Here is a 101954-nt window from a genome sequence, read left to right as displayed (position 1 = left end):
GGGGCGGCAGTTCACTTTTGGCTCAGAATGAATGGAAGCCCCTGAGAAGTCGAGCAGGGCTGAACTCGGGCGTGCAGGGCTCCAGGGTCCGGGGCCATCACCTTCCTGGCCATCTTCCTACCAATGTCTCCGCCCCGCACACACCCCACCTCCCTGCCCCGGGCTGTCTGCCTCTTTTCCCAGGGAGACGGAGCGCCTTAAGGGGAGGAGATTGGGCGGAGCTGGCTCCCAGGAAGGGGCGTGGTCTCGCCCTGCCCACGTCTCAGGGCGGGGCCAGACGGGAAAGGGCTGCGTGTCCAGGGAACCCCTGCCTGGAGGCAGATGGCCAGCAGGAACTGTTAAGCCCTTTCCCACCCCAAGTGGTCCTCATAATCGCCCCCTATAGCAGCCCCGCCCGAGGGGGGTGTGTGAAGGAGAGGACATTCCAGGGGGTCCTGAGGTGACCCTTTCGGGTTCAGGGTGAAATGGAGAGCTCCTACCTCCCCTTCCCCCACATCCTCTAAGCAGCCCCCTCTCCCCGCATCCCTGGGGTGAGGGCGGGGGAGGAGGCTAAAAATAATAACTCCTTAAAACCAAAAAGACAGACAATAACAAGTGTCGGGGATGTTAAGGAGAAATTGAAACCTTGAAACGGTCATACACTGTGGGTGGGAATGTAAAGTGGGAGGACTCCTGGGGAAAACAGTCTGGCAGGTTCTCAAAATGTGAACACATGCCCCAGTGATGTCCCGCCTAGGTATACGCCCGGGGCATTGAAAACGTATGTCCACACCAAAAGCCTGTGCACGATGGTCATAGCAACACTAGTCATAAGAACCAAAATACAGGAGTTCCCCTCATGGCTCAGCAGTTAACAAACCCAACTAGCATCCATGAGGTCCTGGGTTTGATCCCTGGCCTTGCTCAGTGGGTTAAGGATCTGGCATTACGTGAGCTGTGGTGTAGGTCAAAGATGTGGCTCAGATCTGGTGTTGCTGTGGTTCTGGCATAGACCAGCAGCTACAGCTCTGATTGGACCCCTAGCCTGGGAACCTCCATGTGCCATGGATGCAGCCGGAAAAAGACAAAAAGAAAAAAAAAAAAAAAAAAAAAAAAAAAAAAGGACCGAAATATAGGCGTTCCCACTGTGGCACAACAGAATCAGTGCCGTCTCTGGAACGCAGGTTGAATCCTGGCCTGGCACAGTGGGTACCCGCATTGCAGTAGCTGCAGCAAACACCGCAACTGGCAACTGTGGCTCGGATCTGATCCCTGGCCCAGGAACTCCACGGAGCAGCTAAAAGGAAAAAAAAAGATCCAAAATATAGAAACAATCAAATGTTCATAAATTGATGAATGGATAAACAGAAAGTGGTAATATGATGGAATATTATTCAACCATAAAAAGGAATGAAGTGCTGATGTTTGCTACAACATGAATGAATCTTGAAAATACTACACTGGATGAAAGAAGCCAGACATAAAAGGCCACATATTCCCCTTATGTGACACAACCCAAATAAGTCAGTCTGAGAGACAAACTAGATTAGTGTTTGCCAGGGGAAGGGGAACTGGGAGAATGACTTCCAATCCATATAGAGTTTCCTTTGGGGTGATGACAATGCTCTCAAATTAAATAGTGGTGATGGCTGCACACTTACGCAAATGCATGAAAAACCACTGAACTGTACACTTTGAAATAGTGAATTTTGGAGCTCCTGTTGCGGGTCAGTGGTGACGAACCTGACTAGGATCCATGAGGACGTGGGTTCGATCCCTGGCCTCATTAGTGGTTTAAGGATCCTGCGTTGCCATGAGCTGTGGTGTAGGTTGCCGATGCGGCTCAGATCTGGCGTGGCTGTGGCTGTGGCACAGCTGTAGCCTAGCCTGAGAACTTCCGTGTGCCGTGAATGCAGCCCTTAAAAGAAAAAGTGAATTGTAGGGTATATGAATTATACCTCGGAGTTCTCCTGTGGTGCAGCGGGTTAAGGATCTGGCATTGTCACAGCAGTAGCTTGGGTCACTACTATAGAACAGGTTAAATTCCTGGCGCTGAAACTTCCATGTACCTCAGGCAGACCCCCCAAAATGATAGCTCAATAAAGTTGTTATTTTATTTTTTATTTTTTGCTTTTAAGGGCCGTACCCGCGGCATAAGGAAGTTCCCAGGCTAGGGGTTGGATTGGAGCTGCAGCTGCTGGCCCTGAGTGTCCACGCAGCAGTAGCCCTCGTGGAAGTTGACGTGCAGACCCGGTCTACACCACAGCCACATAACATGGGATCCAAGCTGCATCTGTGACCCACACCACAGCTCACGGCAACCCCGGATCCTAACCCTCTGATCAAGGCCAGGAATCGAACCCACGAGGGAAACGCTTAAAGTTGTTATTTAAAAAAAAATACTCAGGAGTTCCCTGGTGGCTTAGTGGGTTAAGGATCCAGCATCGTCACTACCTTCATGCAAGTTTGATCCCTGGTCTGGGAAATGATGCATGCCGCAGGTATAGCCAAAAAAAAAAAAAAAACAAAAAACAAAAAAAAACCCAAAACAAAACAATGATTGTTGATTATCAAGATCTAACCATTCCAGGAACTCATGCAATTCTCCTGCCAAGCCAGGGAAGGGGTGCCATTACCATCCCATTTCACAGATGAGAGGGGCTGGGGTGTGTCCAGGCACAGCCAAGAGGTAAGGACAGGATTTGAACTCAAATCCAAGACTCTCTGGGCTCTTTGCCCTGCAGTAGAGCACAAAGGACCCACCCTTTGAACAGCGACTTTGTGCCAGCCTGGGCGGTTGGTGCTCCACTGATGTCGTCTACTCGAAGGTGTCTTCCGTGCCCCTTAGGGTGAGGAGCTGAAGCTCAGGGGGGAATGTCCGGGTGCACAGTTCCGTGACTCAGACAGCCCAGCTTTGCACTTACGCCTGGGTGTGCCTCCCACTCGGAGTTGCCGCCTCAGAATGCCTCTCCTGTCCCCTCGGGCCCGAATGACTTTCCCTGCCCTCTTCTCTTCTGCTCCAAGTCACCTTGCAAGGCTTTATCTTTGTTTTGTTTTCGTCTTTTTAGGGCTGCACCTGTGGCATATGGAGGTTCCCAGGCTAGGGGTCGAATTGGAGCTATAGATGCGGGCCTGTGCCACAGCCACAGCCACAGCCACGCCAGATCGGAGCCACCATCCGGGATTTACACCACAGCTCACGGCAATGCCGGATCCCCAATCCACTGAACGAGGCCAGGGAGTGAACCCGCAACCTCATGGTTCCTAGTCAGATGCCATGACTGCGCCATGACAGGAACTCCTCAAGGCCTTATCTTGTTGGTATCTCCCTCCTCCTGTGTCCTGAGGTTCTCGAAGGCAGTGAGCCCCCTGAGGCCCTGGCCCAGCCCCCTCTGGGTGCCAGCCTGCAGCTGCAGGTTGAGCAGGTGAATGAATAAATGAGTGATTGGGTGGGGAAGTTCATTCATTCCTTTGTTCAACCAATGAGCAGAGTGGCCACCCCTGACCAGGCTCCGTGCTACACACCAGGACCCAGCCCCGATTGAAAAAGAGGCGAATCTCCTGGCCTCGTGGAGCTCACATTCGCGGCACGGAAGGAGAGGATCAAAGAGCAAGGCCACTCAGCTCAACTCCCCCCGTCCCTCCTCCTCCCGCTCTCCCAAATTTCCACAATCCCGCCACCAGAAACTGGTTTTATGACACACCCTCTGGCGCCTACCCTGGGACCTCCAGCCCTGAGGGCTGACATTGGCCTTAGTCATAGGTCACGCACAGCCAAAACTAGCTTGGGACACATAACTGGTTCTAAAACCACGGAGCCAGGTACCCTTCTGTGCATGGTCGGGGCTACTGCCTTTTTTTTTTTTTTTTTTTTTTGGCCGCACCCAAGGCATGTGGAAGTTCCCGGGTCAGGGACTGAACCTGTGCCACAGCTGCAGCAATGCCGGATCCTTAACCCGCTGCACCACAAGGGAGCTTCCTGCATTCTAATAAAGGTAGTATCCCTCGTTTGTTTTTCAAATCGAGAAGTCCCTTGGCTTACTATCTGCTGGGGGCAGTGGACCTAAACGGGACCTTACAGCTTTGGGAAGACTCCTAGTGAGTGAGGAAATGAGGCAGTGAGCACACGAATGAATGAATCCCAGATCTGCGCTCTCCCCCTCCTCTCGCTCCCATTCCCAAGGAACCCCTGGAAAGCCAGGGGTTTTGTTTGTTTTGTTTTCTTTTTCCATTTCTGCTCTCGGGTGCTGGTTCCCAGCCTGAAGGACCACATGGGAGCTCCCCAGCCCAAGGACCCTCTTAAAACCAAGGCAGAAGCGTCAGGTGTTAACACCCTTGCCCAGTTCTTAGGCACCAGCCTGGCTCTGAGATGCTAAGTCGGCTACCTTCCCGCCCTCATGCCTAACCCTGGACTGTGATGGGAAGGGGATGGAGAACAAGAAGTAGATGCTGCAACTTGCTGTTTCCTGGAGCCTGCGCTCCCCTGTTCAAAACTTCTGTCTACCTCAAGTGCGGTCAGCAAACCCCCGATGAGCCCGCTCTGTGTCCGGCCACTTTCCCTGTTGAACAAAGAGGTAGCGTGGGTAACAGGCAGCGGCCCCGAAGGAACAAAAGCCTGGGGCCCCTCGTCTTCCTTGCCTTGGGGGGTCCTCCTCCCCCTCCCAGCCTGGTTTCCCTTTGAGGTTTCTCTCGCTCCACCCCCACAGCCCCTCCACCTTGTTCTGCACAGCTTCCTGTCCCCGACACTCTGGTTGGCGGCATCATGGCACTAACTGCCCACCTCTCCTGTCTCCTGGTCCTGGTGGTCGCAGGCCCGGCCCAAGGCCTCAAGGACGCCCTCAGAAGCCAGGTAAGTGCCCCCCAGGCCTGAGGCTCGGCCCGCTGGAAACAGCACCTTGTTCCCATTTCTCAGAGGGAGCAGGTGAGGCTACAGAGGTGATAGATGGGCCCAGGCTCCCCCAGGGAGAAGAGCAGGCTGGCGGCTGCTGCCCCCACCCAGTCCTTGCTGGGAGCTGAGGTGGGGGTCCCATTGACGACGCCTCGTCTCCCCCTCCCCTCCTGCCCTTGGTGTTTTCCAGGACCCAGGTCCTCAGCCAATGGGGCTGAAAGAGGTCTTCACCTTGTTCCAGATCCAATACAACCGGAGTTACTCGAACCCAGCAGGTATCATGGGGCACCTGTCTCCGGCCCAACTCTTCTCTCATTTGAGAGAGGAGGAAATCGAAGCTCAGGGTCCTCACTGAGCCAAAGCCAGCAGGACAGTGACAGAGCTGCGGAATTCTCCTTGGTTACATGCACAGGTGGGGACAGGCTCATCCTTGGCTGTGAACCTGGAGGCAGGTGGCAGCTGTTGGGGGTCTGACTGGTCCATAGCCACTTTCCTGGGACTCCAGGCAGCAGACCACCATCTAGCCACAAGGACTTCTTTCATTTTTTTTTTTTTTGGTCTTTTGTTGTTGTTGTTGCTATTTCTTGGGCTGCTCCCGCGGCATATGGAGGTTCCCAGGCTAGGGGTTGAATCGGAGCTGTAGCCACCGGCCTACGCCAGAGCCACAGCAACGCAGGATCCGAGCTGCGTCTGCAACCTACACCACAGCTCACGGCAACGCCGGATCGCCAACCCACTGAGCAAGGGCAGGGACCGAACCCGCAACCTCATGGTTCCTAGTCGGATTCGTTAACCACTGCGCCACGATGGGAACTCCTCATTTTATTTTTTTATTGACTTTTTTTTTCTGTCTTTTAGGGCTGCACCCATGGCATATGGAGGTTCCCAGGCTAGGGGTCGAATCACAGCTACAGCTGCCAGCCTACAGCACAGCCACAGCAATGCCAGATCCCCAACCCTCTGAGCGAGGCCAGGGCTCAAACCCGCAACCTCATGGTTCCTAGTCAGATTCACCTCCACTGCACCATGATGGGAACTCCCACGAGGAGTTCTTTCAGGAACCACCCAAGGAAACCCTTTTAGTCCCCAAGCCGAGAACTCCCAACTCCAAGGGTGGGTTGGTTGCCAGCCCTGCTCCTGCCCTCTGCATCTCATCTCCCATGGGGGATGGTCTGTGGGGCTTCCTGTGCCACAGACCCGGACCCCACCCTCCCCTACCACCTCCCAGCCACAGACCTGCGGTCAGAGGTGTGACCCAGAGACAGAGGAGATGACCTGGCAGGAAGCCAGCCCCTGACCCCCACTTTCCCCTGAATCACTATGCCTTCAGACTCTTGACTCAGCTTCCTCCCTGGGGGCGAGTTACCCCTCTTTCTGCCTCCTAGGAAGATGCTGGGGTGGGGGCTGGGGAACCACTTCCTTGGTGTCTGCCCTGGGGCCTGCAAAGGGCCACAGGAAAGAGCCAGGGCTCACCTAGGTGAGTGTGGGTTGAAGTCAAGCCAGTGGCCACTTCCTGCCCCTGGGGGCTCAGGAGCCAGGCTAAGACAACTGCCTTTTGGTCCAGAGCACGCTCGCCGCCTGGACATCTTTGCCCAAAACCTGGCCAAGGCTCAGCGGCTGCAGGAGGAGGACTTGGGCACAGCCGAGTTTGGAGTGACTCCATTCAGTGATCTCACAGGTACTGGGACCGCACCCCCACCCCAGGTGGGGAAGCAGAACCTTCTCCAGGGATCCTGGCAGATGGACGGGGCAGATTTTTGGCTTTTGTTTCCCCGAGGGACTCACAGGACCAGAGCCCTGGGTGCTCACCCCTAATCCTAGAGATCAGGGGCAGGAGCTCCAGAGGCCTGTGGCCCAGCCCAGCTGAGAGGGAGGCAGCAGGGGTCGGGGAGCACACCCCAGCCTGCAAGGAGCTTGGCCTCTAGGCCTCAGTATCCTCGCCTGTCTCTCCCAGGCTATCTGGGGACTCAAAGGGCTGAGAACGTGGATGGCTGAGGTGGGAGGCAGAATATTGGGAAGAGGGGATCAAAATTGTGACTTTGTGGCCCCATCTGTCCCCCAGAGGAGGAGTTTGGCCAGCTCCATGGGCATCACTGGGGGGCTGGCAAGGCCCCCAGTATGGGCATAAAGGTAGGGTCTGAAGAGTCGGGGGAGACAGTGCCCCAGAGCTGTGACTGGCGGAAGAAGCCTGGTGTCATCTCGGCCATCAAGCATCAGGTATCTGCCCCCAGGCAGCCTGGCCCAATCCAGCCTGGGCAGGAGGCAGGGGCAGGGGGAGGGGGAGGGGGGCAAGGCCCGGACACCCCACCGTGCTCCACCCTCTTCTCCCCACTAGAAGGACTGCAACTGTTGCTGGGCCATGGCGGCAGTGGACAACGTGGAGGCTCAATGGGCCATCAAGTACCACCAGGCTGTGCAACTCTCTGTGCAGCGTATGGCTGGGGGCCAGGACCTGTGGGACTGGGTCGGGGGTGCCTGAGGCCTGGGCACCCACACTGTCCCCTCTTGCCCCAGAGGTGCTTGACTGTGACCGCTGTGGGAATGGCTGCAACGGCGGCTTCGTCTGGGACGCGTTCCTGACTGTCCTCAACACCAGTGAGTGAGCGCCTGCCTCTCCCGGCGGCTGCGGGCAGGGGGTACGCAGGGGCTGAGCTGAGCCTCCTCCCTGGCCTTGCTTGTCTGCAGGCGGCCTGGCCAGCGAACAGGACTACCCGTACAAGGGGACCGTCAAAACCCACAGGTGCCTGGCCAAGCAGCACAGGAAGGTGGCCTGGATCCAGGATTTCCTCATGCTGCAGTTCTGCGAGCAGAGTGCGGACCGGGTGGAGACACGGGCGGGCACAGCGGGGAGAGTGACAGGGACAGACAGGACAGGACAGATGGGGCTAGAGATGGAGATGGAGTGACCTGGGGCAAGAGTGGGAAAGAGGAGTTCCCATTGTGGCTCAGCAGTAATGAACTCGACTCGTACCCACGAGGACTCGGGTTTGATCCCTGGCCTCGCTCAGTGGGTTAAGGATCTGGTGTTTCCATGAGCTGTGGTGCAGGTCGCAGACGAGGCTTAGGTCTGGCATTGCTATGGCTGTGGTGTAGGCCAGCAGCTACAGTGCTGATTTGACTCTTAGCCTGGGAATCTCCACATGCTGCAGGTGCAGCCCTAGAAAGACAAAAAAAAAAAAAAAAAAAAAAAAAAAGACATGGGAAAGAGAGAAGAGAGCCGAGAGCAGGGGGCACAGTGCAGGCAGGACCTGATGGTGCCTTCCACCCCCAGGCATCGCCAGGTACTTGGCCACCGAAGGCCCCATCACCGTGACCATCAACGCGGGCCTACTGCAGGTGGGAGAGGGTGGGAACGGGGGAGGGGCAGGCGGGGGAGGCGGCCCCGGACTCAGCCTCTCTGCCCCTACAGCAATACAAGAGGGGAGTGATCAGGGCCACTCCTGCCACCTGTGACCCCCACCTTGTGAATCACTCTGTCCTGCTGGTGGGCTTTGGTAAAAGCAAGTCTGTGGAGGGGAGGCGGCCGCGTCCTGGCCACTCCATCCCATACTGGATCCTGAAGAACTCCTGGGGGCCCGACTGGGGTGAAGAGGTGAGTGCGAGCTATTGCAGGGTCGGGAGGGAACAGGGCAGGACAGGCCTCTCCCCAGCGTCTGGCCCTGATGTCCCCTAACTTCCCAGGGCTATTTCCGGCTGCACCGAGGGAGTAACACCTGCGGCATCACCAAGTACCCGGTCACTGCCAGAGTGGACAAACCCGTTAAGAAGCACCAGATCTCCTGCCCGCCCTGAGCCCACCCGGCTGCACCTCAGTTCTCTCCTGCTGTGCCAGCAGCGCCCTCACTTTCCCCGCTCCAAGGTTTTTGCCGCCTCCCCCAGTAGGCTTGCTTCTTATTGAATAAACCAAGATAAGCCCCCTGTCTTTGGAGTGGCCTCAGCTGGGGGTCAGGGGAACGGACGGGGAGCACAGAGACATTCTCTGATGTGCCCGAGTCCCTGCGGGGCCAGCGTACACACCCATCCTTACAAACTGTGACAGGTCCAGACGTGTGCACGCGCTCCCACACGGGGCCCCATGTGTAGCCACTCACAGCCTCCTTCAAAGTCATGGCCACTTTATTGTCAGTGAGGGAGGGCGGTGGGAGGCGGCCTCAGTCATGATAGAGACGCAGGAGGCAGCCATGGAGGGTGCCCATGTAGCGGTCCCAGAGGGCCTGGTGCCTGCAATGACAGTGGCGACAGTATTGGCTGAGGTTTACTGCAGCCCCAGCTCGCCAGGACGCGTTCATCTTGTGATCCTTATCGTCACTGTCCCCAGCTCGTGTGGGAAGAAACAGGCACAAAGCGGGTCAAGATCCTGTCCAAGGTCAGGTCACAGCTTCTAAAAGGTGGAGCTGGGACCCTGGGCAACAGAGAGACACCGCCCCCGGGGTGACAGAACAGGGAACTCTGGGGCTGCGGGAGGCCCAGGCCCCAGCAGGGGGCCGGCGGGGGTGAGGCCGAGCTGGACGGGCGGCCTGGGGTTTCTCACCGGAAGCCGTCCAAGGAGTGGACCGACGCCGAATACTGATTCAAGAAGAGCTGCACGTCTTTCAGCGGCCAGTGGTCGGAGCGGCAGGGCTCCACAAACTGTGGGTCCAGCGTAACATCAAGCACTGGGACAGCCCAGAGACAGCCCAGGATGGGCGCACAGGGCAGGACCGCTCACCTTTTCAACGAGGTCCACAAACAGGTCTCGGACATCCTTATTGTGGGTCAGCTTGGCGGCCACATTCACCAGCCCCCGGGACAGGTTCTGTGGGGCAGGGAGCCTGGGAATTCTGCCCTCTGCCCCGGAGGCTGGGGGCTGAGCCCCAATCTATCCACCTCCCTCAATCAAGTAACTCCCCCGTAATTAAGCGCTGGCCCCCGCCTCCCAGGCAGGCAGAGGGAGCAGCAGCGCCACCTGCCGGTCAAGCTCGGCAAGAGCAGAGTTGCCCGGAGGGACAGTGCTCTGGAGGCTGAAGATGCTCAAGGGACAGAGGCTGGATTGGGCCACAGACCTTGAAGTTGGCTTCCATCTCAGAGAAGACACCGAGCTTTCCCCGGAGGGCAGTGCACACCAGGCTGCAGGGAGACAGGGTCAAGCCCAGAACCGCCTGGGTCCCCGCTTCAGTCCCTGCCCACAGACCCCTAGGGTCACCTCTTGTGCAGGTCCAGAAGGTCCTTGTCAGCCACAAGCACCTTGAGCTCCTTCAAGTCCTGGAGAAACTCCTTGTCTAAGTCCATGTCCATGTCATCCACCTGGGAGTCTAACGGAGGCCCATGAAGGGAGTTGGGGGAAGGGCAAGATAAAACCCCCTCCTGTGACAGCCTCCCTCCCCCACCTCATTGCACTGTTGAGACAGACAGATGAGCAAGTGGACTGTCAGAGGCGGAGCGACTGGCCCCAAGCCACAGGGAAGCCGTGGGCCCTTTGTCTGCTGGGGGTTGGGGAGGGCCTAACGAAGAAAGGCTGCTGGGAACAGGAGCCTGCAGGCCCAAGTGCTGGGGGGAACCAGGCCCTGAGAAGGTGAGGTGCCCAGGCACCTGGGCCGGGGGGGCCTCACCAACGGCTCCGAGGGTCCAGTTCTGGATCATGAGCTCAGCACAGAAGGCAAAGTCCCCGAAGCTCAGATACTGCAGTTTTTTCTTTCCTGTCTCAAAGCGATTGTTGGCAAAGAAGACGATGGCTGCATAGTCCCTGCAGGGAGGGGAAAGTGGGCCCATCAGGGCTTGAAATTCCTTCTCCCACTTTTGACATCGGCTGGGCATCAGCGCTCTGGCCTCTCTCGACCCTAATGCACTGGGTCCTGTGTTTCAGGTCACTTTTCTCTGGGCCTCCTCACGTGCAAAGAGGTTTTGGCCCAGGTCTCCTAAGGGACACAGCAGGAGACCACAGGGTAACAGGTGCCATTTACTGAGAACTTACCAAGCCCCAGGGGCTGTGCCATCATGGCCTTCGCGCATGGCAGCTCACAACAGCCCAGCCAGTAGATGGCTGGGCTGGGATTGGAACCCAGGCCAGTCTGATCCAAAGTACAGACCAGGAGTGGGATAACGACCATTGCCTCAGCACAGCCAGGAGGTCAGGTGGGTTGGGGTGGGGAACGTGGTCCGGGCTCAGGGAGCAAAGGAGGAGGAGTGCCGAAGGTCGGGAGAGACAGCTGGCTCCTCGCCTGGCCCCTCACCTGGCCAGCCGGTCGGACAGGAGGAAGTGTTGCTGGATGTTATCCACCAGGGAGCCCCGCATTTCCTCCACCACCTTGAAGACTCGCTTGAAGTTGTCAAACTGCAGGGCAGTTAAAGGAGGGAGCCCTGCTCAGAGGTTGCTCAGCCAGTAAACCGTCTCGAGAACATCCCTCCATCACCTATCCACCTGCCCAGTCTCCAGACACGGGCTCAGCATGCTATTCCTTCATTATTTTTTTTCCATCTGTAATATATTTTGGGGGGCTGTGCCTGTGGCATGTGGAAGGTCTCAGGCCAAGGATCGAACCTGAGCCACGGCAGTGACAATGACGGACCCATAACCCCGAGCCACCAAGGAACACCTCATTTGTAATGTTTTACATGTATGCCTAAAAAAATAATTTTATAAACCTCGAATTGCAATATCATTTCTATAAACGGTAACAATACCTCTTCACATCTTTAAATACCCAGTGTGTGTTCACATTTCCCCAAATATCTTACGGGGGTTTTTTGGCCACACTTGCAGCACATGGAAGTTCCCAGGGCAGGGATCAAATCCATACTGCAGCTGTGATCTATGCCACAGCTGCAGCAATGCCAGGTCCTGAACACACTGCACCAGGCCCAGGATTGAACCTGCACCACTGCAGAGACAATGCCAGATCCTCAACCTGCCGTGCCACAGCAGGAACTCCTTACATATTCTTCTTAACAACTGAGGTGTTCAAACAAGGATCCAAAGAGACGTACTTGTTATATTTGATTGTTATGTCTCCTAACTTACTGGTTCCCTCTCTTTTCTTTTTTTGAACAAACTGTTAATTATTAATACCTGTTATCAATTCGACAAGTATTTACTAGCTTTTGCCATCTTGTCGCAGATAAATGTTTACTCACTCTTATCTCTAAACTCACCCCTATTTTAGCACCATGCTCTCTAGTTCTTCACAAGTTTGTGCTGGACTTGACCTTCCTGGCTAAGTCCCAGGAACTCAAAAAAAAAAAAAAAAAGAGCCAACACCAGGCTGCCCCATGGAGCTCACAGGAATGAGAGAGGAAAGACATGGAAGGCCCAGGAGAAGGGTTACTTCTCCCTGGCACCATCCGAAAGGCTTGTGTAGAGGATAATGTGAAAAAAAGAATGTATATAAATGTCTGAGTCACTTTGCTGTGCAGCAGAAATTGACATTGTAAATCAATTATAATAAAAAAAATTGGGGGAGTTCCCGTCGTGGCGCAGTGGTTCATGAATCCGACTAGGAACCATGAGGTTGCGGGTTTGATCCCTGCCCTTGCTCAGTGGGTTAACGATCCGGCATTGCCGTGAGCTGTGGTGTAGGTTGCAGACGCGGCTTGGATCCCGCGTTGCTGTGGCTCTGGCGTAGGCCGGTGGCTACAGCTCCGATTGGACCCCTAGCCTGGGAATCTCCATATGCCGCGGGAGCGGCCCAAGAAATAGCAAAAAGACCAAAAAAAAAAAAAAAAAAAAAAAAAATTGGGGGGAGTTCCCATCGGGGCGCAGTGGAAATGAATCTGACTAGGAACCATGAGGTTGCGTGTTCAATTCCTGGCCTTAGTCAGTTAAAGATCTGGTGGTGTTGCCTGAGCTGTGGTGTAGGTCGAAGACGTGGCTCGGATCTGGTGTTGCCATGGTGTAGGCTGGCAGCTGTAGCTCCAATTAGACCCCTAGCCTGGGAACCTCCATATGCCATGAGTGAGGCCCTAAAAAGAAAAAAAAAGAAAAAAAAATGTTGGAGTTTCCATTGTGGCTCAGTGCTAATGAACCCAACTAGTCCACGAGGATGCAGGTGCGATCCCTGGCCTCGCTTAGTGGGTTAAGGATCCAGTGTTGCTGTGAGCTGTGGTGTGGATCACAGAAGCTGCTCGGATCCTGCATTGCTGTGGCTGTGATGTAGGCTGGCAGCTACAGCTCTGATTCAGCCCCTAGCCTGGGAACTTCCAAGTGCTGCACCTGCGGCATGAAAAAGAAAAAAAATTTTTTAAATAAAAATAAAGATTTGTGGAGAAGGTGTCATGTGACCTCCTGCCTTGGATTTCAAGGGGGCAGAGATGCCCAAGAATACCTCCTTTCAGGTAAGAGCAGCATGAACAAAAGAAAGGAAACATTAAGTCTAGAGAGACCGGCAGGGACAGAATGACAGAAGAGTCTGAAAGTCAGGGCCAAAGAGCGTGGCTGCTATCCAGGGGAGAGTGGGAGCCAATGAAAGTTACGAGAAGGAGAAAGCTGTGGTCAGATCTGGGCTTCTGAAAGGTCCTTTGGCTGAAGAGTGGAGGATGGCTTGGAAAGGGCAAAAAGAGAGGAGGAGAGCAGATGAGAAACCCCTGCCACATAGGTGCTGGAGGAAGCTAGAGCTGGGGCAGTGACCAAAGGGATGGTGTGAAGGGGAGGGCTGCAGATGGGTGTGGTGTCCACCTGTCTCCGGCAGCTCTTGAGGGTGATGCCTGTTTTGGTGCTGATGTCATCCAGGTCCTTCTTGGTGCCTTTGGACAGCTTCTTGCCCAGCACCTCCCGCACAAAGGCCTCGTCAAAGGCATAGTACCTGTGAGGAGTCAGAGGGAACTACCGACTTTCCATAAGGGAAGGGATAAGAGGAAAGACGGGACCTGGGTTTGGCCCCTTCTGCTCTCAACTTTCTCCCAGTATAAGTCCTGTGCCTCCCTGGGCCTCATTTTTTGGCCTGCACAATGGGTATATGGCCAGCCTGGTTGAGGTCCCCACCATCCCTCCAAGTGAGCACCTCTCGATGAGCAGTGCCTGTCGAGAGGGTGGGATCTGGAAGATGAGCTGGTGCAGCAGCTTGGGCGGTGCGTGCAGCAGGCGTTCGAGCATGTGGAAAGTGCGGTAGTGGTCCATGGTGTCGCTCTGCAGCACCGCCGCGGTGGCGCCGGTCTGCTCCAGGATTCCCGAGCGCACCCGCAGGGCCACCGCGTCGTTCACTGGGGGGTGAACACTAGCATCAGGCAGAGGCTCTCCAGAGACTCCAGCCCCGAGCCCGAGGTATCCCGCCCTCCCAGACCTCTGCCCACTGTCGGACTGGAAGCCTAGTCCTGGTTCGGCCCCCTCTCCCTCCAAAACAACCGCTCCGCCCGACGGGCTCCCCAGACGGCCCCCCACCGACCCGAATAACCGTCCAGCCAGAGGCGATACACGTCCTCGTCGATGAGGGTCGTGTTCCCCACGAAGATGTCCAGCTCGCTGGTCATAGCGACGCCTGGACGAGGGCGCCACCGCAGCGCCCCAGCAGGAGCGAGCACTGCCCGCGCCCGGCGCGCAGCCGCCGGGCCACTTCCGGGAGCATCGACTTTCGGCTCCGGGCACCCGGAGCCGGAGAAGGACCACTTCCGGGACAGAGCCCTTGCGAGCAGGAGCCCCAGGAAGCAGGCAAAGGCGGTGACGGTGGGGTAGCCCCTCCTCCCAGTGGGAGGAGGAATATCAGGCTCCTGGGTCCCCACCCCGCTCCACCCCACCTCACCCGGCCGGGTGGGCGTCCGGAGGCGAATCCTTCGGTCAGTGTCCCCAGCCCCGGCAACCTCCACCCTCACATGCTCCTGCTTTTTCTCTGGCCTCCTCGGGGCCTCCCTACTTTGACCTGTATCCTAAATTTAGGGGTTTCGCGGGGTTCTATCCTAAATATTTTCTTCCTGTTGTGGCTCAGCGGGTTAAGAACCTGAGTACTGTCCCTGAGGATGCGGGTTCTAACCCTGGCCTCGCTCAGTGGGTTGAGGATCCGGGTTGCCAAGAGCTGTGGTGGAGGTCGCAGATGCGACTCACATACCACATTGCTATGGCATAGGCTGGCGGCTACAGCTCCAATTCCATCCCTAGCCTGGGAACTTCAAATGCTGCAGGTGCCACCCTAGAAAAAGAAAATTCTAGCCAGACTTCCACAGGCCCTTGCTGGGAGCCCCTCAGCCCCTCCACCCCTCCTGTGGGTGAGCCCCTCTCTTGAGCATGGGGCAGCTGCTCCCACGGTTTTAATCCACCCCACCCTGGCCCCAACAAACTAATGCCCTCTCTTATTCTGCAGCTTAATGCTCTGCCTGGAGGTGCACATCCAGAGAACCGCCTCTATGTGACTCTTGCCACACTGGTCCCCCAGAGGCCCCTCAAAAGCCAGATAGACCTGTTGGACTCCCTGATCTGTTTCTTTCCTGTGTTCCTATCACAGTGACAGCCCCAACATCCACCCTGTTCTCATGCCAGAAAGCTCCCATACTCCTCTCTCCCCACATTCAGTTCTGCTGATTTGCCTCCTGAATATTTCTAATATCTGTTTTATCTGCTCCACCCCCCGCTGGCACTGTCCCAGCCCGGTCCTTCTGCAGAGCTCTCCTTGCCCATTGACACAGTGTTCTTAGTAATCTCTCTGCCTGCATCACCTCCCTATGGTCCATCCCACACAGCAGTTCAAACAACCTTTCTAATAAATGCATATTTTAAAATGTTCCTCCTCTGCTTAAATCCTTACTGGCCTGTGCACACGCTCCAGCCTCATGCTGAAAGCCCTTAAGAATCTGGCTTCTGACTACCTTTGTTGCCTTCCTCCCTCTCTTACCACTTTCCTTAAGCACTTGCCTTTTTAAAAAGATGTATATCAAGCTATTTTCATTGTTGTTAAAGCAGCTAGGCCCTTTCCCACCCGCAGTGACTTTCATCGTGCCACTCCCTGTCCCTGAAATAGTTTTCTCCTTACTTGCCAAAGTCCTATTTTTTGTTGTTGTTTTTTTTTTTGTTTGTTTTTTTAGGGCTGCACCTGCTGCATATGGAGGTTCTCAGGCTAAGGGTCAAATTGGAGCTGCAGCCTCCAGCCTGTGCCACAGCCACACCAGATCCCAGCTGGGTCTGTGACCGTCACCGCAACTCACCACCAGATCCTTAACTTACTGAGAGGGGTCAGGGATGGAACCCATGTCGTCCTAGATACTAGTTGGGTTCGAACCGCTGAGTCACAACAGGAACTCCAGTCCTATGCTTTTTTTTTTGGTCGGCATGTGGAGGTTCTCAGGCTAGGGGTCAAATTGGGGCTGTAGCCACCTCCTAGGCCAGAACCACAGCAATGCAGGATCCGAGCCAAGCCGAAACTTCGACCTACACCACAGCTCACGGCAATGCTGGATCCTTAAGCCACTGAACAAGGCCAGGGATTGAACCCAAAACCTCATGGTTACTTGTCGGATTCGTTAACCACTGCGCCACGATGGGAACTCCCCTATGCATCTTTTAGAGTCCCTCAGATATCACCTCTATTGGGAAAACTTTTGCGGGTGGAAGGCAGTCCCTCAAAATATGCTCTTTCTCCATTTGCTTCTTGGATTTAGCACAGCTTGTCTCTTCTGCTATATTAAGATCTCTTTGAGGACAGTATAGGATTTTGATTAAGTTTATTTCTGCGTGGATCTCACACACAATAATGGTTTTTTGAAAAAAGAAAAAAAAGAAAGGTTTTCTGAACAAACGAATCCCTTGTATGCCTCTCCCACCGAGCAGGAACACTCCGTGAGGGGGAGGGTAGGCCGATGGTGAGCCAGGACCTTAGGATTTAGGGTTCCGAGGACTGGGAGCGAAACTCAGTGAGCCGAGACTGTCGAGCTCAAGCTAAGCTAGGAAGGATGGAAAGGCGGCCCGTCTAGGTTCCGTCGGGGGCGGGTGGGCAGGAGGGTGGGAACCCCCACCCCCACCCCCGCCATCCGATTCTTAGTTCTCGGGAGGAGCCGAGAGGCCTAGGCTCGAGCCTGAGGATGTTGGGAATTGGGAAGTTCGAAGCGCCTAGTTTAGGGTTGACTGGAACAGAGGTCGGTGACGCGGGTACCCAAGGTGCACGAGGGTCGGGGACTCCGCAGTCCGAGAACGGTCCACTCTCCCTCGCCTTCCCTCTCTCGCCCCCACCCCGGCGCCCAGGTCCCGCCCCTTTCCGAGGAGGCTTTCCCAGATTGGCTGTCGTTCCTTAACGTCATGTGGCCCCGCCCCGGCGCGCGCCCCGCCGCGTGCCCACCCCCGCTCGACTGCTGCATCCTACGCTCGCTTAACCACAGACCGTCTGCCGAGCGGGTGCTAGAACCCCGGCGCCGCGGAGCTCGTCGTGGGGCTCCTGGGCCGCGGCGGCGGGCAGGCGATGCTCCAGAGGCCTGAGCAGCCATGGAGGCCGAGACGGGCGGCCTGGAGGAGCTGACGGATGAGGAGATGGCGGCTCTGGGCAAGGAGGAGCTGGTGCGGCGCCTGCGGCGGGAGGAGGCGGCGCGCCTGGCGGCTCTGGTGCAGCGCGGCCGCCTCATGCAGGAGGTGAATCGGCAGCTACAGGGTCATCTGGGCGAGATCCGCGAGCTCAAGCAGCTTAACCGGCGCCTACAAGCTGAGAACCGCGAGCTGCGCGACCTCTGCTGCTTCCTGGACTCGGAGCGCCAGCGCGGGCGGCGCGCCGCGCGCCAGTGGCAGCTCTTCGGAACCCAAGCATCCCGAGCCGTGCGCGAGGACCTAGGCGGTTGTTGGCAGAAGCTGGCGGAGCTGGAGGGCCGCCAGGAGGAGCTGCTGCGGGAGAACCTGGCGCTTAAGGAGCTCTGCCTGGCGCTGGGCGAGGAGTGGGGCCCCCGCGGCGGCCCCGGCGGCTCGGGGGGCTCAGGCGCTGCGCCAACACCCGAGCTGGCTTTGCCCCCGTGCGGTCCCCGTGACCTGGGCGATGGAAGCTCCAGTACTGGCAGCGTGGGCAGTCCCGATCAGTTGCCTCTGGCCTGTTCCCCAGATGATTGAGGGTACAGCTTCCCGCCGACGCCCGCCAGGATTGGTCCCCAAGCGCCGGGATTGCAGTGAACTTCGGGACTCGAACGCCGCCCCGGCTGCGCACGAGGGGCCGCTTGCATGGACTTAGAAAACCCTGACGCTGAGGAGGGCCCCTGGCTCTCGCTGGCGGGGCAGCAGGGGACTGGAGGCTGGAGCGGAGGGACTTGCTGGAGGCTGGGTGGGGGCTAATAAACTGAGAAGGAAGCAGAGCCCATGGCCCGGCCAGCGTCTGTTTGGGACTCGCCGGCGTTGGGAGGAGGGCGGGGACTTGGTGATGGGGTACCGTTCCCATCCGGAGGGACTGCAGAACTAAGGTGGCTGACTCCCCAGTACCTCAATCCTGGGACGGGATGTGGGACCCTGGTAAACCACCGCCCACCCCCCACCCCCATCAGGCTCCAAGACAGGCTGTGATCCGGTCCCTGAAGTGGCTCCGGCTCCCTTCCCAGCTCCTTCCTGTCCAAGACAATGGGGCAGGAAGCAGGTGTTGGGGGCCTAAAACCCACTCAGCCGGCCTCCCCTGAGGCTGGAAGGGGCTTAGCAGCCTGTGGCACAGCAGGAGCACTGCGGGCCCCCACCAGGAGGAAGATGATAATCCTCTTGGCTTGGCAACCCACAGCTTTTCTCTTCCTCCTTTCAGTCCTGGAGATAGGCAGAACAGATGCAGCCTCATTTGTCAGATAAGAAAATCGAGGTCCCGAAATAGTGAATAATTTCTCCAAGGTCATATAGTGAGTTGGAGGAGCTCTGATGGGAGCCTAGGGCTTCTGGCTCCAAAGGTTCTCCCTTTAGCCTCTGGGTCCAATGAGAGCAGGCCAGAGCTTCAAGGCTTTTATTCCATTTTAGCAGGTTTGTATAAAAATACTCTCTTTAGGAAAATAAATAGCAGCTGCTCTTGCTATGGATGCTTGGATTCCCTGGAGCTAAAGTCTTCTCAGAGCTGGGGGCACAAGACAGCTCATCACAGAAGCCTCTGGCACCCTCCTGACCCCTTCCACTTATGAGGGGCTGGCAGAGAGTCTTGGTTCAGGAACCTGGTGCTGCTGGCAGTGGGGCTGGGTGAGTTAGTGTTTTAGGCTGGTGGAGTATCATCTGTTGGCGGTAGGGTTGGGTGGATCATAGGAAGAGGGTGATGAAGACTGTAGGGGTGGTCTGCAGGGGTTCAGGACTCCAGAGGACCTCTGAGGATCTCCAAAGTCTCTTGGGAGCTGCTCAAGCTTTTCTTGAACAAACAGGAAATATTTTGTCTCAGATTTTGTGCAAATTGTGCTAGAGAGGCCAGCTCTAGAGAAAAAGTGGGCAGCTTTGGTGCCCCAGGCTAGCTCTACAAAATATGCAAAATATGCTCAGTCTCATCTGAAGGGATGGAGAAGAACCTGATGGGGTTGGATGTAAGATATGGTCCAGGCCAGCTGTACCAATGGGCAGGGAGATGTTGGTTAGTGTGGCACCCGGAGGGAGGGGGGCCGGAGTGTCTCATAAGGCCAGGAGGGTTGGGGAGCCAAGGGGGTCAGAAGAGGGGTCCCCACTGCTGCTGCTACTCCTACGATGGGCTGAGGCACAGGGCTCCGGGGTGCTGGGGTAGGTGAAGACCAGACTGGGGGTGAAAGGAGTCAGGGAGGGTGTGGTCATGAGCGTGGGAGTGTGCAATGCTTCCGGTTCAAGCACAGGCCCAGGGGAAAGGGAGATACAAGGCACAGGGCGGGAAGGGTCTGGCGGGCTGCTGGTGCCACTGGTACCGCCTGTGCCGCTGGTGTCGCTCTCCCTGGCCCCTTCTGGGATTTTGCAGATGGGCCGGTGGGCTTCCAGCACCAGCTCCAGGCGCTCCTTCTGCTTCTGCAGCTCCTCAATCTCTCGCTGCAGCCCGGCTTTCTCGTCCTCCAGTTTGTCGGTCTCCTGGGGAGGATCAGGAGAAGAGTCAAGAAGATGAGGGCTGAATACCGCGGAGCCTCCCGCGGCGCTAGTGGTTGGGAGGTTGGGGCGGGGGTGGGGAGTCTCCAGCGAATCTGGACTACAATTCCCATGAGCCCTCGGGAGGAAAATGGGCATGTTTCCCATCAGGCCCGGGGCATCTTCTAAGGATGTTGTCCGGCTCAGCTCCAGCTCTACTCTGTTGAGAGTGAGACGCGCTGCAACGAATTTTTAATCACTTTTTCCTCGTTAGAGTGCCCCTCCGACAGGGAGCTGGGGGGAGGGGACCTCGTAAGCCGGTGCCCCCTGCAGCCCCGCGGGGCTCTTGGGAACGTAGGGGCCTCGGAGGTTGGGTGGGTCGGGACCTGGGCACCCTCCTCACTCGCCGGTGCTCACCGACTGCAGGAAGTCGGTCAGTTCTTTCCTTCGGTTCCTGCACTTGGCGGCGGCTAGCTTGTTCCGCTCGCGCCTCACTCGACGGCGTTCCTCCTCCTCGGGGCTGATCTGGGGGGTAGAGAGAACAGTGAGGTGCGGGCTCTGTGCGCTGGCCCAGGGATAGGACTCTGGCGGAGCGCAGGTAGTGCAGGGGCGACCCGAACCTGCCCTTTAGGGACCACCGCTCCCTATCCGGTTCCCCGCTTTACTAAGGTTGGACTAGTCACATTTCCTCCTCGCACCCAGTTTTTACCTCCTATGATTCCTCTCGGGAATGTCCTTCCCTGTTGCTCCACAAACCTTAACCCTCCTCTCCGAGGACTCAATGAAGATGCCCACCCAGTCACACACCCCCCCTTCCCCCTTCCTGGAAGCCTTCTTTCTTTCCGCAGCCAGAAGTGGCCTTTCCTCCTCTGAGCCTCTGGGACCGGGCCACTCCTTCTCAAAAGACCTTCATTCTTTTCAGTCTCTTGATAACCAAGTCTCCTCTTTCTCAAGGGCTGTGTAAGCACTAGGAGGAGCTAATGAGAGCTGCTAAGTACAGTTATATGTTGGGAATCTACTATGTGCCAGCTAAGTGCTTTACACAGATTCTTAACCCAACTTTTCATACAAGGAAAGACACATAACTTGTTTGTGATTCCAGAGCAGAAATTAAAAAGCACTCACTCTATTAGAAGAGATCAGCTAATGGAGACCACCTCCCCCTAAAGGACCCCACTCACAGCTCACAGCTCCAGTCTGGGACTACCCAGAATCAAAGGGCCACCCTCTGGACATGGAGGGAAGTCCAGGAGCCTGCCTCTGGTCCCCCCTTCCAGTTGTCACAAAGGCAAGCCATTCTGGTTCTGGGTAAGCCTCCCCTGACCCTTGCACATCTTTCTCAGGATCCTGACCTCCTCTCCATCCTCTCCCCTGTCGCAGGCAGAGCCAGCTCTTTAATGTGCAGCCCTCACCCCACTACAGCCTCATATACCAAAAGGCCCCTGGGGAGAGGCGAGAGGAGCCACTCCCATAACGACCCTCTAGCTCTCGTTTATTCTGGTAAGGACTTTATTAGCAGTGTGCCGGCAGGAACCCTGGCTGGGGAGGCAAGAGGTCCCAGGTCTCTCAGCCTCAAGCCTTCTCTTAGCTTCGGGTGAGACAGAGAGGTTTGATGGTGAAGATATGATCTTAGAATTGGACAGACCGGTCTCATCACTCACTGCTTCTGAGATCTTAGGCAAGTGACCACCTCTTTGTGCCTTCATTTCCTTGGCTGTCAAAAGGGGAAGCCAGCGTCCATTCCCAAGAGGGTTTTTGCGAGGATCAAATGAGACAGGGAAACCGTACCCCAGAGAGTAGCTGAAGGGAACTCTCTCCTTCCCCTTCTCTCCCCAGCTCCACAGACAGCTCAGGCCACCCTCCACTGTCCACACGACTTTCCATCTTATACATTCTCCCTTCCACCTCCAAGCCTTTTTTTTTTTTTTTTTTTGGTGCTTCAGGGCCACACCTGTGGCATATGGTGGTTCCCAGGCTAGGGGGTGAATCTGAGCTGCAGCTGCCAGCCTACACCACAGCCACAGCAATGCTGGATCCCTGACCCACTGGGTGAGGCCAGGAATTGAACCCTCATCCTCATGGATACTAGTCGGATTTGTTTCCGCTGCGCCATGACGGGAACTCCTCCACCTCCATTCCTGCTCCTGCCATCCCCTCTACCTGGAAGGGACATGCAAATCTCTCTATGCAAATCCCACCTATCTTTCTCAGCTAATATGCCTCCACCTCCAGGAAGTTTTCCCTGATCCACCAGTGACCACTTTGCCTTCTGGGTCTCCCCAGGGGCTCTTATCACTTTCTGCCTTGGCCAGTAGTCACCAGTGGACCTATTCTCCCCACCCTCCTTCTAAGCCTGTGTTCTGCTTTTCAGCAAGAGCTTATCTTTTTCACCTCAGCACCCCTGCGGGCACAGGAACCTGTGCAAATGCCTCTGCTCCTTACCTGTTCACAGTGCCGGCGACGCACTGCCGGAGTTGGCCCCAGAGCCCGGATGACTCCCGGCCGGGGTTGTGGGGGACTGTACTGGGGGTACGCCAGAGGCCTGGGGTAGCTGCTGGGTCCCAGGAAGTGAGGCTGTACCATCCACTGCAGCTCCTGGCTGCCACTCACAGCGTTGATGCTTGGCACGAGGTGGAACTTCTGAGGGATAAGACACAGAGGACTAGGGATGAGGTCTGTGGGGACGGAGGGGCTTCCAGGGGGCGGAAGTCACACTGCTGCCCACCCTCAAGGCAGCTGCTGGTTCTGAGAGACCAGAGAGGGCGCAGCTTGGCAGGCATCCCTGCTTATGAACTGTGTGACTTTAGGCAGGTCACACAACCTCTGGGGCCTCCATTTCTCCCATCGGAGCTAAGAAAGTGTGAATTCCAGGCACTGGCCCAACGACTTTGCTAATCCTGACTCATATAATTTACACAACAGTATCTTCATTTTCAGACAGGAAAACAGTTCTCCATAGACGCACAGCCAGTAAGTGGGAAGCAGGTTTGTGCCCAGGAAGCCAGGCCCTTGCCCACTCTTGCACGCAGCCTGAGTCTCATCGGCATGAAGAGGAGAGTGACAGCTTCTGGCTTCAAGGGTGATTGTGAGAATCAGGTGAGAGGATGTGTGTGAGAGAGCCTGGTAAGTGTGGACAAGGACCACTGCTCTGGGTTCAGGCTATCCCGGCTTTGATCTTAACTCAGCCATTTACTGGCTCTCTGGGCAAATTATTTAATCTCAGTGTGCCTCAGTCTCCTCGTTTTTAATATTGTCACAGGGAGGGATTACAGCATTTCAATGATGCTAAGAAGTACCCTTTAGTGGCTCTGAATAGCAGCTCTCATAGTTCAATTGGCAACTTGAAAACAATTTTTGTGCTACAAAATAATGATGGGTTTTAGTATCAGTGGGGTCTTAGATTCTAGGAGTTAAGATAAATGAGGCGGAAACTGCCCGGCACCAGGCAGAGCTGCACAGTATGTGCTCCAGATATCACCTGCCACAATTCCCTTCCAGCCAGAAACGAGAGGAATGGGTTGAGATGGGGGCTTACTGTTTGGAAAAAGAACTAGATTCAAGCCCTGGGTGTGGGCGCCCAGTCGTCCGGGAAGCGCCCCACAAGCCCAGACAAGTCAGGACAGCAGTGTCCCCGGCTTAGTGCTGCGGGCCCAATGGCCCAGTGACCCCAGTTTCGGGCCAAGGTACCGCCGGCGGCATCTCCAGCTCCCGAGGTTGTCCAGGCCCGGGCCCCTCCGGGCCAGGAAGGGAGGGGCGCCCCGCGTGAGTCAGCCACCGTGACTCGGCTGCCGTGACTCGGCGGAACGGACGCCGCTCCTTCCCTCCCCTAGCGACACGTGCTCACGGCCCCTCGACAGGAAATGGGCACCTGCAGCCTCCCAGGTTCCCCCCTGCCGGCAGCGGGCGCCGTTTGGTGCCGAGAGCCGGGGGCGCGGGACTTGCCCGCAGCCTGACCCCGCGCACGTCTCCCTGCACCTCACGGTCTCTGCCGGCCGCATCCCGTAAAAGGGTCAAGAGCCGGTCTCCCGGAGCCCACCAGGCTCCACTGCGCCGAGATGATGATAAGGATCTGGCGACGGGATGGGGAGGGACAGACAAACGGGCGGGCGCCGGGATGATCACAGACAGACCGCCCAGGATTCCCAGTCTGCCGGGTCCAGCCCGCCGGTAGATCCTCTCTGTGCGAGGGGACATCTCGGCCGCAGCTCAGACTCCGGCTCTTGGAAATTTAGTTCTCTTTGATTCTGCCGGGACTAGAACTCATCCCGGACAAGGGGTCCCCTTCGGACGCAGATGGGACAAAGAAATCGGCGGTGGACAGGAGGAAGGAAAGACGGTAACAGAGACGGAGGGACGGAGAGACCGCAGAGAGAGGGGGAAAGAGCGCGAGCCACAGAGGGGACGTTCGCAGATCTTCGTTCCCCCCCCGCCGCGCGCGTCCCACTGGGCTGTGGGGGGAAAAGAGCCCTTGGACAACCGAGAATGGGCAGGATCCGCTGCCACCCCTCCGAGCCCCACTCCCTCCTGCGGTTCCCGGCCCCGGTCCGGATTGTGCTGGAGCGGCCCGCACCGTCTCAGGCGCTGTCCACCTGGGGACACTGGGCGTAGGGTTCCTCTCACCTGCTGGCCTGTCACCGGGGGCTGCGCCGGGCCGCCGTACGCACCTCCGGCCCCGGAGCTCGGTCCCGGTTCCCCGAAGTCTCGGAACATGCCCTGGGCTGGCTGCTCTGTGGGGTCCGTGTCGGCGGCTCTGGTTCTGACTCACTCGCTCCTCGCGGAGTCTTTTCTTTTTATGAATGAAAAGTCCTCGGGCTGAACCACTTCCACTGGGGCGGGGGGGGCGTTCCTCAGCGGCGCTGGTCACCTCGGGGCTCCACCTCTGCAATCGCACCGCCTTTTGCCAGTCCGCCCTGAACTTTTCGTCGCCTCCTACAGCCGGCTAGCCGCTTTTTGGTGGGGAAAAAGGGCGGACTTGACGTCCCCCTGCGACAGCGGCAGGTCCGCCTCCTCTGACGTAGCTGCCCATACATGGTGCAATTTCCTCGCCGCGCCCAGGTGGAGCGAAGGATTCCCCCGCCGACGGAGGCACCTGCGCCCCGCCCAGCCCCGCCCCGCCTCGCCTCGCCCTCCACCTGCGCAGACCTAGATCCCGCCACCAGATCCCAGAGCCCTCAGTGTTTGCATCCGTAAAATGGGACGAAATAATCACACAGCGCCCTGGCCGCGCGTGGGAGGTTGGAATGAAAGGGGTCTGGAAACTGTAAAATGGGTTACAAATGTGATAGCATTATTATTATCATCATTATCATTATTTACTGGGTGCTTATTTCATGCCAGGAACCGTGCTACCGCCATCCAAGTCTGTGGTGTGAAGCCCTTTCACTGGCGTTGTCTTAAGGTTCAGGTTTACTAAAAAGTGAATGACAAACCAGGATTACAAAAGTGGTAGATACACACACACACACACACACACACTTATTTGGCTGTGCCCGTTGGTATGCAGAAGTTGCCAGGCCAGGGATGGCACCCTCACCACAGCAGCGCCCCAAGCCACAGCAGTGACAGTGCCAGATCATCAACCTGTTGAGCCACCAGAGAACTCCAAAAATGTATATTTTAAATGTTTACAATGACATGATAATGCTTTGAACTATCCCCAAATACTATGCAATGTAATTGCCCTACTCGCAGGGTAATTTCAGGAGTCAGGACAAGTTTTCATTCAGAACCTCTGTAAGCAGTGAAAGCCTGCAGTGGGGCACTTGTCCTGTGGTCTGATAAACATCATTTTCTTTAAATACTGTAACTACTCTTCCAGGACTGTGTGGTCACTAGCCTTGTTTGGAGATTACATCAAAAGTCTGTATGAATGTGAGGCCAGGGACAAATGTCAACAGCCGAAGACCAGCAGTGCTTCGAGGTAGGTGCCATTATCGTCCCCATTTTACAGATGGGGGAAGTGAGGCTGAGAGATGTGGAAATGAAGGGCCCAAGATCACTAAGCAAGTGGCCGAAGCAGGTTGCCAAATCAGGGCTGTGGGAGCTCCCAGCCCAGGTTTGGGCAAGCGATTTCAAAGCTCTCACAGACAGCTTTTCATACATGTTGGTGCTGAGAGGACCGCCCCAAAGCTGCTTCTCTGTCTCTTCCCATTCTACAGATGAGGAAACTGAGGCCCAGATGAAGTAAGGAGCCGCCAGGGTCACTTGAGAGAGAGCTGGACGCTCCTGCTTTCCACTGGTACCTCCTTTTGATCAGTTCCAGCTTTGACCTCAGGGAAGGAGGATTTCAGGAAGGTGGGATCCTGGGCTGCTGTCCTTGGGGACAGAGGCCAAGGTCTGTAGATGCGTTCAGGACTTAGAGCCAAGAGGCCAGCCTGGCCTGGGGCTTGCAGTCCCAGAGTTACCATTTTCTATCTCTTACCCTGGGCAGGTCACCCTCCTTCTGAGTCCTGGCCCCAGTGGCAATAATTGAGCCTCCCGCTGACCTCATGGGGCTGCTGTGGGATTCAATGAGGTCACACATGTGAAAGTGCTTTGTAAGCTGTAAAGTGATGTACGCTCAGAAGGTGGTTGCCAGCCTGGTGCCTCTCCCTTGCCCTTATTCTACTTGATGCTTGTCATTTTCTAAAGAGAAAAGAAACCAATGTTTACCAGAATGAGAATGAGAAATATACAGGTGTGTGGGTGTGGGTGGGTGGGTGTGGGTGGGTGTGTGAGAGAGAGAGGGAGAGGGAGAGATGGAAAGAGAGAGAGATTTTTTTGAGGCAGTGTGACTCATGGAAAGGAACATATGTGCGGGAATCAGACAAGTCTGAGAGCTGGCTTTGAATTCTACCAGGCTGCTCACCAGCAGTGTGACCTAGGTGAGGCCTCAGAGGTCTCAGAGCCTCCTCTGTAAAGTGAAGCCCTAATCATCATTGTATATAACTATATGATGATGACAACATCTCGGGATTGTTGGAGAATACGTATAAAATGCCATGTGCTTCGTGCAGCATATGACAATAGCAAAGATAAATACCTATGTTGATAAAAAGCCTCGGGTGGGAGTGCGGGGGCTCTGATCACTTGCTAAGGCAGTCATACAACACACATGTGCACACACACACACACACACACACACACACTGAGATCTGAACTCCTCGGCTGAGCCCAAGCAGGACAGGTCAGGGTGACAGAGGCAGCCAGGTGGTGGCCTAACACAGGTCAGCCTTGACTGCATCCCTCTGCCGGTCCCAGAAACACCACCCTGCACTGCTCCCCAGGCAGTCTGGGACAGTGACAGATTAGGGGCTCAGATCTCAAGAGTGTGTGTGTGTGTGTGTGTGTGTGTGTGTGATTACAGGAGTCTGAAAGTCCCTTCCTGCTCTAACCGTCGGTGGAGCCACAAGGACGTCCTTTCAGAGGCAGCACATTCCAAGCTCCTCAGTCACTAACTCCCATTTCGTGGCTTCAGCAACGTTCCTGGCCCCTGACCTCACCGGCTCTCACCCAGGGAGGCCAGGCAAGAATCCCAGGGGGCCACAGTGATGTGGGGAGTCTGGGGCCAGGAGGTCTGAGAGACCCAGGCACTGTCCCTTGGCAGCTGTGTGAGCCTAGCTCAATCCCTTTCCCTCTCTGAGCCCAGACAGTCTCCACCTCTCAGGGCTGCATTGAGGCAAAAGGACACGGTGGATAAGTGTGGTTTGCACTCAGCAGAGTCTGTCAGTTGGAGGTGGTGTTTAAGTTTTTCAGTTTCCATTCACTATTTACATTGAAGTTGATTTATGTTTACAATGAGGTGAAATTCACATAACGTACTACTAGTCTTTTTTTTTTTTTTTTTCTTTTCTTTTTAGGACCACATGTGTAGCATGTGAAAGTTCCCAGGCTAGGGGTCCAATCGGAGCTGCAGCCGCCAATCTATGTCACAGTTACAGCAATGCCAGATCCGAACTGTGTCTGAGACCAACACCACAGCTCACGGCAACGCCGGATCCTTAACCCATTGAGCGAGGCCAGGGACCAAATCTGAGTCCTCATGGATACTAGTTGGTTTCGTTACCACTGAGCCACAACAGGAACTCCCAACTAGCCATTTTAAAGTGGACATTTCAATGGAATTTTGTGCTTTCATAATGTGGTGCAACGACCACTTCTCTCTAGTTTCAAAACTTTTAAATCATCCCAGAAAAACACTCCAAACTCATTAAGTAATCACTTCCAATTTGCCCCTCTTCCCATCCCTTGGTAACCACAACTCTGCTTTCTATCTCTGTAGATTTGCCTAATCAGGACACTTCATTTAAATGGAATTATACAATTTGTGACCTTTTGTATCTAGTTTGTTTTACTTAGCATAATATTTTCCAGGCTCATCAATGCTGTAGCATGTATCAACACATTGTTCCTTTTCATGGCTGAATAATATTCTACTGTATGGATATACCACCATTGATTTATTCATCAGTTGGTGGATATTGGATATTGTTTCTACTTTTTGGCTATTATGAATAATGCTTCTATGGACTTTTGTGTGGACATGTTTCCATTTATCATGGGTATATACCTAACAGTGGTATTTCTGGGTCATATGGTAACTCTGTTTAACCTTGTGAGAAACTGCTAGACTGTTTGACAAAGTGCTTGTATCATTGTATCTTCCTACCAGAAGTGCCTGAGGGTTCTAATTTCTCTACCTCCTGGCCAACACAGATTATTTTCCATTTAAAAAATACATCCCAGAAAGGTGAAGCAGTATATTCTTGAGCCCTGAGCTGCATTTCCTTAATAGCCAGTCATGTTCCTTAATGACCAATGAATATCTTTTCAAATGTTCAATGGCCATTTATGGGTGTGTGTGTGTATTTTTTTCCCATTTTATGGCTGCACCAGCAGCATATGGCAGGTCCCCAGCCAGGGGCCGAGTCAGAGCTGCAGCGGATCTGAGCCGCATCTGCAACCTATGCTGTAGCTTCCAGCAATGCCAGATCCTTAACCCACTGAGAATCATACCACATCCTCATAGAGACAAAGTCGGGTCCTTAACCTCCTGAGCCATGACAGGAACTCCCAATGAACAGATATATGTGTTAGCAAATATCTCCTGCCACCTGTACGTTGTCTTTGCACATTTTTCATAATGTCCTTTGACGCACATTTTTATAACTTTTATGAATTCCAATGTATCAGTTTTTTTGCTCAGTGATGGGAAAGACCAAGCCACTGCTTCGCCCCTCGAGGTGGATGATCGCTTCCTTTGTTGCTCACGTTCCCACGGTCCAAGCTAAGAATCCATTGCTAAATTTGAGGTCATGAACAAGTCACCCTTATGTTTTCTTCTCGTAGTTTTATAATTTTGAGGCTTATGTTTAGGTTGTTGACAAAATTCGAAGTTTAACACACGTAGAGTAAAGTGCACTCATCCAACGTGTTCAGCCCAGTGATTTTTTTACATGTATGTAAATGCATGCAGCTACCACTCTGATCAAGGTGTAGGATGTTTCCAACAGCTCACAGCCTGCTGTACCACCTCCCCGTCACCATCCCCCACCCACAGGTACTGCTGTTCTGACCTGTATCGTCACAGATCAGTTTTGCCTGTTCTTAAACGTCGTATAAATGGAACCATACAGCCCCTGCTCTCTTGGGCCTGGCTTCTTTTACTCAGCAAGGCTGAGCGATCATCCACCTCGTGGGGTGAAGCAGTGGCTTGGTCTTTCCCACTACCGAGCAGCATTCCACTGCACAAATACCCCACGATCCTGGCTCCATTCTCCTGCTGAGGATATTTGGGTTTCTCCAAGTTTATGAATGAGGCTGCTGTGAACTATCTTTTTTTTTTTTTTTAGGCACCTGTGGCATATGGAGCATCCCAGGCTAGGGGTCAAATCGGAGCTGTAGCTGATGGCCAACGCCACAACCATAGCCACGCCAGATCCGAGCCACATCTGCAACCTACACCACAGCTTACGGCAATGCTGGGATCCTTAACCCACTGAGCGAGGCCAGGGATCGAACCTGCGTCCTCATGGATACTAGTCAGATTTGTTTCTGCGGAGCCACGACAGGAATTTCCTGTGGTGAGCATCTCTCTCTCTCTTTTTTTTTTTTTTTCTTTTTAGAGCCACATCAAGGCATATGGCGGTTCCCAGGCTGGGGGTCTAATCGGAGCTACAGCTGCCAGCCTATACCACAGCCGCACCAATGCCAGATCCGAGCTACGTCTGTGACATACACTACAGCTCATGGCAACACCGGCTCCTTAACCCACCCAGTGGGGCCAGGGATCACACCCCCCGCCTCATGGTTCCTAGTTGGATTTGTTTCCGCTGTGCCACGATGGGAACTCTGCTGTGAGCATTCTTGACAGGTCCTTTAGTGGCCAATTGCACTCACTTCTCTTTGCTATGTACCTGGGGGTGGAATCACAGGCTGTAGAGGACCCCTATGTCTGGCTTTGATTCTTATTCTTTTTTTTTTTTTTTTCTTTTTAGGGCCGCAGTTGCACATGGAAATTCTCAGGCTAGGGGTCGAATCGGAGCTACAGCTGCCAGCCTACACCACAGCCACAGCCACGCCAGATCCAAGCTGCATCTGCGACCCACACCGCAGCTCACGGCAACACTGGATCCTTAACCCACTGAGCAAGGCCAGGGATCGAACCCACCTCCTCATGGATACTAGTTGGGTTTGTTACTGCTGAGCCACAGCGGGGGCTCTTGGCTTTGATTCTTGCCAACAGTTCTCCAAACTGGTTGTGCCGTCTTATATCCCCCAGCGATGGGTCAGAGTTCCAGTCTTCCCACATCTGGAGGCGACATTTCAGTTCCCCTTTTTTTTTGGCTGCCCAAGGCCTATGGAGTTCCCGGGCCAGGGATCAGATCCCAGCCACAGTTGTGACCTGAGCCAGAGTTGGGGCAGCACTGGATCCTTAACCTGCTGTGCCCGGCCCGGGGATTGGATTGAACCTGTGACCCGGGGCTCCAGAGACCCTGCTGATCCCATTGCACCACAGCGGGAACTCCTCAGTTTGCTTCAACAAAGGTTTCTTTCCCTTGGTCCTGGCCCCATCCCCTCTGTCCTGGACTTGCGCCACAGCCTCCAGCTTGTTCACCCCCCTCCACCTCCCACCCAGCAGCCTGAGGGATTTTAAAAATCCTAAAAATATTCGTAGAAGAATCTTTTACAGTTCTGACCATTTCGCCCTCAGACTTGTACCCTCCCGAGCACCATGGCACATTTCAAATTGCTACACAGGAGGGTCTAAGCTCTGGAAATGGGTGGGGTCGGGGTGACTGGCACACTCTGTGTTCTTTTAGGGTTCATGTTGACTGGGGGGCTTGGAGGGCAGAGAGGATCACACTTGTGGCTCACGTGCCTGTCAAAAACCTTATGAACCAGACACCATTCAAAGTAACTCATTAATTCCCACAGCAACCCGGCAGAGGCAGATAATAATGTTATGCCCATTTTCTAGATTAGGGGATGGAGGCACAGAGAAATTAGGCTACTTGCTAAAAGCCACACAGCAATGGAGTTCCCTGATGGCTCCGTGGGTTAGGGATCAGTTGTCACTGCTCTGGCTCAGGCTGCTGCGGGCGCAGGTTAGATCTCTGGCCCCATGAACTTCTGCATGCCACATGGGCAGCCAACACACACACACACACACACACACACACACACACACACACACACACAGAGAGAGCAAGGAAATGGTGGAGCCAGGATTTGAACCTAAGCAGTCAGTCTCCAGAGCCTGAGTTCCTCACTGCCTTGTTAGTTGGCTCTGGAGAGCAGCCAGAATCCTTAATATGGCATTCCAGGCCCTTCCAGGCATGGGCCACCTCCTAGGCTCCTCTTTTATTAGCACCCAGGTACTCTCTTTGCTCCAGGCTCACTGCTGAACCGAGCTTCTCACTTTGGCATAGGCTGTTCCCTCTACCAGGGTGGCCAACTCTCTCCTCCTGCAGGGCTGTGTCCCCACCACTTCCTCAGGAGGTCTTCCATGAGTCCTCAACCTAGGTTAAATATTTTGTGTAATAGAGTCCCAGGAGTTCCCATCGTGGCTCAGCAGAAGTGACTCTGACTAGGATCATTCCTGAGGATGCAGGTTCGATCCCTGCCTCGCTCAGTGGGTTAAGGATCCAGCATGGCTGTGGCTGTGGTGTAGGCTGGCAGCTACAGCTCTAATTCAACCCCTAGCCTGGGAACCTCCATATGCCATGGGTGCAGCCCTAAAAAGACAAAAAAAAAAAAGAATCCCATAGCACTCTGAAGGCTATTACAATTTCTTTTTCTTTTTACGGCCGCACCTGCAGCATATGGAAGTTCCCAGGCTAGGGGTCAAATCAGAGCCAGAGCTGAAGGCCTACACCATAGCCACAGCAATGCCAGATCCAAGCCACATCTTCAACCTGTACCACCGCTCAGGGCGACACTGGATCCTTAACCCATGTATGGAGCCTGGGGATTGAACCCACATCCTCAAAGTGACAATGTTGAGTCTTTAACTCAGTGAGCCATAACAGGAACTCCAGGCTATTACATTTTTTAAATTTGCTCAGAGTAATTTTTAAAGATTTTTGCTTGGGGGATACTTACACAAATATATACTGTGTGAAAGAGAAGAAATTCTTTTAAAGAATTATTTTTATTTTTCATTTGGCCTCATGTTTTAAAATTTTTCATTGCATTTCTTTTTCAGCATTTATGTGCCCCAAGATCCAGAAGCCACACGAGGGTGTAAAGTGAGAAACCTCCCTCTCTGTTTTAGTCTCTTGTGTATTTTTTTTAACACAGAAGTTAACCTGCTCTACACTCTGTTTTATTTCTTGCTTTTTTGTTTTCTTCTGTCTTGGAAATCCTTCCACTGAGTATACATAATCAGCCTCATTAAAAAAACAACAACCTACTAGGAGTTCCCTGGTGGCTCAGAAGGCTAAGGAACAGGCCTGTATTGCTGTGGCTTTGATTACTGCTATGGTGAGGGTTAGATCCCTGACCTCAGAACTTCTGCATGTCACAGGTGCAGCCCAAATAATTTTTTTTTTTAAACATGCTTCAAGTTGTGTGTAGGCTGGCAGCTGTAGCTCTGATTGGACCCCTAGGCTGGGAACCTCCATATGCTGTGGGTCTGGCCCTAAAAAGCGGGAAAAAAAACAACCCTACTTCATTGAGGTATACTTTATTTAATTTCATTTATTTGGGTGGGTGGGGCACACCAGCAGCATGCAGGTCTTCTTGGGCCAGGGATGGAACCCACACCCCAGCAGTGACATGGACCACTGCAGTGATAATGCCAGATCCTTAACCCACTGAGCCACTGGCGAACTTTGAGATATATTTTACATTAAAAAAATTTTTGGCGTTCCCATTGTGGCTCAGCTGTAACAAACCTGACTAGTAGCCATGGGGATGCGAGTCAGATCCCTGGCCTCGCTCAGTGGGTTAAGGATCTAGCATTGCCTCAAGCCGTGGCGTAGGTCACAGGCACGGTTCAGATCTGGTATGGCTGTGGCTATGGTGTAGGCGGGCAGCTGATTCGAACCCTAGCCTGGGAACTTCCATGTGCCATACGTGTGGCCCTAAAAAGAAAAAAAGAAAAAAATTACATTATAAAAATGTGCTGGAGTTCCTGTTGTGGCTCAGCACGCTAAGGAGCCAATGTTGTCTCTGCGAGGGTGTGGGTTTGATCCCTGGCTTGAGAACTTCCATACGCTCGGCCAAAAGAAATAAAAAATAAAAATAAAAATAAATAGGAGTTCCTGTTGTGACTCAACCCGACTAGTATCCATGAGGATGAGGGTTTGATTCCTGGCTTTGCTCAGTGGCTTAAGTATCCAGCATTGCCACAAGCTGTGGCGTAGGTCTCAAATATGACTCAGATCTGGTGTGGCTGAGGCTGTGGTGTAGGCTGGCAGCTGTGGCTCCCATTTGACCTCTAGCCTGAGAACTTCCATATGCCACAGGTGCAGCCCTGAAAAGACAATAAACAAACAAACAAATAAACAAGTAAATGAAATTTAAAATGTGCTGCTAAATCTCTGACATCAGCCTTACAAATGTTTTCTCAGGTCAGTCCCCCAAAGCATCAGAAATAAAAGCAAAAATAAACCAATGGGAACTAATCAAACTGACAAGCTTTTGCACAGCAAAGGAAACCATTAAAAAAAAAAAAAGACAACTTACAGAATGGGAGAAAATAGTTTCAAATAATGAAACTGACAAGGGCTTAATCTCTCTCTATATACAAACATACAACTCAATAGCAAAAAAGCCAACAACTCAATTGAAAAATGGGCAAAAGACCTGAACAGACATTTCTCCAAAAATGATAAACGGATGGCCAAGAAGCACATGAAAAAATGCTCAACACCACTGATCATTAGAGAAATGCAAATTGAAACTACAATGAGGTACCACCTCACACCATCAGAATGGCCACCAATAATAAGTCTACAAATAACAGATTCTGGAGAGGGTGCAGAGAAAAGGGAACCCTCCTGCCCTGTTGGTGGGAATGTAAGCTGGTACAACCACTATGGAAAACAGGATGGAGGTTCCTCAGAAAACTAAATATAGAACTACCATACGACCCAGCAACCCATTCATGGGCATATATCTGGACAAAACTTTCCTGGAAAAAGACACATGCACCTGCATGTTCATTGCGGCACTATTCACAATAGCCAAGACATGGAAACAACCTAAATGTCCATCACAGATGAATGGATTAAGAAGATGTGGTATATATACACAATGGAATACTACTCAGCCATAAAAAAGAACTAAATAATGCCGTTTGCAGCAACATGGATGGAACTAGAGACTCTCATACTAAGTGAAGTCAGAAAGAGAAAGACAATACTATATGATATCACTTATATCTGGAGTCTAATATATGGCACAAATGAACCTTTCCACAGAAAAGAAAATCGGACTCAGAGAACAGACTTGTGGTTGCCAAGAGGGAAGGGAGGGAGTGGGATGGACTGGGAATTTGGGGTTAATAGATGCAAACTATTGCCTTTGGAATGGATAGGCAATGAGATCCTGCTGTACAGCACGGGGAACTATATCTAGTCACTTGTGATGGAGCACGATGGAGGATAATCGTGTCCTCTGTGTCCTCCACACACACACAAAAGTTTATAAGAACCTAAATGGGAAAAAAATAATGGCTATGTATATGCATAACTTTGCTGGACACCTGAAACTAATACAACATTTTTTTTTTTAGGTCTGCACCTGTGGCATATGGAGGTTCCCAGGCTAGGGATCAAATCAGAGCTGCAGTCACCAGCCTACACCACAGCCACACCAACACCAGATCTGAGTCACATCTGTGACCTAAACCACACCTCATGGCAATGCCGGCTCCTTAACCCACTGAACAAGGCCAGGGATGGAACCTGTGTCCTCGTGGATGCTAATCAGATTCGCTTTCTGCTGAGCCACAGTGGGAACCCCTAATACAACATTTTAAGTCACCATAGATCAGTTTCGTCTCGTCTAGATTTTCACATCAGTAGAATCACACAGTGTGGGCTCTTTCCTGTCTGGCTTCCCTCTCTCAGCGTTATGGGTTTGATCCTGTGTGACCTGGGCCATTGTCTTAACTTCTCTTTTTTTTTTTTTTTTTTTTTTTTTGGCTGCACCTGTAGCTTATGAAAGTTCCCAGGCCAGGAATCAAGCCCATACCACAGCAGCAACCCAAGCCACAGCAGTCACAATGCCAGACCCTTAACCCAATGAGCCACCAGGGAACTCTTGTCTTAACTTTTTTTTTAAGGACCACACCCTTGGCATATGGAAGTTCCTACCCGGGCTAGGGGTCAAATTGGAGCTGCAGCTGCCGGCCTACGACACGGCCATAGCAAATGCCAGATCCGAGCTGCATCTGCGACTTACACCACAGCTCATGGCAACGCCAGATCCTTAACCCACTGCGTGGGGACAGGAATCGAACCTGCGTCCTCTTGGACAGTAGTCAGGTTCATTACCACCAAGCCACAGCACAGGGCTGGTCCAGTAGGAGAGCAACACACATGGGTGAGTTTTCTGCTGCTATGTTTCGGGCCGTGTAGACCATTCCCCTGAACGAGGGCAGAGAGGGCTCTGCCGTAAGTGCCCAGGATGGCTCCGCCCACCCAGCCTGGCCCCTTAGGTTCCTTCCTCTGCAGACCCAGGCCTAGGGATGTTGGCGCCTGTCTCTCAGTTCTTGGGCTCCCCCTGCCCTCCCAGACCTGAGGCTTCTCCCCAAGCCTGGGCACCGGGTGCCAGCTCTTGCTGAGGGCCAGGAGGGAGATGAAACTCATCCTGGCATGAAAGGCTGGCGAGCCTGGGCTGGGCTAACACACAGCCCCACCCTCGCTGGGAGGACCTCTGGGCACCCATGTAAACTGAGTCATGGGGGGCGAGGGGGTGAGTCATCTGCCTCTGAGGGGGAGCCAGATGGAGCCGAGCTTGTCTGCGTGGGATCCTTGGCTCCACTCCACACAGCCACACTCTCAGCTCTGCTCCAACACCCAGCGCGCCCCTGGCCCAGGGCAGAGGGTGCAGGGCCAGCCCGGCTCGCTGAGGGCCAGGGGCCTGGAGGCTGGCCTCTCATGTGCATGTGTGTGCCTGTGTGTACGTGCACGCATGAGTGTGTGTACGTGCGCGCGCGCGTGTGTCTGTGTCTGTGTGTGTGTGTGTGTGTGTGTGTGGTGTCAGGGAGGGGAGTAGGCAGACAGGAAAGGGAGGCTCTGACTTGGGAGGAAAGTCTTGGGGTTTGGAAAGGAGTCAAAGCCCTCCAGAGGGAGATTTTGGCGGGAAGGCTTCGCTGCCCTCTCCTGGCCTCTGCGGGTTCAACTGATTTTTTTCTTTTCCTGCAGGAGCCAGCTTTCTCCCTTCAGGGCCCCGTGGGTGGCCTGCCTGCCCACTAGGGTTCCCAGGGGGCTGAGTTGGGACCTGAAACCACTTCAGTCTTCACCCCAGGGAGGCCTCTGCCCCTTGGGGCCAGAGCTGCTCAGGGCCAGGGAGGGAGCGCCCTCCCCCGGGCGTGTACAGGTACGCGTGGGAGCTGTGAAGAGCCTCCGTTTCCAGCCTTGACCATGGCCAAGTTACTCAACCTCTTTCTGCCTCAGTTTACTCCCCAGGAAAATGAATGCTGTGAAGACCAAAGCGAGTTCATGAGGACAAACTGCTTAGAGCTGTGCCCGGGGCACAGTGCGTCTGTGTGCATGGTTCCGCTTGCTCTTGGAGCCTCAGTTTTCCCATCTGAAAAATGGGTGAAGGGAGGATGCCAGGGGTGCCCCAGGTTCAGCGGTCGCTCTGGTTCCAGTCTCTGCTCTTGGTCCCTCAAGACCCTGACACGGTGCCCACCTCTATCCCTCTGTCCAGACTAGGGGGGTTGGAAGCACGGCTGGGTGGCCACTAAGCCAGAGAAGATGGCTTTGGTGGGTTTCTGGGCTGGGTGCCCTCGGGCTACCCCTCAGTGTGGGGGGGATGCACGTCAGAGAGTGGGGAGTTTCCCTCCTCGGATGAATCAGCTGTGTGACCTGAGCCCCGTCCCTGCCAGCGCCCCTCCCAGTGGGCGGAGTGGGGTGCAGTTGCCCTGCTGGGAAAATCCCCAAAACCTCACCAAAGCTCTGGCTGAAGCTTTCTCCAGACTCAGCGGTTTCCTGTCCTCCCCAGTTCAGCCCCTAGCCCTCCTGGAACCGGGGGTCCGGCAGAGAGTGTCCCCACTCGCCGGCCAGCCCCTCTGGAGCCTCCTCCCTCGGGGCTAGGGGTTCGCAGTGTGTGTGAGGGGAAGTAGGTGGCATGGGGGTGTCCTCTTTTTTCCTGCTCAGTCATCCTCCTGTGGTTTTATAAAAGGGAGCAGAGCACAGGGGCTTGTCCACATTTTCCCAGCCTTTAGCCCACCTTAGGTCTGGGCTGCTTCCTGACTCCCTGCCTGGGAACAGGTCAGCCAAACAGGACAGAATCTCCTGCCAGCCTGAGCCGGAGCCCTTGACCCGGCAGGGGAGTCGTCCCCACAGAAGGTCTGGGAGATCCTTCCTGCCAATAGGCTTAGTCCCCATACTCTCCGGGCCTGTTTCTCCATCAGGAAAATGGGAGTCTTAATCTTGGCCCAGCCTCTCAGGGGCTTCTGAGGCCTGAAACTGTGTGCTTTACAAGTCGGATCCTAAGTCCTTGCTGGGCCTAAAGCCCCCGGCCCCCACAGGACTTTCCTATGGGGGGGCAGGAAGCTCAACAGCGCATTGGGTTCTCTGGAGTTGGAGGATCAGGATTCAAATCTTTTTTTTTTTTTTTTTTTGTCTTTTGTCCTTTTTTTTTTGGAGGGCCACACCCATGGCATATGAAGGTTCCCAGGCCAGGGGTCCAATCGGAGCTACAGCTCCCGGCCTACACCACAGCCACAACCATGCCAGATGGAGCCATGTCTGTGACCTACACCACAGCTCATGGCAACGCCGGATCCTTCACCCTCTGAGGCCAGGGATTGAACCCACAACCTCAAGGTTCCTAGTCAGATTCGTTTCCACTGCGTCATGACAAGAACCCCTGGATTCAAATCTTGGCTCTTCCCCTTTGTAGCCTTGAACCAATTACCAGACCTCTCTGGGCTTCCGTTTCCTCTTCGGCAAAATGGTGATATTAGAGCCAGCTGAGGCCTAGCTGAGCTCCTGTAGGGAAACGGTTAGCAAGTGTCTGGATCTCCTCATTCACAGGAGGGAACAGAGGCTGAGAGGCAGAGGGTGATTTGGAGTCAATCACTCATTCCTTCAATTCACTTGGCACTTAGGCTGGGCTGGATGCTGAGGACACCCTGGGGGATAAAGCGTGGCCACCGTCCTTGAGGGGCCCCAGACACACAGATGAGAGTGCCACAGGGTGCTGGGCATTGCAGGAGCCTGGGGCATGGATGGATGGTGGAGGGGAAACCTCTGAGCGGATGACACCTGCCCTCTGGAGTCAGCCAGGAAGGCAGGTAGCAGGTAAGGGTCATTCGTACCAGGTGGACCCCACAGTGTGAAAACAGGCGCAAAAGTGAGAAAGGCCAGCGGGTATGCCAGAAAAACCACAGGCGACACATGATTCTGGAACAAGAAGTAGTGAAGCAAGGAGTAGAGGAGAGATGAGGCCAGAGCCGCTGACAGGGGCTGGATTGGAGTGGCTCATTCATTCAATCGTTTCTGCAAAGGCTGCTCTGGCCACAACCCGTGCTAGGCTCTCTGGGGATAGAGCTGAGGCCTACACATTGTTCTGTCTTCACTGGGCACACGGTCCGGGCACATGGCTTAGGGGCCAGCGGGAGATAGCCCTCAGTCCAGTGATTACATAAGTAGCTGCTGCGTCCTCACCGCAAGGCAAGTGTTCACGCAGAAGAGCTGAGGCCCAGGACTGCGTGCCACTGGGGGTGGGGTGAGGGGAGCACCAGTTGGTTCCAGCAGGGAAAGCGCGTTCAGAAAGGGGCGCCCGAGAGAAGCTGGGACAGTTAGGGGGTGTTAGGCCATGGTGACTCAGGAGAATGAATTTTAAGCTGCAGGCTGTGGGAGCCACAGAGGGTTCTGAGTAGCCCCGAGGGACACAGGCCACTCTGCAGGACAGCTGGCTGTCAGGGAGGGAGGGGGGAGTGGCGGGGAGAATGGGGCAGAGGAGGCACGTTGCAAGGGAGGGGCTAAGGCAGAGCCTTGGGAGGATAGAGTATGCGAGATGCTTGGTTATGGAAGGAGAGCCAGCTGGTGCTGACACCACTTGGGCATCTTTGGTCAAGTGCAAGGCACGGACAGTCTGAGGAGAGCAGGGCACCAGGCTCCAACTCAACCACCCAACTCTGGGGACTTCCCAGGATTGGGCTGAGGGGGACTCAGCTCTGGGGAAGCTCCGGGTGGGGAGGAAGCTGGGGAGGGGGCCAAGCCAGCATCTTGTGACTCACCCACTTCCACCCAGTCAGCCTAGTGGCATCTCCGCTCCCCTGTCCCACATTCCAATTTGATGAGGCTGCTGGAGGCTGAGTCAGCGCCTGCACAGCACGAGAGCAGCAGCCCAAGGGGCTCCCTGCCAGACACCCTGGCCTCCAATCAAGGCCAAAGCCAGGGCTGGGGCTGGGGGCTGGGAGCCAGAAGCCATAGCAGCCTCAGCTGAGTGGTGTGGGCCTGTGAGGTCACGTGAGTGAGCGTGGCTGCTGGGCTGTGAAGGGCTAATTGTAGGTGAGGCCAGGGACCACACTCTGCCCAAGGAGGACTGGGGTGCAAGTTCTAACTCTGCCCTGCCCAGCTCACTGCATAACCCTGAGGGAACGCCCTTCTCCTCTTGGGCTCCATTTTCTTGACCATAAATTGGGTCAAAATCTCCTGTCAGGTCGCGAGAATGAAATAATCCCCATGAAGTGCTTTGCAAACAGTCTAGTGGCCTCTGTGATGTTCAGGGTAGTGCAAGAGGTGAGTGTAAACGAAGGACTTCCAGGGCTACTTACGGTTGTGCAGGTTGTTCACTGCACAAGGATATCCAGCTTAGGCAGCAGAAACCCAACCCATCCTCTGCCCACCAGACCATATGCTCTGGCCTAAAACTGTCAGGACCAAAAGGGTACCTTTCTCTAACAGACACAAATACGCCCAGTGGGCACAGTTCCTCAGAGCTGCTGGGCCAAGCCCTTGGATTTATGGGTAATCACTGAGATTACCCCCAAATGGATTCTGATTCTGGGAATGGAAGGGACACAGAGCTGGCTTTGCAGAAGCTCTCAGAGAGGTACCCAGCCTTGGCTGTGAGACCTCTCTTACTGCTGGGGGCAATTATGGGGCCCAGGCACAGTTTCTGCTGGCCCTGCCTCTCTCCAGCGACCAAAGCAGGAAACCACTAGCACAGCATTTTAAACACTCAAGACACAGACCCAGGTTGGGTTTTATTGAAATGCCAGAAGCAGGCACATGATAAGGTAGCCAAAGAAAGAGGGAAGGTGGTAGGGGCTCTGAGGTGGCAGGGAGGGGCAGGCCCCATGTCCATGGCCCTGGCCCCCTCTCTCTGCCAGGTGCTGAGTGGGAACAATCACCCGTCCCCAACAAAATGGCATGCTCAGGCCTGCGGGGGCCTCTGCCCCTAGACCGTGAAGGCTCCAGGGAGAGGGATGGAAGCACGAGGCTGTCTCTCTTGTGAGGGAGGGAGAGAAGGGGAGGATGCAGGAGGAGGGAAGAGCCAGGGGAGGGAGCAGCCAAGGCAGGCTCTCCTCCTGGCGTCTGCACCCAGCCCGTGGTCCTGGACGACAGGGGGGAGCAGCGGCAAAGAGAGGCTGAGGGTCCGGCCCTCAGGGAGCCAGAGCCTCCAGCCAGTGAGGACTCGAGTCAGCCCTGAACACAGGACCAAAGTTCAAAGGGACCGAAGATGCAGGCAGTTTCCGAGTAACCTAGTCCTCAGAGCTGGGGGGCTTGGCCTCCGTGGGACGAGGAGGGGGAAGACGAGAGGATCCGTCCCCCGCAGGGGAGGCAGTGGGTGGTCTCTTCCATTTGGTCCCACTAGGTCAGCTCCACGTTGTTGGCGCGGTCCAGCACCCGGGAGCCACGGGCGCTGCCTCCCAGCTGGAAACGGCTCTCATAGAGAGTGGGGCAGAGGTGCCAGCGGTTGGCCCGGTAGATACCCAGGTAGGTGTAGACGTCAGGCTTGTAGGTGAGCAGACACTTAATGCCTGCTGCGCGGATGGCGGCATCTGCCTCCAGTACACCCAAGCGGTCCGTGAAGTCGTCCGTATAAACACAGATGACCTGCCGCCCACCCTCCTTGGCCCGTGGGCTCACCTTGGCTACCTGAAGCCGGCCCTCGACCACGGCTCGAGCAATGCCAGCCCAGGCGTGATCCAGCTTGAAGCCAGGTGCCAGGTGTATCAGCCATTTGCCCGAGAGCACGTGGTGGGTGATGGCCAGCTGGCGCAGGGTACCTGGTGTGACGGGGCGCCCGCTGGTCTGCAGAGCCTCCCAGGCTGCCTGCAGGCCCTGCACGTCGCCTGAGTTGGGGACATAGCCCTGCCCATATGCTGCAATCCAGCCCACGGGCTCAGAGTTGGGAGAGCCAGGGTCCCCATAGCGGGTAACCTGGGATGGTGGGTACTTGGCCAACCAGGCATCCAGCTCCGTGGCAGGTGTGGTTCGGGCATCAAACACCAGCCAGGGGTCCATGTCAGCTGCCATGGCCTCTGCGGCCAGGTGCTCAGCAGTGAAGCCATCTTCATGACCACCTGGAGAATCTTCGTCCTCCAGCTCCTCGCCTGGTTCCATCCTGCCGGGTGGGAACCAAGTTAGGGCAGGTCCAGGACAGATCCAGCTTCCTGGGCCTGAGCACGTAGGTGCCAGGCACTGAACTAATCCCTGCGGCCTTGGGCAAAACTTAATGTCTCTGTGCCTCAGTTGCCTCATCTGTACAATGAAGAACAGCTGCTCCCGTCTCAAACAGCTGTAGAGAATTAAATACTAGGAGGTGGAACAAGAACTACATAAATGCTGTTACTATTATCACTACTATCCTTGACCTACAGAGTAGGAAACTGAAGCTCACAGAGGAGGGGGCTTACCCAAGGTCACACCTGCAGTGCGTGAAAGGGCCGAAAAGTGAACTCGGGTGTGGGGGCCGCCGGCCCAGCTACGGCCCCCCACGCTGCCAAGGCAGGCGGGTCTCCCGGGCGCTGGGGTGTAATGGAACGAGGCACCCCGACAGGCCCCACAGGGCCAGGCCTCCAGGCGGGCGTTATCCCGCCTACTTAAAGACGAAGACATGCAGGCCAGAGAGGGCAGTGACCAATCCGAGGCCAACGGGCCGAGCCCGGACTCGAACCCAGGCTTGTTAGAGCCTGCGGGAGGGCCAGCCTCCCGCCCCGCCGCGCCCGCCGCGCCCGCCGCCATTAGTGCTCACGGCCCGAGCAGCGCCCCTGCCCCGCCCCGCCCTGCCCCCTCCCGCCGCCCGGGCGTCACCTCCGGCCTTCGCTGCGCTCGGCGCCGGCCCAGCCCCGGGCCCGGCTCCGCTCCTGCCGGGGCTCCGCGCCGCCGCCGCCGCGCCCCGCCCCCGCCACGGCTGCAGCCGCCGCCGCCATCTTATTGCCCCGCCGCCTCAACAACAACTTTATAGACAAGCGCAGCATAGGGCGGGACCGGGGGGAAGGGGCAGGGCCGTCGGGGCGGTGCTGACCCCGGGGGCGGGGCCATTGGGAACGCGAGGCGGGGCGGGCCTGCGGGGGGCGGAGCTAACGTTCGCTCTTCAGGTCTTGGGGGCGGGCGGTCGCGGCCGTCCAGTCCCGGACAGACGCGCACCGGGCGGGAGGCTGTGAGGGGAGGGCGCTCGGGCCCCGCCGGCCGAGTGCTGACCGGCGGCGCTAGGACCCTGTGGGGGGAGTGGCGGGGGCGGAGGAGGCGGCACCAGGACCCGGGGGAACCGCGGCGGGCGGGCGACGAGCAGGCCCGGGGGCCGGGAGGCTGCGGGCGGCGGCGCTGGGCCCGGCGCGGCGAGAGAGGCCCCGAGATGCCGAGCAAGAAGAAGAAGTACAACGCGCGGTTCCCGCCGGTGAGCACGTGGCCGGCCTCGGGAGGAACGAGCCGGGCTCTCGGGAGGCTCCGGCCCAGGCCCGGCCAGGGAGGCGGGCGCATCGCGCCGTTCGGGGGCCCGGACGCCCCGCCCCCTTCCGTGCCCTCTCCGCGTCGGTGCCCCCCGCCCCCTTCCTCCCGGGATGCTCCCTCTCTCTGCCCCCCGCCCCGCGCACCCTTTCGGGGGCCGCGGCGACGGGGTCCGAGCTCTCTGCCCCTTCCTCAGGCACGCATCAAGAAGATAATGCAGACGGATGAAGAGATTGGGAAGGTGGCGGCAGCTGTGCCTGTCATCATCTGTATCCTGTCGAGGGCTGGCTGGGCTGAGGGAGGCGGGGGAGGCCGGCAGCCCCGGGGCGCTTTTTGGGGGCCAGGACATTGTTAGAACCCGCGTTCGCCTTGACGACCCTCAGCTCGGGCGCTCGAGCTTTTCCTGGAGTCACTGCTGAAGAAGGCCTGCCAAGTGACCCAGTCTAGAAATGCCAAGACCATGACCACATCCCACCTGTGAGTGGCTCCGATCTGGGAGGGCTCGTGTGGGGCCTCCGCCCGGAGTCCACACGCTTAGGGGAGGCTGTGCCCTGATAGGGAGGGAGGTGGGAGGCAGCTGGGCCGAGGACTCAAAGGCCGGTAGGTTTGAGTTGGCAGGGACTGGGTATTCTAAGAAAGGGGGCATGGCTGGGATTGAAACGATCCAGACTCTGTTCCCCTGACATCCAGAGAGCACTTTGCTGAGAGTACAGACATCTGTGCCTCACCTGAGTGCCATTCCCTCCCCACCTCTTCCAGGAAGCAGTGCATTGAGCTGGAGCAGCAGTTTGACTTCTTAAAGGATCTGGTGGCCTCTGTGCCTGACATGCAGGGAGATGGGGAAGACAACCACATGGACGGGGACAAGGGTCCTCGCAGGTGGGGAGTCAGTGTCCATGTGGGGAAGGCCAAGGCCCCCGGGGTTGGAGGTGTCTTGGGGGATGGCAGAGGAGTGGGGAGACCTCTGGGCAGATGGACTCCACCTTCCCGAAGGGGCCGGAAGCCAGGCGGCGGCAGCCGGAAGAACGGTGGCATGGGAAGCAAAGGCAAGGACAAGAAGCTGTCGGGGACAGACTCGGAGCAGGAGGTGAGCTGAGGCCCCAGCCCTCTGTCCTGCCCTGCAGGGTGGAGAGGGCAGCCTTGCATCAGGCCAGGCCCAGCTGGCTGGAGGCCTGGTCCCATCCTCACCTGTGACCTCTTTGTGTTGGTTGCCTTGCACATGGCGGCTGCAGAGGTCCGGCTTTCCAGTAATGGGCCCACGCCTTTCTTGTCGCCTCTGATTCCTGTCTTGTTCCCAGGATGAGTCTGAGGATACAGATACTGATGGGGAAGAGGAGACATCACAGGCCCCATCCCAGGCCAGCCAGCCCCCTGCCCACTTTCAGAGGTAAGCAGGTCGGTGGCACCCAGAGGGGGCCAGCTGGTCCCCAGCTGCCTTGTCCTTTCTGACCGCTCAGGCGCCTTGGTTCTGTTGGTTGTGGCAGATTTGGGAGACGGGACGGGAGGAACTGAAGAGGACTTAACGGCTGGGTTCTGTGCTCTCAGAAAGTCCCCTCCCCCGGGTGGGGCTGTGTGCCCTGGGTCCTTCCCTTCTCTGGGCTCGGCTCCCTGCTGGTAGAGGGCAGTGGGCTCCAGGCCTGCCTGGCTGGAGGACCGGGTGGGGCTCAGCGGGCAGGACTGGGCACAGGTGAGTGGCCTGATCTTCCTTTCCCACTTTCTGCCCTGCAGCCCCCCGACACCCTTCACGCCCTTCACCTCGACTCTGCCTCTGCCCCCAGCGCCCCAGGTCCCCGCAGCACCTGACGCAGAGGACGAAGAAGATTATGACTCCTAGCGCCCTCTGCCCCCCAGGCCACACCCCCTTTTAGCTGCTCTGGGGGGAAGAGAGTAGAGCTGTTCTTAAATTTATTAAAAAAAAAAATAAAAGGGAATTCCAGTATCCGTCCCTGCTCTTGTCCAGGGCCTAATGGCCTCCTTCCCCACACTGAGCCAGGGCCAGGGCGGCTGGGCAGCAGCTGACTGAAGGGGGCCGGGCCCGGGGTGCTGATGGCGGGAAGGTGGGCAGAGTGCTGGAGGGCCTGAGCCGGCAGTGCCAGTCATGCCGGGAGACAGCCTGTCTTGTTGTGCCCTGTGACCCTGGGCGGGTTCCTACTCTGAGTAGCCTGTTCTTGTCTCTCTGAGGGAGACCATTCTGCCCCCTCTGGGCTGCTGCAGAGAGACAGATGGGACAGGTGACAGAGACAGCTCTTGAAAACTAGAGCTGGAGCCAGTGGCCTTGAAGGGCATGTGGGAAGGGCAGCGGGAGCAGAGGTAGGTGAGGTCGTGGGGGACCTGGAAGGCCGGCTTGTGAGCCCCCAGGGGCCCTGAGCGGACCCTGGAGCTATGCATACGAGGCCGATGAGGCGGATGTGTTGTGTTCAGGGAGCAGCGGCCTGGAGAGGCCAGGGCAGCGATGGGCAGCCTAGAGGTCTGGGTTGCCCACAGACGTGAGTGCTGATGGAAGGGGCTCCTCAAGGACTCGGGTGTCTTCGCATGGGGGTGGGGGTGGGGGTTCTCCTCTACCCAGGAGACGGGGGAGAAGAGGGTTAGGAAGATCACAGGGTCCGCTGTGATGAATTTGGGGCGCTGTGAGCCCACTGAGGCGGGGTGTGGAGTGGCACTTGGGTGGCAGGGCTGGAGACAGGTGTGTGAGCAGAGCATGGGAGGGCCCCAGGGGACCCCACAGGGGCCCCAGGAGCCGCTGCGGTGCCCACCAGGGGCTCCAGGGAGGAGGAGCAGAGGCGGGGAGAGCGGGATGGGACTGGCTGCGAGGGGAAGCAGCGCTCAGGACTGGAGGTGGAGACCACAGAGGGCAGCGGCTCCCGGTGAGGGGGGGGGTGCGAGCTTGTGAGGGAGGGGCTGCAGGGATGGCAGGGCACTGAGGGCCGGAGATGGGGTTCCTGCGAGCCCCCAGCCTAAGGGAAAGGGGCGCGTGGGTTTGCTGGAGAGTCGAGGTGTCCGTTTTTACCTGGCAGTGTGCGACTTTCCCACCAAGTAGGAGGCAGGGTGGCAGCCCTGGGCTCAGGGCGGCTGGAACTGGGGGCACGTGGCTTGCATCTGCTTCTCATCTGCTCCTGCTCTGTACTTACTTTTGGGGAACCACCTCTGTGCAGCCTGTGAGGTTGAGGACAGGGGACCACCAGCCTGGCCAGTCAGACACAATGAGGTCGTGACCCTTCTGAGTGTGGCCTCTCCCACTTGGCACACGTGAGCCCTGGGACTCTAGGCGAGCCCCTGGAGAACGGGTTTTGACAAGATTGCTGGCTCCCCCGTGGTGCTGGTAGCGGCAGAGGACCCTCTTAGGAGTTCAGGTGAGGATGCTGGTGGCCACGCTGGGGTAGTAAGGCTGGTGAGATATGGGCTGGTGGCTGCTGGAAGCCGCGTCCCACCCCAAGGGGGCGATCCTGACAGAGAACAGAACTGGCACAGCAGAGCCGGGAGGCCCAGAGCCACAGACTTCTGGTGATAGTCTGGACACCTGGACCCTGATGCCTGTATTACCTTAGACTTCTTTGTTATGTGAGCCAGTACAAATTTATTTTTTGCCTGGAAGCCAGTTGGGTTTCTGACATTGGTACTGAGAGAACTCTGGCTGGTAAGGACTGCGAATGGGAGGTGGTTCTTATCGGCCCTGGAGAGAGAGTGGTTTTCCCCAGCAGCAAACTGGGCGCAACTCCAGGTAGGGTGGGGACTTGGCACACCTCTGGCCCTGGGGACCCCAAGTGGGAGAGGAAGACACTCTGGGAGCCCGAGGCTGGGATCTGTACCAGAGCTGAGGTTCTGGAGTTCTCTTGAGGCACAGCGGGTTAGGGATCCAGCGTTGTACCTGCAGTGGTCGCCGATGTGATGCCGGTTTGAGCCCTAGCTCGGGAACTTTCACATGCTCCAGGTGCTGCCAGAAAAAGAGGTGAGGTTCCGAACTGAGAGGCTTCAGGGTGACAAGGCTCAGTGATGATTGGGGAAGGTGAGGAGGCCAGGGTGGGAGAGCCTTCCTCCAGGGGGTGCAGGTGGGAGTGAGGTGCCCAGCGGCTGCTGGCCTGGGCCTCTGCATTCTCAGCCCGTTGGCTCAGCCTCAGCGGAGGGCTTTTGAGTGGAACCTTGGGAGCCAGGCTTCAGATTCGGGTCCTGGCTTTTCCACTTATTAACCTTGAACAAGGGCTGTAGCTTTCCTGTCTCTGTTCTCTTATTTGTAAGATGGGGCTAGTTACTACCTATGTTAGTTAGCATGCTATGCTATGTATACTAGTTACACCTGTTAGTTAGGGCAAAGGGCTAATGTAACAAAGTGTATAGGTCCAAATATAAGGGACGTGTCTCGGCCACATAAGGTTCACAATGAGATGCCCCCCATCTGATCAGTGGGGGTTGCTTCTCCAAGAGGAACTTCTGGGCCCAGGCTCCTTTCATCTCGTGGCCCACCATCCTCAACTCATGGCTGGCAAGGTCACTAAGGGGAAATCTCAGAGCCCACAGAGATTTTCCTAGGGCAGGACTGAAGTGCCCCCCACCCCCAGCCTCTGTTTACCTCCCCACTGGCCCTGTCACAAAGTCCCACCTGAGGGAGGCTGGGAAGAGTGGTCTGGCCAACCTGGGTGACACAGCAGTTTCTGCCCAGGACCGTCCAGGCCACTGGGAAGGGCGTGACCCAGGCTCTGAGAAGTGTTGGGAGTGCAGCCTCCTGAGTCGGAGGGCAGGGGGCCCAGGGACAGTGCTCCCGGCTGGCTCCTGGCTTCTGGGTGCCTCTGGGGGTGAGGCAAGAGGGCTCTGCCCTGTCCTGGGGATACGACTGGGCGCTGGGAAGAGCACAGCCTGTCAGTACCCATCTGCAGAGTTCTTCCTGGGAATCAGATGATTCTCATCCTTTGTTCTCTGTCCTTTGGGGAACTTTGAGCCTCGGGCCACGTCCTATCTGGATGCCTTAGCACAGCCTGGACCAGGCCCTGGGCTGTGAGTGTGACCAGTGTGTGAAGTGGAGAGTGGTTTCTGAGGCCAGAGTGGCAGCCTGGCACCCCGACCCTCGGTGAAGAGTAAGGGCCCAAGTGGAGAACCTCCCTCCACTGCCCATCTGAGGATTCATTCAGCAAATATTCATCGAGCACCAAGCAGGGAAGTGAGATGCCGCGGTCACCCACCAGAAGCCTGAAACTGACAAGCCTGGTATCACCAATGTGAGGGTGGAGGTGGCGACACCCGAACTCACACTGCAGGGGGAATGGCAGTGGGTGCAGCCGCCTCAGAAAACGGTCTGGCAGATTCTCATTGGGTCTGTTAACATCCACTTCCGTGTGACAGGGCAATGCCACTCCCAGGCGTACGGCCACCAAAAGACACGCAGGAGAATGTTCATACTCCAGGGAGTTCCTGCTGTGATGTTTTGGGTTAGTGGTCCCACTTGTCTCTGTGGCATCGCCGGTTAGATACTCAGCCCGGCACAGTGGGTTGAGGATCCGGTGTTGAATGCCACAGGTTGCAGATGTGGCTTGAATTCAATCCATGGTCCAGGGCTTCCATATACCACAGGTGCGGACAAATAAGTAAATAATTGAATTGTTTAAAAATGTTAATACTGGAGTTCCCATCATGGCTCAGTGGAAACGAACCTGACTAGTGTCCGTGAACGCAGGTTCAATTCCTGGCCTCACTCAGTGTTAACGATCCAGCGTTGCCATGAGTTCTGGTGTTCATCACAGATGCAGCTCAGATCTGGCGTTGCTGTGGCTGTGGAGTAGGCCATCGGCTACAGCTCTGATTCGACCCCTAGCCTGGGAACCTCCATATGCCGTTGGTACGGCCCTAAAGAGACAAAAAAAAAAAGAACAAACCACTGTTACATGGGCTATCAGGGTGAATCTTGTAGGCATACCAAGCAAAAAAAACCAAACACAAAAGTGTACATGCTATGACAAATCATTTATTTTTTTGGCCTTTTGTCATTTTAGGGCCACACTGGCAGCACATGAAGGTTCCTTGGCTAGGGGTCCAATCAGAGCTGTAGCTGCCGGCCTACACCACAGCCACCACAGCAGCGCCAGATCGGAGCCAAGTTTGCGACTCACACCACAGCCCATGGCAACGCCGGATCCTTAACCCACTGAGCGAGGCCAGGGATCAAACCGGCAACCTCATGGTTCCTAGTCAGATTCGTTTCTGCTGAGCCACGACGCGAACTCCTGACATAATTCATTTATAGTTTAGCAATGAGTGAAACTAATTGATGCAGTGGGGGCCAGTATAACGGGTGACCTGGGGGGTGGAGGCTGATGGGAGGGCACAGTGGAGCCTTCTGGAAATCTTCTATAGTTTGAACAGTGTCGTGGTTATATATAAAATTATATTGGTGTTTCCTGGTGGCTCAGTGCATTAAGGATCCAGCATTGTCGCTGCTGTGTGGTGCTGGTTGGATCCCTGGCCTGGGAATTTCTGCATGCTATGGGCGCAGCCAAGAGAAAAAAAAAAAAAAAAAAAAAAAATATATATATATATATATATATAAGGCTGAACACTTAAAATACAAGCACCTTTATGATATCTGCATATAAACTTTATTTTATCGGAGTATCTATTGAGAACCTCTCGCACACCAGATACTATTCTAGGAAGTGCTGATTCTATGAACAAAATGTTTCCTGGAGTTGATTTCTGAGGAGGAGAGACAGACAAAGAAGATAAGAGTGTGTCAAATGATGATATGTGCGCTGAGGAAAAGGAAGCGTAAAACAGGGACGGTGGGAGCCCGGGGCCTGAGCGGTGCCCCCGCATCCTGGGCAGAGCTCAGGGGAGACCCTATTCAGCGGGGAGAGGGCAAAGGCCCAGATCGAGGTTTGATTCTGTCGGGTTTCCCTGTGGTCTCCCGGCTGAGCCATGTCCATGTTTGTTTTAGGGCCGCAGGTGCAGCACATGGAAGTTCCCAGGCTACAGGTCAAATTGGAGCTACAGCTGTGGCCACAGCAATGCGTGATCTGAGCCGCATCAGCCACCTAAGTGGCAGGTCGTGCTGGATCGTTAACCCACTGCGGTACTCGTTGGGTTCATTTCCGCTGAACCACAACGGGAACTCCATCATGTCCATTTTACAGAGGAGAAGACTGAGGCTCAGGAAGTGAGAGGTGTGGCCTGAGTTTGCGCAGTGGCCCAGAGATGGGCAGGGGCTTGTACACGGGCCTGTGTAGGGGTCCAGAGTGTGGGGAGGTGGCCTTCGTGACCTCCCCCAGCTGAGGTCTCCATCATCCCTTCTCTGATGTAGTAAGCTTGTCTCCAGGATGCGCACAGGACCGGGTTCCCACTCTTCTCGGCTCTGGGCGCTGCAGCATTGGAAGGACAGCTGTGACCCAGGTGCTTCCCCGGGGCTTGGCCCCTCCTCTCCATGGACCCTCTCAGGGGCTCCCTGCAGCTGGGGAGGGGGCAGGACCTGGATGACACTCACCCCCCCATCACCAGGGTGAGCTGTCTTTATTCTGAAACCACGTCCTTCTTATCTGTGTGTGTGTGTGTGCAAATGTCATTTTCAGAAATAGAATAAGGGCTAGGATTTCTGCACCCACCCCAGTAATCAGAAAGCTACAAAGGGCAGTACCCATTGTGGTTTTGCAGCTTAAGAACCTGACATAGTATCTGTGAGGATGCAGGTTCCATCTCTGGCCTTGCTCAGTGGGTTAAGGATCTGGCGTTGCCCTGAGCTGTGGTGTAGGTTGCAGATGCGGCTTGGATCTGCCATATCTATGGGGACTTCCATATGCTGTAGGTGCAGCCATAAAAAAAAAAAAAAAAAAAAAAAAAAAGCTGCAAAGGCAAAATACAAGATCCCAGAGGACACCCAGCAGATTGGAAATCAGAAAAGACTGATAGCTGGCAGGGAGGTGGCTACACACACGTCTGGCGCTTCGGGTGGGAGTGTCAATTAGGTGGCATGTTTGAAAGGGCAGTTTGGCCGCTAAGTGCCCTCTGGCAGTTCCACTCCTGGGTGTAAAACCTCTCACAAACAGGAAGACAACGTGTCCCAGCAAGGTTGGAGATGGCCAAGAGCTGGAACCTGCCAACTTGTCTGTCACCAGGGAATTGCGTGGCAGATGGCAATGTGGGCGAAGCTCAAACTCACTGTGTTGAGTGAAAAACCAAAAAATGCAGAACAAGAGCTCTAGCACAGTGGTGTTTATGGAAAGTAAATGTACAGACATGCACAACAATCCTGTGTATCTCTGCCACTCACTCTGCAACTTTGGACAAGTGAATCAAGCTCTTTGTGCTTCACTGTCCTCATCTGTGAAATGGGGACAGTGATAGCTGCTCCTCCAGGGACATGTGATGATAAAACAAGATGTGACGCATGAAGTGCTCAGCACAGTGCTTCACGGAGTGAGCACCCAGAAAAGTGGTGCCTGTAACTGACACATGTGGAAATAAAGGCCTGGAAAGTAGATCGAAAGGACACGTGTTAGACACACAAGAGTGGGGCGCTGTGGGGAGAAGGAACGGGATTGGGGGTGGGCTGAGGGGAAAGTCCTTTTTTTTCTTTTTCTTTTTAGGGCCGCACCTGCAGCGTATGGAAGTTGCCAGGCTAGGGGTCGAATCAGAGCTACAGCTCCCAGCACACAACACAGCCACAGCAATGTGGGATCCTTAACCTGCTGAGCGGGGCCAGGGATCGAACCTGTATCCTCTTGGATACTAGTCTGGTTCTTAACCCGCTGAGCCACAATGGGAACTCCGGAAAGTCTATTTTAAAGGGAGGCTTTCCGGGCCCCTGGTGAGGCCTGGAGTTCCCAAGCCAAGGAGATGGACTGCCAAGTTTAACCCCCCGTGGTGCAAGCAAAACCAAAACTGTTGTCATTTGTCATCTTCGCAATGGGCCAGTTGATCCTCCTGGACCGAGTCGTCTAAGGACAAGTCAACACAGCCCAGCCGCATTCTTGGGGTCATAAGCATTTCCTTCCTGCGCTCACTTGACATTTCCTGAGCACCTACTCTGTGCTAGGCGCTGTTCTGGGCTCTCGGGAGGAGAGAGCAGAGCAAGAAGGACAGCAACGGGCTCCGATGAACGAGTGTGCAAGCACCCGGGGTCGGGGTGTAAGCGCTCTGAGGGAAGAGCGGGGAGGGAGCAGGCAGCGGTGTTCTGGGAAGAGGAGGAGGCCTGTGTGGAAGTGGCAGCAAGCAGGTGCTGGAGGGGGGGTGCTGGCCATCTGCATCCCTCCCCCTTCCTCATTCCTGTCGGGGGTGGGAGGGCTGGGGTGGGAGGGCTGCCCTTGCTTCCAGCGGCTGAGTCCCACCCCGCCCTGGTGTCGGGGGAGGTTTCACTTTCCCCTTCCCCTAAGTTCTTTGAGCTTTCTTTCTTTCCTGTTGGGTTCTCTTCGCCCGCCCACCACCTTTGTCTGAAGCCGATCAGGTTCGGGGAGTGGGGAGCACTGAGGGTGAGGCAGGGGCTGGGACCTCCATTCCTCCTCCAAAGACCCCACTCATCCCCTCCTCGGTCCCATCTCCCTTGGGGTCCACCTCCCTCAGAAGAGTCTGGGCTGCCCTCCTTGTGCGTATTTTGGTCCTAGCACCTCCCCTTACCAGCCTTGTGCCTTTGTGCTAACTCAACCTCTCTGGGCCTCAGTGTCCTTATTATAAAAGGAGCATCTTATAAGGTTGTTGTTTACAAAGATGTTTATAGAGAGCTGCTGACCACCTACTTCGTGTCAGGCTGTCCCAGGCGCTGGCTTTAGGCTGTGAACAAACCCAGTTCCTAGCCCCTGTCAGGTCAACAAACCTGACCTTTAGTGAGGGCAGGGGTCTCACCTCTGATCTTGTATTGGAATCACTGGGGAGCTTTGAAGGTGACTGATGCCCAGGGTCCGTCCCCAGGGATTCTTTCCTTTTTTTCTTTCTTTCTTCCTCCCTTCCTTCCTTTTTAAGGCCAAACTTGCAGCACATAGAAATTCGCCGGCTAGTGGTCAAATTGGAGCTGCAGCTGCTGGCCTACACCACAGCCGCAGCAGTGTGGGATCCGAGCCGCATTTGCAACCCACAGCCACAGCTTGCTGCAGTGCCAGATCCTTAACCCACTGAGCATGGCCAGGGATCAAACCTACATCCTCATGGGTGCTAATCACGTTCTTAACCCACTGAGCCACAATGGGAACTCCCATCCCCAGAGATTCGATCTAACTGGATGGGAAGCTCGGGCCCTGGTATTTTCAAGGCTCCCCAGGTGCTTCTAATACACAGCCAGGACTGAGAACCACTAAATGATAGGTCCTAAAACCACTTGGAGCCGTGCCTGGGTCCTAAGCCTTCAGGAAACGATGTTGTTCTGTCTCCCAGGACACCACCATCTAAATTATCCCAACAGACTCCTCACTGGCTGCCCTGCCTCCAGGTCCCCACTGCCGAGTTCTTTTCTATCGCAGGGCCAGGTCCATCTTTGTAAACAAACGTCATCAGGTTTAATCTTGTGACGGCTCCTGCCTTCTTGCGTTAGAATGTTCTTGTGTTCATGGCCGGAAAACTTCTCATTTCCCCCCAGAGGAGTCTACAGGCAACATCAACCTACCCCCTCCCGGAGCGTGATAATTAACTCCCTGTGTGACACACACAGGCACACGTGCCCACGTGCATGCACGCTCTCCTCTGACTTTTTTTTTTTTTTTTTTTTTTTTTGCTTTTTAGGGCCGCACCTGCAGCATATGGAAGTTCCCAGGCTAGGGGTCCAATCGGAGCTGCAGCTGCCGGCCTACACCGCAACCTCAGCAACACCAGATCCTTAACCCACTGAGCGAGGACAGGGATCGAACCCTCAACCTCATGGTTCCTAGTTGGATTCATTTCTGCTGTGCCACGATGGGAACTCCTTTTATTTTTTATTTTTTGTCTTTTTAGGGCCACACCCACAGCATATGGAAGTTCCCAGGCTATGGGTCAAATCAGAGCTGTAGCTACTGGCCTACACCACAGCCACGGCAGTCTTTCTTCCTTTTGGTTTTTGCTTCTTAGGGGCTGTACCTGCGGCATATGGAAGTTCCCCAGCTAGGGGTTGAATCAGAGCTGCAGCTGCAAGACTATGCCACAGCAATAGCACCACCAGATCCTTAACCCCCAGAGCAAGGTCAAGGATTGAACCCACATCCTCACTGAGACTATGTCAAGTTCTTAACCCTCTGGGCCACAGCGGGAACTCCTATTTTTTCCTTTTGTTACTTGTACTTTGGGTATCATATCTCATAAACTGTTGCCTAATCGAAGGTTATTCCTGGTTTTTTTTTTTTTTCCTAAGAGTTTTAGCTCTTACATTTAAGTCCATGATTCATTTTGAGTTCACTTTTGTGTGTGGCGTAAGGGTCCAACCTCTTTCTGTTGTGTGTGGAATTCCAGTTGTCTCAGCAGCATTTGTTGAAAAGACTGTTCTTTTCCCACTGAACAGTCTTGTCGTCCTTGTGTATAATCAATCGACCGGGAGTTGCTGTTGTAACTCAGTGGGTTAAAAACTCCACTAGTATCAACAAGGTTTTGGGTTCCATCTCTGGCCTCACTCAGTGGGTTAAGGATCCTTCACTGCCACAAGCTTCGGCGTAGGTCGCAGGTGAGGCCCAGATCTGGCATTGCTGTGGTCGTGGCATAGGGCGGGAGCTGCAGCTGCAGCTCCAGCTCCGATTTGTCCCCTAGCCAGGGAACTTCCATATGCCACAGGAGCGGCCCTATAAAGTAAGTAAATAAATAAATAAAACTGGCCATGTGGGTCCCTGCTGTTGCACAAAGGGATTGGCAGTGTCCCTGCAGCCCCAGGACATAGGTTTGGTCCCAGGCCCAATACAGTGAGTTAAAATTGCATAGGTTGCAACTGTGGCTTGGATATGCTCCCTGGCCTAGGGAACTCCCATGGGGCAGCGGAAAAAAATGAAAGAAATAAAATAAAATAAAGTAATATGACTCATAGATGCGTTAAAAAAATAATAAAACAGGGAGTTCCTGTTGTGGCTCAGCGGAAATGAATCTGACTGGCATCCATGAGGACACAAGTTCAATCCCTGGCCTCATGGGTTAAGGATCCCATGTTGCCATGAGCTGTGGTGTAGGTCACAGACATGGCTCAGATTCCGCGTTGCTGAGGTTGCGGTGTAGGCCAGCAGCTGTAGCTCCGATTCGATCCCTAGCTGGGAACCTCCATATGCTGAGGGTGTGGCCCTAAAAAGCAAAAAAAATAAAAATAAAAATAAATAAAATAAAATCAATTGATCATAAATGTAAGGGCTGCTATTTCTGGATTCTCATTTCTATTCCTTGATCGATGTCTGTACCAATGGTAGAACCACACTCTCTTGCTTATAATAGCTTTGTACTAAATTTTGAAATCAGCACATGTTCGTCTTTCAACTTTGTTCTTTTTCAAGATGGTTTGGTTATTCTGGGTTCCTTGACTTTCCATGTGAATTTTAGGATCAGTTTGTCAATTCCTGCAAAAGGCAGCTGAGATTTTGGTGGGGATTTGAGATAAAGCAGTGTGGAGAGAATTGCCATTTTCTGGGGGACTTTTATTGACAGATATTTTCTCCTGGTTATTAATCAGATTTTCCTCCTTATTTGTATGTATATTAATTGTTTTGTTTTGTTTTGTTTTTGTTTTTAGGGCCACAACCAAGGCATATGGACGTTCCCAGGCTAGGGGTTGACTCAGAGCTGCAGCTGCTGGCCTACACCACAGCCACAGCAACGCTGGATCCTTAACCCAGTGATCGAGGCCAGGGATCAAACCCGCATCCTCATGGATCCTAGCCGGGTTTGTTTCCGTTACACCACAACGGAAACTCCTATGTATGAATTTTTTATTGGACGCCAAACATTGTGAATTTTACATTACTGATCTAGATTTTATTGTGCTCCTTTAAAGAGTATCGGACATTTCCTGGTAATTTGGTTGCGGTGGGTTAAGTGGATCATTTCAAGATTTGTTACAAACTCTTTTACAGTGGGTCTACAGTAGTTCTCTTTTCCACTTTTTTTTTTTTTTTTTTTTTTTTTTTTGGTCTTTTTAGAGCTGTACCCATGGCATATGGAGGTTCCCAGGCTAGGAGTTGAATCAGAGGCGTAGCTCCGACCTCCACCACAGCCATAGCAACACTGGATCCTTAACTACTGAGGGAGGCCAGGGATCAATTCCGCATCCTCATGGATCCTAGTCGGGTTCATAACCCACTGAGCCACAGTGGGACCTCCTAGAGAGGTTTTCATTAAGGGCTGATGTAGGGCCACTTCTGGGTTCTCTACCAAATTTTCTGGGCATCCAGTGAGATTTCTCTCCTCTGACTGGAAAGACTCTTCTTACAAAGATTTCTAGTCTTGTGTGAGCTCTGGGAAGTATGCGATTACGTCTCTGCAGGAATGGCTCTTTTGCTGAAGGATGTTCTTGCCCAGCCTTGCGGGGTTTCACTCTGTACCCAGCGCAGATGGTGAATCTGCCTAAAGCTCGACTGAAGCCCTGTGTGGGTTTGGAGCTGCTCCTCTGCTAGGTTCCTCCTCTGAGTCTACCAGCAAATTCTGGCTGCCCTTTGCCTCTCCAGACTCTGGCCTCTTTAGCTCCGGGAGTCTGGCGGACCCTGTCTGGGCTCCTCCCCCTGCCCTGCGGGAGCAGCGGGCTCACAGCACTTGCTTCCCTTTTCTCAGAGATTGCAGTCCTGTGCTACCGGTTTTCTAACCTCTGGAAGTAGTTTTTTCTTAGACTCGGTCCGTTTCTTCATTGTGTGTGGCAAAAGGGTCGTTTCAGCCCACCTTTCTTGCTCCTGGCCAGAGTCAGAAGTCCTTCTCTCTCCTTCCAACTCCCCACATCCCTTGCCTGTCCGTCTTCCCAGGTTCTGCTCCTGCTCTGATTTGGATTCTGATCCTCTGCATTGGACTATGACCATGTGACAAGGCAAGGGCCTTGTCTTATTCAAATCTGCATCTACAGGGCGTCCCACGGGGCCTGGCACCAAATAGCCATGGGGCAGGCGCGTTTTTGTGCTTTAGTCTTCCCTGCTCTCTTCCTTTAAGAATCCTCAAATCATGGGGTTCCTGTTGTGGCTCAGTGATTCAGAACCCGACTAGGATTCACGAGGATTTGGTGTGAGCCCTGGCCTCTCTCAGTGGGTGAAAGATCCAGCATTGCCATAAGCTGTGCTGTAGGTCAAAGATGGGGCTTGGATCCTGTGTTGCTGTGGCTGTGGCTGTGGTGTAGGCTGGCAGCTGTGGCTCCGATTTGGCCCCTAACCTGGAAACTTCCATATGCTGCAGGTGCGGTCCTAAAAAGGAAAAGAAAGGAAGGAAGGAGGGAGGGAGGGAGGAAGGAAGAAAGGAAGGAAGGAAGGAAGGAAGGAAGACAGGGAGAAAATAGTAACGGGAATCCTCAAATCACGTCCCCATCCTTTTGAAAATTTATTAATTAAAAATTTCTTTTGGAGTTTCCCAGTGGCTGAGAGGGTTAAGGATCCAGCAGTTGTCACTGCTGTGGTGCAGGTTTGATCCCTGTCCCTGGAACGTCCACATGCCCCAAGGTGGGGAAAAAAATCTTTCTTTTTTAACCTCTGTCCAAAGTTGTTTTTTTTTTAGGTTTTTTTCCCCCCATTATAGCTGGTTTACAGTGTTAGAATTTTTCTTTTTTTAAAATTGAAGTATTGTAGTTCCCAGGTGGCCCCAGTGGTTAAGGATTTGGGGTTGTCACTGCTGTGGCTTCAGTTCAGTCCCTGGCCTGGGAATGTCCGCATGCCATGGGCGTGGTTAAAATAAAAATAAAAAAATAAAATTGAAATATAGTTGGCCTAGAATATTATATTAGATTAGGTGTACAGCCTAATGATTCAAAATTTTTGTACACTATACAAAGTGATTATAATATTATTGACTGTATTCTCTGTGTGGTACGTTGCATCCCCATGACTCATAACTGGTCATTTATATCTCGTAATACCCTTCACCTATTTTGCCCATCCCCTCACCCTGCTCCCTCTCGCAGCCACTAGTTTATTCTGTGTATCTGTGAGTCTGTTTCTGTTTTGCTGTATTTGTTTTGTTTTATAGATTGCATATGTAAACGAAAACATACAGTATTTGTCTTCCTTCCTTTCTTTCGGCCGTGCCTGTGGCATGCAGTAGGTCCTGGGCCAGGGAGTGAATCCGTGTCACAGCAGTAACTCAATGCCAGAGCCTTAACCTGCTGTGCTACAAGAGAACGCCAGTATTCGTGTTTCTTTGTTTGGCTTATTTCACTGAGCAAAATATCCTCCGGATGCCTCCACTTATCACAAATGGCAAGATTTCATTCATCTCTATGGCCAATGTTCATATACATATACACACATATGTGTGTACACACACACACACACACACACACACACACACCTCTCACATCTTTATCCATTCGTCTGTTGGTGGGGACTTAGACGGCTTCCATATCTTGGCAATTATAAGTAATACTGTGATGAGCTTTGGGGTACATATATCTTTTTTAATTAGTGTTTTCATTTTCTTTGGATACGTACCCAGGAGTGGAATTGCTGTATTGTATGGTAGTTCTATTTTTAATTTTTTTGAGGAAGCTTCATACTGTTTTTATCCCTAGAGAACTGTTCCTCCCACTCCACCCAGGAGGTACCGCCAGGACCGCTGGTCAAGGTCCCCTCCCCGCTGGGACCTGTGATTGGTCTGGGGGTGGCCATGAGACTCAAGGCAGGACATGTCAGACTCCCGCCCTCAGCTTTTGCTCCCTGGATACATGGGAAGGGTCCTCTCTGTACTCTGGTGACAGGGACACAAGGACAGCAACCTGGTGCTGCCTGCAGTCAACGTTCCCACTGGAGAGAATGATGCCAACAGAGAGGGAGTGAAGATGAAATCGGGAGAAAAGTCACACACACACACACACACACACACACACACACACACACACACAGGGACTCAAGTCCCTCAATCCAGGTCAGTTTCTTTTTATGAGTTAGTAAAATAAGCCCATTACTTATTTTATCCTTTTTGGCTTAATTTAGTTCTGTCAATTGCAAACCAAAGGGCCCTAACTAGTACAGGCCGTCTCTGTATACTTGCTGAATGACAGATTTAATTTGCATATCTGCCTCATTCCCAGTGCCTGTGAGGTAGCTTCCAACAAGAATGAGGACGATAAAATTTTAAAATGGAAATACAGTCTCAAGGAGTTCCCATCGTGGCACAGTGGAAACAAATCCGACTAGGAACCATGAGGTGGCAGGTTCAATTCCTGGCCTTGGTCACTGGGTTAAGGATCCAACGTTGCTGTGAGCTTTGGTGTAGGTTGCAGAAGCAGCTCAGATCTGGTGTGGCTCTGGCGTAGGCCAGCAACAACAGCTCCGATTAGACCCCTGGCCTGGGAATCTCCACATGCCGCGAGTGTGGCCCTAAAAAGCAAAAAAAAAAAAAAAAAAAAAAAAAAGCGAAAGAAAAAAGAAAAGAACACACAAAGTTCAAGAGTAAGAACATAGGAGTTCCCGTCGTGGCACAGTGGTTAACGAATCCAACTAGGAACCAAGAGGTTGCGGGTTCCATCCCTGCCCTTGCTCAGTGGGCTAACGATCTGGCGTTGCCGTGAGCTGTGGTGTAGGTTGCAGACGCGGCTCAGATCCCACGTTGCTGTGGCTCTGGTGTAGGCCGGCGGCTGCGGCTCCAATTCAACCCTAGCCTGGGAACCTCCATATGCCGTGGGAGTAGCCCAAGAAATAGCAAAAAAAAAAAAAAAAAAAAAAAAGAGTAAGAACATAAAGAAATAAATTATTAAATAAAGCCCATAAAGTACTCTATTGAATGAACATCAAATTTAGCTCTGAGCTTCCTGGCAGCCAAAGCAAAATGAAGATGTAGTAACTTAGCTTCCACTCCCCCCACAGAGATAGCAGAGCTTACAAATGTCTCAGGGGGAAGAAAATATTTCCTAGATTTTAGCCCCAAAGGAAAATTTTAGGTGGGGCTCTGTGAGCATGTTCAGAGGCCAACTCCATCCACGTTTCAACAGCCAAAGTCTGTAATGAGCCTTCGCCATCTGGTCCTTGGAATGTGCGCCTAGGGAACAAGTGGGGTTGCCAAATTCAGTTGTTAGCGCCTTGCCTTGACCTCTCAGGGGCTCTCGTCCCAGTTGGTCACTCCTCTTGGGAACACTTTCTTCTCTTGGCTGGGTGCCCTCACTCTGGGCTTACTTCCCCCCTACCAGTCTCTCTGGTTTAGTGTCCATGGCCATGTCCCCCTGACCTCCCCTGACCTCTAAATGGTGGCAGGCCCAGGCTCAGCCTCCACACCTCTCCTCTCCTCTTCCTGCCTCCCTGACCCAGGTCCTCAAGTCCCTCTTTCCATCTGGCCTGCTTTCTACACAGCAGCCAGAGGGATCCTTTAGAAACAAAATCAGCTTATTTCACCTCCACAACTCAAAATCTTCCACTGCGATGCCTACTTTGACCAAACAAGCTTCACGGGCTATAACAAATGATCATTTTTGTCCCCCAACATCCCTCTAAAATTCACAAGGAAGGAGTTCTCATTGTGGCTCAGCGGGTTAAGAACCTGACATAGTATCCATGAGGACGTAGGTTCAAACCCTGGCCTTGCTCAGTGAGTTAAGGATCCAGCGTCGCCATGACTTGTGGTGTAGGTCGCAGACGTGGCTCTGATCTGGCATTGCTGTGGCTGTGGCATAGGCCGGCAGCTACAGCTCCGATTGGACTCCTGGCCTGCGAACTTCCATATGTTGCAGGTGCAGCCCTAAAAAGCAACAAGAACAACAAAAAGAAGCAAAGAGGAGTTCCCACTGTGGCACAGTGGGTTAAGGACCCACTGTTGCTGCAGCTGTGGCCTAGGTTGCAGCTGTGGCTTGAATTCATTCCGTGGCCTGGGTACTTCCATATGCCATGGGTATGGCCAATAAATGAATAAAATAAATTAATTAAATAAAACACAAGCAACAACAATCCCACCCGGGGAACGTGGACAAAGGGTCCAGCAGGCTGGGCCTTTTCCTGGAAAGGGAGGAGGAGCCAGCCAAATGCTGGGAGGGAGAGGCCAGAGCAGGGGGAGGAGCCACTGCACCCTGGGTGAGCACCCTGGCAGCCCCTGCAGGTCTTGGCAGGAGCAGGTTCAGGGGGTGGCAAGGGCCACAGCCTGGCAGGGTGGGTTCGAGAGAGAATAGGAGGGGGATGTGGACACAGATGAATAAAGTCAGCTCTTTCAGGAGGTGTGGCTGCCAAGGGCCATGGAGAAATGGAGCAGTGCTGAGGAAGAAGTGGGCTCACAGAGAAAAGCGGAGTTCCCTGGTAGCTCAGAATCCCTGGCCTGGGAACTTCCACATGCTGCAGGCACAGCCAAAAAAAGGAGAGAGAGAAATGAATGATGGGAATGATTCCAAAGAGAGGGAAAATTTGCTGAGGAAAGGGCGCTGATTTCTGGAGCTACGTCCCTGAGCAGGCAATAAACACATGGATGCGTATGAAGTGCTGGTAGGTAGAGTGAAGGGCACGGTGCTACTTAGAGAGTCTTTGGCAGGTGAAGGGCAAAGAAACCAGAGGAAGTGAGAGAGTGAGCCATGTGGAGTCTGGGCAGAGAGCATTTCAGGAAGAAGCAGCAGCAAGTGCAAAGGCCCTGAGGTAGGAAGGACTGGTATGCTGCAGGAACAGTGTGTCTGGATCGGAGTGAGTGGCAGGGACAGTGGTGGGGCCTGTGGGTCAATGGGCAGACAGGTCATGCGGGGCCCAGTAGGCCATGGTAAACCCTTCAGCTTTTACTCTTTAAGAGATGGGATCCGTTGGAAAGTTTCATTGTTGTTTACAACGGCTAGATGTGGGATCTCAGTTCCCAGACCAGGAATCAAAACCGAGCCACAGCAGTGAAAGCCCCAAATCCTAACCACGAGGCCACCAGGGAACTCCTGGTTGGAGAGTTTTAAAACAAGACCTAACAGGCTCTGGATCACACTGGCTGCTGAGTAGGGAAGAGAATCGGGGGAGTTCCCATCGTGGCTCAGCTGTAAGGAACCCTACTAGTATCCATGTTGATGTGGGTTGAATCCCTGGCCTAGCTCAGTGGGTTAGGGATCCAGCATTGCCGTGAGCTGTGATGTAAGTCACAGATGGGGCTCAGATCCCGTGTTGCCGTGGCTGTGGTATAGGCTGGCAGCTACAGCTCCGATTCAACCCCTAGCCTGGGAACTTCCATGTGCCTTGGGTGCGGCCCTAAAAAAAAGAAGAAGAAGAGAATCAGGGCAAGCGCAGAAGCTGGGTACAGGAGTGACTGCAGAGACCTGAATGAGAGGTGGGGGTGAGGGGGGTGAGGGGGAGTGCGTTAGTAGTGGTGGAGAGAAGCAGCTGGATTCTGCATGGTTTGCTAGCACGGGGTGTGGCGTGTGAGGGAAAGAGAGGAGTCCAGGGTTTTGGCCTGAGCAGCAGGAAGGATGGATGTGGCCTTGGCTGAGATGGGGCAGATGGAGAGTCTGAGTTGCAACTTGTCCAGCTCATTAATATGCTTACTCGTCATGGCTGTGAGTCGATGTCGGATGGGTCGTCGGATGTGAGTCTGGACTTCGTGGGAGAGGTCAGATTTGAGATATGCATACTTGGGCATAGCTGGAAGGTGACAGGTGGCTTTTAAGTCTGGCAGACTGGATGGGCTCACTTGAGAAATGAGTGCAGCTGGAGAAGCTCCATAGGTACCTTGTGAAAATACTGCCCAGAGAAACACAGACCACCCTCTGCCAAAGAAAGAAGTGGCCCAGAGTTAGTCTGAGAAGTCAATTGGGTTGGGGTCTGGAGTGGACTTGCTCTCTGAAAATGGAGCAGCCTCGGAGTTCCCTGGTGGCCCAAGGGGTTAAGGGCCTGGCATCGTCCCTGCTGGGGCTTGGGTTGTGGCTGTGACTCGAGTTTGATCCCTGGCCTGGGAATTTCTGCGTGCTGTAGATGCGACAACAACAACAAATGGAGCAGATGGCACACGTGCCCTCCACCAAGGGTCCCACTGGTGACGTTCAGCAGAGGAGGTGGATGGGCGGGGATCCAGCCCGCCAGAAAGCAGTCTACCTCTTTTGAGCAGCAAAAGATCTTCACATGGAGCATTGTTTAGGTTGCTAAATGAAATGTGCTCATTGCCAAGTTTCCACTGGGATGGAGTCTGCGAGCAGACAAGGGTCCACAGGAAAAAAGCTCAGAGACATGAAAAAATGCTCAACATCACTAATTATTAGAAAAATACAAATCAAAACTGCAATGAAGTGCCACCTCCCACCAGTTAGAGTGGCCATCACTAACAAATCCACAAACAACAAATGCTGGAGAGGGTGTGGAGGAAAGGGAACCCTCCTGCACTGTTGGTGGGCATGTAAACTGGTAAAACGACTATGGAAACCAGTGTGGAGATTCCTCAGAGAACTAAATCTAGAACCACCATGTGATCCAGCAATCCCACTCCTGGGCGTATATCCAGACAAACCTTCGTACCAAAAATACATGCACCCCTGTGTTCACTGCAACACACCTCGCAATAGCCAAGACATGGAGACAACCCAGATGTCCATCAGCAGATGGATGGATTAAGAAGAGGTGGTCCATATACACAATGGAAAACGACTCAGCCACGAAAAGCACAGAATAATGCCATCTGCAGAAATTCTCATACTAAGCGAAGTCAGAAAGAGAAAGACAAGCACCATATGATATCATTTATAGTGCAGTCTAAAATATGGCACAAATGATCCATCTACAAAACAAACAGATCAGGAGTTCCCGTCGTGGCTCAGTGGTTAGCAAATCTGACTAGGAACCATGAGGTTGTGGGTTCGATCCCTGGCCTTGCTCAGTGGGTTAAAGATCCTGCATTGCTGTGGCTGTGGTGTAGGCTGGCGGCTACAGCTCAGATTCGACCCCTAGCCTGGGAGCCTCCATATACCACGGGAGAGGCCCAAGAAATGGCAAAAAGACAAACAAACAAACAAACAAACAAACAGATCATGGACATGGAGGGCAGACTTGTGGTTGCCAGAGGGGAGGGGGGGCTAGAGGGGGGACTGACAGGGAGTTTGGGATGGGTAGATGCAGACTCTTACCTTTGGAATGGATGGGTGATGGGTGGGGGCCAGGGTCCTGCTGTGCAGCACAGGGAACTGTGTCCAGTTTCTTGGGTTAGGGGAAAAAAAAAAAAAAAGAAGGGGTGTTCAGGGGTGGCTGGGTCACCTTGCCATCCAGCAGAAATTGAAGGAACATTGTAAATCAACTCTAATACAAAATTTAAAACGTAAAAATGAAAAAACAGAAAAATAAAACAAATGAAAAATTTACCATATCTAGAAATAAATTACTTTCTTTTTTTTTTTTTTTTTTTTTTTTTTTTTTTTTGTCTTTTGTCTTTTTAGGCTGCACCCGCAGCATATGGAGGTTCCCAGGCTAGGGGTCAAATCAGAACTGTAGCTGCCGGCCTAGGCTACAGCCACAGCCACACCAGATCCGAGCCGCATCTGTGACCTACACCACAGCTCACGGCAACACTGGATTCTTAACCCACTGAGCAAGGCCAGGGATCGAACCCAAAACCTCATGGTTCCTAGTTGGATTTGTTTCCGCTGTGCCGCAAGGGGAACTCCTGAAGTAAATTACTTTTGGAGAATAAAAAACGATGGTATCCTGGAGATACAGCTGATGTGCAGCTCCTTAATGCATTGAAGTATTCCTAGTTGGCATTTTTGCTGGTTGGTTTCATCTCGTCTGTGTTCTTTCTGTAATGGAAAATGGTCCAGTAGGGAATTGAACAGGCCTGATTTAGCTGGTTTTCTTCCATTGGATGAACTATACACACACTGTTGCATTTAGACTTATTTTCCCTGCAGAACAGTTTGGAGAAATGGTGCATCTCTCCAGGGTTCAAATCATTTAGAAATAAAGCTGGCCTTCCTCTCCTCCCGCCTCCCCCCAAAAAAAGCTCAGAGAAAATCATGCCCATCGGGGCATCTGCTAGGATTTACTTCTTCTCTTTCTTTCTTTCTTTCTTTCCTTCTTTCTTTCTTTCTTTTTTTTTTTTTTTGTGTGTGTGTTGTTGGTATATGGAGGTTCCCAGGCTAGGAGTCTAATTGGAGCCGATGCCACCAACCTACACTACAGCTCATGGCAACGCTGGATCCTTAACCCGCTGAGTGAGGCCAGGGAGCGAATCCTTGTCCTCATGGATGCTAGTCAGGTTTGCTAACTGCTGAGCCACGACGGGAACCCCTGCTAGGATTTACGTCTAAAAGCATCTCGCTGTCCAGCCCCCTCCCCGCCTGTTGGCTAATTAAAAATAACTCTCGCATAGCAGTTGTGACGAGCCCACAGCTCCATGCATGTGTGTAGATATTAACTGATTTCATCCTTACCACGGTCCTAGGAGGTGGACACTTTCAAAACCAGCCCACGCTGCCCATGAGGAAACAGGGGCACCAAGAAGGGTCATGGCAGGTGGGGGAGCTGGGACTTGAACCCTAGTGCCTCCTCTGTGCTCCTACCTGCTGCTCTCTGCTGCCTCCCATGAGCCGTCCGTTATTATTAGCAGTTTTAACATTGACTGACTGTGTTGCCTTTGTGATTTCATGTAATCCTTGCAACAAACCTACAGGATGGGGCCGTGGGTCCCTTTTTGCAGAGGCGGAAGTGACTTGCCCAAGGTCAGGGAGCTGCTGAGAGGCCATGCCAGGCTACTCCATCTCCAGGGTCTCAGCTCTGAACCATGTCCCTACCTTGCTGGTTGTGGTGGTCAGCTCCAGGGGTCCCATGGGGATTTACCATGTTAAGGCTTTTTGGTGATGCTTGGAAGTTTGGGATAAGCTGTGAATGCTCTTACTCTCTCCAGAGTCTCCTCTGGGCCCTGGTTGGCCCACTGCCTTCTTCCTGGACATGGTGTTCAACTTCCTGGCCCTTTCCACCCCATTAGGGCCTAGGAGTGTAAGTGGCTTGAACAAGATCTTGTAGTGAGAGTTCAGTTTGGCTCCTGCATGGCCTCAGCGGGGGCTGAGGGGCAGCCAGGCAGCAGGCCGAGGGCAAGGGACCCCTTGGGCCCCATCTGGCCATCCCCATGGAGTGTGGGGTCCCTTTGAGACAGAGAGTCCTGAGATCCCTTTGATGGATAGATGGAGAAAGACAGGCCGGGCAAAGGCAGGGAAATTATACTAGGTCGATGGGGCATCCTGCGGAGTCAGGAGCAGAGGCAGGACTTGACCCCGGATCACTGGACTCCCAGGCCTGGGCTATTCCTCAGGATCCTGCTGAACTCTCCTCGCTAGAGGGAAGCTGGCTTTACATACCCTTCCTGACCTGCTTTTGGTCAGGGCCTTCGGGACTGGCTGAGGCTGGTTGCCATAGCGAGGGTGGGACAGGCAGTTCCAACATTGGCGGGTGGGGTGGGGGAGGGGGCAGGACACCGCTATGTTAAACGCCCACCAACCGCTGGTGAGGACCACCTCCAGGAGACCAGGGCCGGACACACGGCTCCAGGCTCCCGGAACGGCTGCAGGTCTGCTCCAGCTTCTCTCCAGGATCACACAAGCTGAGCAGGTGAGGGAAGCCCTGTGGGAGGGCCACCAACTGCCCAGAGGCAGGCTGGCTCTCAGGGCTGGGGGAAGCCAGGGCTGGGGGAGGCCCCTGAGAGGCCATAAGACTGGAGCTGAGGCCCAGGTGAGAGGCAGGGAGGCCTGAGGCAGGCAGGAACTATGGGGTGGCTTAGGGCTGGGCTGAAGATGAGGGTGACGCCCAAGGATGACTCCCAGGCTTCTGCTGGAGCATTTTCGGGATCAGCATTTCCAGAAAGATAATGAGTATTTTCCAGCTTGGCTTAGCAAGTCCAGGGCCCCACAGGGCGTTCAAAAGAGCTGTCCAGGGCCCAGAGGCAATACAGTGCAACGGTGACAATTCTGGGCTCTGGGGACAGACTCAGCACGTTCAGGTCCCGGCTCCACTTAACTGGCTCTGTGACCTTAGTCAGGCAATTTCACCTCTCTGGGCCCCAGTGTTCTCTGCATGATGGGGCGAGAGCGCAGATACCTCATCGGGTCCTTGGGAAGGTTAAATGAGCACCCAGTAGGTGCTCAGTGCATAGCAGCTGTTGCTACTTGAATATTAATAACTCAGGTCGCAATCAGTCAGTTGCAGCGGTAGCAAGGGCCCAGAGAGGCCAGCCAGGGTGCACAGGAGGAGGGTCCCCTGGGGGAGCTGCCTGGAGCTCGGCTTCCTCTCCCGTCTTCGCCCAGGGGGGTCTTGGGAGCGGTGATCATAAAATTCGGGACCAGCCGCAGAGGTCTCAGAGTGCAGGGCAGACGACGAAGAAGGACCGGAGGCTCAGGGGCCGGAACAAGAAAAGCCAAGGCTCTGCTGAGGCCGAGGAGTAAGCCGTGTGGAGGGGTTGGAGGGGATGCTGGGCACCAGGCCCCGCTGGGGGCAGGTGTGCGGACCTCGACCGTGACGGCCGCCCCTGCCCTCTCCCTCCTCAGTCTCCTCCACTCTCCTCGGAAACCCTCCTTCCCCTTCCAGTGGGCCTGGGAGAGCTTCACCGAAGACGGCCAGGCTCTGCTTCAGCCTGGCTCCGCCTCGGCCCCTGGCCACCAAGGCCTGCCCTCGCCCCCAGGGGTCACCCGGCCCAGGGCCAGGCACTCGTCGGCGGCCAGCCTCCCGGAGGCTCATGACTTCTGCTGGAAGACGGAGGTGCCCAGCCTGGAGAAGAGACAGCAGCCCAGGGCCTGCAGCGGCCTCCTCGGGCCCCCAGGCAAAGGGGCGGGCCAGGCGCGGGAGCCCCCTGGGGAGTGCGGCTCAGAATGGGCCCTGGAGTCTGAGGAGGCCGCTGAGCTGGAAGGCCCAGGTGCTGAGGAGGCCAAGAGGGGTCTGAGCCCTGGGGAACTGCCCCAGCTCCTCAGGAGGGGGGCGATCTTGGAGGAGGAGCAGTTTGCAGAGGAGGCTGAAGAGGGGGAGCCCAGGACCCCCCCAAGAAGGAGGGCTGGTTCTCGAAGGAAGGGGCAGAATTCCGGTGAGGAGACCTCAGACGAGCACCAACTGCAGTGCCAGGCGGGCAGCCCCAGTACCAACAGCCTCCGAGGACCGCAGAGGAGGAAGCCAAGGGCCCAGGAGCCGGAGGGTCTGCGGGACCTGGAGAGGCTGCGGAGGCAGTGGCAGCAGGAGTTGGACTGTGGTGAGCAGGAGCTCGATGCCCGGGCTCCCCACGCAGTTGCAGGAAGAGGGGTCCCGGTGTGGGTGGGATTGTCTGAAGGGACAGTCCCTGACTTGTCCCTCTGTGGACAGGCCTCAGAAAACAGCCCTGGAAGGCTCTGCGGACAGCTGTTCAGGCCTCCAGCTGGAGTGGGAAGGCCCACACCTTGCGAGATGATGAGACTTTCCTGTTTGCCAACTTCCCCAACCGCACCTTCCACAAACGACAGGAGGCCACCAGGTGAGGTGAAGGAGAAGGAGCATGGGAGTGAAGTTCACGGACTAGAGGAGGAGCTGGTTCTCCAAGACAGTCATTCATCCTCTCATTCATTCCTTCATTTACCCATTCACCACACTTTCTCATCATCCAATCATCTGTCTACCCACCCACCCACCCATCCACCCACCCATCCATCCATCTCTCTGCTTGGCTGACTGTTAACTGACACAGGTCACTTTTCATTCATTTCCTACCTTCTAACCATTCACAGTCTATTAGCTAAATGATTAATGCAACCTATGTCGGGTATCTGCTCGTGGGTTCCTAGGATATAAAGGTTAAAAGACTTGGCTTCAGCCTTTAGAAGCTCAAGGTTGGCTGGAAGAGGAGACAGAATGGCAAAACAGCAAGAGTGGCAGAAGAGTTAAATCATTACTATAGGAGTTCCCGTCGTGGCGCAGTGGTTAACGAATCCGACTAGGAACCATGAGGTTGCGGGTTCTATCCCTGCCCTTGCTCAGTGGGTTAACGATCCGGCGTTGCCGTGAGCTGTGGTGTAGGTTGCAGACTCGGCTCGGATCCTGCGTTGCTGTGGCTCTGGCATAGGCTGGTGGCTACAGCTCCGATTGGACCCCTAGCCTGGGAACCTCCATATGCCGCGGGAGCGGCCCAAGAAATAGCAAAAAGACAAAAAAAAAAAAAATCATTACTATACTTATGGCTTGAGCCAGAGACAGTGGGAGCAGAGAGGAATGCTGGGGCTGGGGGCTGGGGGCAATGTCTAGGTGAGGAATGCTAAGGGTCTGACCCAGGAGGCCATGTGAGTAAAGAGAGGGGATTTATTTGAAAGATATTTGGGAGAGTTCCAGTTGTGGCTCACCGGTAACAAACCTGACTAGTATACATGAGGATGCAGGTTCAATCCCTGGCCTCACCTGGTGGGTTAAGGATCCATCATTGCCGTGAACTGCAGTGTAGGTCACAGACATGGCTTGGATCCCATGTTGCTGCAGCTCTGATTCAACCCCTCCCAAGCCTGGGAGCTTCCATATGCTGTGGGTGGGGCCCTGAAAAAAAAAAAAAAGATATTTGGAGGCTGGCTCAGTGGGCCTTGGTGACCAGTTCTAAGTGGAGATGAAATTCTTTCAGCGTTCTGGTTGTGCCTGTTAATTCTTTCCTACCCTGTCATTCCTGCTTGAGCTCTTTCCATGCTTCCCAATGGCCTTGGGACAAAGCCCAGGTTCCTTGATAAGGAAGCTCCTGTCTCCCACCCACACCAGGGGGTCAGAGTGACCGGGATGCCCCAGGCTCTCCCTCCTCCCCTAGAATGGCCCCCTCCCTCATGAGCCCAGCTGACCCAGATCTGTCTTTCAACTCCAGAGTCAGGTGCCCCTCCAGGAAGCTCTCCCCTGCACTGGCCTCCATCATAGGTCTTGCCCGTCCACATTGCATCAAGGTGCTGGGCTGTCTGTCCTTCCCCATGTGCAGATTGCGGGCTCTTGAAGGAAGGTGCCCGGTCTTTTTGATCACAGCCCCTATCTGCTGCCCTAAAAGGACCTGGTGCATAGGAGGCGCTCAATAAGTATATGCTCAGTGCATTCCGCATCCACCTCCTTATCTCTCTGTCCATCTTTCTACCTGGCCGTGAACTCACCAACAGTGAGTTTCCGTCTAGGGTAGGCACTGTTCTAGTTGCTGGCGACATATTGGTGGTGCAGAGGACAGACAAGGAACGCTGCTCTCACCAGACTTACGTTCTACTCGGGAAGAAGGATGATGAGCAAAGAAATGCACGAAATGTACAGTTAGAGTTGGAAATTCCCTGGGAGGTCGTTGGGGTGCTGGGGTCTCACTCTCCCTGACCTTGGAGCCAAGACCCGATTGACAGGAGGAGCTGACCATCAGCTCTGGGGAAAGAATGTTCCCGGTGGATCAAGCTGCTGACTCTTCAGCCATCCACACCTTTCATCCACCCCTTCATCCACCCATTGGTCCCATCACCCTTTGTTTCTCCTTCCCATCCATTTGTCCATCTGTCTGTCCCTCAAACCAGCAGGCGTTGCCCCAGCCCCTACCAGGTTCAGGGGTCAGAGAGAAGAAAGATCTGGCCCCTCCCCTAAGGAGAGATGCTTCGTTCTTCGCAAGGAGAAGTTGGCGCAGGCGAGGTCAGGGGTGCGTGCGCTGAGCTCCCCGAGGCTGAGGATGTTCAGAGGTGGGGTCCACCGCTGGCTGGGGTAGGCAGGAGGCTTCTGGGAAGAGTAGGGAAAGGCCTTGAGCTGGGCCTGAGGGCTGAGCCCCCAGGGGCAGCCTGCATCCTGGCCGACTTCCACCACAACCCCCACCCCCTGCCCCCGGCCCTCCCCTGCCCGGCAGTCTTCTCCCCCCCCTCTCCCTTTGCTCTTTCCACCCAAGAAGCCTACTGCAGGCCTGGGAGAGGCAACAGCTGGAAGAGCTGCAGCAGGCCGAGCTGCGGCGGGCCCGGGAGCAGCGGGTACAGCAGCAGGTGGCTCGCTGCCTGGCAGCCTATGCGCCCAGAGGGAGCCGGGGGCCAGGAGCTGCCCAGCGCAAGCTGGAGGAGCTGAGGTAGGAGGCCCGGGGCTGCCAGGGGCCTGGCAGGGAGAGGGCAGGGGGCGGTGCTAAGTGTCAGAGCAAAGAACCAAGGAGATCTTGCCCTCACCTTCCCTCCGATGGCAGGCAGGCCAGGCCACTTTAGATGAAGACCAGGGAGGAGAAGGGGCTTTGCCAAGTTCACCCTAATGATAACGGTCCCTGCAGCTGTCGAAAGCTCAAGTTTAAAATGTTCTGCCTGCATGATCACATTTTCAATATTGTTTTCTGATTTCAAATGCCAGGCATGCCCAGTATAAAAATGGCTCGGGAGCTTCCTTGTGCCGCAGAAGTGGCTAAAAAAAAAAAAAAGAAAAAAGAGATGCAAATATTACAGAGGGAGTTCTGTTCATGGCTCAGTGGTTAATGAATCAGACTAGGAACCATGAAGTTGCAGTTTCGATCCCGGGCTTCACTCAGTGGGTTAAGGATCTGGCATTACCATGAGCTATGGTGTAGGTTGCAAGCATGGCTGGGATCTGGTGTGGCTGTGGCTGTGGTGTAGGCCGGCAGCTAAAACTCCAATTAGACTTCTAGCCTGGGAACCTCCATATGCCACGGGAGCGGCCCTAGAAAAAGGCAAAAAGACCAAAAAAAAAAAAAATTACAGAAATTGTTCATGGAGAATGTGAATAGTGGCTACGGTCCTGCTCCTGGGGACAGCCATTGTTCACGGTCAGGTGAGGAAAGAGTCACCTGTTTCATTTTCTTCCCATATTTTGATTAAAAAAAAAAAAAAAGCACAGAGTTCCCATCGTGGTCCAGCAGAAACTAATCTGACTAGCATCCATGAGGATGCGGGTTTGATCCCTGACCTCGCTCAGTGGGTTAAGGATCCGGCGTTGCCACGAGCTGTGGTGTAGGTCACAGATGTGGCTCGGATCTGGTGTTGGTGTGGCTGTGGTATAGGCTGACAGGTGTAGCTCTGATTTGACCCCTAGCCTGGAACCTCCATATGCCGAAGTGTGACCTTAAAAGGCAAAAAAAAAAAAAACCAAAAATAAACACCCAAAAAACCCATTATTTCAGCTGCCTTCAGTGTTGTGGCTCCAGCACTTCATAGCTGTGTGGCTTTAAGCAAGTGACTTACCCTCTCTGTGTTCAGTTTCTTCATTATAAAAGGGGGATGGTAATGATAGGACCTGTATTTTACGGCTTTGGAGGGGATTGAGTGATTAATGCAGGTGAAGGACAGAGCTGGTGTGGGCAAGCAGTCAGCATACTCAGGCACGCTCCTGGTTTGTGCAGCCCGGGCTGCAGCCCTGGCCAACCCTACATGGAGCTTCCACTCTAGGGGGGAGCAGATGAAGCAAAGAAGGGACAATGCAGAGCGGAATAAGACTCTGAGGGGAGGGGTCCCCATTGTGGCGCAGTGTAAATTAATCTGACTAGGAACCATGAGGTTGAGGGTTTGATCCCTGATCTCACTCAGTGGGTTAAGGATCCGGCGTTGCCACGAGCTGTGGTGTAGGTCACAGATGTGGCTCGGATCTGGTGTTGCTGTGGCTGTGTATAGGCTGACAGGTGTAGCTCTGATTTGACCCCTAGCCTGGAACCTCCATATGCCGAAGTGCGGCCCTTAAAAAAGAAAAATTGGAGCTCTGTGGTGGTCCTGCGGGTTAAGGATCCAGCATTGGCACTCATGTGGCTTGGTGGCCGCTGCAGTTCAGGTTTGACCCCGGCCTGGGAACTTCTGCATGCCACGGGTGTGGCCAAAAAAAAAAAGTCAAATTCATATTTAAAAGCATTTTTTTAAGACTCCTTGGATATTAGCCCCACTGCCATAATTTTACAGATGAGGAAAGTCAGGCTCTGAGAGCTTGAATAATTCGTCAAAGGTCACAAGTGAGTGGCAAAGCTGGGATTCCAACCCAGGCAGCCATTCAGCCACCCTCCTCCACTGCTCCAACACCTGGTCCTCAGCTAAAGTGCACCAGGGAAGTTCCCGTCGTGGCTCAGTGGTTAACGAATCCGACTAGGAACCATGAGGTTTCAGGTTCAATCCTTGGCCTCGCTGAGTGGGTTAAGGATCCATCACTGCTATGAGGTTCATTGGTTTTTCACAAGGCGGGAAGTGTAAGACTCCAATGGCAGATGTCAGTGAGAGGAGTGTTTCAAACCCCTTTCATTTTTCCTTGGGAGCAGGTACTTCCCTCGGGGTCTCTTGGCCCTTCCAGCCCGTGAACATTGCTGTCTCAGCTGCACGGGAGACCATGTCCTGCCCAGGAGGGTGGGCGCAAAAGATGGTGCCCCGTGGTAGGGAGGCTACGTGCCTTCTTTTTACTCCCACGTGATGGACAGGGCTGATGTCCATGGACACCACCTCCTTTCTCGCCTGGAGCTCCAAGACGTGGGCTCTCTCTCCATTCTAACAGAAACAGCGTCGAGCACGAGGCAGGAAAACCACACGCGGCACCACGGACCAGATGGAGACTGAATGCGGCGGATGCTCCTCCACCCCTTCTCCTGTAACTGCTGCAAACTCCCTCTTGAGCGACGAACGCTCCTTTTTGCGGTGGCTTCAGGTCCTGGCCATGGTGTCTTCTTCTTTTTTTTTTTTTTTTTTCTTTTTGCCTTTTCTAGGGCCGCTCCTGTGGCATGTGGAGGTTCCCAGGCTAGGGGTCAAATCGGAGCTGTAGCCACCTGCCTACACCAGAGCCACAGCAACACGGGATCCAAGCTGTGTCTGCTACCTACACCACAGCTCGAGGCAACACTGGATCTTTAACCCCCTGAGCGAGGCCAGGGCTCGAACCTGCAACCTCATGGTTCCTAGTCGGATTCGTTAACCACTGAGCCATGATGGGAACTCCATTTTTTCTTGAATGAGGAATGCTCCTTCCCTACACAGCCAAGGGGCCAGGCCCAGCAAGACAGTGTTTTTCCAGGAGGCCCAGCACGAGTCTTGGAGTCCGCCTGTCCCTGCCCCTTTCCTGTCCATGGGTGCTGCCACCACACTCCTTGGCCTCTCTCATGTGTTCCACAAAAGGAGGCCCAGTCCCACGTGTGGTGTGACCAGAGGGCCCCTCTCACTGCCAGGAGGCTCAGCTTGTTAAACAGATTTTCAACAAGCGCACAAATGGGTTTTTGTAAATGGGATTGTGCTTCCCCAGTGGAAACTGGATCTTTTTCAGGCCCGCACATGCGCGCGCGCACACACACACGTGTTTCTTTTTTGGCCACCCCATGGCACATCGAATTCCCAGGTCAGGGATCAGATCTGAACGCCAGATCCTTAACCCACTGTGATGGGCTGGGGATCAAATCTCCATGCCAGCATTGCAAGAGACGTCATCAATCTTGTTGCACCACTCGGGAACTCCTCAGATGTGTTCTTATTGCAAAACGTTTCTTTCATTCTTTTTTTTTTTTTTTTTTTAAGGGCTGCCCCTGGGGCATATGGAAGCTCCCAGGCGAGGGGTTGAATCAGAGCTGCAGCTGCCGGCCTATGTCTTGGCCACAGGAATGCTGGACCAGAGCCGTTTCTGCGACCTACACTGCAGCTTGCATCAACGCTGGATTCTTTTTTTTTTTTATTATTATTACTCAAATGCATTTATCACATCTGTAGTTGTATAATGATTATAACAATCTGATTTCACAGGATTTCCATCCCACAGCCCAAGCACATCCCCTCACCCCCCAAAATGTCTCCTCCGGAGACCATAAGTTTTTCAATGTCTGTGAGTCAGCCTGTCCCCGCCCCTTTCTTTGCAGTCTGTTCTGCAAAGAAGTTCATTCTGTCCTTTTTTCAGATTCCACATGTCAGTGAAAGCATTTGATGTTGGTGTCTCATTGTATGGCTGACTTCACTTAGCATAATAGTTTCTAGTTCCATCCATGTTGCAAAAAACACTGGTATTTCGTTCTTTTTAATGGCTGAGTAATATTCCATTGTGTATATGTACCACATCTTCTGGATCCACTCCTTTGTTGATGGACATTTAGGTTGTTTCCATGTTTTGGCTATTGCAAGTAGTGCTGCAATGAACGTCAGAGTATGTATGTCTTTGTGAGTTGTGGTTTTCTCTGGGTAGATGCCCAGGAACGGTAGTTCTATATTTAGTTTTCTGAGGAATCTCCATACTGCTTTCCACAGTGGTTGCACCAATTTACAATCCCACCAAAAGTGTACTAGTGTTCCTTTTCCCCACCCCCTCTCCAGCACTTATTGTTTGTAGACTTTTTGATGATGGCCATTCTCGCTGGTGTAAGGTGGTACCTCAGAGTGGTTTTGACTTGCATCTCTCTAATAATGAGTGATGTTGAACATCCTTTCATGTGTTTCTCGGCCATCTGTATGTCTTTGGAGAACTGTCTGTTTAGATCTTCTGCCCATTTTTTGATGGGGTTGTTTGTTTTTTTGGTATGGAGCTGCAGAAGGTGTTTATAAATTTTGGAGATTAATCCCTTGTCAGTCGATTCACTTGCAAAGATTTTCTCCCATTCCGTGGGTTGTCTTTTTGTGTTGTTTAGGGTTTCCTTTGCGTGCAGAAACTTAAGTTTGATTAGGTCCCATTTTTTTATTTTTGTTTTTGTTGTCACTACTCTGAGAGGTGGATCTGAGAAGATGTTGCTGTCGTTTATGTCAGAGAGTGTTTGGCCTATGTTTTCCTCTAAGAGTTTTATAGTGTTTGGTTTTATATCTAGGTCTTTAATCCATTTGGAGTTTATTTTTGTGTATGGTGTTAGGGAGTGTTCTCATTTCATTCTTTTCCATGTGGCTGTCCAGTTTTCCCAGCACCACTTATTGGACAAGCTATCATTTCTCCATTGTATATTCTTGCCTCCTTTGTCATAGATTAGTTGGCTGTAGGTGCGTGGGTTTAATTCTGGGCTTTCTATCTTGTTCCACTGATCTGTATTTCTGTCTTTGTGCCAGTACCATGCGGTTTTGATGATTGTTGCTTTGTAGTATAGTCTGAAGCCCGGGAGCCTGATTCCTCTAGCTCCATTTTTCTTTTTCAGGATGTCTTTGGCTATTCTGGGTCTTTTCTGCTTCCAAACAAACTTTATTTTGTTCAAGTTCTGTGAAAAATGTCCTTGGTAATTTTATAGGGATTGCATTGAATCTGTAGATTGCCTTGGTAATATTAACTCTTCCAATCCACCAGCATGGTATATCTTTCCATCTATTGGTGTCATCTTTGATTTCTTTCATCAGTGGCTTATAGTTTTCAGAGTACAGGTCTTTTTGTTTCTTTAGGTAGGTTTACTCCTAGGTATTTTATTCTTTTGGATGCAATGGTAAACAGGATTGCTTCCCTAATTTCTCTTTCTGCTCTTTCATTGTTAGTGTATAGAAATGCTGTCTATTTCTGTGTATTGACTTTGTATCCTGCGACTTTGCCAAATTCGTGGATGAGCTCTAACAGTTTTCTGGTAGAGTCTTTAGGATTCTCTAGGTATAGTATCATGTCATCTGCAAATAGGGATAGTTTTACTTCTTCATTTCCAATTTAGATTCCTTTGATTTCTTTTTCTTCTCTGATTGCTATGGTTAGGACTTCCAGAACTATGTTGAAGAGTAGTGGCGAGAGCGGACATCCTTGTCTTGTTCCTGATCTCAGCAATGCTGGATTCTTAACCCACTAAGTGAGGCCAGGGATCAAACCCACATCCTCATGGGTACTAGTTGGGTTCTTAACCCACTGAGCTATAATGGGAACTCCCTGCAACACATTTCTTTAGATCCTCTGTTCCATTTTCTGTTCCTAGCTGGGGCACTAACTCACCAGGACTGCTTTTCCCTTTACAAGCTGTCTGACCTGGAGCAAATTATCATTGAGTTATATATAACATATATATATATATGTGTGTGTGTGTGTGTATGTGTGTATGCATATATATGTTATATATATGTGTGTGTATGTGTGTGTGTGTGTGTATATATATGGCTGCCCCTGTAGCATGCAGAAGTTCCCAGGCTAGGGATTGAGCCCATGTCACAGCAGCAACCTGTGCCATAGCACTAACAATGCTGGATCTTCAACCTGCTGCGCTTGAAAGGAACTCCATCTCTGTTCCATTTTCTAAGCTATCTGCTTATAAGAACCACAGAGAAGGGATTCTCATGTGGTTCAGTGGTAACAAACTGGACTAGTATCCATAAGGATGAGGGTTCGATCCCTGGCCCCGCTCAGTGGGTTAAGAATAGGTGCCTGGATCTGGCATTGCTGTGGCTGTGATGTAGGCTGGCAGCCACAGCTCCGATTCCACCCCTAGCCTAGGAACTCCCATGTGCTGCAAATGTGGCCCTAAAAAGAAAGGAAGAAAGAAAGAAAGAAAGACCCCACAGACAATCCTGGCAAGCTTGTCCAATCCTGGCTATAGCACAGAGAAGAAAACTGAATCCAGGGAGTTCCCACTGTGACACAGTGGAAATGAATCTGACTAGGAACCATGAGGTTGCAGGTTCAATCCCTGGTGGTGTTCAGTGGGTTAAGGATCTGGCGTTGCCATGAGCTGTGGTATAGGTCACAGATGTGGCTCAGATCCTGCACTGCTATGGCTGTGGTGTAGGCCGGCAGCTGTAGCTCCAATTAGACCTCTAGCCTGGGAACTTCAATATGTCATGGATACGGCCCTAAAAAGCAAAAGCAAAACAAAACAAAACAAAACAAAGAAAAGAAAAGTGAACCCAGAGCCCAGAGTGGGACCTTGCCTGAAGCCACAGCCACAGCTTCTCCTCCTGGGGGTGGATGGAATGTGCAAGCCAAGGCTCAGTTTCTCGGAAGCCAGCGCAGGCCCCTCTCCCTTGGGGGTAGCTGGGAGGACAGGCGAGCCTGGCACAACCTGCAGACTTGGGCATGTGCTCAGTCCTTCATTTCCCGGCTGTGCAACCCTGGGCAAGCCCCTCGAACCTCTTGAGTCTCTGGCAAGTTGTGGGTAAGATGGGGCAGATAATTCCCGCCCCTCTGACCTCGGGAGGAGGCCAGGGCAAGGATGGGAATGAAACGGCTTTGTAGAGCTAAGGGTGGGAGGACAGAAACAGAAAGTCCTTAGTGAGAACGAGTGGGCCGAGGAGCGGGGGTGACGCGTGTCCAGGGTTAGCTGCTCAGAGGCCCATCTCCCCGCAGGCGCCAGGAGCGACAGCGCTTTGCTGAGTACCAGGCAGAGTTGCAGGGCATCCAGCACAGGGTGCAGGCCCGGCCCTACCTGTTCCAGCAGGCCATGCAGGTGAGGCCAGCAGCTGGGTCAGCACATGGGCTCCGGAGAACCAAGCTTTTCACTGGCCCAGTGGGTGGGAGTGGGCCCCCTGAGTCAGGCCCCCCAAGGCTGCCGCCCATCTGGAAGCCCCAGGACCCCTGTGTAATCAGAGCCTCATGGTGTCCTCAGCAGCCCTGTCAAGAGAGGGAACCCCTCTTCTCTCTCCTCAGGTCAATGCCCGGCTCACGGTGACGCGGCGCTTCTCCCAGGTGCTGTCGGAACTGGGACTGGATGAGGAGCAGCTGCTGGCTGAGGCAGGAAAGGGGGACAGAGAAGGTGCCCCCAGGAAACCCAGGTGAGGCCCAACTGCGGGGAGAAAGGGCACCATCACCAGCACTCCCCACAGGGTCTCACCCCGCGTCTGCCGGCCCTGGATCCACCCAGAATCTGGGCTTCAGACCTGCCCCATCCACTCCCTGACCTGGAGGACGTGTCCAGCTTGAGCAGAGGAAGGCAGGGCCAGGGTTATTTTCCCTACTTCCGGTGCGGAAACTAAGAACCCGAGGGGTAGGGCCGTGCCCAAGGACACAGGAATGCACCGCACACCAAGTTCCCACCCTGGGCTGGGGCCTGGCCAGTCACTCCACATACGCATATGCTTTCCAACAACTAGGTGCACAGCAGGGGTTTTGAGGCTTGAGGAGGGGTAATCACTTCTCAGGGTCACACAGTACAGGAGCCCCGACAACATCAGTGATGATGGCCTCACCCATCCAACAGCCCATGTCTTCTTGGGCACAGGGACAGAGAGCTGTAGAGCCCAGTGGCCTCTTGGTGTCTTTTGTCTTTAAGGAGCCACAGGTCAGTGGGGGCAAGAATGCAGGACTCTTCTCAGAGCCCCACGAAGACAGGATCCACCGGCAGCCAGCCTGATAAGCACTCTAACTCAAGCTCAGACCAGGAGTCTGGTGTCTAAGATTAAAATTAAAAATAAAATTAAATGCTTTGTGGAAAATAGTGTGAGATTTCTGGTGGTGGGAAGGGGCTGCGTGTTGGGAGCTGGCGGTGGCAGGTGGGTTTGCAGCAGGCTTTCCCCACATCCCAGAGGAACTCTGGCTGTTCTGGCTGCCCCCTCCCTGTGCACAGCTCTGCCTCTGCTCCTGAGGTGTGAGCATGGCATCTCCAAGAGCAACAGCGGCAACTTGCCCTAGAAATGCTGGGTCCTAGAAAGTCAAGAGTGAATAGGACAGAATGGCTTCTGCCTTTGGGACCTCCCAGTTCTGGGGGGGAGGAAAGCGGAACTTTAAAGGGGAGCATAATCACAGACAGATGGGCCTCCAGATGGGGCAACTGGGAGGTGAGGGGTGTCAGGAGGGATGGAGAGATTGTGTGAACAGAGTTTTTGTTGTTGTTGTTTATTTGGCTGTGCCTGTGGCATGCGAGAGTTCCTGGGTCAGGAATTGAACCCAAGCCACAGGAGTGACCCAAGTCGCTCCAGTGACAGTCCCGGATCTTTAGATCTTTAACTCGCTGCGCCATAGGAGAATTCCTGTGTAAACTGAGATTTTAGCTTCAAGCAACTTCAAGTTAGAGCTCCTCTCAAGAGGGAAAAAAAAAAGCAGCAGCAGCTCCCGCGAGCGCGCTCTCTCTCTCTCACACACACACACACACACACACACACACACACACACACACACACACACCCCCGATGTGCTAAATTTTGCGTTCGATTTCAGGGGTTCACAGGCATGCAAAGGCCCATCTCGAGCTCCGTAGCAGTCAAAGCGCACGTTAAAAAAACCCAATTCAGGGACCGTGGGAAGGCAGCGTTTGCAGACAATATTAGTTGTGGGGGCTGGGAGGAGGCTGGGTTGTGGAGCTGAGGGTCTCAGGAGCAGAACGTGCTCCGTCCTCCTACACCTGATGGGCCACGACCCCAGGGAGTCTACTAGGAGGACTTCTGCTGGAGCGGCGGGCGCTGCAGTGAGCATCCCGTGGCTGAGGGTGTGCAAGCGGAGGGAAGCCAGGGAGGCCATGCTGGCTTAGATGGGCCCTAGGTCCTTCAAATTCTGGGATACGGTCTTCCCCGGACTCGAACGCGCCCCTCAAGGTTGAGCGCACGCGCAATCCGACCACTATGTCAAAGACCGCCGCTCGGCCAGAGCCGGCCGCGAATGCGCAGTCGGGCCCGATCCCAGCCTTCCCATGAGCCTTTGGGGCAGCTCCGAGGCAAAGGACGGAAGCAGCCGCTCTTGGTTTCCGGCAACGCGACGGCGCAGCCGGGCCCGACCCGGAAGTGTTCCCATTTTGCGCCGTCGGGGCTCGGCGGCGGCGGTGGCGGCGGCGGCGGCGGCGGCGGGGCTCGGGTGGACCTACCACCATGGGGTCGTCAAAGAAGCACCGCGGGGAGAAGGAGGCGGCCGGGACTACGGCAGGAGCGAGCACCGGGAGCGCCACCGAGCAGCCGCCTCGGCACCGGGAGCACAAAAAACACAAGCACCGGAGCAGCGGCGGCGGCAGCAGCGGTGGCGAACGACGAAAGCGGAGCCGGGAGCGTGGGAGCGAGCGCGGGAGCGGGCGGCGCGGGGCCGAAGCGGAGGCCCGCAGCAGCACGCACGGGCGGGAGCGTAGCCAGACAGAGCCCTCCGAGCGCCGCGTGAAGCGGGAGAAGCGAGATGAAGGCTACGAGGCCGGTGAGGGGCGGGGCCTGGGCAGGGGGCGGGGCGATGGGGAGGGTCTCAGGGTGGAGGGCCTCGGGGATGGAGGCCAAGCCCACAGGCCCAGCCATCCCTAGGCCCGTCGTCAGCGCATTTGGAAGGGTCTTGTTTTGATTATTTGGGATTAAGGGTTGGCTTTCTCTGCTAAACTCCGTGAAGGTGGAGATTTTCTCTGTTTTCCTTAACTGGCACATCACAGGCACTCGCTAAATGTGTCGAGTGAACGCATGGAGTGGTACCATCGTGTGTAGAGGCAGGAGGACACCTGGTATTGGGCAGGTTATGTAGAGCTCATAGCAGAGACATGAGGCAGGGGTCCGAACACAGAGGCTCCTGCAAGCCTGTTAAGATAATTGAATTTTGTTGGCGTTCCCGTCCTGGCGCAGCGGAAACGAATCCGACTAGGAACCATGAGGTTGTGGGTTCGACCCCTGGCCTGGCTCAGTGGGTTAAGGATCCTGCACTGTCTTGAGCTGTGGTGTAGGTCGCAGGTGCAACTCGGATCTGGCGTGGCTGTGGCGGTGGTGTAGGCCGGCAGCTGTAGCTCCAATTCGACCCCTAGCCTGGGAACCTCCATATGCCAGGGTGTGGCCCTGAGAAAACAAAAAACAAAAAATTTTGAACTTTGTTTCAAGAGTAATAGGGAGCCATGAATTCGAGCTGGGGAGCGAGTTAGTCGTATTCACGTTATCACAGAGAACACTGTGTTGAGAACTGGGTAAAGAGCAGTCAAGACCCATAGAGGAGGTAAGGACTGGCCATGGCTGGCACCAGGGCAGCAGCAGCGGGATGGAGAGTCGTTGACCCATTGGAGAGGTGTTTTGGAGGAGGAGGTGACAGAGCTTAAGCACTTGGATGACAGTGGGAAGGAGAAGAAGGAATTGAGGATGGTCCTTGGATTTTGGCTGGTGTGACCAGGTGGGTGGTAGTGTTGTCGACGGAAGTTGAGTTTGGAAGAGAAGCAGATTTTTTGGAGAGAGACAGTGAATTCAGTTTTGAGGAGTGTTGCATGAGGCACATGGGGAAACTCAGGGCTTGGGCAGGACAGAGCAGTTTGAGAGTCATAAGGGTTCAATGGCAAATGAAGTCCCTTGAGAGAGTGAGGATTGAGAAGCCAGGGTCGGGGGCAGAACCTCAGGAATGTCTACGTTTTAGTAGCAGGCGGAGCAAGATGGTACAAAAAAGGAGGTTGGATGTTCCCCAAAGCAAGAATACCATAGCATCTCATGTCATGGGATCTGTGGGCGTGATCAGTGGTGTCACACACCACAGGAGATGAGGCAAAACCAGAGTGGCAGAGAATCCATCGGATTTACAGACAAGGAGGCTGGCGACCTTGGAGAGAGCATGGAGGTGCTTGGAATTCAGGGTCCAGGTTAGGTGGGAGGGAAAGACGTAGGTTGCGAGGTGGCCATGCTGGAGGGAGGAGCTCCAGCCGATGGCGTCCAGCTTCTGTGTGTGGCATTCTGTGTGTGACATTTGCTGTTTATGAGGTGGGTGAAAGAGCTCAGAAGCGCTGCTTTATTTCCTGTAGCATCCTCACAGCACAGGCGCCAGTAAGTGTATTTTTTGACTGTGTGAATTACACAGAGAGAACACAGATATGCTGCCAACATGGGCCCTGCCCTGTGAGCAAAGACAGACCTGGAGATGGCCGTGACCATGCTGTGGAGTGCAGGGGAGAGGAGTTGGTGCTGATCAGGAATCAGGACTCCGGCCTCTGATTGTTGCATTTGGATAGCATCTTGCTAATCAGAGTGAGGCCAGAGAGGGCCGTGTAGGTTGTAACAACAGAATACACAGAGGTGGAGAGGTGGCAGAGTGAAGGATGTGGCAGGTTGGACCTTTTGGATCAGAAGGTGTGTCGACAGACTGGGAGTCAGGTAGGAGGAGCCCCTGGGATGGAGGAAGGCTGCTGTTCCCTGATGTCTCGGGGCAGATGGGGGACCCTCACCTTCAGCCCTGCGGCTGGAGCCAAGGATGAGGCTTCTGGGCCCCGTGTTCAGCTCCTGAGCCTCTCTCTCTCTTGTTCCAGCTGCCAGCTCCAAGACTAGCTCGGGCGATGCCTCGTCACTCAGCATCGAGGAGACCAAGTGAGTACTGTCACCTTTATGCTACTGTGTCTTCTTCTGAGACGGGCAGCTTTGGGGGCAGCAGGTGGGTGAAGCTTTCTCATCGTAGAGCCTTCTGCTTGGGATTTGGAAGTGCCATAGAAACCATCTTAGCCAACGATTTGCATTACAGAAGTGGACACTAAGACCCAAGAGGAAGGATGGCACTTTCCTGGGTAGGGGCAGGCCAGGCCTTCCGCCTAATTCGGAGGCCAGTGCTCTTCTGAGCGCTGGGTCAGGCCCTCGGTTTGGGACCCTTCGACCCTCAGCCCCGTCCTGTTTTCACACCCCCCACCCCGTCTGTCCAGAAGTGCACTCAGTGCCCCCATTTCTTCGACGGCTTCTAACACGTCTGTCTCTTGTTTTCAGTAAACTCCGGGCAAAGTTGGGGCTGAAACCCTTGGAAGTCAATGCCGTCAAGAAGGGTGAGTGTGGGACTGAGGAGGGAGGGAGGGCGGGCTGGTCGGGTCCAGAGGGAGGCCCCCTGAAGCGGTCTTTGAGGAGAGTGGGGCCGAGGCACAGGTTCAGCACCAGTCATGGTCCCGCGTGTGCGCGTGCTTGCTGCGATGGGCACGGGGCGGGGCCCTCCTGGCTGTTGTGACGCGGATCCGGGACTCAGCTCCTTCTTTCTGTTGGAGCAGTTGGCGTCACAACCTCACGCTGGCTGTGAGGTAGCATTAGACGGGCCGAGAGATCTGCACAGTTGCTGTGCACTAACCTGGCCTGTGTAGGTGTTGAGTGTGTTTTTGCGGTTTTTTTAAAAGTATGATCAGAGGGGAGTTCCTTGGTGGTCTAGTGGTTAAGGATCCAGTTTTGTCGCTGCTGTGGCTAAGGTCACTGCTGTGTTGAGAGTTTGATTCTTGGCCTAGGAACTTCTGTATGCCACAGGCATGCCCCCCCCCAAAACAAATGTGATCAGAGGGGGTTTGGAGGAAGGCCTGGGGGGTGACACGGGAGTGCGGGATCCTGTGGGAGTGGGGGGGTGAAGGACCTTCTGGCCCCTGAGCTGGAAGGGGCAGCGTGAGTGGCTCCCTCCTCTCCCCACCAGCCATGGGCAGGCATAGCCTCACGTCTGGGCCTCCCTTCCAGAGGCGGGCACCAAGGAGGAGCCCGTGACTGCCGATGTCATCAACCCCATGGCCTTGCGACAGCGAGAAGAACTCCGAGAGAAGCTGGCGGCTGCCAAAGAAAAGCGCCTCCTCAACCAGAAGCTGGGGTGAGGGGTCCCAGCTGGGCAGGCTGGGGGGTGGGGTGGGGGCCTGGGGAGGCGCCGAGGAGCTGCCAAGGTGGGTCGGGGAGCCGGGACTGGCTCCCCAGAGGGTCACTCTCGCCCCTCTTCAGGAAGATAAAGACTCTGGGGGAGGATGACCCCTGGCTGGATGACACTGCAGCCTGGATCGAGAGGAGCCGGCAGCTTCAGAAGGAGAAGGACCTGGCAGAGAAGAGGGTGAGGTCCTGGGCAGCTGGGGTGTGGCTTAGCACCTCTGGTGGCCTGACTGGCTGGTGAGGCTAGGGGCTGACCTGGAGAAGTGAGGCTGGGCCCAGAGCAGTAGGAGGCCCATGGTCCATGGTGCCTGTGTTGGGTTCTCGGCAGCTTGTCTGCAAGGCATGTGCTTTCTGAGCTCCCCCCTCAGTGAGGCCCCGTGTCCTCTGGAGATCCCGAACAGCCTGAGGTCAGAGGTCACCCCCTCCCTGTCCTGTAGGCCAAGCTGCTGGAGGAGATGGACCAGGAGTTTGGTGTCAGCACCCTGGTGGAGGAAGAGTTCGAGCAGAGGCGGCAGGTGAGGCTTCAGCAGCTGATGGGGGGGCGGGGGGCTGCCATCCCTGGTGCTGGGATCCCAGGGCCGGGCGGGTCGGCTCCCGGCTGAGCTGGACCCCTCCTTCCACCTAGGACCTGTACAGCGCCCGGGACCTGCAGGGCCTCACCGTGGAGCACGCCATCGACGCCTTCCGAGAGGGGGAGACGGTGATCCTCACCCTCAAGGACAAAGGTGGGCTGAGCGGGGTGCTCCGCCTGGGCACGGGCCGGGCCGAGGGCGCGCGTGACCGGCTGCTGCGTCTGCCTCGTCTCCAGGGGTGCTGCAGGAGGAGGAGGACGTGCTGGTGAACGTGAACCTGCTAGACAAGGAGCGGGCGGAGAAAAACGTGGAGCTGCGCAAGAGGAAGCCCGACTACTCGCCGTACGCGGAGAACGAGAGCGTGGACGACTTGGCCCAGGCAGGCCGGCAGCACAGAGGGCGGCAGCGGTGGCGGCCGAGGAGCCCCTGAGGCGATGGTGGCTCTGTGGCTTTTCGGGGGTCAGGCTAGGTCCCAACCTGTACTTCCTGCTTTGCAGCAGAAACCCCGCTCTATCCTGTCCAAGTACGACGAGGAGCTCGAGGGCGAGCGGCCGCAGTCCTTCCGGCTGGAGCAGGGCGGCGTGGCCGACGGCCTCCGGGAACGGGAGCTGGAAGAGATCCGGGCCAAGCTGCGGCTGCAGGCTCAGTCCCTGAGCTCGGTTGGGCCACGGCTCGCCTCTGAGTACCTCACGCCAGAGGAGATGGTGAGCCCTGGGGCCCCATCCGCACACGATCGGTCGTGATCCTGCCTCCCCTCCGCGATCGCGTGCCACCAGGATGAGCAGAGGTGGGAGGGTCGCGTTATGGCCTGGTGCTCAGTCCCTGTGGACAAGCAGTAACCGGCAGCCCTGGTGCTGCAGGGCAGCGGTGGGTGTACACAGAGCAAAGACCGTGAGCCAGGTGGCCCTGTGCTGCTGTTCAGGCTCTGCCACATAGTCAGTCTATACACAGAGTGAGTCTTTCAGCGACAGGCCTGAGCTCTGGTCTGAAACGGGTGACAGGAGCCACCGAGTAAGGGGCTGCTACAAGGACTGGTGACGCGTGCTGAGCGCTGAGTCCGTAGCTGTCAGTAGATGTTGCATGTGGGAAGATTGAATAGCAGGTGGGCAGCTGGCTCGCTAGATGGCCTGGCTCAGTGGTTAAGAGCCAGACCTTGGAGCCGGACTCCCGGGATGCAGGGTCCTGGCTCTCCTGCTTGGGAGGCTGGGTGACTTTGGACGAGGCGCTTAGCCTCTCTGAGCTCGGGTTTCCTCATCTCACAGGTGGAGTGAGGGGCGTCCACACCTTGTGTCACGTTCACGTGGCTGAGGCGCTCAGGACCATGGCCGGCCCAGGGTAGCACTAGAGCGGCCTGCCTTCTCGTGGGCCCGAGCTGCCAGCCTCCCCGAAACCGCGTCTCCTCTGCTCTCCTCCCTCCAGGTGACTTTTAAAAAGACCAAGCGGAGGGTGAAGAAGATCCGCAAGAAGGAGAAGGAGGTGGTGGTGCGGGCCGACGACCTGCTGCCTCTCGGGGACCAGACTCAGGACGGGGACTTCGGCTCCAGGTGGGCTCAGACGTGGGCCTGGCGTGGGGGGCTGGGCCGGCCGGGGCCGGAGCTCACCCGGAGGCCTCTCCCCACAGGCTGCGGGGCCGGGGTCGGCGCCGAGTGCCCGAGGCGGACGAGGAGGCCCAGGAGGAGGAGGAGAAGGAGCCGGTGCCTCTGCCCCCGCAGTCAGATGACACCCGTGTGGAGAACATGGACATCAGCGACGAGGGTGAGGGCCCAGCGGCTGAGAGGGGGCAGAGGGGGTGGGACGGGGGCCTGGGGGGCCCGGGGCCCCGGAGAGGACCTGAGCAGGCAGGCGACTTCTGTGTCTCCACCAGAGGAGGGCGGAGCCCCGCGATCCGGGTCCCCAGAGGTGCTGGAGGAGGACGAAGCCGAGCTGGAGCTGCAGAAGCAGCTGGAGAAGGGGCGCCGGCTGCGGCAGCTGCAGCAGCTGCGGGACAGCGGTGAGAAGGTAGGGGGCTGCGGAGGGAGGCCGGGCCCTCGGGGACGGGTGGGTGTGTGGTGGCCTGTCCTTAGGAGCACGTGCTCCTGTCCCTTCGTCTGTAGCACCCGCGTTCCACTGGGCAGCCTCTCTCGGTTCTTGTTGTGTTGTCGGTAGATTTCTAGGTTTCTGCGGGGTTTTCACTGTGGCGTATTTGAGGGTTTGGATCTTGCCCTCCGGAATGTGTGCTCTTTGCCTCCTGTGAGTGAGGCGCGGTCTCAGGGCTGGGGAGTCCTGGGGAACAGGACGGCCCGGGGCCCCTGTGCTCACAGAGCTGCCTTTCCCGGGGGCAGAAATGGCGGCGACCTCATGAACCCGAGCAGAGTCACCTCTGATGGGGATCAGCCGTGCAGGCAGCGTGAGAGGACCTGGAGGGTGTCTCTCAGCGCCGGGGACCTTTCGGGGGCGACGTTTGAGCTGCGACCGAAGTGACGCAGAGGAGCCCGCCTTGCCCAGCGTCGGGGCCGGAGGTGGGGCCGGCAGGCGTTCAGGCTGTAGGGACAGCACGTGTCCTTTGGAGAAATGACCTGAGGAGGTCTGAGGATCAGGCAGGCTGGAGCAGAGTGCGGGGCTGGCGGTGTGAGCTGGGCCGAGAGGTCCATGGGGCCCAAGGCCGTGGTCGCTGCTGACACCCACAGGGCGCGTGCAGGCCCCGCGTCGGCGCTTTGTGCATTGGTTCATGTGATGCTCACAGCGACGGCCTATGAGGAAGGTTCTGTTATCTCCGTTTTACAGATGAGGAAACTGAGGCACAGAGGCGTTAGGCAAGTTGCCCAAGGTTACTTGACTGGTAAGTGGCCGAGCTGGGATTTTGAACAGCTTGACCCCAGAAGTCCACACGTGACCCTGTACCTCCCACTGAGGGGACTCTGGGGCTGGGGCGAGGCCGCAGCAGCAAGCTCCGGGGTGCCCGCCACGGGGTGGAGGGCAGAGCAGGGGGGGAGCCACAGGACTGAGGCGCCCCTGAAGCCAAGGGGGGTTTCGAGGAGAGGACCCCGCTGGCGGAGGTCCCATTTGGCACAGTGGAGCTTCGAGAGGATTTAGGAGAGACAGGACTTGAGGAAGAGAGGGCAGCAGCTTGGGACGATTCCTTAGCGCAGGGGCAGGTGCGCTTTCTGTTAATGGCCCCAGAGTAGATAGCCGAGGCCCGGGTCTCAGTCCCAGCCACTGAGGAGCCGTCGGGGCTGGCGCGCACGGCCACGTGCCAGGGAAGCTTGGTACAGGAGGAGGTGCTGGGCCAGGTTTGCCTGCCCCTGCTCGGAAGGGGGCGGGGAATGGGCAGTAGCTGAAAGGCCTGCGAGTTGAAGATCTCCTTTTCCACAGTTAATGATTAATAGCATTAATAATTATGTTCCAGAGTAATAGAGCTTACGGTTGAAAGGGTTGATTGCAAAGGTTATGGGGCCCAGTGGTTCTCAGCCTGGCCGCACCTTAGAATCATCGAGGGAAATTTTTGTGTGTGTGTCTTTTTAGATCCATACCTGCTGCATGTGGAAGTTCCCAGGCTAGGGGTCTAGTCCAAGCTACACCACAGCCACAGCAACGCAGGATCCGAACCGTGTCTGTGACCCACACCTCACCTTACAGCAACGCCGGCTCCTTAACCCACTGAGCAAGGCCAGGGATCAAACCCGTGTCCTCACAGATCCTAGTCAGGTTCGTTAACTGCCGAGCCACAACGGGAACTCCGAGAATCACTGAAGAAGGTTATAAGCGCACCTAAGCCACACCCCACGCACCAAGTCATTTCCACGCAGAAGAGTTGGAGGAATGTTACAGTGAATGTGCTTTTTCTGCCTCTTAGATTCAGTGGCTACGAGCTTTTAGTCATACTGCTGTCTTCTCTCTCTAGAGTTTTCTCATCCACTGGAAGTGAGTTACAGACACGTGGCAGGTCACTGCCGAGTACCTCACCAGGCCTCTCAAAAAGTAAAGGCAGTTCTTTTCGGAGATGGCCGTGTCGCTTAAAAGATGCTGGGAGCGCTATAAAACATTGATCGTCTCCCGAAATGTCTTTTTAGTTTTTATTTTGTTTTAACCAGTATCTAATCAAGTTTTTATACCCTCGAAGTTTTTTCAGGTAGCGGAGGTTCTAGAGTGTATTTGATGCCAATCAGGAGAGAGGGATCAGGATGGAGAGAAGGAGTGTTTCCAGGAGCACATCTTTAAAAAGCAGGCGGGGATGGGACCTAGAGCACAGGGGGAGGGTGGCCTTGGAGAGAAGCCAGTCACATGGTCATTTATTTCAGGAGGGCAGGTCGGGGAGGGGACGGCAGGTACACGTCACTGGGCGGGGGCTCCGGTCTGATTGTTCCTGTTTCTCAGGAGGAGGTGGCTGGGGGTGGGTAGGAGAGAACTTACAGGATTGAGGAGAGGGCACGTTTTTGGAGAGTGGAGTCAGGCGGCCTGCGGGGCAGTGTTGACTGCTCACTGGAGGTCAGCGGATATCCCCCACGAGTGAGGCGTGGTCATGAATGGAAGAGGGATCAGGCCAGCACATATTTGGGTCATTGATGCTCTAGCCTGTTCAGCAGCTGTGTGTAGTCAACTGAGTAGGTGACAGTAGGATCATTTGAGATGGTTTTTTTTAGGGAGAGAGGGACAAGGCAGTTAAAGTGTTTGCAAAGGAGAGACTCTGCCATATACAGAACCCAGGCTGGGCGAGGAGATGTCGCAGGAATGGGGTGACATCACAGAAGGGGGGGTGACAGCTGTGAAGACGTGCACTGGAGTCACAGTGAGGGTGAAGTCACTGGCTTAAGGTTAGTGGGGTGCGTGAGCCGGAAAGAGGGGACACGGCAGCCAGAGCGAGTGTGTGGAGGTGTGGTCATCAGTGATGGTAGGTCAGGGCGGGAGGGTGACCCCTGGAGGGAGCAGCCAAGGAGGTGAGGGGTCAGGGACCCTCTGGTTTGGCAGAGTCAGCAGATGGCTGGTTTGGGGCGTGGGGGTCTCTAAGGGAAGAGGAGGGGAGAGGTGGGGAGAGCCGTGGCGGGGAGAGGGGAGTGGCAGATCTAAGGAGGAACAGTCCGAGCCACTGCGTGCCAGTCACTGCTGCTGCCACTGGGGACAAGAGGGGCTGCTTCTGCCTTCCCAGAGGCCCTGACACCGTGGAATGGTTAGCGCTTCATTCATGGCAGGTGTTTGTTAAGCGCCCACTGCAGAGTGGCACCCAGACGTTGCTGACCTCAGCAGATGAGGAAAAGTGAAAGCACAGCGGCAGGTGGCGGGGCCCACCATGAGGACGGGCACAGGGAGACGGCAGTGAGGAGGGCTGAAGGGTGCTCGGTTTTAAATTGGGGGCCAGGGACTGAGTTCCCTTCGTGGCTCAGTGGTTAAGTAATCTGACTAGGAACCATGAGGATGCCGGTTCATTCCCTGGCCTTGCTTAGCGGATTAAGGATCCAGCGTTGCCATGAGCTGTGGTGTAGGTCACAGAAGCGGCTTGGATCCCGTGTTGATGTGGCTCTGGTGTAGGCCGGTGGCTACAGCTCCGATTCGACCCCTAGCCTGGGAACCCCCATATGTCGCGGGAAGCGGCCCAAGATATGGCAAAAAGACAAAAAATAAATAAATAAATAAATTGGGGGCTGGGGAGACCTCCCCGAGGAGGTGACAGCTGACGCCAGGGCCGAACAAAAACAGCCTCGAGGTGACCGGGGCGCAGCTCATATGAGAGAATATCTGGCACCTGCACCGCCGCCACCGCCGCCACCCCCCCCCACCCCCGCCCCTGAACATCGGGGATGAGTGGGGGGGAATGGTGAGAAGAGCAGGAGATGGACTCGTGGGGGTCAGAGGCCAGGGCAGGCAGAGCCTTGCTGTCGTGGTGAAGGTTTAGCCATCAGGGGCTTTGATCTGGGTTCTTTTTTTTCAAAGATCATTCTGGCTGGTGTGTAAAGAAAGAATCAAAAGGTTACAGGTGGGAGGCAGGAGGTGCGTTAGAGGAGGGCTGTTACAGTCGTTGTGGAGGTGATGCTGTACCAGGGTGGCAGCATGAGACAGTAGGGGTGGCTGTGTTGGGGATGTAGCCTGAGGGGAGAATTGACAGTACTTGTTGATGGATGCAGATGGACAGAGAAGGCAGCTCTCGGGAATGCTGGCTTGAACAGCTGGCTGCTGGCCCGGCCATTTACTGCGATGAGGAAGCCATGGGGGGAACAGGTGTGAGAGGAAAGAGAAGCAAGTGTTTGCTTTTGGTTGAGTGAGTTTTGAGACTCACTTTCCGGAGGTGATTGGTACTGTGTAGGCGGTGGGATATGTGACTTTGAACTTCAGGGGAGGGGCTGAGATGGGAGACGTAGGTGTGGACGTCAGTGTGTAGATGGGATGTAAAGCCAGAGGACTGGATGGAATCACCAGGATCGTGAGTGTGGGTGACGAAGAGGACCTAGGGCCCCGAGGGAGGCAGAGAAGGAGGACTGGGCGCCGTCCTAGAGCCACGTGAAGAAAGGTCTGGAGGGGAGGGTGCGGGCGGCTGTGGTGCACGCTCCAGAGGGTCTGGGTGTCAGGAGGGCGAGGACTGACCTTGGGATTGGGCAGCGTGGGGTCACTGATGCTCCGTCCATGGGCTGGTGGGAAGTGGGGTCAGATCATGCAGCTTTAGCGAGGTTGCTGGACACAGGATTAATAGACAAAAGTCCGTTGTGGTTCTGTTTACCCGCAAGAGATCGAAAGTGTAATTTTTAAAAAGACACCATTTGTGGAGTCCCCACTATGCACAGCAGGGTTAAGGATCCAGCATTGTGTCTGCTGAGGCATGGATTCCATCCCCAGCCTGGTGCGTTGGGTTAAGGATCCGGCATTGCCTCAGCTGTGATGTAGGTTGCAGGTGTGGCTCGGATTTGATCCTGGCCTGGAGCTTCCATAGGCTGCAGGCATGGCTAAAAAAGAAAAGGACACCGTTTCTGACAGCAGTGTGGGTAATAAGTAACATGGACAAGCAGGAGCAGGTGGTGTGGATAAAGAATACTCGGCACTGCAGCCGAATAAAAAGGAGTAAATGATATGCAAGATCTTATGGGGAGATTATGGTCCATTTTCGAAAGGCATCAAGTGAGACGTTGTTTTAGTTACCAAGGACAACCTTAAGAAAATACTACAGACTGGTGGCTTAAGCAACAGCAACTTAATCTTAGCGTTCTGGAGGCTGGAAGTCCAAGATCAAGGTGCTGGTGGATTTGGTTTCTCTTGAGGCTGGCAGGTGGCTGTCTTCACTGTGTCCTCTCGTGGCCTCTGTGCGCTAATCCCTGGTGTCTCCCCCTCTTGTAAGGACACCAGCCTATTGAACAGTGCCTGCCCTCACGACTTCATTTGACCTTTATCATCTCCGCAAGGCCCTGGCTTCACGCGCAGTCCCGCCGGACACGAGGGCTCCCACCTACGTATTTTGGGAGAACACGGTTCTCTCTATAGCGACGATGTTAGACCAATGTTGTAAAGATGTCTGTCTTCTCAATTCATAGGTTAAATGCAGTTCCAATAAAAATCTCAATAGGGATTTTTGTTGGGCCTGGCAGGGTGATTCTAAAAGACCCATGGACGATCAAAGAGTCCACAATAGCCAAGAAACTTATAAGGTGGTGGGATTTGACAAATATTAAGTTTTTATAATAAAGTGGTAATTAAGGTGGTGTGATATTGTCATAAAACAGGGCTGAGATCAAGTAGAGGGACCCAGAAACAGAGTCCTGGACAGGACAGATGGTTTCCCAGTGCGAAAGGTTGTTTGGACAATTAGTTACCTTTTTGGAAAAATGGGAAATTGGGTTTGTGATGCACACCTTGTGCAAAATTCACTTACAGATAAATTAGAATTTAAAAGTAAAAATTTAAGGGAGTTCCTGTCAGGACTCAGTGGTTAACAAATGTGACTAGTATCCGTGAGGACGCAGATTCAATCCCTGGCCTCGCTCAGTGGGTTAAGGATCCGGCGTTGCTGTGAGCTGTGGTGTACACTGCAGACATGGCTCAGATCTGGCGTTGCTGTGGCTGTGGTGTAGGCTGGCAGCTGCAGCTCTGATTTGACCCCTAGCCTGGGAACCTCCATGTGCCGCGGGTGTGGCCCTAAAAAAATAAGTAAATGAAAATTTAATATTTGCGAACAAAGTAGAAAAGTTATTTTTTTGACCTTGTGGTAGAGAAAGTTTCTTTTTCCCTTTTTTATTATGTCGAAATAGCACATTATATAAGCTTTATCATCTCAACCATTGTTAAGCATGTGGTTCTGTGGTACCTTGTGCGCAGCCATCCCCACCATCCAGTACCGTGACTTTTCATCTTGTAAAACTGTAGCTCTGTTCCCATCAAACCCTAACCCCCTCTTCTCACCTCCCCCCAGCTTCTGGCATCCCCCTTCCCCTGTCTGTCTCTATGACCTTGACTACTCTAGGGACCACTTACGTGTGGAGTCATACATCATACATGTGTCTTTTTGTGACTGTCTTATTTCAAGACAAGGATTTCCTAAAATATAAATATAAAAAGGCCAAATGGAGGGAGTTCCCATCGTGGCTTAGCAGTTAATGAATCTGACTAGTATCCATGAGGACACAGGTTCAATCTCTGGCCTTGCTCAGTGGGTTAAGGATCCGGCGTGGCTGTGAGCTGTGGTGTAGGTCGCGGATGCGGTTCGGATCTGGCATTGCTGTGGCTATGTTGTAGGGCAGCAGCTGCAGCTCCTACCTAAGCCCTAGTCTGGGAACTTCCAGATGCCATGGGTGCGGCCCTAGAAAGCCAAAAAAAAAGACCAAATGGAAAAGATATTTGTCCATAAGCAGAATAAGCAGGTCACAGAAGTGAGGGAACCCCCCCCCCCCACCGCATGCTGATCAAGGAAGGGCGAACCGTGACAGTGACCGACGCTGTTACACCCACAGCGTTTGCCAGAAATGTCTGTCTGACAATGTCAAGTGTCGGTGAGGACGTGAAGCAGCCAGAACGCTTGTCCACACTTCTCACGGGTGTGCGGAGGCGCCTCACCAGTGGGAAGGCACTGACACCCTTGTGGCGTGAACGCGGGTGGGCTCCACGCGGCTCTGGGGTCCACGCTCCGTGCGCCTCGGAGAAGTGTCAGCATCAGGTCGGGTTGCATTGGCTGCGGTACGCGTGGTGCCAGGAGAAATCCATCCTCAGCGTGCCAGCCGACACCTAGATGTCGTGTCACGGCATAGCATTCTGTGGCGAAACACTCGTGTTGAGATTAATCTTCAAGGTGTGAATTTTTTTTTTTTTTTGTCTTTTTGCTATTTCTTGGGCTGCCCCCTCGGCATATGGAGGTTCCCAGGCTAGGGGTCCAATTGGAGCTGTAGTCACCGGCCTACACCAGAGCCACAGCAACGCGGGATCATCCGAGCCGCGTCTGCAGCCTACACCACAGCTCACGGCAACGCCGGATCATTAACCCGCTGAGCAAGGGCAGGGACCGAACCCGCAACCTCATGGTTCCTATTCGGATTTGTTAACCACTGCGCCACGACGGCAACTCCAAGTTGTGAATATTTTAAAACAAACCATCGGAATCATACGGTGCTATTCAGATTACACGAACTCTGATAAATAGCAGGCTGGTCATGGATAGATCTGGACGTGGTAAAACTATGAAGAAAGCTGGGGATCATGACCACAGCTTTGTGGGGAGGAGACCCCCGAGGCAGGCCTGAAGGGATTTCAGTGATATGTATGATGGTGCTCGTTAAAGCATGTCATATAGGAGTTCCCGTCGTGGCGCAGTGGTTAAAGAATCCGACTGGGAACCATGAGGTTGCGGGTTCGGTCCATGGCCTTGCTCAGTGGGTGAAGGATCCGGTGTTGCCATGAGCTGTGGTGTAGGTGGCAGACGCGGCTCGGATCCCACATTACTGTGGCTCTGGCGTAGGCTGGCGGCTACAGCTCTGATTAGACCCCTAGCCTGGGAACCTCCATATGCCTCGGGAGTGGCCCTAGAAAAGGCAAAAAGCAATACAAAAATGGAGGGAAAGGGTGCAGAAGTGGACACTTGACTAGAAGCTTCTCTCGCGTATGCTGTCAGGGAGCAGAGCAGGAAGGCTGAGGTGCTGAGGGAGGAGTTTTTATTTTTTTATTTTTTATTTTTATTTTTTGTCTTTTGTCTTTTTTTGTTGTTGTTGTTGTTGTTGTTGTTGGTATTTCTTGGGCCGCTCCCGCGGCATATGGAGGTTCCCAGGCTAGGGGTTGAATCGGAGCTGTAGCCACCGACCTACGCCAGAGCCACAGCAACGCGGGATCCGAGCCACGTCTGCAACCTACACCACAGCTCACGGCAACGCCGGATCATTAACCCACTGAGCAAGGCCAGGGATCAAACCCGCAACCTCATGGTTCCTAGTCGGATTCGTTAACCACTGCGCCACGACGGGAACTCCGGGAGGAGTTTTTAAAAGGGGGAGATCCTAGGCCATCCCTGTATGCTGATGGGAGTGACACAGTGAGGGGACAGTGAATGTGGCAGGAGGGGACATAACATCAGGCCCTCGGAGCCCTGCCAGGTAGGAGGGTGACCTGAGGTAGGAGCAGGGCGAAGGCAGGCTGGGGGCAGCGGTGGAGTCAGCGCTGGAAGCAGGTGCAAGAGCGTCAGGGCCGGGGTTCCGGGAGGAGGGATGTTTCTGCTGAGTCTTGAAAAACTGGAGTTTGTTAGGTGAAGAGTGCGTGGCAGAGCAGTGGCAGGAGTGGCCCTGCCTGCGGGAATGTGTGTGAGGCTGCGGCAGTGAGCGGAGGTGCTTTGGAGAGGGGTTGGCACCGGCCGGTACTGATTCAAAGGGCACTGGGGGCCGTAGGCGGCTTCGGAGCCGAGGCGAGGGCCGGTGGTACGGGCGCGGGTGCAGAGCAGAGAGCAGCCCAGGGCTCGGGAGCAGGTAGACATCTGTCCGGCCGCTGTGGGCAGTGGGAATGGCTTGGTTTCCTGCCACCGGGGAGGGTCTGGGGTTGCTGGGTCTCTATGGCACCACCCCAGAAACTTCCGGGTTTGCCCACAGCCGCTCCTTCCCCCAGGTGGTGGAGATCGTGAAGAGGCTGGAGTCTCGCCAGCGGGGCTGGGAGGAGGAGGAGGACCCGGAGCGGAAGGGGGCCATCGTGTTCAACGCCACGTCCGAGTTCTGCCGCACCCTGGGGGAGATCCCCACCTACGGGCTGGCCGGCAACCGGGAGGAGCAGGAGGAGCTCATGGTGGGTCCGGCTCTGCTCTTGGCTGGGCCGGGGAGGGGGCCCTGGCGTGGCCGGCAGTGTCGGCCGCCAGCCGCCTCGGCGCTCAGATGGGCTGAGCCGGGTCTCTGTCCTGCAGGACTTTGAACGGGACGAGGAGCGCTCGGCCAACGGCGGCTCCGAGTCCGACGGGGAGGAGAACATTGGCTGGAGCACAGTCAACCTGGACGAGGAGAAGCAGCAGCAAGATGTGAGGCGGGGGCCCGGGACGATGCGGGTGACCCCCTTGCCATGGGGCCGGGGCCGGGGCCGGGGCTGGGGGCAGACGGCGGCTCTGGGGCCTCAGCCTCCTGTGCAGAAGTGGGGTGTGCCAGCCCCAGGTCATCCTGAGGCTTCAGGGAGGCACCTCGTTGGCGGGGCCTGGTGCCCGCACAGGACACGGTTGTGGGGGTGGAGTGACTGGTAGCGGGTGGGGTGACCCGTGTGGCCTGCTTATCCCCTCCCCGTGTGCCGCCCCCAGTTCTCTGCCTCTTCCACCACCATCCTGGATGAGGAGCCCATCGTGAATAGAGGGCTGGCAGCTGCCCTGCTTCTGTGTCAGAACAAAGGTGAGGGGCTGGGGCGGGCGGGACGGGTGGGTACGGTTGCGGCCTCCGCTGTCCCCTCTGCCACCTCTCCCTCCCCTGCACCCTGGCCCTGGGGCCCTCACGGTGGCACCTCGCCTCTCTGCACCGCATCACCCCGTTTTCCACGCCTGTGCTCCCAGAACCCCCTGCAAAGCACCCTCTGTCCCTGGAGGCTCTGCGTCCCCTCTGGGGAGGAGGGCGGGGAGTTGCCAGTCCAGGCGGTGGCGCAGGGACCTTGGCCTCCAGATCCCAGTGCTGCCCTTTCCTTGGCCAGTGGCCCTATCAGAGGCCTGACCTCTCCGAGTCTCTGTTCCCTCTGTCTGCACGATGGGCTGGCTCCCCCAGTGGCCGCTGTGCTGTCGGGGGTCAGGCCTGCGGGGGTCAGGCCTGCGGGGGGCGGCGCCTCTGAGGAGTGGGCGGTGCCTCTGAGGGGTGGGCGGTGCCTCTGAGGGGTGGGCGGTGCCGAGTCTCACAGCCCCTCCCCTCAGGGCTGCTGGAGACGACGGTGCAGAAGGTGGCCCGGGTGAAGGCGCCCAACAAGTCCCTGCCGTCGGCCGTGTACTGCATCGAGGACAAGATGTGAGTGTGGGGCCGGGGGCTGGCGGGAGCCGGCAGGGCGGGGGCGCTGAGGCTCTCTGTCCCCGGCCAGGGCCATCGACGACAAGTACAGCCGGCGGGAGGAGTACCGCGGCTTCACGCAGGACTTCAAGGAGAAGGACGGCTACAAGCCCGATGTCAAGATCGAGTACGTGGACGAGACGGGCCGGAAGCTCACACCCAAGGAGGTGAGGGAGCGGGAGGTGGGTCTGGGCCGGGGGGCACCAGGGTCCCCTCCCAGGCCTGGCGGGAGGGCGCCCCCGCCTGACTCCTGGGCGCACATGGAGACTCCGGCTGCAGCCCGTCTCCCGCCCTGCTGGGGGTCCCGGGGCACGGGGCGGGGGCGGCTCTCACCCCGGGTGGTGCTGCCCCTGTCGCAGGCCTTCCGGCAGCTGTCCCACCGCTTCCACGGGAAGGGCTCAGGCAAGATGAAGACGGAGCGGCGGATGAAGAAGCTGGACGAGGAGGCGGTGAGTGCCCCCGGGGACATGGGGGTGGCCTCCGAACGTGCTGGGGGTGGCTGGGGTGCCGGGCCCTGCTCCTGCCGGTGGTGACCAGCCCGACCCCGCAGCTCCTGAAGAAGATGAGCTCGAGCGACACGCCCCTGGGCACCGTGGCTTTGCTGCAGGAGAAGCAGAAGGCCCAGAAGACGCCGTACATCGTGCTCAGCGGCAGCGGCAAGAGCATGAACGCGTGAGTGGGGGCGGTGGGGGGCGCAGGGCCTTGCGCAGCCCGCGGCGGGGGGAGGCCCAGCCGCTCCCAGCCTCACGCCCTGTTCTCTCCTCTCTGGCAGGAACACCATCACCAAGTGAAGCCGACCTCCCTCTGACCCCCGCCCCGACTTTAATATTAAATAAAGTTCCCTCCTTCTTTTTTCCTCCCTGGTCATGGTGCGGATTCCACGGTTAGATCCGGGAGGAAGGGCAGGTGGTGCTGGGGGACAGTCGGCCACCCGGCCCTCGGGCAGCCTCCGTGTCACTTGTGAGGTCCGTTGGGCAAGTCGCTGAAGCTCTCTGGGCTTTAGCTCTGCCCTGTACCGTCAAAACCCGTCCGCCTCGTAGGCTGGCACCCAAGACTGAGTGAGCCCTTTCCTCCATCCGCTGGGCTACAGGCGGCTCGGGGTCTGGCCTTGGCCAGGCCCAACCTGGTCATTGACGACGCAGATAGCAGAGACGCAGGGAGAGAACTAGCCGGGACCCTCCAAGGCAGTTCTCCACCCCCCCACCCACCCCCCCGCCAGTCCTGGCCCTGTCCTACGGGTGCTGCCGGCTGTGGAAGGTCACGCGTACCCTCTGCAAGGCTGCCTCTTGGGGAAGAGGTGGCAGGGGACTTAGGGACTCAGCCTCCAGGGCTACAAGCGTCACTGCACTTGGTGGCCAGGTTGCAGGGACTGGGGCCCTTCGTTGCGCCTCCTGGGAGCCTCGTCCAGGTTCATCAGGACAAGGGATCCCTCAGCGCGAGCTCCGTGAGGGACAAGCAAGAGCCTGGATGGAGGGAAGATGACAGGTGGCTCCCGGCGCCCCACCCCCACCTACACCCAGACGCATTCCGGATGGTTCACAGGTTTTTTATTTTTGTAATTTAAAAAAAATGAGAGTGGATTGAAATAATCCTGGGGTGGGGAGAATGTAAGCACGTGACAAAATACAGTTGCCTTAACCGACCGCTTTTGATGACAGTTTTTGCCTGGCAGACCCAACCCACCAAGCACCGTCGGCTCAGCTCCTTCTCGAGCTCACCTCAGTCTGCGGTCTGATTCTGGTTGAATTTTCACCGTGGCTCCTTCCTCAGATCCCTCAGGGAGGGTGCCCGTGGGATGTCTAAGCTTGGCCTAGGATCTGGGGGTTCTCAGGTCCTTTCTTCCCAAAACCCGTGAGGCCCGTCCAATGGTGGGACAGGCTGTGCCATCTCCTGGCTCCTGCCGAGCTCTTGTCGCTCACACCGTATCCTCTGCAGCCCATTAGGAGGCTGGCGCCATCATCAGAGCCACGGCCAGGCCTTGTCTAACAGTCAATCGGGGTCAAACTGACCCTGCCTCTGGCACTCTGACCCTGCGGCTCAGTGGACAGTAAGTAGTGGACAGGACTGAGAGGGGTCCTCCAGGAAGCCTCCTTGGTGAGCCTCTGCTTCCTCCCCGTCCCGTGGCCCCGGGCCCCAGGCCCACCCCAGTGCACACCAGCACCCTCCCCAGGCTGGGCCTGCCCACCTGGCACAGGTGACTGGGGGCTGGAAGGCAGCAGGGAGCCAGTTCAGCTCCCATGAGGTGGGAAGGCCTGTGCCCCCAGGGCACGTGGGACCCAGGGAGGTGGTGGGGGCCCCCCCAGCAGCCCTTCCCCAGCCCTTGGGAACTGGGTGCCTCCCACCGGGAAACCTCTGCTCAGGCTTCTGTGAGGGTCAGTGAGGTCTTAGGGCCTAGAGGCCAGCCCCCTGGGCACCAGGTCAGCGGGACTGCCTTTCCCTTTACACACCGTCTGACCCAGAGCAAATCACCCCTGAGTAATTCATATATATTTTTCGGCTGCACCTGCAGCATGCAGAAGTTCCCAGGTCAGGGATCGAACCCGAGCCACAGCGGTGACAACCCCAGGATCCTTAACACTAGGCCACCAAGGAACTCCCAAATTACCGAGTTTATAAAAAAATTTTTTTTGTCTTTTTAGGGCTGCACCCGCGGCGTATGGAGGTTCCCAGGCTAGGGGTCTAATCAGAGCTGTAGCCGCCAGCCTACGCCACAGCCACAGACAGCAAGGCTGGATCTGAGCTGAGTCTGCAACCTACACCACAGCTCACAGCAACGCCAGATCCTTAACCCACTGAGCAAAGCCAGGAATCAAACCCAGGTCCTTATGGATACGAGTCAGGTTCGTCAACCACTGAGCCACGACGGGAACTCTGCCACTCGTTCTTATCTGCAGGATGGGGCACATGATCTCAGGAGCCCCAGGGCTGCTGTGAGGCATAGTTCGGAACATTCATCCTTTCATTACTTCAACAAACGTTCGCTGCTCAGCGGTGTGGGGCCTGAGGTAAGGAGCAGGGCCAGACAGGCTGCCTGGGCCCCTGAGGGTCTGATGGCTGAGCAGCCGCTGAGCAAGGGCACCGCATGGCCTTCAAAAGGACTCTTGAGAGTCCGGCTTTAGTTTACAGAAGTCGGCGCCCTCCCTGGGGCACCAGGGCCCCTTCTCCAAGCCCAGCCCCCAAGGGGCCCTTTCTTCTGGGTCTGGCGATGGGAACGTTGGCCCTAAAGCCAGATCATCTGGAGCAGGCGTGGCCTCCGGGCTGTGCCCACCCCCTGCCCAAGTCCCTTGAAGCCCAGGTACCCAGCCCGAGGCTGCTGTCGGCTCAGGTCCAGTTCCGATCCCCAGCCGGGCAGGGTCCCTGCCTTCGCCCCGCCCCCTCTCCAGAGCACCCAGTTCATTTCCTGGAGGCCCAGGCGCCCTCCGGAGATTCTGAGTCCAAATTCTCCAGAGAAACAGAACCGACGGCACATAAACACATACCTGAGGAGATGTGGGAGTCGGCCACAGGATTCTGGAGGCTAGAAGTTCCCAGATCTGCTGTGTGCGAGCTGGAGACGCGGGGAGTCTCAGAGTCTGAAGGCCTGAGCGGGGAGGACGTCTGAGGGCGGGAGACCCTGTCCCAGCTGAACCCAGCAAGCGCCCTGCCCCTCCTTCCTTCCTCCGAATGGGTGAGGGGCTTCCCGACTCCATCTGCTGCTCCCGAAGCTAATCTCTTCCCACAGACACACCAGAAACACACGGTCTCACCAGCTATCTGGGAATCCCTGAGCCCAGTTAAGATGACACAAAGTTAACCACCACAATGAATCACCTAAAATGGTCTAGAAAAAAAATTTTTTTCTGCTTAAATGAAAACAGTAGTTTTTTTTCCTATACAAGGAATACTTTCTTTTCTTTCTTTTTTTTTTGCCACACCCACAGCATATGGAAACTCCCAGGCTGGGGATCAAATCCAAGCCACAGCTGCACCACAGTGGGAACTCCCGAGTCATACTTGGTGTTTGTCCTGCTTTCTACTGGTTTGCTGCTTTGCTTTCTCTCTGAGTGATTGAGTTTTAATGCCTTTCTTCTCACCAGCTTGGAAGTGACACACTGTTCTTTGAGAGATGAACCGTAGCATTTCCGTGTGGGTGGTAACAGTCTAAACTTGGTCAGCGAATCTGTGTCCCCCCGGGCTACGCGAAGCCTTGAGAACCCTGGAGTTCTAACTGCTCCTCCCTATTGTTATGCTTTTAATCTCCAGGCCCTTATTTTGACTTTGTAAGAAACACCCCCACATCAGACAAGATCCTCCTCACTCAGGACCTTGCCTCTCAGGTCTCTCCTCTGGAGCTGTTTCCATTCTCTCAGGAGTTCATC

At 54.9% G+C, this 101954-nt stretch overlaps 8 protein-coding genes across 18 annotated transcripts; 5 read left to right on the top strand and 3 right to left on the bottom strand.

Moving 5' to 3' along the window:
* The first annotated feature begins 4720 nt into the window (after positions 1-4720).
* CTSW (cathepsin W) lies at positions 4721-8787 on the top strand. Of its 2 annotated transcripts, none has more exons than XM_021082817.2 (10): positions 4721-4828; positions 5058-5142; positions 6432-6545; positions 6930-7084; positions 7206-7299; positions 7382-7462; positions 7553-7678; positions 8139-8203; positions 8277-8459; positions 8549-8787. In XM_021082817.2, exons 1-10 carry the CDS (start codon positions 4742-4744, stop codon positions 8657-8659), a joined length of 1101 nt encoding a protein of 366 aa, XP_020938476.1. In that variant the 5' UTR covers positions 4721-4741; the 3' UTR covers positions 8660-8787. The 2 variants fall into 2 exon arrangements, with proteins under 2 accessions (XP_020938476.1, XP_003122571.3); XM_003122523.5 differs by having other exon boundaries at positions 7203-7299.
* Positions 8788-8965: 178 nt separating this feature from the next.
* FIBP (FGF1 intracellular binding protein) lies at positions 8966-14407 on the bottom strand. Its single transcript, NM_001244509.1, has 10 exons — positions 14221-14407; positions 13840-14038; positions 13515-13641; positions 11077-11177; positions 10456-10589; positions 10050-10158; positions 9910-9973; positions 9576-9662; positions 9399-9496; positions 8966-9088 (listed from the first exon to the last, which is right to left on the bottom strand). Exons 1-10 carry the CDS (start codon positions 14303-14305, stop codon positions 9019-9021), a joined length of 1074 nt encoding a protein of 357 aa, NP_001231438.1. The 5' UTR covers positions 14306-14407; the 3' UTR covers positions 8966-9018.
* Positions 14408-17111: 2704 nt separating this feature from the next.
* On the top strand, positions 17112-18085 carry CCDC85B (coiled-coil domain containing 85B). Its single transcript, XM_003122520.5, has one exon. The coding sequence runs from the start codon at positions 17238-17240 to the stop codon at positions 17844-17846; it is 609 nt and encodes a 202-aa protein (XP_003122568.1). The 5' UTR covers positions 17112-17237; the 3' UTR covers positions 17847-18085.
* Positions 18086-18692: 607 nt separating this feature from the next.
* FOSL1 (FOS like 1, AP-1 transcription factor subunit) lies at positions 18693-24729 on the bottom strand. The gene is made up of 4 exons (XM_003122519.4): positions 24387-24729; positions 22209-22406; positions 20184-20291; positions 18693-19772 (listed from the first exon to the last, which is right to left on the bottom strand). The coding sequence occupies exons 1-4, from the start codon at positions 24474-24476 to the stop codon at positions 19353-19355; spliced, it is 816 nt and encodes a 271-aa protein (XP_003122567.2). The 5' UTR covers positions 24477-24729; the 3' UTR covers positions 18693-19352.
* A 15877-nt stretch (positions 24730-40606) lies between these two features.
* On the bottom strand, positions 40607-42844 carry C2H11orf68 (chromosome 2 C11orf68 homolog). Of its 2 annotated transcripts, none has more exons than XM_003122554.5 (2): positions 42695-42844; positions 40607-42005 (listed from the first exon to the last, which is right to left on the bottom strand). In XM_003122554.5, the coding sequence occupies exons 1-2, from the start codon at positions 42811-42813 to the stop codon at positions 41249-41251; spliced, it is 876 nt and encodes a 291-aa protein (XP_003122602.3). In that variant the 5' UTR covers positions 42814-42844; the 3' UTR covers positions 40607-41248. The 2 variants fall into 2 exon arrangements, with proteins under 2 accessions (XP_003122602.3, XP_005660734.2); XM_005660677.4 differs by lacking the exon at positions 42695-42844 and adding an exon at positions 42298-42640.
* Positions 42845-43002: 158 nt separating this feature from the next.
* Positions 43003-49698, top strand: DRAP1 (DR1 associated protein 1). Of its 2 annotated transcripts, none has more exons than XR_014836826.1 (7): positions 43003-43280; positions 43527-43599; positions 43714-43807; positions 44090-44209; positions 44324-44417; positions 44629-44860; positions 46235-49698. XR_014836826.1 is itself a non-coding variant. In XM_003122518.4 (7 exons), the coding sequence occupies exons 1-7, from the start codon at positions 43239-43241 to the stop codon at positions 45162-45164; spliced, it is 618 nt and encodes a 205-aa protein (XP_003122566.1). In that variant the 5' UTR covers positions 43003-43238; the 3' UTR covers positions 45165-45269. The 2 variants fall into 2 exon arrangements, 1 of the variants encoding a protein (XP_003122566.1); XM_003122518.4 differs by lacking the exon at positions 46235-49698 and adding an exon at positions 45059-45269 and having other exon boundaries at positions 44629-44717.
* Positions 49699-66505: 16807 nt separating this feature from the next.
* Positions 66506-79520, top strand: TSGA10IP (testis specific 10 interacting protein). Of its 4 annotated transcripts, XM_085010692.1 has the most exons (10): positions 66506-66888; positions 67581-67714; positions 67821-68512; positions 68623-68770; positions 70410-70548; positions 70806-70921; positions 71162-71332; positions 78436-78535; positions 78736-78860; positions 79358-79520. In XM_085010692.1, the coding sequence occupies exons 1-10, from the start codon at positions 66760-66762 to the stop codon at positions 79479-79481; spliced, it is 1878 nt and encodes a 625-aa protein (XP_084866818.1). In that variant the 5' UTR covers positions 66506-66759; the 3' UTR covers positions 79482-79520. The 4 variants fall into 4 exon arrangements, with proteins under 4 accessions (XP_084866818.1, XP_084866819.1, XP_084866821.1 ...); XM_085010693.1 differs by lacking the exons at positions 70410-70548; positions 70806-70921 and having other exon boundaries at positions 66725-66888; positions 71165-71332; XM_085010695.1 differs by lacking the exons at positions 70410-70548; positions 70806-70921 and having other exon boundaries at positions 66725-66888.
* Positions 79521-80809: 1289 nt separating this feature from the next.
* On the top strand, positions 80810-98452 carry SART1 (spliceosome associated factor 1, recruiter of U4/U6.U5 tri-snRNP). 5 transcript variants are annotated; one of them, XR_014836817.1, is made up of 20 exons: positions 80810-81198; positions 83258-83315; positions 83703-83758; positions 84423-84549; positions 84675-84780; positions 85037-85114; positions 85225-85324; positions 85408-85550; positions 85672-85875; positions 86591-86715; positions 86793-86926; positions 87036-87169; positions 96187-96376; positions 96492-96602; positions 96873-96960; positions 97467-97557; positions 97628-97763; positions 97956-98045; positions 98147-98268; positions 98369-98452. XR_014836817.1 is itself a non-coding variant. In XM_005660675.4 (20 exons), exons 1-20 carry the CDS (start codon positions 80886-80888, stop codon positions 98385-98387), a joined length of 2409 nt encoding a protein of 802 aa, XP_005660732.1. In that variant the 5' UTR covers positions 80810-80885; the 3' UTR covers positions 98388-98452. The 5 variants fall into 5 exon arrangements, 3 of the variants coding, with proteins under 3 accessions (XP_005660732.1, XP_003122565.3, XP_084866814.1); XR_014836816.1 differs by having other exon boundaries at positions 85669-85875; XM_005660675.4 differs by having other exon boundaries at positions 96203-96376.
* Positions 98453-101954: the final 3502 nt, after the last annotated feature.

Source organism: Sus scrofa, chromosome 2 (genome assembly GCF_054392235.1).
Source record: "Sus scrofa isolate SSC_HxYL_T2T_F1_AM1 chromosome 2, Sscrofa_HxYL_maternal_Yorkshire_Landrace_v2.0, whole genome shotgun sequence".
In the NCBI taxonomy this organism is placed as follows: Eukaryota; Metazoa; Chordata; class Mammalia; order Artiodactyla; family Suidae; genus Sus; species Sus scrofa.
Note: the sequence above shows the minus strand (reverse complement) of the source record. Positions and strands in the feature narration are given on the sequence as shown.

Bases quoted from the DNA above. Each gene is read 5' to 3' on its own strand.
- CCDC85B (XM_003122520.5), top strand. From the start codon at position 17,238: ATGGAGGCCGAGACGGGCGGCCTGGAGGAGCTGACGGATGAGGAGATG.
- CTSW (XM_003122523.5), top strand. From the start codon at position 4,742: ATGGCACTAACTGCCCACCTCTCCTGTCTCCTGGTCCTGGTGGTCGCA. The intron at 7,085-7,202 runs GTATCTGCCCCC...TCTCCCCACTAG, and splicing joins TCTCGGCCATCAAGCATCAG to AAGGACTGCAACTGTTGCTG. The intron at 7,463-7,552 runs GTGAGTGAGCGC...GCTTGTCTGCAG, and splicing joins CCTGACTGTCCTCAACACCA to GCGGCCTGGCCAGCGAACAG.
- FOSL1 (XM_003122519.4), bottom strand. From the start codon at position 24,476: ATGTTCCGAGACTTCGGGGAACCGGGACCGAGCTCCGGGGCCGGAGGT. The intron at 22,407-24,386 runs GTGAGAGGAACC...CTTATCCCTCAG, and splicing joins CCCCGGTGACAGGCCAGCAG to AAGTTCCACCTCGTGCCAAG. The intron at 19,773-20,183 runs GTGAGCACCGGC...GATCCTCCCCAG, and splicing joins TGACCGACTTCCTGCAGTCG to GAGACCGACAAACTGGAGGA.
- SART1 (XM_003122517.7), top strand. From the start codon at position 80,886: ATGGGGTCGTCAAAGAAGCACCGCGGGGAGAAGGAGGCGGCCGGGACT. The intron at 96,961-97,466 runs GTGAGGGGCTGG...CCCTCCCCTCAG, and splicing joins GCTTCTGTGTCAGAACAAAG to GGCTGCTGGAGACGACGGTG. The intron at 97,764-97,955 runs GTGAGGGAGCGG...CCCCTGTCGCAG, and splicing joins GGAAGCTCACACCCAAGGAG to GCCTTCCGGCAGCTGTCCCA.
- C2H11orf68 (XM_003122554.5), bottom strand. From the start codon at position 42,813: ATGGCGGCGGCGGCTGCAGCCGTGGCGGGGGCGGGGCGCGGCGGCGGC. The intron at 42,006-42,694 runs GTGACGCCCGGG...CCCACCCGGCAG, and splicing joins GAGCGCAGCGAAGGCCGGAG to GATGGAACCAGGCGAGGAGC.
- DRAP1 (XM_003122518.4), top strand. From the start codon at position 43,239: ATGCCGAGCAAGAAGAAGAAGTACAACGCGCGGTTCCCGCCG. The intron at 43,281-43,526 runs GTGAGCACGTGG...CCCCTTCCTCAG, and splicing joins ACAACGCGCGGTTCCCGCCG to GCACGCATCAAGAAGATAAT. The intron at 44,210-44,323 runs GTGGGGAGTCAG...ACCTTCCCGAAG, and splicing joins GGGGACAAGGGTCCTCGCAG to GGGCCGGAAGCCAGGCGGCG.
- TSGA10IP (XM_085010692.1), top strand. From the start codon at position 66,760: ATGTTAAACGCCCACCAACCGCTGGTGAGGACCACCTCCAGGAGACCA. The intron at 68,771-70,409 runs GTGAGGTGAAGG...ACTCACCAACAG, and splicing joins AAACGACAGGAGGCCACCAG to TGAGTTTCCGTCTAGGGTAG. The intron at 78,861-79,357 runs GTGAGGCCCAAC...TTTGTCTTTAAG, and splicing joins GGTGCCCCCAGGAAACCCAG to GAGCCACAGGTCAGTGGGGG.
- FIBP (NM_001244509.1), bottom strand. From the start codon at position 14,305: ATGACCAGCGAGCTGGACATCTTCGTGGGGAACACGACCCTCATCGAC. The intron at 14,039-14,220 runs GTCGGTGGGGGG...TTCACCCCCCAG, and splicing joins CTGGCTGGACGGTTATTCGG to TGAACGACGCGGTGGCCCTG. The intron at 13,642-13,839 runs GTGCTCACTTGG...GACTCCTCACAG, and splicing joins CAGGCACTGCTCATCGAGAG to GTACTATGCCTTTGACGAGG.